The sequence below is a fragment of the Plecotus auritus genome, assembly GCF_963455305.1.
Source record: "Plecotus auritus genome assembly, chromosome: 13".
In the NCBI taxonomy this organism is placed as follows: domain Eukaryota; kingdom Metazoa; phylum Chordata; class Mammalia; order Chiroptera; family Vespertilionidae; genus Plecotus; species Plecotus auritus.
Window position 1 is genome coordinate 10,302,451 of NC_137779.1, and position 139,979 is coordinate 10,442,429.

Here is a 139,979-nt window from a genome sequence, read left to right on the forward strand (position 1 = left end):
GAGACAGAACTGAACCTCACATCACAACCTAAGACAGGCACAGTCGCAGAGGGGCCATCAGGAGAGAACTTGGGGATCAACAGAGGTAGGGCACAGACCCTCACCCCCGCAACCTTGCAGGGGCCTGAACCCTCACCCCGTCTGAGGGAGGTCTCCTGCCCCCATGGCTGCTTTGCTTCCCACGCCCAGCTCAGATCGGGAAATAGGTGACAGACAGTGACTTGGCCCAGCTCAGATTGGGACCCAGGTAACAGACAGAGACTTGGCTGACAGCAGCTGCCCTATATCTAAATCCAGCCTAGCACCAGGAATGCTCAGGGCCTACTCAAGAATGCAAATAATCCTTTTCCACTAATATTTACAGGGTAAACTAAGATTGTTGGTAGAGTATTAAATTTGACAGTAAAATAATAATCAAGTTTTCAGATTAATTTAAATAGGCTAATTGAAATAAGTGAATATTCAAGAAAATTTAATTGTACTGGACAAAAAGCTGTTCCTAAAGTGGTAACTAAAATTTCTATTGGTAGTTCATCTCATGGTAAAATTCCTGAACATGCAATGAAACTAAAGCAGTCATATTTTTGTGCAAAAAATTAAAATTTAAAGTTATCAAGACTGCATTATAAAATTTACAAAAGCCTCCATTAATCAAAAAAAGGGGGATAGTAGGGTAATATCATGTAAGGAAAAATATCCTATAAGTAAATTACATCTAGAAAATTTTTACTTTACAAAATTAATTTTCATTTGTAATGCTAACAGCAAGACACCCATGAAAAGCACACATGGTGTCTAAATAAGACAAAGGAAAATCATTTGGGCAAAAATAAAAAGGATCCCAAATCAATTATATAGAAAAGATTCCTTTATTAACTTTTGGTCGAGAATATGTTTGTATATTTTCAGAAAACAACTCCAAGACCATGTGGATTCCTGCAACAGAGAGGAATTGACAGGTCTGCTCCAACCACGAAGACAAGAGGAGAAACAGTCCAGAGATGGAAGACGCTGACGATGCCTTGCCACGCTAGCAGTTAGCAGCTGTGCGACGGCAGCAGGTTGCCCAGGACCAAACCAGAGAGGGTTGGACCTGCATTGCCACCATGTGCCCACCATCCAGATATCATTGCTGACATGTACACATAAGGAACTGTTTGACATTGAAACGGGGACTCAGAACTGTTGGACATTGAAATTGGGGCTCAATCATTTTTTGTTATTATATGTTTATTTCTAGTCTGCAGCAGCAAGATTTTTTAAAGGAAAGAAATGGGGGAAAATAGATAGAGGCAAAGAAGCATTGAACAGACTGTCAAACTACAGCGGGAAGGCAGGGGAGGTTGCGGGGGCAGGGGGGCTGTAAGAGATCAACTGAAGGACTTGTACACATGCATATAAGCATAACCAATGGATACAAGACACTGGGGGGGGGGGTGGGGGGCAGGTAAAGGCATGTACTGGGGGGAAGGGGAGGCCGGGAGGAGGTAAATGGGAAAAAAAAAAAAAAGGAGACATATGTACTACTATTTGTCATACTTCAATCAATTAAAAAAAATAAAAAAAAACAAAAAAACAGAGTAGAACCTTTTCTTCCAACGGCGTATCACACAGATGCCTTAAGCATGGAGCTAGAAAGGGCGGGTGGCAGCATTCCCCTCCCCGTCCCCGAGCCTCAGGGTCGTGGGCACCTCAGCAGATGCTGGCGGGAGGGTGAACCACTAGAAGCTGTTCGGAAAGCAATCTGATGCAATCTACTGAAATCGCAGAATTCCGTCGTCTTTGACCCACTTCTGGAACTTTACCCAGCCGAACGGACATGACGGTGACTACCCAAAGAACATGGGCAAGGGTTTTGATTGTGGCACATTTTGTAACATCAAAACAATTGGCATGCCCTGGCTGGGTGGCCAAGTTGATTGGAGCGTCCCATACAACAACAAAAGGCTGCAGGTTCCATTCCTGCTTGGGAAGCACCCTGGAGGCAGCTGATCGATCACAGCAATGTCTGTCTGTCTGTCTGTCTGTCTGTCTGTCTCTCTCTCTCTCTCTCTCAAAATCAATGTTAAAAAAAAAAACACAACATATCCTTGGGTGAGGATTTAAAAAAAAACTGGCATGGGCCCGTGTCCATCAGTAGGGAGGTGGCTGAGTAATGACGATGTGTCCAGTGTGGAATAGTATGCAGCTCTCAAAAAGTATGAGGTCCCCCCCGCCATGGATTTTAACTTGAAACTGCATCCAGGACATATTAGTGACCAAGGCACCTTGCGAATGATGATAGGGTGTGACCCAATGTCTGCAAAGGGGGACAATCCCACGTGTACAGTTATTATCTGGACTAAGGAGAGGGGATAGGATCACACAGCCAGTGATTTCTGTTGGTTAGCTGATGGTGAGAGGGTGGTACACCCCGCTGAGTGTCTTAGTTTTCCTTATTTTCATAACTACTACGCACAGCTACAACGGTGAGAATTAAAACCAACACCTCTACGAGCTGCTGGCAGGAGGAGGAGAGTGGGAAGGGCAGCAACGGCCTCGCCTGTGCCCCTCGGCTTCAGGCTTTCTCCCGCTGGCCCATTGGTTGCAGAGCACCCCCACCCCTGGCCTGTCCCGGCCGCCCCTGGCCCTCCCAGCGGCCCTCCTGGGCTGTCTCAGGTTGACAGGGTCCATGCTGCCCAGCCCACCAGCTCTCAGCAGGCCTGCTGCCCCGGCCCTGACCCCAGCTCTCCAAGAGGTTGAAAGGCCACTGTGAGATAACCCAGCTCCGCGCCCCCACTCCGCAGAAGGTCAGTTAAAAAGCATCGACGCGGAGGAACCCCCTTGGCTGCCTCTCCAGGGTCTCGGCAGAGCCTCCTGTGATAACAGCCACAAGGCACTGAGCGCCTGCGACGTGCCAGGCTCTGTGCTGGGCCCTTTAACGATTTCCTGCGTCTCAGCCTCACGGCAGGGCTCACCGTTAAGAGCATGGACTCTGAAGCAAGGCACCTGAGATCTCTGGGCCTTAGTTTGCTCATCTGTGAAATGGGAATGATAATAGTACCTTCCTTCCCTGTAGCGTTACTGAGAGGATTAAATGATTATATATGTATGTGTATATAAAATTATATAATTATGTATGTGTACATATATCTCTTATCTATACGTTCTTTTATCTATATCCTATCTACATATTCTCTTTTCTATGTATACTCTTATCTATGTGCACAAATAGTTATATATATGATAGGTAGGTAGCTAGATAGGTGATAGATAGATGGATAGATGATAGATGGATAGATATGTGGATAGATAGATGATAGATGGATAGATATATGGATAGATAGATGGTGACTAGATAGATAGATGATAGATGGATAGATATATGGATAGATAGATAGATAGATAGATGGATGGATAGATAGATGATGGATGGATAGGTAGATAGATAGATGATAGATGGATGGATAAATAGATGATAGATAGATGGATAGATAGATAGAAGATAGATAGATGGATTAGAACAGAGCCAGTGTTTACTAAGCACTGACCCATGTAATTTGTCTTGTGGATGGTAGATAAGGCCTCTGGTGTTGAACCCAGATTGGGCCTGGTTTCCAGTCCCTTTTCTGTGGATAATCATGAAGTCTCTCAAGATGATTGGCAGGGGGAGGCTGGTGTCCCCTGTTGCTACCCCTCGGAGAGCTGGTGTCAGATGGGACGTGCCCCTGCCCATTAGGAGCCACTTGGATGAATCTCTCCAAGGAGAGAAGACCCCTGGGCCGGGCATTGGAGGGGTTTCCCTACCGGCTGGGGCCTGGTCTTTGCGGGGATGGGTGCAGGGATGGGTGCGGGGATGGGTGTGGGGATGGGTGCGGGGATGGGTGTGGGGATGGGTGAGGTGATGGATTCGGGGATGGGTGAGGGGATGGGTGTGGGGATGGGTGCGGGGATGGGTGAGGGGATGGGTGTGGGGATGGGTGCGGGGATGGGTGAGGGGATGGGTGCGGGGATGGGTGAGGGGATGGGTGAGGGGATGGGTGAGGGGATGGATGCGGGGATGGGTGCGGGGATGGGTGCGGGGATGGGTGCGGGGATGGGTGAAAAGATGGCTCATCTTGCTGCAGAGCAGAAGCGGGCACCGCGTGCACTGCATTCTGGGTGGTCTGTGCGCACAGCTGCTCAGCCAGTGACCTTAGGAGTGTGCTGAGGAGGCGGTGGAGGGGGGTCCACGCCCAGGCCTCAAGGCAGCTCACTGTCCTATCGGACCTTCGTCAGAGGTTGGCCTCGTTCATCTTCTAGAACTTTCTGTAAAATGGGGACACTAGCAGACCAGGACCTTAGACCACTAAAAACAACAAAATTGTCTGCTCATGGTTAAACGTTACAGTTCAATCAACTGAACCTCTGGCTACGTACATTATGCGTGCTCTCTCTTTTCAGTCTCCCCACGACCCCCATGAGCTGGGGACTGTTTTCGTCCCCAGTTTTCAGGCAGGGGGCTGCGGAACTGACAACATGAAAAGCTGTCACTTACCGAGCGCCCGCCAGGCACGGTGCGGAGTACCACTTCCCTCGCAAGGTTGCTATGATGAGTAGACGATGTGGGTAAAGGGCTGCTCTCCCCATTTCTCAGATGGGAACACTGAGGTGCAGAGAGCTCCAACCACTCACCCAAAGCCTCGGAGGGATGCAAAGCAGAGGCTTTTCGGGCTCCAAGTGCCTTCCTCCTTCTGCAAAGGATTGCTTCTGCTTGAAGAGCGCGGGGGACCCCTTGTGGCAAAATTGCGCCTCGTCTGAAAACAGTTCCCGCAGAAGGGGGAACGGTGGGCTTGCAAGGGGAGGGGTGGGGAGGCTGGCCTGAGGGATGTTTTCCCTTCTTGTGGCGAGAGAAAGGGAGACTCCCGTGAAAGCAACTGAATTATTTCATCTCAGCCATGGTAAGAGGGTGAAAAATGAAAACCAACCCAAATGTGCAACAACAAGAGATTGCTGCAGTCAATCCATTTATATAACGCCCTGCAAGAGGCCGCTTAAGCTCGTGTCACAGGACAGTGAGTAATTTGGAAAGAAAATGTTCAAAAGCTTCGTGGAAAAGCAGGCTGGAAGCAATCATGTCCGACCACTCCGTCTTTTAAAAAAATAATCTGCGTCTTACAGCCTCTCGGCCATGCAGTAAATCAGTGGTGCCTGCTGATACCTGAATGGTAAGATTAATTATAGGCGCTTTTTAAATATCCTTTCTTCCTATTGGTTGTCTCCAAATTTGATACACCTAACCGCTTTATTTTTCCTCTGGATAAAAGCACCGTCCTATTAAAAAGATTAAAACTTCTTTTTATCATCCTAGGAGAAAAAGTCCTCGCCCTTTGAGGCCTCAGTCTACCCACCTGTAGATGTCATTGGACTACACGACCTTCAAATGACCCAATCGTGTCCCATTACTAGACACACTGCTCATGTTTTGGGATGTTCTCAAAGTTGGGGTGCACCCAAAGAGCTCTTATAGTGGGGTTGAGAGGGTCATATCATTCACCGCTCATTTCCATCCCCTCTCTGTCCCACAATCTCCCGGGGAAGGCGGGATGCCTGATTCTACCCATTTGACAGAAGGGCAAGACACTGGCATGTGCTCTTCTGGTTCTCCAAACTCCATTCATGAGCTGCAGCTAAAATTCTCCAAAGTGGGGGACCCTGCAGCCCCTGCTGGGCATGGTCTGAGGACCCCCTGCCAGGAGTTTCAGTCAATCCTCTGATCCAGGTCACTGGCTGCCCACATGACAAGGATTTCACTCATGGACACAGCATGCCTCAGTGTTGCTTTCTGTTAAATGGGGCAACAAATTGCATCGAATCCTTCCTACCATGAGTTGGACGGGACTGGCAAAAACTGAACTCTATGGGCCCTGGCTGTGCAGCTCAGTTGGTTGGAGCATCGTCCCAGTGCGCCAGGGTTGCGGGTCAATCCCTGGTCTGGGCACATGCAAGAAGCAACCAAATGAATGCATAAGGGGGTGGAACAGCAAGCTGGTCTCTCTCTCTCTCTCTCTCTCTCTCTCTCTCTCTCTCTCTCTCTCTGTCAAATCAATATATTTTTAAAAATTGAACTCTATGTGGCCAACAAGGACCAGTCCTTCCCCTAAGCCTCTCCTTAGGGTGGGGGTGGGAGTGGAGGATAAGTTGGGGTGAAATCTGGAGAAGGGGGAGGACATTTGAAAGCACCTAAGAGAAACACTTTTAGAGAAACATGCCTTTAGAATGTCCCCAGGAATGGTGTCACGCCCTCTGCCTGACACTTGGCAGGTGCCCTGCAGGTATTTACAGAAATCCAGCCGCCTCGCTCCATCAGCTGCATCCTCAGGCTCGCCCCGTCCGTGCCTCTAGCCAGTGAGTCCCACCAGCTCTGGCATCTTCCTCCCTCTGAAGGATCAGCCTCCCCAGATCAGGGGTGGGCTTCTGGCTGCGCTAGCCTGCCGCCTCCTTCTGCAGAGCATTTGAAACCAGTCAAGCGACTGACATTTCATGGGACATGGAGCCGTGGCAAAGGTGGTTAGAGGTCTGGCCCTGACCCTGGCTCTGCCACCTGCTATTTGGGGGACCTTAGGCACTTCCCTCTCCTCATCTTACCTGGGAAGAAACAGGCTCAGAGAGGAGCAGTGATTCATCTAAGGTCACACAGCTGCTAAGTGGCAGAGGAGAGCTAGAACCAGGTCTGTCTGGACTCAAAGCCCACTTTCCTCCCGCTCTGCCGCCTCTGCTCTGCCTCTTGGCCCTGGGCCTCCCTGGCAGGTAAAAAGGGAGCATCCCAGGTTAGGTTGGGCCACCTGGTGGCAAAGCCAGGTGCAATTTGAGAGTTTCAGGGAGGCCTGGTCCACCCCTCCCCAATCTCTCGGCCAACACCCGCCCCCCGCCCCGCCCCAGGCAGTGAGCCCAGCTTTCAGATGCTGTCTGAGCCCTGCATAAGCAAAGGTGGTGGGTGGGCCTTGGGGCAGAGCCCTCTGAACCCAAATCCAGATGCTAAGAAGATCCCAGGGGGTTCCCTGCAGCAGCCTAGACCCCCATGAGTTGCAGGTGTACCCTTTATTCCTCCCACCCACTGGCTCCCATACACTGATGGTCTCTTGGCTTCTCAGTGGGGCGTGTGGGAGCTGTGAGGCACCCCTAAGTTAAACCCCATGTTATCTACAGGCCAGCTCTCACCTGGTGGGACTCCCGTTTATCGAGCACTTACTACATACAAGGCGCTGTGCTCAGGGCCTGGTGAATCACATCAAACTCTCCTGCCCTTGGAAGGAGAGGCGCCATTGCCCCGTTTGCTGATGAGGAAGTAGAGACGCTACTGTGTCACCTCCTGGGGACACCTGGGTGTTTGGAGCTACCTGGGCCGAGGTCACGGTTCCCAAAGTGTGGGCCAGGCCTGAGGTGAGAGCAGCAGCCCTCCCCTCACCCCCCACCCCCCCACATTGTAACTTCTCTCCGCGGCAGAGGCGGCCTCTCTCTCCTGCCCCCTCTAGGGCAGGGCACCTGCAGTTCCTGACGTCACGGAGCCCAGGACGCCGCCGGCTGAGCGCACGTGGATTCGCAGCCTTGCCCGTCCTGGACAGGCTACTTTGGGTCACGGTCTCTCCTGCTTGGGCCCTGAAGGCTCCAAGTTTCCGATCCACCGGCGACTGCAGCGGCTTCCCTCACTGGGTTCCTTCTCCCGGGCCGAGCGAGTGCCCTCGCCGTGCAAGGACTATCTCCCGGGCCCCCTGCCTGGCTGGGCCAAGACACACAGCTCCCACCTTTCCACCGAGCCCGGGGCCCAGCCGCCTCGGAGAGAATGAGCCACTTTGTGAGCCCTGCCGGCCGCCCTGCCTGGGGTGGTCCCCTGGCATCCCTGTGAGCCTGGCCTCCTCTGCCTTGGCCTCCGGCAGCCCCACCAGCTGGCCTGACACCCGGGATCTGGGGCCGCGCACGCCCAGGGAAGGAGGCCACATCCCCGCCTCTCATCAGAGGTCCGAGTCGTTCTAGAAGCGTCCCATGGTGGTTTTCCAAAACCTTATTTTACTTCTGTTCTGAAATAAAATGATCTTATAGCCAAAGGAAAGGCATGTGGGTGGGGGACTACCCGTGCAAGGCGAACTGAAGAAGAGAGACGCCCCCTCTGCCTCACGCTTTAAGAAACTGACGGCAACTTGGGGTTCTGTCCTCAACTTTCCCGGAAGAGTTTTCCCAATGTCACCTCAGTCATCGCCAAGTCTCTGGGTCCTGGAATAGGCCAGGTTACCCCCTTCTCCTCCATAAGACACTCGGTAGGTACATAGCCACTCTCTTTTGAATGGAACTTAGTAGCAATCTGTGACACAAGGTGACCCTTCATCGTCACCTTCCCCGCCACAGTATCTCTTGACGCTGTGACTGTTAGGCTGTGGCCACCCCCAGCGTAGCGGCCACCCGCCTCTCGCACCAGGATGGCCAGGCCAGCTCCTCCTGCCTCCCTGCCTCCATGCTGCCCCCTGCAGGTCACTCCTTGAAACAGCCGGGGAGGGCTCTTCAAAGTACCAGGAAGTCCGCTCCAGGTACTGGTCTGCAAGTCCTCGGGGGATGGAACAAACAGCCTTCTGTGAACAGAAAGGAAGAGGCGCTCTGTGACTTAGGACTAGAGGGGGCCTTGCTCAGCCCTATCACAAGGACCCCACGGCAAGCACGAGGCTTGAGGACGGAGACTGCTCGCCTCCCCCAGAGAGCAGGGCGGCCACTCTGGCCACAGCCACTCCACATTGTCCTGCAGGTCACAGCCCCAGACTTAGGTGAGAAAAATAAAAGGCAAGCAGACTAGAAAGGAAGAAGTAAAACTGTCTCCTCGCAGATGCCTCCCCACCCTGGGGCACGCAGACCCGAGAGTCCTGACTCACAGCAGGTGCCGACTTCTGTGGCCAATTTGAAGACGTCAGAATGGTGCCCCTCACCCCCCCCACGAGTGTGCAGCCAGGAAATGTGTGCAGAGCCGCCCGAGGAATCACGTCAGGTTCCAGAGGAGGCCTCCCCTCCCGTGGCTCTTCCTCCGAAAGCTCTGCTCTGACTTTCAGCAGCTCGTGTCCGGCTCAGAGTAAACCCGGAAGATACATCCAAGTGGGGGCTGCAAACTGCCTCGTGACTCCCCGTGGTGCTAAGTGAAATGTGACGTCCTCACTCCGGCCTCCGAGGCCCTGTGTGGCGTGGACCCTGCCCACTTTCCAGCTTCTTCTTATAGTTCTGCCCTCCCTGCATGCCGGCACCGCGTCCTTCCTTCTCTTCCTCCAGTGATCCAAGTTCTTCCTGCCCCAGGGCCTTTGCACGTGCCGCTTCCTCTCCCAGAATGCTGCCTTCACTCGGCTCGGTCTTGTCACTTAAGTCTTCGTTGAATGCGGCGGGTCTCAAATGGGGAGAGGTTTTTGGTGGCCACAACTGGAGGGAAGCTACCAGCATCTAGTGAGTAGGGACCAAGGATTCTTCTCAACATCCCGCGATGCCCAGGACAGCTCCCAGCCAGAGAATTACCCAGCCCCAAATGTCAGTAGTGTAAGATGGAGACGCTCTGGCCGAATGTCAGGGTGCCCCCCCCCGACCCCCCGCTCACCTTGTTAACAGAAGGAGGTTTTCCCCGTTAGTCTCTCCCCTTGTGTCCCTCCAGCGCAATCTGGACCAGACCCACAGCAGACATCCCAGGGTATTTGAGAAGACACTTGGATGCTCAGAACGCACTACATGGCCCCGCGCATGTCAGGTTCACAGAAGCAGGAACTGACACGGAAGAGGTTTGTGCACGTGATTTATGAAGGAAGCGCCCTGGGGGAGCCCGAGGCGATGCAGCGAGGCGGAGGGGGAGCAGGAAGAGCCGGGCAGGGCGAGTTCTCAGCAAAGCCCCAGCTTAGCCTGATCCTGTGGGGACTCAGGAGTGTAAATTACAGCTCAGCGATCGTCCACCTTCTTCCAGGCAGAGCAGCTGGGCTTCCGTACCCCTGTCCTGTCCCTCCAGAGCGGTGCCCGGGCATCTTCCATCGCCCACACCACCGGCCCTCCGGGCTGCAGGCTAAAACGGAAGCGAGAGGATGTTCGCACAGACACATCTGCAGGGTCGGGATGGAGGACTGACCATGTGAATCTGCAGGAAACCTGGGCCATCTCATGTGACTTTGCTGGTCTGCAAAGTGACCGGTCCTGTGGGTATGTCCCGCTCTCCCAGGGCCCGGCAGAAGGGGACAAGCATGGGTGAGCAGCTCCCGGGAGCTGGGAGAGGGGCCGTGACATCAGTGGGCATTGTTGGTACCAAACCTTTGCCCGGAGCTTTTGCCGCGCGTGCCCCTCCCGTCATAGAAGGGGACAGGCTTCGCCCCTCCCTGATTTATGTTTCTACAGAGGTTGCTCATAAAAAGAACATCCTCTGTCAAGTCCACTTGACTCCATCAGCTCCGAGGGCTTCTTCGCTCCCGCATGAAATCCTCCGCCTCTTTGAGCCGCTAGCCATCTCCAGGAGGTCTCTTATGCCACAGACGGCGGACGGACGGACCAGGTTGGGGGTGGCTGAAGTTGTTTCCAAAATTCTGTGTGGATCTGGGTTCTCAAAGTGAGAGCTGTTGGTATCCAGGTGGCCCGAGACCCAACACACATCGGAAGGTGGAAGTTCCGCTGGCTGCAGCATTGCTGTTCCTCTCACCATGTTCATCCGTTCGCTCAGGCCCTGAAACACAATGCCGCAAAGCGCGGGTCTTAGAAACTCACTCTCGCTGAAACCGGTTTGGCTCAGTGGATAGAGCATCGGCCTGAGGACTGAAGGGTCCCGGGTTTGATTCCGGTCAAGGGCACGTACCTTGGTTGCGGGCACATCCCCAGTGGGAGGTGTGCAGGAGGCAGCTGATAGATGTTTCTCTCTCATCGATGTTTCTAACTCTCTATCCCTCTCCCTTCCTCTCTGTAAAATATCAATAAAATATATTAAAAAAAAAAAAAAAAAAGAAAGAAAAGAAATTCACTCTCCCAGTTCCAGAGGCTGGAGTCCAAGATCAAGGTGTCGGCGGGTGGTTCCTTCTGAGGCTGAGGGAGGAGGCTGGCGCCTCGCCTGTCCCTGGCTCCCGGTGGCTTGCGGGCAGTCTAGGTGTTCCTGGCTGGAGGGTGTTTCACCCTGACCTCTGCCTTCACCTTCCGGGGGTGTTCGTGTCCCCCTCTCCCCCATGTGCAGCTCTGTTCCCACAGGCCCCCTTTTTATAAGGACACCGGTCCTATTGGGCTAGGGGCCACCCTGCGCCAGTATGACCTCTGCAACGACCCTATTTCCAAAAAGGTCAGGATTTCAAGATAAGAACATTCGGGAAACTCAATTCCCTGCCCCTCACTCCTGCTCCCTGGGGTCACCTGCCTGCACAGGAGCCCTTGCCTCAAGCTCTGGTTCACACCCGGGCTACGATATTCTGCAGGTGATGGCGACCGGGAAACAGGGGTGGCCTTCTCCGTGGTGCCATCAGCACGTCCCCTGTGGGCCCTGATGAAGCTCTCGGAAGGGAGAAGTGGGAGGTGAGAGCAGGAGGTGCAGGGACTGGGGCATCCGGGCCCAGGGACAAGCCACTAGGACAGCCCCATTCCCCCAAAGCCCCGGATGCTCACACACTGTTGTTTGTAAGCTTGCTTCCCTAACACCCCATTTCCCCCCACATTAAAAATGCTCTCCCTGCTCCCGAGCAGCAGGAGTGCACAGTCCTGCGGCCACAGCTCGAAGCTTTGACGCCTCGCCAGTTACTCAGAGGCTCTGCACCTCGGTTTTCTCATCTGTGAAATGGGCTCATCGCAGTGCTGGCCTCAGAGTGTGGGTAAAATGTTCATGTGAGGTCAGTACTGCAGGCGGCTTCCTGCCCTGCCTAGTTCCCAGTGAGTGGCAACCAAGAAAAACATAAGCCAGTGGTTTCCACAGAGCGGGGAGTGGCCGGGGGAAGTGGCGGGGCGGGGGGGTGGGGGGTGGGAGCGGCCGGGAGGGAGCGTGGCCGGAAGGATGAGTGACCGGAAGGGAGGACGTTGACATTTCCTGGGGCTGAGAACCTGCTGCTGGTGTCCTGGCTGTGACAGCTCGGGGCGCTAACCCGCACCCTCTCCTGCATGTGTTACACTTTATTTAAAAAGTATGTTCTTACTGATTTTTACCGAGAGAAGGAGGGAGAAGGATAGAGAGAAATATTGATGAGAGAGGAACATCTTCGATCGGCTGCCTTCTGCACACCCCCTACTGGGGATCGAGCCTGTGCCCGGGTATGTGCCCCGACTGGAAATCGAGCCAGTGACCTCTTGGTTCCTGGGTCTATGCTAAACCGCTGAGCCACGCCGGCTAAACTGTGTGTTATCTATATATATAAAAGGCTAATATGCCAAGTGTCTTCTCGGGAGTTCGACTGGGAGGTAGGGAGTTCAATTGCTCTCTATGACGTGTGCTGACTACCAGGGGGCGGCACGGAACGAAGGAAGGCCCCGACCAGCAGCCAGAAAGCCCCAATCAGCCCTGATTGCAGGTCAGGCCTAGGGACCCTACCTGTGCCCAAATTTCGTGCACTGGGCCTCTAGTACTTTAATAAGACATTTGAAGCCAGAAAGTAATAACATTGCCCGTTGCTGCCAGGGGTGGCATCATTGAACCCAGCTTGCAGGAGGAGGTGGGAGAATTCTCGGCCTTAGTGAACAACCTTGTAAGCAGTAGCCCAACCCTCCCATTTAGGGTTCGGGGTACCTCCCAGGTGGGCTGGTTCCTGAGTGCATGACTCCCCATCTCCAGACCTCTGTTTCCCCACGGGTCACATGGAAAGAAATCCCCCTTGCCTAATTGCAACGTCTCGTCCTGGCTCTCCATTTTACTAATGGGGAAACTGAGTCCCTAAACCAGTGGTCGGAAAACTGTGGCTCGCGAGCCACATGCGGCTCTTTGGCCCCTTAAGTGTGACTCTTCCACAAAATACCACGGCCTGGGCGAGTCTATTTTGAAGAAGTGGCGTTAGAAGAAGTTTAAGTTTAAAAAATTTGGCTCTCAAAAGAAATTTCCATCGTTGTGCTGTTGATATTTGGCTGTTGACTAATGAGTTTGCCGACCACTGGCCTAAACAGTTCATTACCACTGAGGAGGCCCTACTATTCTTAGAATGGCCCTAACTGCCCTGACCAGTAGCTCAGTGGTTTGAACGTGGACCCACACACTGAAGGGTCATGGGTTCAATTACCGGTCAAGGGCATGTACCTGGATTGCAGGTTGGATCCCTGGCCCCACTTGGGGCACCAGCGGGAGGCAACCAATCCATGTGTCTCTCTCACATCTCTGTTTCTCTCTCACTCTCTCTCTCCCCATCCCTCTCTCCCTTCCACTCTCTCTAAAAATCAGTGGAAAAAATATCCTCTGTTGAGGTTTTTTAAAGCAAAGAATGTCCCTAAGGGCACAGAGACACCGGCTGGCATGCATGCGCTCCCGGGACCAGGCACTCGGGTCTTTGCTCATTTCATCCTCCTTAGTGCTCCCATTTTGCAGAGGAGGAAACTAAGGCACCAGAGAGTCAGAGCCACAGAAGCAAGGCTCCTGCTCCTGACTGCCCTTAGCGCCAGGCCCCGCAGTTGGGGGGGGGGGTTGCTCCTGGCTTCCCCCCTCCCCAGCCCCACCTCCTCCTCCTCCTCCCTCTCCCCCTCCCCCTCCCGAGCATTAGCCGGCCTGGGCCCTGGCCAAGTCTCAGCTGTCACAGCGTTCCCACCTTTGATCACCAGTCAGCGTGCTTGAAGTGCCGAGTCTCCCAGATGTTGGGCTGATCAAAGGCAGCTGTTGCCCGGACCCTCCCCAGAGCACGAGATTATGGAGCGGCCGGAGGGAGGCGGGCGCTGGGAGGGGCAGGCACGTGACGGACGGACGGGAGCAGCGGGGCGGGGCCAGGCTGGGCGCAGGGGGCCGCAGGTTGAAGAAGGACCAGGTTCCGCCATCGCTGGACAGAGAAACTGATGCTTGGAACACATATGCCATGGGCTTCACTTCGAACACGCAGGCGCTAGCTACAGGGACCCTCCCACCCAGATCCGAAGCCAAATCTCAGAGATTAAATTCATTAAGTCACTAATAATGACATCATTCTTTTCAATGACATGGACGCCGTCTTTTATTGCAGGTCGTCAAGAGCTGGATTCATATTTCCAATTAATTAAAACCTCGGAGATGAAACAAAGTGTACAAATAATGGTGGGAGTCTTGTGGTTTTGTGTTTTCAGCAGTTACAGGAATGGGGGGTGGGGGGGCTGGAAGGGTTACACCCGAAACCTACGATGGCCTTTTACTCTCATTCTCATTCATTGATTCAACAGAATGCATGGGCATTATTCTCAGATAACAGTGCCTAAGATTTATCAAGTGCTTGTTGGACTCAGAAACAGCTTGTCTCTATTTCGCACTATTAATATACGCTCTTTTTGTAATAAAGAGATTTTTCAAATTTAAGCAAAATATTAAATGGCAGATATCAATTTTCTAAAAGACATGACATAACTGCATAAAGGATAGATGATATACAGATAGATAGACAGTCAAGTTATAATGCTAAAAAAAAAGCGTTGATGGCGGGCATGGCTCAATGGTTGACCATTGACCTAGGAACCAGGAGGTCATGGTTCAATTCCCTGTCAGGGCATGTGCCTGGGTTGCAGGCTCAATCCCCAGTGAGGGGCATGTAGGAGGCAGCCAATCAATGATTCTCTCCCATCATTGATGTTTCTATCTCTCTCTCCCTCTCCCTTCCTCTCTGAAATCAATAAAAATATATATATATTTTAAAAGCGTTGATGTACACAAGAGCCCCAACACCTGAAACTTGATTGGCAGGTGGCTAATCTCACCCCGTGCCTCAGTTTCCATTTCCCGTGGGAGAAATAGAAACGCCTGGTGTGTGAGAATGGCTCCGGTTCCCACCCTCAGAAACCCCACGGTTACAAGCTCTAACGGGACCTGCGGTGATGGCGGCTCCCTTTTCTGAGTGTGTGGCCCGGGCCAAGCCTTTGAATACATTTTCTCTAACCCTCTCAACACCGATGTAGCAAACACTGTCCTGACTTTACCAGCTGAGGAAACCCGAAGGCAGGCGTGCGCAGGCGCGGCTCTGACCAGCTCTTGGGAGTGGACTGTTCGATATTCAGGAATTTTTTGTATCAGTTGTTAAACATGGCCGTTATTAACAATTAAATTATGTAAACTTGCAATTAAATAGATTATATTAAAAACCAAGGAAATGCTCAAAACTCCCCCCTCTCTCATCGCTTTACTGCACTTTTATCTATGTTCTAGAGCAGTGGTCGGCAAACTCAGTAGTCAACAGAGCCAAATATCAACAGTACAACGATTGAAATTTCTTTTGAAAGCCAAATTTTTTAAACTTAAACTTCTAACGCCACTTCTTCAAAATAGACTCACCCAGGCCGAGGTATTTTGTGGAAGAGCCACACTCAAGGGGCCAAAGAGCTGCATGTGGCTCGCGATCCGCAGTTTGCCGACCACTGTTCTAGAGAATCTAGAGGTTACTTCTGGCTGGTGGCATGCTACTTTGTGTTTATAGAAATCAGCCATGGTGGGGCCACTGACACCAGGCAAACTGGCAAATGCCTCAGAGCCAAGGTACCAAGTCTCCCAGGTACGTAAACAAATAAAAGCTAGTTTCACGTCAGCGAAGACGAGTCATTCTATTTGCAACATAAAGCACGCAAATCGAACCCTGTCCTGTCAATGCGCCGAGCTTTCAACAAGATGCATCCTCGCTGCACCCCTGCCTGGGAGATGGGCGGTGCTTCCCCGAGCACATAGCTGAGACTTGCTCCGTGTTGGTGAGGATCGTGGCTCTTTATTGAGCACTTACTGTATGCCAGGGCACGTGCAGAGCCCTTGAAGAAAATTATCTCGCCCTAACCGGTTTGGCTCAGTGGATAGAGCGTCGGCCTGCAGACTGAAAGGTTCCAGGTTCGATTCCGGTCAAGGGCATGTACCTTGGTTGCAGGCACATCCCCAGTAGGAGGTGTGCAGGAGGCAGCTGATCGATGTTTCTCTCTCATTGATGTTTCTAACTCTCTATCCCTCTCCCTTCCTCTCTTTAAAAAAAAAAAAAAAAAAAAAAAGCAATAAAATATATTTTAAAAAAAAAGAAAAAGAAAGAAAATTATCTCATTATCTCATCTATTCCCCACAGCACATGTTTGGGCATCTAATACGTTCAGGAAGACCCACCCACTTCATTCTCCTGTCCCCCTAGTCGAGGCCCCAACGGTACACGTCACCCTTGGGAACAGAAGGTGCCCTGAAGCACAGCTAACGGTGCCCTGCCTGCTCCTCCTGGCCTTGCAGAATCTGTCCTCCTCCCCAAATGCCATTTCCTAAGACACAAGAGCAGGCACAGGAAGTCACTGCCAATAGTGAGGAATTCCAGCGCCCGTCCTGGTGCCAGCAGCTGCCGCCCACGGCCAGGGTGGCCTGGGCACTGCGCACGGCCATGGGGTTGGAGGTCAGGTCAACCACGTCCCTGCCCAATCCCGAATCGAGATGTGGCAATGCCAACTCCCGAGCAAGGTCAAGGCCCAGCGTGCTCGGACCCACATTTACGCCTTCAGTTCATCCTCGAGATCCCTGTTTCCTTTATGACCCGCTCCCCACGCATCTCGGCCCTCACATGCCGAGGCCCCCACCCTCTGCCCTGCACGCAGGGTGCTCTTCCCCGATTCGTCTCCTCCTTCCAGCGCAACTCTGGGGCCTCCTCCTCGCTTCCTCTGGGTTTCTCCCTCCTGACCCACCTAGGCAGCTGAGGGCCTGCTCCGTGACCCCCAGGCTCTCCTAGACACCGCAGGAGCGAGCATTTAACATCGCTAATGAGCAGCAAGCTGGGTAGCAGCCCATCCAAAGACTTGGACTCAAGCAGAGGGATTATGTCCTGCAGACAGCTGGTCTACCTGCACTGCCTAGCATGGCTGAGCATCGCCTCTGCTTAGCCCTCTTGCCACGCTGGACCACACGGTCTCTCTCCATTTCTACCCCCTGAGGATGTGAGCCGTGTCCCTCTGGAGGCAGGAACCACGTCCCACGGTCTCAGTCAATATTCCCTGCGTGTCAAAAGGACTCCAGCTTCCCTGGTCACCGGCTGTTCTGAGGCTCATTGGTACAATGGGTCAATAGACGTATCTGCCTGCGGTTTGGCATCAGAGGGACAGAGCTTAGCCTGATCCCATCAGTCAGGGGACTTGTTTATTATGACTTGGCGTGGTTGGTTTCCTGGGCTTGTTGGCCTAAAGGAGTCCTTCCCAGGGAAGGAGAGAGGGCATGAGTGGCCTGGGTGCCAGCGAGGGAGCCCAGGCTCAGCCACGGTGCTCCCCCTCCCGGGGCTGGAGTCTCCTCGCCCCTCCATCCCGCCCCGAAGAGCATGAGACCAACGGGGGCTGATCAATCACCGGGACTTTAAAGGCCGCTCGGCTCTCATGCCCGTGTCCTCCCAATGTTTCTCTTAGCTGCGTGCTAACACCCGTTTGTTTAGGGCTCGCAGCAAATACATCTTGGCGAGGACTTTGATCGCTGGCAGCTGTGTACGTGTGAGTGAGGCGGAGTCCCAGGGGCAGACAGAGCCTGGGAAGGAGGCGGGCTGGCCTTGCCTCTCTTATGCCCTCTGGGTCCGGCCCTTCATCCCCCGTGCCCCACCCCAGCATGCTGCCCGTGGAGTCAGAATGAAGAGCAAAAGCCCCTGGCTCCAAAGTCACAGCGTCCTGGGTTCCAACCAGAATCTCTTACTTTCCAGCTGTGTGACCTTGGGCAAGTCACTCAACCTCTCTGGGCATCCCTTTCTTCATCCGTTGAAAGGGCATTAGAATAGTTCTGGAAGCCAGTAGTTGGCACAGGAATAAATAAGGTCCTGCCCAAAGCACTTGGAGTGAGGGAGGAACTTAAATGTTTGGATGAGCAAACATTTTGGTTCTGTTTGCAAGAAAGTCACCACAACGTTGCCATTAAAAGCACAGACAGTCAGGTGCTGGGTGCCGCCAAGCTCCGAGGGTCCTGCTGTGTGACCTTGGGCACGTCACTTCCCCTTTTTGAGCCTCAGTCTCCTCATCTGTGAAACTGGGAGCATGCCAGCACCTCCCTGACAGAAAAGCGAATGGGAGCATGACGGAGGCGGGACTTCAAAATGCTAGGGCAGCGCTCAGCGCACTGTGCACTCAGTTCCTGTGATCTTCATCCCCATCATGACCTATGGAGCAGCACGCCCTCCCCTCTCTGAGCGGACTCCCGGCAGGTCACAGCAACCCACAGACGGGGGGAGGCACTACGTGAGGCCATGTGGGCCAGAGCCCGGCCTTAAGGTGCCTCCGTGAAGACAGGTGGTGTGATGGGTCATGGGGTCATTTAGTTCAACATTTCCTCAGTCTCTCCAACCCGGGCTGTAGGACGCGGCCCCCCACCCCCCCTACCCGATGACTCAGACACGGTGTTGCACGTGGCCCTCTCCCCGGCCGATGGAAAGCGACATCTTTCCCAGCCTTACTGAGAAGGTCCCCTCTCGCTGAGTAGAGCACTCCATCGGGACCACGCAGGAGGGCAGGGCCTTCTGACGGTTCCTCTCCCATCAGCCTCGGGGGCGGCGAGTGGGAGTGTTCCAGGCTGGCTCAGAGGAATGCGAGGAAGGCCCCAACACGTTCCTCTCCATCCCAGTGCCGCCATCCGGTCCAAGCTGCCACCCCCTCTCACTGGACAGCCGTGGCAGCCTCCTCCACGGCCTCCTTGTGCAGCGAGACCCAACACCCGTTCTTGGCTGCTCCATCAATAGGACTCGGGGTTGGTCAAAGGTGGCAATGGTGCACCTGAAGAACTACACTTCCCTTGCAGCTAAAGAGAGCCTTGGGTTCTGGCTACTGGTCAGTAGGTGGAAGCTGTTGGGACCTGGGTCGGCAAACTGCGGCTCATGAGCCACATGCGGCTCTTTGGCCCCTTCAGTGTGGCTCTTCCACAAAATACCATGGCCTGAGCGAGTCTATTTTGAAGAAGTGGCGTTAGAAGAAGTTTAAGTTTAAAAAATTTGGCTCTCAAAAGAAATTTCAATCGTTGTACTGTTGACATTTGGCTCTGTTGACTAATGAGTTTGCCGACCACTGTACAGTTGGGAGACTTCTGTTGGGAGGACCTTTAAGGGCATCTGATTCACTGGCAAAGATAAAGGAGAGGGAGCAGGAGGAGGCAGGGAGACCCTCCAGATCAGGATACAGGCCGGGCATTTGGGAAGAAAGGGGGGAAGGAACAGCAGCAGCACAGCTGGGGGGGGGGGGCAGCCGGAGGGGGGGATCTCAGCTAGCCCACTAGGGGGCCCAGAGCAAAGACGGTCCATCAGAGGAGTCCCTCAGCAGCTGGGAATAGCCCGGCTCTAGGACCCCACACACTCAGGGATGGATGGAGACCAGCCTGGGAGGGAGTGTGGCCTTCACATGGACACAGGACCCAAAGGCGTGGCACCTGCGGGCGGCTGGACAGCTGTCCTGCCGGGAACAGGCTTTGGTGGAAGGAGCTGAGTGGCTCTCCACAGCTGCCATGTCACGTTCTCCCCTTACCTTTCCACACTTCCAGGAGGGACAGCTCCCCACTGTTGCTAAGGCCCCCGGAGCGCTTGCAACCCCCTCCCCCCCCACTTTGTTCTCTTAGCCCCCACACTTCTCTGCCTGGAGTTAGCTGGGTTTAAAGCAAAGCAGTCCTGGCCTCTGGGGGGCGGTCCCACGTGAGCGAAGCCTTGTCGCCAGGGAGTTCCAGCCGCTGTAACATGTTCCTGTGATGTGTGAGGCAGGAAGGGACAGGGCATTACTTTGTCTCCAGCTTCTAATTAAGAACGTGCAGGGCCACCTGCAGCACATAGTAGGCTTTATCCAGCAAGGCGACCCCTGCAGAGAAGAAACGATAAAGCTCTAAGGCCATAGCAACAGCAGGCAGCGGCTCTCTCCCCAGGAAGCTGAGGCTCTGAGGGGCACTCCTTTAGCTTGGGGGGTGGGGGGTGGGTAAGAGGGGGCGGTTTGCCAGCATTCCTGGCTTGTGGCTCCGGCACCCCAGTCTTCAAGTCTGCAAGGCCGTCGTCTTGAAATTTCTGCTCCGTTTCCCATCACTGCCTCTGTGAGTGTGTCATCTCACTCCGCCTTCCTCTTCCAAGGACACGTGATTGCACTTAGGGTCCACCTGGAAAATTCGAGATGCTATCACAAAGCCCTTAATCACACTTGCAAAGACACTGATTTCCTTTCTTTGGCCATGTAAGTCTCAGGTTGAGGGTCTGGAGTGTGGAGATCTGTGTAGTGGGGCCATTTCGCAGCCTGCTGTGGGCTCCCACTGTCTTACATCCTGGGCATCTCCTTCCCCTGCGGCTGGCTCTGCAGGCCCTCCATCCCTTCATTGAAGACTCTGCAAGCCCTCAGTGGCCTTCTTTCTGCTCGATGCCCTGCCCAGCACAGGGTCCCGCCTTCCTTCCCAGACAGCACTCTAGCTCTTTGCACGTAGGCCCCTCTGGCTTCCTTTAACTCCCTCCAGGTTCAGTCACTTTATCCAGAAATACGCATTGCCCCACCGTTGGGTTCAGGTTCACAAGTGGGGTTCCCGGGTCCCAGCGCTCTGCACGGGTTTATACGCGATCCTCTGGCGCCGCCTAGTGGCCCACCTGTAGATTTGCAGGGAGCCGTTCTAATTGGGCAGCGCAAAGATAGCTGAGAAACGCTGCTTCTAGCCCAGTAAGGAAAAAGGGAAACGGGATGGAGGGTTGTGGGACGTGATGGGCATTTAGCAAGAGTCCTGGGAGACAGAAATTCAAAATGAGCAAAAAGGCGGCAAGCTGACCCTGGCCATTCAAGGAGCGGCTATAGAATAGTAGATGGAATGCAGGCTCTGGACCCTCGCCTGCTACTTCCTGGCTGAGCAAGCTCATCTGTGAGGAAGTGGCCGCCGGTGTGGCCGGAGCTGAGGGATGGGCCGTGGTGGTCCGTTGGCTGCATCTCACAGGAGCTCAAGGCCAAAGTCAGGAAATGAACTTTCTTTCCAAACCAGGCCTTGGGGGTCATAGGAGGCATCTGCCCGCAGCACAGCTGAAAACGTAAGAAAATGAAGGACAGTTCTGGCTTTATTCCCAGTTCATCCCCTGATCATCCTGCCCGCCTCAGGCCAGCAGGTGGCCGGGATTAAACAGGAACGGGAATTTGGAGCCTCTGGAGTCCAGAATAAGGCCCCCATCCATGTGCCTCCTTAGACTGGGCTTAGCTTTTCCCAGCCACACTCTGACTGATGAACGATTTGTGACGTCAGCTGAGAATGTTTAGGTTCGGCGCCAAGAGCAGGAGGGGCCCCACTTCTCTGATGTTCAGTGCCCTGCAGGGCCTGGCGGGGAGGGGCAAGGTTCAGCCACCACCTGCCACAGGTGAGCCGCCTGACGTCCGTGCAGGTGTGGCTGAGGCCGGTGCACGCCTGCCCTCTGAGGGGCTGCTGGGGCCCCATTCAAGGTGGGAGGTGGAAACCCCCCGGTCAGCGGTCTCCAGCACCACGTAGCTACCCCTACTTCCTGACTCCTGGGGGTGACCACAGGCAGAGAGGAGCAGCCCCCTTGAACCTGACCTTGGTCTCTACTGTGTGATCTTAAGCAAGTGTCTTCTCTCTGGGCCTCCATTTCCCTGTGAAGGAAAGAAGACAGCTAGGAAGACCATGGCCCCAGGACCTGTCTACTCCCATGAAAGCTGACATGGTCTCCGAGCCTTTCTAACAAGGCCTTCTTACACCCACACGGGACTTAGTAATGACAAAGGACTTGGCCGGAAAAGGGACCTGGCAGACAGCTCCTTAACCATCAGAGGTACCGTCACCCACTTGGGGCAAGTTGACATCTTAACCCGAATCTAATCATGCAGAAATATCAGGTTAACCCACAGCAAGGGAGAGAGATGTACCGTCCCACCCATTCATGCGTTCAATGGTTGGTTCCTGTATATGCCCTGCCTGGGGATCAAACCCCCAACCTTGGTGTATCAGGACAACACTCTAACCAACTGAGCTCCCTGGCCAGAGCGAACGTCATATTTTTGAAGAGTTCTGATCAGGGCTTTTTGTTTGTTTGTTTTTGTTTTAGGATGTTCCTCCACTGTGTGTGTCTGATGTTTCCCCATAATTAAACTTCTCATGTGGAGAATATTGAGTTCTGGGTCCCCCCTCCCTCCCTGCCTCCTGCCTCTCCCAACCCCTTCCAAGCTCTCTCCTCACTGCTGGCCTTTCCCTGGCAGGCAGTTAATTCCCTCAGGTCCAGACACGACCTCTCACAGCCTCAGGGGTGAAGGCAGCCATGGGGGGGCTGGCTCAGACCTGGCTGATTTGTTGTGGTGTTTAACCCCCAGGTGTAATCACGGAGGCCAGCCCTTCGTGCTCCAGGTGCCCTGGATCATATTTGCTGGGAGAGAAGAGGAGTCAGGAGACCAAACAGGAAGTCAGGAGAGTGAAGAGGCTAATAATAACCCTATCCCGTGGCTGTTTATTAAATGCTCGGATATATAGCCCGGGAATGGCCCCTCCTTCCCTGACATGTGGCGACCATATTTTCTTGGCTCGGTGTTGAAGCGTATGGGTTGGTCAAGAGCCTTTCGTTTTAACACCTCTGATTTGTGAATCTCCTTAGGGAAGGCTATGTGTAGTTGTGCATTTTAAAAAAGGCACTTTGTGAAAATAATGAAATAAAAGAGTCCAAAACCAGGACTGGCGGGCAGCCCACACTTGCCCTCTCCTAAAAGGCCAAGCTCTCGGAGCTGCTCCGGAAAGCCCGCTCCTCCGGTCTTGACTCCGGTCAGATTTCCCAAAACAAAGCCCTGATGGGCATTTCACTAAAGGGCACTGGCACCCAGATCAATACATACCTGTTGCATAAACAAGGGACTTGAAGCACAGTGACCCCTGAGGTCATCTTCTCTGAGCCTGAGGGTATTTTTTCCCATGTGTAGGATGTTTGGTCTGGATAGACAATCTGCCTTTTTTTTCTAAACGAGGCATGCCGCCCGCAGGCCGCGAGTTTGACATGCTTGGTCTAGATTTCAGATGGGCCCTAACCCAATGGCACTGTCCTAAGCAGAGGAAAGAGGCAGATGGGTCTGGCTCGGTGGAGTGTCGTTACAAGGAGCACCTGAAGCCACCAGGGGCCGCAAGAGGCAGAAAGGCCCGCCCCTCGAGCCTTCCAGGCCGACACCTTGAATTTGGAGCTCTGGCCTCCATTAGCTGTGACAGAGGCGATTCCTGTTGTTTTAAGCCTCTAAATTCCCGGTAATTTGTTACCGCAGCCCAGTAACCCTATCGCTTAAAACTACTTCTGCTTAATACTGCTTAAGAGCCACACGCCTTGGAGCACGCTGCTTCACTCCTCGGGTTCCCAGTTTACTCGCTGGCAAAATGGGGATGTTTTCTTTCTCCTGTCTGCATCCCGATATTCACAGGTGATGCTCAGCAATGGGTTCACGGCGCCTGGCAGCTTCTCTGAGCCTCCGTTTCCCCATCTCCAAAAGAGAGGCAGGAAGCCCTAACCCTGTCCCCATCCTCAGGTTTGGAACGCGATACTAAAGTGCAATAGGAAAGGAGGCAGGAACCCTTGGCCCTGCGCTCCTGCACGAAGGGGCCACCTCAATCCCCGGCCGATGGTAGGCACCGCCGCCCCTGCCGACTTAGCGTTGGTCTCCTCCGGTGCCGCCCGACAGCCTGCGCCTGCGCAGAATGCAAGCGCTCAGGCCCGCCCCTCGTAGGTGTGACTTCCTTGGGTCGCTCGGTCTGGCCACGCCCATTTCCGGAAGGGGCTGCCCCAGGCCTGGAGCACGTGACTGTAATCCGGCTCGGCAAAGATGGCGGCGCCCAGGGCTGCGGCGTGAAAGTGGTCTGCGGGAGACTCTGTACACCGTGCTGGAGTCAGAACCGCGGGGCCGTGCGCCATGTCGCGACTGATCGTGAAGAACCTCCCGAATGGGGTGAGTGCAGGGGCCTGGACCCGGTGATCTGAAATTAGGGCCGGTCGGGCGCCAAGGGTCGGTAGGAAGCCGGCTGCGGAGAATTGAGGGGTTTTCCCTCTGGGGCAGGACCCTCGGCTTTTCCCCATTTGACAGTGGGAGGGAGGGATCGTAACTGCTCAAGGTTTCACAGCCGGCCGGTGGGTCCCTGACGCCCAGCCCGACAACTTCTCCCAGGGAGGCCCCAGTCCCCACCTTGTGCCGGCCTGGCTCCCCCAGTCCCTCTCGTCCGGTCACATTTCGTTGTTGTTGACTCGTGGCTGGGTCACACTCTGTACCTAAAGCCCTTTTCCACTCGGGGGACTGATGGGCGTCACGTGGGGAGTAATAGGCTTAGGGCCTGCGCTCCGGTTCCCAATCCCGTCATCAGGGCAGGTCTGATTAGTTTAAGTCTTAAACTAAAGTTTATGTCTTAAACTTTAAGACAACCGATAAACCTGCTTTGAAGCATTTACCCAATACTTGGACTGTGTTTCCCTGAAGTCCAGCACAGAACCTGTGGTAGGCATTCAGTAAACATATGCCCAGTAAGTGAGTGCAGAAGCAGGTGAATGTGGGGTCAGAGGATAGGTGCTCTGGGTCATCCTCACCTACCTCCCTGTCACCTTTCCTGCGTGGGAAACGTACCACACCGCTGGTGCGGCCAGTCACCTCATCCCCCAAATCCAAAATGTGCCATTTTGGTAGGAGGTCTTCTGTGCTCTTGACTCTACTCCTTGGGACTCTCTCCCCCTAGAAAGAGGAAGGACACAAAGTCATTGCTGTTTTATTGCTGTGATTTTTTAACCTCACCTCCCCCTTGCCCCTCCCCACCACAGATTAGGCATAGGGAGGCCATGACACAATTTTATTTTTTAAAATATATTTTTATTGATTTCAGAAAGGAAGGGAGAGGGGGCGAGAGATAGAAACGTCAATGATGAGAGAGAATCACTGATTGGCTGCTCCCTGCGTGTCCCCTACTGGGGATCAAGCCTGCAACCCGGGCATGTGCCCTTGACTGGAATCGAACCTGGGACCCTGCGGATGATTCTCTGTCCACTGAGCTGAACCAGCTAGGGCAGCTATGACACAATTTAAAAAATTTGAACAGCACAGTAGTGTATAAGCTGAGAAGCAGAGTTTGTTCCCTCTTACCCTCCTCTTTCTCCAGGAGTCTTCTCTGGCTTATTTTTAGGACTCCCCATAGGTTTCTTTCTCTGCCCAAATATGTGCCCCCATTTCTTGGCCTGTTTACCCAATGACTATCTGCTGACCCCCACTATGAAAGATGAGGAACCTAGATCATCTATTCCTCTGTCGGTTATTTTTTATTTTTAAAAATGTTTTTATTGACTTCAGAGAGAGGAAGGGAGAGAGAGATGGAAACATCATTGATGAGAGAGAATCATCAATCAGCTGCCTCCTGCACGCCCCACTGGGAATGGAGCGCGAAACTCAGGCATGTGCCCTGACCGGGAATTGAGCCTTAACCTCCTCTCCTGGTTCATAGGTCGATGCTCAACACTGAGCCACACCGGCCGGGAGTGTTATTTATTATTTTTAATTCACCCATCATTTACCTTAAACGGTCTACTTTTAAAATATCTATTATTGATCTATCCATCATATCCATCAGCTTTAGGCAGTGTCTTTTATTTTTTAATCCTCACTCGAGGATATATTTTTATTGATTTGGAGAGAGAGAAAGAAACATTGGTATGAGAGGGAAACATCAGTCATTTGGTGGCCTCCTGCACATCCTGACTGGGAACCCGAAACCTTTGGTGTATGGGACGACGCTCCAACCAACTGAGCCACCTGGCCAGGGCTAGGCAGTGTCTCTTGATGCCTCACTGATGGATGAGGATGGCCCCCCTTCCCATCCCAGCTTCCATTCTGTCCCTGGGCTCTGACCTCCCCACTTTCCCTCACGGTGCCCCTCTGTCCTAGATGAAGGAGGAGCGGTTCCGGCAGCTGTTCTCCGCCTTTGGCACGCTGACGGACTGTAGCCTCAAGTTCACCAAGGACGGCAAGTTCCGCAAGTTCGGCTTTATCGGCTTCAAGTCCGAGGAAGAGGCCCAAAGGGCACTGAACCACTTCAACAAGAGTTTTGTCGACACGTCCCGGATCACGGTGAGTTGGCGAGAATCTCACCCCTGCCTGCCTGTCGAAAGCGATCTTTCCCTCCCTACCCCTGTCCCCTTTCAGGCTGTGATGTCCTCAGCGTCCCTCGCTGCTTCTCAATCTTTCCTGCCTATAGATCCCCGGAGAGTTTGTTAAACTGGTTTCCTGGGCCCTGTCCAGAGTTTCTCATTCAGTGGGGGGGGCGGGGGGAGGGAGCCTAGGAATGTGCATGTCTAACAAGCTCACAGGTGATGTGACACTGCGGTCCCCAAATGAGAACCACTGGTCTATGTCATTCATTCACGCGCCTGTTCAGCCAGCACTCGATGGGCGCTTACGTGATGCAGGGGATTTAGAGCGGATGTGGCCCCTTGGCCCGTCCTCATGGAGCCAGCAGCCCACGGGAGACGGGGGCTGCTTTCAATCACTGTGGTCAGTGCTGAGGAACAAAGGAGGTGCTTTCCTTGCTGGGGGGGTGGGTGGGGAGTCAGGAAAGCTTCCTGGAGGAGGAGGTCCTACTCTGTCATTCACGTGCATTTAATGACTTGGTACAGATATCAAGTTTTCCAGTCTCCATTTTGACCCTTTCTACCTGGGTGATCTGGGGCAAGTCACTAACTTCCCTGTGCTTCGGTTCCTGGCCTGAGAATTGGGGGAGTCACGGCTCCTCCCTCGCACTGTGGGGAGGCTCAGCGTATTTCTACTTGCAAAACAGCAAGACTGCCTAGTAAAGGCTCACGCCCACAATGCTGTGAAGAGGGCAAAGCCCAGGCGAGGGCAGGGTGCGGAATTGGCTTCAGCCAGCTCAGCTAGGCTGTGGCGGCGGCTTTTTTAAAAGCCCAAGCTCCTGGGTGTGAAGTGTGGCTGGGCTGGGCGCAGAGGCAGGTCCCCCCTCACCACCCTCCCTCGCCCGTGCAGGTGGAGTTCTGCAAGTCGTTTGGGGACCCGACGAAGCCGCGCGCCTGGAGCAAGCATGCCCAGAAACCAAGCCAGGCCAAGCAGCCTCCGAAAGACAAGGACTCGGTGCCCCCAGAAACTAAGAAAGTGCGTAGAAGGCCACTCCTGCACTCGAACCCGGTGTCAGCAGGGTGGTCACCCCTGGGGGCTCGGGCAGGGGAGCAGGGGTGACCTGCGACTCCTTCTCGCATGGTTCCTGCAGGCGGGCCCTCCAAAGACAACTCAGTTTCGTCTACCCTCGCCCTTCACCTGTGGGCCTCACCATCTGCGCCTTCCATTTGTAGGACAAGAAGAAGAAAAAGGCAGCGAGTGAGCTGGAGAAGGTGAGTCTGTCCTGGTGCCCAAAAGAGTGGGCTGTGGGAGGGGTCCTGGGAGCCCTGGAGCCAAGTCTGGTTTCTTAGGCTTCTTGTCCGGTGAAGCGTCCACTCGGCCCTCCCAGAGCTGACCCGGCTGGCCCCAGGGGAAATGAACTTGGAGGGTGCTCTGACCCGCTGGGAGTCAGGAGGGGTGCGCTGACTGAGTCGTCCTGGCCTGTGTTTCCCTCTTCCCGCTGCGGTGCCACCAGCTGAAGGAAGACACCGAGTTCCAGGAGTTCCTGTCGGTTCACCAGAGGCGGACACAGGCGGCCACTTGGGCTAACGATGCCCTGGACGCAGAGCCCTCGCAAGGGAAGAGCAAGCAGGCCAGTGACTACCTGAACTTCGACTCCGATTCGGGCCAGGAGAGTGAGGAGGGAGCTGGGGAGGACCCAGAAGGTAAGGGCATGGACACGCACCCTCGGGTCCCTGCACGCCTATTGGCCTGTGCTCTCGCGGGCTTGCACAAATGCCCTCTAGTGGGGTGGCTATCCCAGCCACAAGTACGTCAGCCTTGACTGATCTTGGTCACTTATTCATTCATTCAGCCACTCAAATATTGAGTACCTACTATGTGCCAGGCACTGCATTAGGTATTGGGGATACAGCAGCGAGCTATAGACGAAGAACCCTGCCCCCATGAAGCTGTCATCTGGTGGGGGGAAAGACACCGTAAAGAAATCACCCACTAGTTAATGTGTTACGTGAAGACAGAGAGAGAAAGCAGGAAAGGGGAAGGGAGAGTTCCGAGAACAAAGGTCGGAACGAGGTGAGGGGCAGCCCCGTCCTCAGAGGCGCTCACAATGTAGTGCAGGGATGGACAGGTGTGTGAGCAGTTGCAGCCCAGGACGGGAAGTGGCGGGTGAGGGACGGGAATCCATTGTGGCTTAAAGCACAGAATGGGTTCGATGTGGATGTTACATATGGTACAGCTTCCGTGCAAAGCTGGGGTCCGAAGGACTCGCTGGGAGTTGGTGGGACACAGTCGTGGAGGGGACAGGCGGGGGTGCAGGCGGAGGGAGCAGCGTTCTGCATGGCTCAGGGTGGCTGCAGCGTGGGAGCTGGAGGGCAGTCAGCCGTCCGAGGGGCAGGAGCTCGGGTTTCTCCCTGCGAGCACCTGGTAGTCACCGGAGCGTTTAGTCCAGGCCAAAAGGTCCTCCAGGTCGCAGTTGAAAGAGTGGATGATGAGGGCAGGGCTGCTGCGGGGAACATGCAGCTCCCGACGTGTGGCACGTGGAACCTCAACACTGCAGCGTCTCACCCATGTGACTGTTTATCAGAGGACTCCCCAGGGCTGCGTGGCACAGGCCCCTGGTCCTGGTGGGCTTGGCACCTCGTGCCCCCTGCCGTCCCAGGCCTCTTGTCCCTCGGTGCCAGGGACTGTCCCTGACTCCCAGCCTCCCTGTTTTCCCAGAGGAGGGCGGCCTTGAACCGAAGGCAGCCGTGCAGAAGGAGCTGTCGGACATGGATTACCTGAAATCCAAGGTGGTGCGGGCCGAGTCACCATCTTCCTCGGAGGAGGAGGAGGAGGAGGAGGAGGAGGCGAGTGAAGATGAGGCCGTGAACTGTGATGAAGGCAGTGAGGCTGAGGAAGAGGACCCCTGCGCTGCCCCCGTCCGGCAGGGCCAAGAGAGGACAGGGCCAGGCCCAGAGCAGGGCACCCTGTCTGGGACCAAGAAACCACAGGAGGCCAGCGCCACGGTGTGTGGATCGGGGTGTGTCTGGGGGTCCGGCGAGCCAGTGGGGGGTTCACCATGTCCTCGCCCGTGTACCCTGCAGGCCCCAGACCTGGCTACACATCTCAGCTCTGCCACTTGCTCTGTGACCTGTGCATGCACTTCTGTCTGAATCTGTTTCCTGTCACTGGAGAGTGAGCTGCTGACGGGTACCGCCTGTTATACTTTGTATTTAGTGGCAGTGTACACAGGTGTCAGCCCACAGTCGATGACAATACGTACAATTAAGTGAGCACTTACTACGGGCCGGGTCCAGTGCCTGCCGTATCCTTTGTCATTGACTCTTAAGACGGTCTGAGGGACAGGCATTCTTCACGTGCGGTTTCATAGGGGAGGGCGCTGAAGTCCAGGGAGGGATTGTTTTGAAGACCCAACCAGACAGCAGTGCCTGATGGTGCTCTGCACAGTGTGCACAGAGTGAGCCCCGTGTCGGGGGCGGCGAGCATCACCTGACCTCAGGATGCTCACGGGCACCCTGGCTTGCCCGGCAGCGCGCCTCTGCGCACTCAGTGTCACCGTGCCAGGGACTCACTCCCACTCTGTTCTCTGCCATCACTCAGACAGAGAAACCAGCCGTCCAGCGGGTACCCAGCACCCCCCACACCGTGAAGCTGCGTGGAGCCCCATTCAACGTCACAGAGGTGCGTGCCCCTAACTGGGACAAGGGCCAGAGCTGAGGGTGGGGTGCTGGGAACCCCTCCTACAGGGGGCTCAGGATTAGCGGAGGACGAGCTGGGAAGAATTGGGGGCTAAAAGCTGCACCAGCCCGAGGAGGACCCGCTGCCCTCACCCATGGTGCACACTAGGGCTGCGCATACTTCTGCTGGAAAAAGGGAAGGGCGGCTGGTCAATATTGAAGGCTTTGTGATCCATACTCTGTGTTAGTGCATTTTTAACAAATGTGTGTGACTCGCCCTCATGTTCAGAGTAGAGAGACTGTGGGGAGTATGGGGGACGGCCTGCAGCAGCACCGTAAGCGACTGCGAGCCATCACCATGAGGGGCAGGGACAGATATGCATGTACTGAGGAGAAGCAGGAAAGGCCAGACTTAACCCCAAATAAATAAAAAGGTACTTGGGGGAGGGGGGTGTCAGACAAGGTGCCTTAAAATGCCGATGGTGGCATTACTATTTTATATTTACATCCTTCATATCCAGCTTTTCTTCAGATTTTTTCTAAGTTCGTTTTATTTAGTGATGGAGGAAAGGTGTGTATATTTAGAGGAAAGAGAAACGAGAAAGGATGAAACTGCTAATCTTTCCGCGTTCAGAACTTTGGCCCAGGTTTCTTTGTTTGGGCCGCGTTTTTATTACCAGTTGATAAAGGAGAAACCTTCCCTTCTTCTAGAAAAACGTTACGGAGTTCCTGGCGCCCCTGAAACCGGTGGCCATTCGGATCGTGAGGAATGCTCACGGGAACAAGACAGGTGAGGTCTGGGTGTCGGGGGTTCAGAGGCAGCTGGGGAAGGTGGAAGGTCAGGGCAGTGGAGTTGGGGGACCCTTAAGGGGTGGCTGTTCTTGTTCCTGTTTGTGGTTCTGGCTCCGTGGATTGTCTAGGCTGCTCGGGCGAGGGTCTCCTCTCGTCCCTGCCTGAGCCTGGTGCGTAGTTGTCACTGTTTCTCTGTCTCCACTCTTGCCAATGGGCTCGCCTGTTGCTTTAAACAGACGTCCCCGGCCCAGGGTTTGCTGTGCCGACAGGCAGCACTCTGAGCTGCTAAGAATGTGTGCTGCTGCCCCTCACTGTCCTCTGCCAGGCTTCCACTCTGGGCAGCGAACATGCTGGAAGGAATGCCCCGGCTGGGGCTGCAGGACACGCAGCAGCAGAGTTATGCTCCCAGGAACCACGCCGAGGCCTCTGGGCAGTGCTGGGCATGCAGGCTGTCCTTGGCAAGAAGCTGCAGGAGCTGCTGGGGCCAGAGTCCGGGGCAGAAAGGGCACCTGCTTTAGGGGTGGTCTTGTTGCCTTCAGGTTTCTGTGTCTCCTCCCCAGCCCTCTGAGCACGCAGCCCTGCTCTCCAGGCAAGGCCCAGTGGCCAGCGGCCCTCTCTCCCTGCCCACCTGTTCGGGTACGATACAGGGCAGGGGAGAGCCTGCCCAGCTTCAGATCCCAGCTCGGCCACTTGCCGGCCCTGGGGCCTTGGACCAGAACCTAGAGTCAGTTTCCTCATCTGAGCCATGGGGTGGTGGTGTCTCATTTAGCTGTGAGGACTCAGTGAGTTAGTACGAACAGCGTTTACAACAGTGCTGACCGCCCATTCACACTCCCTGCGAGCCATCGTTAGGACTGGCTCTTCAGAGACCAAAGGGAGGGGCACACTTGAGGTGTCAGGACGAGGAACCATATTGGAGGCCTTGGAGCTGGAGAGAGCTGGCCTGTGAGTGTGATGCTTCAGGGAAGTAATCGGATGTCCCATGAGAGCTGCCGAGGTGGCAGGCTGGCCCCGCGCTGAGGGCTCAGTAATGACCGACTTCAGCCCCCTGTGCAGGCCGAGGATGGAAAAGACCCCCGCGCTGGCTTCTGCGCACTTTGGGGCCTTGGGCTTCGGCAGAGTGGCTGTGGAGATGGCCCCTCAGGTGCTGAGCTGGGTCACGGGGCGGGGCGGGGGCGGGGGTGCGTGCTGGGAGGGGTCAGACAGAGGCCTCCTGTGTTCTGACTCTGACATCCCAGCTTGGGCATCCCAGCATCGTCATCCCAGTGTTGTCAGCTTAGAGCCAGGCCCCAGAGTCTGAACCAGGGGTGGGGAACCTTTTTTCTGCCAAGGGCCATTTGGGTATTTATAACCCCATTCATGGGCCATACAAAATTATTGACTTAAAAATTAGCCTGCTATATTTGGTCAGACGTTTCATTAACTCACCCCTGATGCCCTGGCAGGGCCAGACCCAATGATTTCGCAGGCCTTGGATGGCCCATGGGCTGGACGTCCCCTCCCCCCTCCCCCCCTCCCCTCACAGCCTAAAAATTCTGCGAAGGGAGATTCGGCCACAGTGGGAGGGAATCTGCATTTTGGAGAATTGGCAAAGCTGGAAGTTCTTCCCCTCTCTGCTCAGCTTCTCCTGAACACCTAGCACAGTGTGGGGGACTCCTGTGCGTGCCTGCGGACTTGACCTTTGTCATTGTCCTTCCTCAGGGTATGTCTTTGTGGATTTCAGCAGCGAAGAGGAAGTGAAGAAAGCTTTGAAGTGCAACAGAGAATACATGGGTAAGGACACGGGGACAGGCCCTGGCTCTGTGTGGGGCAGGGTGCGTTCATTCATTCCTTCATTCCTTTATTCATTCATTTACTCCATCACGTTTGGTCGAGGGTCTGCTCTGTGCCAGGCACTGCTCTGGGCACTGGCGAGACAGCAGCAAGCAGAACAGCTTGTGCAGCTGATGTAGAGAAAATGGACATAAGGGGAGAGAGGGGGAGGCATCCGATGGGCTGTGCTGTGGGAAAATGCAGAGCAGGAGAGTCAGGATTGGAGGAGGCATGTTTATAAACAGGAGTGTGTCCACTTGGGCCACCCCGAGAAGGTGAGAAAACCCAGAGGCGCAGAGGGAGCAAGCCCTGGCCTGGTGGGGCAGGCCGTTCCCGTACAGGGAACAGTACGGGGCAGCATGTGCAGGTCCCTGAATTGGGAGGTCGCCTGAATGGTCTGCGAGGACGTGATCTTTGACCTGACCCTGGCATGGACAAGTGATTCAGATCCAGCCATCGGCCCCTAGTGAAGACGCAAGTTCTGTCAGGGAAGGAGAGAAACCAGTCTTGTCAGCCAGTCAGGCAGTAGGTGTTTATTGAGCACCTACTGTGTGCATGTGGAGGAGATAGTAGTGGTCACTGTCAAATCAGGCCCCGGGTGATGCTTGTGAAGAGTTCACTAGGGCAGGGCGACGGACACCTTGGTGTTGGGTGTCACACGTCATGTGTTGCTGTCCTAAGGCAGAGTAGCCATCAGTGCCGGGACACATGCCCTGAACTCAGAGGATGCAGATCTGGACGGAGGCGGCCCAGGCAGGCTCCCCCCGGTTGACACTGACTTGCAGGATGGATGACATGGGGGAAGGGCCTTCGGGTCAGGCCAGCGCTGCGGCCTGAGCCTGGGCCTTGGCATCTGGAAGGTGGAGATGACGAGTTTGGAATCGTCAGTCAGGAGTCACTGGCAAGTTCCAGGCCTCCCCCCAGAGCTCTGACTCCTCTCCTTGTGCAGGTGGCCGCTACATCGAGGTGTTCAGGGAAAAGACTGTCCCCGTGGCCAAGGGGCCCCTGAAGAGCAGCAGCAAACCCTGGCAGGGCCGGACGCTCGGGGAGAACGAGGAGGAGGAGGACTTGGCCGACTCGGGGAGGCTCTTCGTGCGCAACCTGCCCTACACCAGCACCGAGGAGGACCTGGAGAAGATGTTCTCCAAATACGGTGGGGGCAGCTCCCCCGGAGCACGCGGCTGAGAGCAGGCAGGCCCCGGCTTTAAGTCCCAGGCTGCCTCTCAGCTCTTGACCTTGGGCTCATGACGTCCCTTCCCGTCTCAGTCTCCTCATCCATGAAATGGATTGATGATCCCTGAGCTGCTGTGAGAATTCGCACATGCTGTGTTTGATAGCGAGGGTTGTTTTTACTGTAGTCGTTGCTGTGATTATTTCATAGGACATGAACATGAACTTGAAGACCCGTAGTTTAGCTGGGTCACTCTATTCAGTTGTAAGGTCACTGCTGTGAAGGGAAGGAAGTTAGGATTTAAAGTGACGGTGAGGTCTCAATGCCTCTGAGATCCCTTGGAGGGTCTCCTACTTTTATTCGGAGGCCATCTCTGGGTGGTGGGGGATCGGGGCGTGGTTGAGTGCCTCGTGTGGGGACAGGGAGGCCCTGAGCAGGACTCTGCCATTGGTGTAACCTTCCAGCCTGCGGTTACTGCTGTCCTGAGCACAGATCCTTCCCCCCAGGCCAGCACCCTAGTTGATAGCAGGGCCGGCTGCACACGAGAGGGAATCAATAGACTGCAAGCACTTCCAGGGTACTGAGCAGGCGCTGTTAGTACACTTGACGTGTCAATGCCTTTAACCCTCCCAGCACCCGTGAGTCAGGTGCTCTGATGATGCCACTTTACAGATGAGAAGACTGAGGCACCTGAAGACCACACCTATAGGTGGTGGAGGCAGGACCCAGCCCAGCACCTGTACTGTCAGGAGAGATGCATGAAGGGTTGTGTCAGGGACACCCTTGACCTTTGAGGTGGTCTCACTGCAGCCTCTGGCCATGGGCCGACCCAGAGCGGCAGCCCGATGCTCTCACCAGTGAAGACCGTCATCTGCTCAGTGCCGAGTGTGCAGGCCCATCCCGGCCCCAGACACTGATCCTCCTCCTGTCCGCAGGCCCCCTGTCCGAGCTGCATTACCCCATCGACAGCCTGACCAAGAAACCCAAGGGCTTTGCCTTCGTCTCCTTCATGTTCCCTGAGCACGCGGTGAAGGCCTACGCGGAGGTGGACGGGCAGGTGTTCCAGGTGACTGCCCAGGGCCCATGGGGCTGCTGGGCCCAGGTGGCCGGGAGAGGCCGTGTGTGTGTATGTGTGCGTGCGTGTGCACACCCCCACATTGCTAAGGAAGCACTCTAGTGGCCTGGAGAGACCATGTGTGTGCATGCATGAATACGTGTGTGCGTGTGCACACCCCTGCATTGCTAAGGAAGCACACTAGTGGCCTGGAGAGGCTGTGTGTGTGCATGCATGAATGCATGCGTGCGTGTGCACACCCCCACATTGCTAAGGAAGCACACTAGTGGCCTGGAGAGGCCGTGTGTGTGCATGCATGAATACGTGTGTGCGTGTGCACACCCCTGCATTGCTAAGGAAGCACACTAGTGGCCTGGAGAGGCTGTGTGTGTGCATGCATGAATGCATGCGTGCGTGTGCACACCCCCACATTGCTAAGGAAGCACACTAGTGGCCTGGGAAGCTGTCCTCACACCCGCCCAGAGGGCAGCGCCCTGAGGGCCGGTCGGCTCTGGTTCCACTGATCTGTTAGCGCCTGGCGCCTAGTGGGCACTCCCAGAGGGTTTGCTGAATGAATGACTAGGCTCTCCGTGGGGAGAAATAGCACTTGGGAGAGGGAGAAGGAAGGAAGGAGTTGGGCGTGGTCATGTTAAGTGGCCACAATAGAGTGGAAGGCGCTCTTGTCTTTTTTCCCAGCACCTCTAAGTAAGGTGCTCAGTGCGCACCCCCAGCCCAGGCTCTCTGTCCCCCTCTTCCCTTTCCATTCGTGCCTGCATAGTGCCTCCGGACCAGACCTCCGTGTGCAGGGGCAGGATGGGCCCTGACCTCGGGGTGGGGAGTGGGTGGCACTTACAAGCTGACCAGTCTTTCTCGTGAGGCTGTCACTTGGCCTCCATCCCATTGTCAGGCCCTGGGTCCCGTGGCCACGTCCCCATTCTGGGTGGAGGGTAACCACATGGTCGTTCGGCCTGAGGCCACGTCTGAGGGTTTCAGCACCCAGTGCTGCCGCCTGCTCTCAGAGAGGCCTATATCCCGGGGCAGGATGTGGAGGCACTGCCCCCTCCCCCTGACCCCTTCCCCTCGCCCCCTCTAGGGCAGGATGCTCCATGTATTACCATCCACCGTCAAGAAGGAAGCCAGCGAGGACGCCAGCGCCCCGGGATCATCCTCTTACAAGAAGAAGAAAGAGGCCAAAGACAAAGCCAACAGCTCCAGGTTCTCACGCACGCGCAGCCTCGGGCCCTGACCAGGCTCCCGCTGCCCTCGCCCCCTCTTCCCCAGCTGCTGCGGGGCTCTGGCTCATTGTGGTGGGTCCAGCCTCGCTGTAACCTTGCTGAGCCCGTTTCTCATCTGCAAAATGGGAGAATCATAGTGGTGCTGTGCTGTGAGGAGTCCTAAACAGGTTAACAGGCAGAGCTTAGTCCCTGGCTAGAGTGGGTGCCTGACACATTGAGGGTTGTTCATGTCATCGTCGCTGTCCTCGTCCTCAGGCCCTGGATAGGTGGCACACCAGGGGAGTTGGGGGGAGAGAGGCTTCGGTTTAGAATGGCAGGCCGAGGGCTCATTTCTCAAAGGTTTCGCATCTGAAACAATATTCCCGTCATTGCTCTGCGGTCTGACGTCCCTCTCCTGCCTCAGCTCTCACAACTGGAACACGCTGTTCATGGGCCCGAATGCAGTGGCCGACGCCATCGCACAGAAGTACAGCGCTACCAAGAGCCAAGTGTTTGACCACGTGAGTGAGCGGCCCTTCTGATGTACCCGGCCGTGGGCCAAACGTGAGGGGGCCAAGGGCAAGGAGGGGGCATCGTGCTGGGTCGCCTGGGAGTGGGCCTCTGCTGCTGCACCGTGGGCAGCCTGAGCCCCGGCACGACCCAGCCCCCCTCGACCCTGGCTCCTGCGGGGTTGTGTGGAGCCACCCTGAGGTGAAAGCCACAGCCAGCCGGTCAGTGGGGCCGGGGAGGGCATTGGGGGTCCTCTCCATCTAGGCCTTCCTCACAGGCTGTGGGACACGGGAGGCTGCTCGTTACCTGCCCGACAGCCAACAGGGCCTCTTCCTCCCCTCCCACAGGAGACCAGGGGCAGCGTGGCCGTGCGTGTGGCCCTCGGGGAGACCCAGCTTGTGCAGGAAGTGAGGCACTTCCTCCTGGACAACGGGGTCAGCCTGGACTCCTTCAGCCAGGTGGGTGCACACCAGCTCGGCACGGCCGCCGGCCATGGGGAGCCGGGAGCTGGGCTGGGGTTCAGGTTGGCGGCGTGGCAATGGGTTTGAGGATCCGGCCTGTCGAGGGTGACTTTAGTCTCCAAAGATAGGAAGGAAATCACACGGGTCAGACAAGGCGCCTATCTGACCGGATAGTGTCTCAGGGGCCATATGCAAGAGTGCTACCTCGTAACCTTCATGCAGACCAGGGGGCCCCAAACATCCTGTCCCCCCAGCTCCTTTCTAAGAGCACCTGCTGTCTATCTGAGCCGTAGGCCTTCCTTGAACCAAGTAGGGGAGCGGTTACCTCCATGTGCTCACTCCACCAGGTGGGGTTCTTAGGGTTATGGCTGATTAAGTCTCGGGGGTCCAGTGAGCACTTAACACCCTCAGATAAGGAAACTGAGGCCCTGAGGGCGGGGGGTGACTTAAAGGTCCAACAAAGAGACTGTGGCAGGAACCTGGGCTTGGTCTCAGCTTCCGCCTCCCAAACAGCAACTTCCTCAGGTTTCTTGCCTTGGACTTGACTTTAAAAGGTGGCTAGGATGGAAGGATGGGCGGATAGCTGAGTGGGTGGGAAGTAGGGGCGATGGATGAGAAGGAGGTAGGGAGGTGGATGGATGGATAAGTAACTGTATCACTAGCTAGCATCTATCAGGACTTACCAAAGCGCCCTTCCGAGTTTCACTTTCCTAACCCTCGTGGGGACTGTCACAGAGGTGCAGGCCCTCGTTCCAGGCCACGCAGCTGTTCATGGTGGAGCCAGATTTGAATGTGGCCCCAGAGTCCATGTCCCAAATCGTTAACACTTGCAATCTGAGTTGCACCTACAGAGCCCATGGGTGCTCTGCCTTTCCCACCTGCATATGTGCCCTCCCCTATGAGGAGACCCTGTGAGGCCTACAATATGGGTGTTAACCATTAACCCATTTCACAGATGAGAACACTGAGGCCCACGGGGAAAGCAGCTGACCCGAGGTTTCAGGCCAGGTCGGTGGCTGAGCTGAGACTCCTGCTCAGATGATCCAAACCTGGAACTTGCCCATTACATGTTTTTGGCTCTCCATGCCCCTCCAACATTGTTTTCCATGAAACAGTTGCTGACATTCACACCGCGCTTACGCTCTGTGCGCCCTTGGCCTGTGTGAGCGCAGCTGTTGCAGCCCTCTCCCGGACCGGCCCTAGAGATGGCCCCGGGTCCGTATGTTAGTGAGGGGCTGGGCGCAAGTCAGTGCATCTCAAGTATCTAGTGTCTTGGTTTGGGTTCTTCCAAAAGCAGACTCAGAGGCAAGGGCAGGTGTCGTCTGGGGCAGCAGACAGTGAGAAAGGCCAAGGGGAGGGCAGGAGCCCAGTGCAGGGCGTGCTTATGACAGCACCTTGTCCGGCAGGGCTGAGCTGGGTCTGGGGACATCTGCAGAGCCCTCCCTGGGACTGTCCCACCCACAGGACCAGGGACGCACCAACCCCTGGGAGCCCGGGCTGCTCCCAGCCCCTGTCGCCTGCCATGATGTGACAGCAGGCGCCTGCAGTTGCAGGAAAAGGCCCTGGGCGTGGGCCGCGGATGCAGATGCTGCCTGGGCTGGAGCGCCCAGGTGTCCCACAGGGCTGCGGTGGGCAGTGGCGGGATCTGCCACGGCTCCACGGGGGGGCGGGGATTTGACCCAGGGGGTCCACTCTGGTGCCCTCATCCTTATCCACTCCACAGAGCCACCTCTTATCCAGAGAGCCACGTGCCTGAGATGGTGCTGTCCCCTGGGCCGGCCTTTGAAGTGCCTGGTGACTGAGGTCCGAGGGGGGCGCCTGGTCTGGAGTCAACCACAGATCAGTGCTGGTGGCAGGGCCGCCCCTCCTGTTGTCCCTAATATGTTCATCTCCTCCCTCGCAGCCCGCTGCGGAGCGAAGCAAAACCGTGATTCTGGTGAAGAACCTGCCGGCAGGCACCTTGGCGGCTGAGCTGCAGGAGACCTTTGGCCGCTTTGGCAGCCTGGGCCGCGTGCTGCTGCCTGAGGGTGGCGTCACTGCCATCGTGGAGTTCCTGGAGCCGCTGGAGGCCCGCAAGGCCTTCCGCCACCTGGCCTATTCCAAGGTAGGGCGCCGACCTGCGTCCCGGGGATGAAGGGAGCGGACGCAGCGACGGTCTTAGCAGGGGCCTGGCCCGTGGGAGCCCCTCTGAAAGCACCTGCTCTGTGCTGACTGTGAGCTTGAGTCCCCCACTGAGATCACAGATGGAGAAGCTGCAACCTCCAGAAAGAGGTCTCGGCCTCGTGCGCCTCGGGCTCCTCAGCGTTCTGCTCCCTCGGACGTGAACCTCATTCTTCTGCTTTTGGGATCTTGTACCTACCATAGTTTAGAAGTCAGTTCTGTAGGCGGCTGTCTGCTGTCCTTGGTAAAAACAAACGTACACTCACACACAGATATTAATTAATGGGGTAGTTTCCTGTGGCCGCCCTAACAGGTTACCACCAACCTCGTGGCTTAAAACAACACAAATGTGTCCTCTCACAGTTCTGAGGCCGGAGGTGGGAAATTGGGGTGTTGCAGGGCTGTGCTCCCTCTGAGGCTCCAGGGAGGCCCCCCCTCACCCCTGCAGCGCCGGTGGCACCAGTGCCCATGGCGGTGGCTGCTGCACTGGCCTCTGCCTTCTCATGTGCCTTTTCCTTTCCTGTGTTTCTGGCTGGATCCAGGATGACCTCACTTTCAGATCCTTCACTTAGTGACATTTGCAAAGACCCTTTTTCCAAATCGGGTCACACAGGTGCTGGGGGTCAGGACATGGACGGATCGTCTGGGGTCCACCTTTCAGCCACTGCAAGTAGCTTCTCTCTCAGGCACGTTAGCACTGTGAAGCCTCTGTCAGTGTCTGGTTTGTCCTTTTAAAGAACAGCCGCACGCATGTATGTGCACATGCGTGGCCGAGAGCGTGTTGCGGGGAGAGAAAGCGTGGTCTCCATCAGGCCCACTGCCCTTCCTGCACGAGAGCTGCATCTCATCCTGGTTCTTCCTCCCGCCCCCTGCCCACTCATACAGGGCAACCCAGGGGCACACATGCTCGGCCCCTCCCCCGGCCCTGAGCTGCAGCAGGCCCCCATGGTTCTCAGGCCTCAGGCGGCGGAGGGTTCTGGGCTGTGTGCCCCTCCTGGCTCTTTCCGGGGCGAGTCCCTCGTACTCTCTGACCCTCGGGCTCTTCATCTGTGTGAGACACTGAGTCCCTCCTCACCCCTGTCTCTGCAGTTCCACCACGTCCCCCTGTATCTGGAGTGGGCTCCCATGGGCGTCTTCTCCAGCTCAGCCCCACAGCGGGAGGAACCCCAAGACACACTGGTGGAGCCTGCGGAAAAGGATCGGGCGGAGCCAGAACCCGGTGAGAGCTGAGTCCTGGGACAGCGGTGAGGGAAACGGGTGGGCGGCACCATTTATTAGGTTTAAAGCTCATTATTCGTCCCAAAGACCAGTGGGTCTCAGACTCTTGGATTTCATAGACGCATTCTTAGAAAAATAGAGCATAAACATGATGGGTGCAGCTCCAGGCAGCCAGCTTTTTGGCTTGCCAATTAGAGGTTGTAAGGAAAATAAACTACTTAGAATCTGTTACTAGGGACTCGGAACACAGCCAGTGAAAACAGCCTTCGCACACCGAGGGGATGCCTTCTGGGCCAGGGTGGCTGGTGGAGGAGTCATTCTGGAGGGTCCGGGAGTGGCGCAGCGCCCTCTGGCGTCCAGGAGCTGCAAAGGCAGGGAAGGGAGGTAGCGGTGCCATTGGCAGTGGGGCCTCGCAGTTCTCTTGTGGAGATGTCTTGAGGATGGTGAGACACTGCACGTTCTGGACCCACCAGAAGGGTCAGGGGCGCCCCAGTGGTGGATCACCCGAACCCCCCTGTATTCCCAATGCCCCCTAGGCCAGTGCAGCCCCCAGTTGAGAACCACTTAGTCTGGAGACGGTGACCGCATCCTAGAATTAAAGGCCTTTAGAAAAGTTTTTAAAAGGACTGTGACGGTTTTTAGCCAGGGGCCAAGATCTTGGCCGTCAGTAATATTTCTCCCCCTTTCCCTCTACCCCTTTGGGGTTACCAGCTTATTAAAAAAAATCTACCATATCCATTGTTCCTATTTTTAAAAAAGTGTTAACAGCAAAAAGAAGAAGTGCAGGTTGGGGTCATGTCTGTGCTGGTTCCAAGCCCTGTTGTCAGGTGAATCCCCCAGAGCTCAGCCGGGGCCTCGTTTTGTTCCTTTTCTAACACCTGTCACGTACACAGTCCCCTCTGTCCCTGCGTTGTTCCTTGTCACCCGCTCCTCCCTGACAGCCGGCCTCTCCCCATTGTTCCCGCAGCTTCCCCAGGCCCGTCCGCCCTGCACGGGCTCAGCAGCCCAGCCCTGCGTGTCCTCGGGCTCCCCAGGGAGGCGGGCAGGAGGGGCGTGGACGAGCCTTTCTGTTCACCCGCTCTGCGTAGCCCTCCGCTCTCTGTACCAGTCCTGAGGGAGGGGGCCGTGTGTTTTATCTCCCCACAACCAAGACCCTCACCTCCAGATAAAGGCCTCCGCGGAGGAGGGGGCCCCGGAAAGCTGCTCGCTGCTGATAACAGTCTGTGCTGGCGGCCTTCGCCCAGAGCGGAGGGGAGGGAGCGGCTAAATTCTGCCGCCTGATTACAATGAGGCCCCACGCGGCGATGCGTGACTGGATTTTATTGTGCTAACCCAATGGCAGCGCGTTCTCCCAGGCCTCCCCAGCTCCCTCCCGCCCCCCTCTGCCCACCCTGGGCCTAGCCCTGCCTCCTTTCTTACTTCTTCCCTCTTCTGGTTCCTGGTGATTCATTGGCAAACATCTGTTTGAGTTTCATAGTTCCTCGTTTATGTTTTCTAGCCTTTCTACTGTCTCTCCACGCGGGGCCAGGAGCAGAGGGTGTGTGAGTGTGTGCATGTGCGTGCACACGTGTAAGTGTGCGTCTAACTCCATTTTCTCGGTAAGGATGCTGCGGCTCCGTGGGTAAGAGACCGTTGCCCGGAGCCACACTAGTATTGGCATCACTCTCGTTTCCCAGGCCGCGTGCTTTCCCAGCTCTGCGCCACCTCCTGACTGAGTCTGGGTCCCTTCTCGTTTCTCCCAGGCCCCCTCTTCTCAGCAGATCTCAGGGCTGCGGCGCCCTTGTCTCCTCAGTTCTTCCCGCAGCCCAGGGGGGTGCAGGGGCAGGAGGCGGGCGCTGGGACACAGGTTTAGGGAAACAGCAATCACTCTGTGCTGAAGGCCAGGCTGCATTCGATCGATGGCCTTTTATTTCAGTCAGATGCTCCTCCCAGGTGTTGGGGTCAGGAGTGCTGGTGGCTCATTAGAAGTGGGAGGGACCAGATGAGCCAGGCAGGTAGCAGGTCCTGGCCGTCCTCACAGGCCCCTCATTCATCCTGGGCCGGGCCTGAGGGCAGCTCACTCACAGGGAAGGAGGCTCTGTCTGGTTCTGGGGTGCTGTGCTGACTCGCGACTCAGCTTTGTCACAGCCCAGACGTCACCCCTTCTGGGCAGGTACCCGGGGCTTTAACCAGACGCAGACCCGCCCCTGCCCCTGGGTCGGGAGGCAACTGGCGTGGGGGGATTCTGGCCACGCTCAGAGCTGCTGGGCCCCTGAGCTATTGATCTTGTGAGGCTGCGACGCCTGGATGCCACACTGGGCCTGGCTGGAGTCCCGACCCCCGGGAGAGGCCGAGGGAGGGGCCAGCGGGCTTTGCCAGGAGTCTGCCCAGGCGGGAGGGGTGGAGCACGGCCCCGGCTGACCGGTGGCGGCCACAAGCTGACCATTGCCTGGTGCAGAGCTGCGACATGCCTGTGAGCTCGTTGCCAAGGCTTTTAAACCATGGGTTTTCCCGGACGAGCTGGACTTGGAGCTTCTCTGGAAACATCTGAACATCTGACCACCTGGGCTGACCTTCCTATGTGGCAGCCATTGGCCACTGTCAAGAGGAGGCTGCCCCTTAAGCTGCCGTGAGCCCTCTTGGTCCCCATCATCCCCACCATTCTTCTTTATTATTATTTTTTAAATCTCTTTTAGTCTTCATAAACCTCTCTCCAACCTGCAGGCACCTGAGATTTAGGGTTCAGCCCCAGAATTTTCCCTGGGAACATGGCTGCTGGGGTCCCTAACGAGACAGCACACTGAGGCCTGGAGCCGCGTGCCTGGCACAGCGTGCGCCTCAGTCCCTTCCTTTCTCCTCCCCTCTCCTCCCCGACGCAAATGCAAGGAGAGCCAGAGTGGAGCTGTCCTCCCAGCTGAAGGCCTGGCGCTCCTTTCGATTGAAGTTCTCACTCGGAACCGAAGACTTAGCTACTTCACGAAGTCTTAGCTACTTTATGTAGCTCTGCTTCCCCATCGTTAGTGATACAGTTTGCACCCTGCTTTGCTTTGCAAGTGGGGATTGAGTACAAATGGCCACACCATGGGGGCCCTTGTTGGGTAAATTGTGTGGGAAGGAGCCTTTATGTAGATTCTTCTTTTGGTCCTGGAGAGACGCTGGATTCTAGCTTCACCTCCGAGGGAGGGAGGACGCCTGTCCCACTGATGTTCAGCGGCCAGTGGACAGCGTGATCACTGTCAGCGGTTCCCTTAGGGCTTCAAAGGGTTGTCCTGTGACAAAGCAGTTGACGCTTCACTAGGACTTGTAAGCATTAGGCGTGCAGCAGAAAGGGGGCGGAATGGAGAGGCTTTGGTGCTCAGCACAGGTGTGGGGGGCAGACCTGAACCTCAAGAAGCTCCTGTGGGTCTCAGAAGTTTGAACCCTTTGAGTGCTGGTGTGTACGAGAGGCGGGGATGTCTCCGTCAGCTCTGGGTGCCAGCCAGCCAAGCATGGTCTGGATCTGCAGGGTGGGGCGGGCCACCTGCTCAGAGCTCTGAGGGCGAGGGGTGGGGCCACTGAGGGCTGCCTTTGCTGAGATGGTTTATTTCCTGGAGGCTGTGGGAGGGGTGTCAGAAAATTGGATGTGGTGGGGGATTTGTCCCCAGCCCCGATCATGTGACTTGGGGGGAAAATGGGGAGGTTGATGGAAATTGAACACGTTTCCGGGCATCCCTGTGAGGCTCGGTCAACCTCGGGTGGAATTCACACTCTCAGCACCAGGGCTGGCCACACACCCGCCTGCCAACTCCCCACGGCACATCTGCCTTGCCCTCTCCCTGCAGTGCTGTTCCTTCGGAGCAGGAGTGGGGGGTGGGGGGAGGGGGCAGATGAAACCACAGCCTCTGTCAGTCACCCTGTCTCCAGAAATAACCAGGAGCACCGTGAGCATTGCTTTCCTGCCTCGTGTGTGTGTGTGTGTGTGTGTGTGTGTGTGTGTGTGTGTGTCTCATAGGATGGAAGTTACTAAACCCCAGAATATTGGGCGTACGTGAAATAAGCCCAGCCTGCACCATTGGCGAGTAAGTAGCACCTTAAAGTGTCTGCAGTCATAGCTGGTTCACAGTACACACCGTGTCTGCAGTACGGGGAGCGTGCAAACACGGGAAATGAGTTCCTTAAGGAAGGGTGAGAACGCTTGTTTGAATGAGGGCACTCAAACACAGAACCAACCGAAACACTGTTTTTCTTTTTTGAATGAAAAACTGTCACACCCTGGCCAGTGTAGCTGAATGGTTAGAGCACTGACCCGCACACTGAAGGGTCGCTGGTTCGATTCCGGATTAAAGGCACATATCTGAGTTGCAGATTTGATCCCCAGCCCCGGTTGGGCGCGTGTGGGAACAGCCAACCGATGTCTCTCTCACACCGATGTTTCTCTCTCTCGGTCTCTTCCTCGCTCCCTTCCACTCCACTCTCTAAAAATCAGTGGAAAAGATATTCTCTGGTGAGGGTTAAAAAAAACAAACCAATTGTCCTGCTTCCTTCCAGGCCTGCTGAGGAAGTCTGTGGGCCCCCTCAGGACGGTCCCGGGAGCCCTGCTTCTGTTCTCAGGTGTACAGAATGTGAGGGGAGTGAGTGACCTTGTATATTGCTTCCTGGCTTACTTTTCTCCTAATCTTTTATTATGAGCATCATTTTCTTTTTAGCAACTCGAGCTGCCCGTGAACTTGTCCGTGTGGTCTCACATCCTTCGGAAGCATCGCTGTCAGTGACCACACCCCTTATCCCAGCCGCGGGTGGCCCTGTAACTCTCCTCTCCTGCTTGTGTGAACGTGTGGTGTGTGTTTCCCGGGTTCCCGCTGTGATGATGACTCTGATTGAACATGTCACATGTGGGTGAAAACACTCCTTCGTTAACTGCTCCCTGAAGCTGTGGGTGTTGGGAGTTGTAATTGAATGGAACATCCCTTAGCCTCAAGGGCTATTGAGAACGTTCTACGTTTTGTTCGCATTCTATAATTTCTGAAAAGTTTTAAAGCTGAGTTTTAGTTTGAAAGTTCACTAAGTATTTTTTCTTTTAGAGAAAATAAAACTTGCTGAGGTTTGGGGTTCAGTAAAACTGTTCACACAGCAGTTGACACAGCAGTTCACTTGGAAGTTTAAACGAGTGTGGGTAGTCCGAGCCTTCGAAGGGTCATCGTTTGGGGTCTGTGTTTCATATTCCTTTCTCTTCAAAACAGAGGAAGGGGTGGGACCGCCTCTCCCCGGCTCTCGGACTTGCCAACCCAACCCAGGCTGGGAGTGGTGTCCCTCCTGGCGCCGCCCACCCAGCAGAACACCCTGGATCCAGCAGGTTCTGAGCCTGAGGCAGAGTAGGCGTCACTTAATGGGTTTTGGTGTATTTTTTATTACTGTTTTTTGGATGGGGATCCAGTGCCAGACAGCGAGACCCGCGAAGGTGAAGAGCCAACAGAGGGAGGAGCAGCAGACTCTTCGGTGAAGATGGAGGAAGAGGAAGAAGAGGAGGAGGAGGAGGAGGAAGAGAGCCTTCCTGGGTGTACCCTATTTATTAAAAATCTCAACTTCGACACAACTGAGGAGACGCTGAGGGGGGTGAGTGATGGCTCCGGGGTGTGGGCTGGGAACCCTGTCGGCTCACGTAGTCGCTGCCGTGGCCTGGCTGTCAGCAGGCTCTTGTGTTGATATAGTTGAGCAGCCAACGCCTACCACCCGACATCTCTGCCGGGCCGTCCAGCGGATGTGTCCCCCGAGACCCGAGCAGCCAGACCAGCCTGGGGCTGGGGAGGGAGGGCATCCACAGCACCCAAGGGACACGCCGGATGCCTGGGGAGGCGCCCGTCCTGTGAAAGTGCAGTCAGTATCAGCGGCACGGACTTGGGGAACAGGCCCTCGCTGTCTGCGGCGTGCGCAGCCCCGTGTTTAAGGCCCCGCCTGGGACGGTTGCAGGGCCAGCCTGGAACGGCCGGCGACACCTGTTGAAACTCTCTTCCAGGTGTTTTCCAAGGCCGGCGCAGTGAAGAGCTGCTCCATTTCCAGGAAGAAGAGCAAAGCAGGTACTGCCTTCGGAGCCTCAGCCAGGATGGAATGGTTCCAGAAGAAACGGGAGCTTTGGGTGGGGGTAAGGGCGACTCGCACTGGGCTGTTTTGAGAGTCCTCTTTTGTTCTGAAATACTGTCCCTGCCGAAACCTGTGTCCCTGGAGACCCTGGTGCCCAGCGGGCAGCCGCGCACATCAGGTTCTGAGACCCTGGACTGTCGGACGGTTGGGGAGCAGGCACTGGGGCCAGTAGGGTGGCGCCGTTCAGACCAGAGGCCCCTCCTCCCCCAGCACCTCTGCCCTGGGAACTTCCTAGGGAACAGCAGGAAGTGCCGATCCAGGGCTCCCTTCCCCTCCGAGAAGTAACCCAGACGGAGAACATCTGGAAGGTTCCACCGAGGCATTAGCCATGCACCTCATTGGTCGGTGGGTGCCGGGGCCATGCAGAGGCCACCGTGGTCTCCATTCGGCCTCAGGTGTTGTCCCGAGTTGCTCGGCCTCTGCTATGTCTCCTCTCCAGCCCTGGCCTCCTGCCAGATGCACTTAGAGATCTTGTTTTGTGTGTCCTGGAAAAGCCCCTTGTGTGTTCACAGCCACGCGGTCCCCATCCCTTCAGTTTGGGGGCATTTGCAGGGATGCCACAAGTCCGCCTACAGCTGTGTCCTGAGGGATACATGAGCTGGTGGCTGCAGCATGGGGCGGGGGGTGGGGGTCCGCCCAGCTGGGAGGTGGAGGCAGCAGGAAGCAGGCAGGGGACAGAGGCTGGAGGTGGGAGCAGCCGAGTGCCGGCGGGAGTGCGCAAGGCAAAGGCGGGAGACGGGGGAGAGAGGCTGGTTCCAAAGGACAGAGTGGCCTCTGTCAGACCCCAGCAGTCCTCCTGGAGTTCACCTTGGGGGGACACAGAATAGGCTCAGTAAATGTGTATGAAATGCTGGGGGAGGCATGCATCCCATTTTGTGTCAAAAGGCAAGATGTAATTAGAGATCTTATGTTGTGTGTCCTCTAAAACCCCGCCCCAGTGCTGTGCATCTGAGGTTGGGAAACCAGAACTTCTCATACAGTTTGAGCTACCCTTCCTGCCTGACGGCCTGATGCCGCCTCCCTCCCTCTCCCAGCCTCATGTCCGACGGTCAGAAGCACTCGTAAAGAGTGAGCCTTGGGCGTGTGGGACTGCCACACGCACGTCCATCTCAGGCATTATGTACAGGAGGGCAGGGGACTGCCCTGGGAGAGGCTTTGCCACTGGTCACTGCCATGGTCGTCCCCGTCAGTTCCCTCCTCCCAAAGGCGGAATTCTATCACGAAGCTAATTATCACGTCAGTCATCTGTTAATTCATAGGCAGCCGCCTCGGGTGGTGGTATATAGCTTCCTTGGCTGACTCTTCGAGATGACTAGTAATAAATGGCCAGCCAGGAGCTGAAATATTACGGGGACGAAGAGGGGTGTGAAGAAGTGAGGATACGAAGCCGAGGGCCAGGGGCACACCGGGGCCCTTGCACGTGGCCTTGGGCTCCCTGTTTGTGTTCCTCCCCACCAGCCACGTGGCGTGATTCCCGCCTCTCTCTTCCAGGGGCGCTGCTGTCCATGGGGTTTGGCTTCGTGGAGTACAGGAAGCCGGAGCAGGCCCAGAAGGCGCTCAAGCAGCTCCAGGTAAAGGGTTTCTCAGGAGAGGTCTGAGTCACTTGGCAGGTGGTAGGGCGGGGTCCCGCCAGCCCTCCCATACTGAGTGGGACCGCGGATCCCGCCCACACTACCTCCAGTTCTCCAGGGGACTGTGGCCCAAGAGAAGCCAGGAGCCTTCCTCAGTGTCCGTAGTCACTGCTGCATTCATTCATTCATCCACAGCTCGTTGTCAAGGGCCAGGGTGTGCGCACCACCCCAGCTCTCGTTCCTCTCCCAGAGGTGCGCGTGGGCCGGGCACAGTGGAAAGGGCGCCCTGCTGGGTCACCGCCCTGGGCAGCTTCGCTCATTTGTAGGAACGGTCCAGGTAATTGACTCTGTCCCAGGAGAGCTTCCTGGTCAAGGGAGCGGCCTTCAGGGTCATAACTGGGCACTTGGCCAGTACAGTTATTCTAGTAGAACATTGACCTTCCCCTTGACTCAAGGCAGCTGTACGGAGGGCTCAGTTGGGTTTGAGTAGGATGATGGGGACGTGATGGCCCGGTGTGCCCCTGGCCCTTGGCTTCATTTGAAAGGCTCTCTCCAGCAGGGATCACACAAGCAGGTGCCCACGGGGGCCAGGCGGTCAGTGAAGGGGCAGGCATTCCCCAGAACAAACCCCGGCACTCCTGCCCGGCCTAAAGGGGCAGCCGCTCCTTGGCCTCAGAGGAAGGTGGGCCCGGCGACCTGGGTCCGTGGTGTTTTGTTCGTGCTGTTTTCTGAGCGGCACTGGGAGTCAGCTCTGCACACCCCGTGGCCCTCCCCTCCCATGTGAACCCGGATCTGCAGGGCGGTGCTGGGCACAGCGTCATCTGTCCTCGTGGTGCGCGCACATGTGCACGTTGTGCAGAGAATCATTTGCACGAAGCCGTGCGTGCTGTGTCTCATGGGCGGTTTAAGGGGTTTTTGAGGGTGATTTTGCTAATAGCCCAGTTTTGCCTTGAGGGACCGACCTCAGAACCTCACTTAGATGCAGCTCCACTGGGATTAGACCTTTTTTGAAAGAGCATACAAACCAAACGGAACTCTGCAAGCTGGACCGAAGGGGCTTGCTGGGCTGAAAACACTTGCAGCCACGGGAAATCCTGTGCCCTCGCGTGGCAGAATGGTCCAGGTCCCTCGTGGCTCGAGAGGACATTGGAGCGCCAGGTCGCTGACCACCAGCTGCTGCCGGCTCAGCGCGAGCGTTTACAGGAAAAGCCCTGCTCTGTCCTGGGCTCCAGCTGGTCCCTCCTCCCGGGACCGGTCAGTGCTCCCTGAAGCTCCCGTCCCCTCACTCAGCCGAAGCCAGGCCTGGGGCAGGGCAGGGGGCCGGGCGGGTGTTTCTAAGAGGAAGAGGGACAAGAGTGTCGTCTTACCTCGTCTTACCTTGTAGGGTCACGTCGTGGACGACCACAAGCTGGAAGTGAGGATCTCGGAACGAGCCACTAAGTGAGTCCCCGGGCCTTCCCTTCCCTGCGATCCAGGTTCATCCTTTCGGTGCCTGTGCTGGTGCCCCGAGGGGCGTCTCACGGCCCTTACCATCCTCTCCTCAACCCTTCCTAATTAAGGTGGTGGCACACTTGCCAACTCTGTCACCATTTCCCTGACAGACGGGGGCCGGGCCGGGCCAGTCCTTGGAGTAAATGTTTAATACTCGCAGCGGAATACATGGACGCAGGCGGGAGAAACAAGCACATCTCCCTACCTTGGGCGTGCCCGTAGACCAGGGAAGGCGTGCCCCTGGCTGGCACGTGGGCCGAACCGGAAGCTGTGAAACCTAGACGCGTCCCTTCATGGGGCTTCTTATTGTGGAGCCAGACAACAGTGCCCAGATGGCCTCCGTTCATTTGAGGTTCAGTAGGTGTTAGAGGTGGTGACCGGCGGCAGACCAGTGCCCAGGGCCCAGCTTCCTGAAGCAGTGAGCTTTTTTGAGCTTTAGTTTTGCCCCAACACCTCCACCTGTCCGTACGTCTAAATGGGCTAATATACGTGAGGGGCTTCACACGACGCCCAGCACGGAACGCGTGCGCAGTGTACGCCATCGTCACCATTGCCATTACCATCCACCGGCCTCAGGCGATGAAGCGACCACATCTGACACGGTCCCTGGGCTGGTCTTAGACATCTGTTTGGTACTGTTTGGTACTCGGTCCTTTGTGTGGTCCTAGAGCAAACTAGCTCTCAGTGAGCTCACCTGTTCTTTCCTCCCTCTTCGTCTGCTGATGCCGCCTGAGATTCCAGCCCTGGTGCCCCCATCCCGGTCTGTGCCACGCAGAGCATCCTTAGCGAGAAGTCTCGGGACAGGAGCCCTTGGAAACCCGATGGGTTCCCGAGCTGCGGTGTGAGCGTGGGGGGCCAGACTCCGACGGCTGTGGGTTCCAATCCTGGGCCGTGGGGCCTTGGGGGTGACTACGCCTGGAATTAAAACGCAATGGCTGAAGGTTGTGCAGAGCATCTAACGCACGGGGCACATGAGAACTTGGCCAGGGTGGAGATCTGGCGACCTTTCTTTAGTCCCTGTTTCTAGGGAGTAGGGCTGTTGGCCAGCACAGCCCTAGACACAGACAGTGAATAGAAACGTGGTTGAATGTCCTTGACTGTGAGACAGCGATTGGCCCCAGGAAGAGAAGCGAAGCTGGGGTTCCTAGGTCAGCGGAGATGGTACGGAGGGCCTCTGTGGAGGTGACGTGGGGCAGACTTACAGGAAGCGGGTCGTAGTACAGTCATCGTGGTGACAGCTGCCATCAGAGGGGTGCTTATCACACATGGGTGCTGCTGCAGTGTTTGACGTGACCTCTCTTGTTAAGTCCTCAGGCATTTTGAGGTTGGCACCATTACTAGACCCTGTCTATGGTTAAGGAAACTGAGGCCTAAGGGGCCAAGTGACTTGGCCCAGCCACCTAGGTCCCAAGTGGCCAAGTTGGCATTTGCACCAGGATTGTTAACTCACAGTGTGCCTTGACCCTTCATGGAGCGGGAGGTTCCCGGGGAGCAGGGGCAGGAAAGGCAGGGCTGTGTCAGGGTGGCCTCGGGCCTCAGGCTAGTTTCTTCCCTCCCCTCTAGTCCAGCTCCCTGAGTAGAAGCTGGATGTACTCCTTGGTGAGTGATGAAAGCTTGCCAACAAGACCTTTGGACCAACTGGGGTCTTTCTGCGTCTGGAACGAGACAGAGGAGATTGGATTTGGGGAGAAATAGGCCTCTCCTCATCAGGACTCCTGTCTTCAGTCCCAAGGGCCTCTAAGTCTCTTGGGTGAAGGGCAGGAGACACCCAGGGGTGGGATGTGTCGACCGGAGAAGATGATTATGGTCTATATTCCCCGGGGAGACTGCCTCCTGCCCTGTGACCTCAGCCTCGTCCACACTCACTTTCTAACTCCCTTGCCTAATGGAAGACCAGCCTTGGTTTGGGGGAGGGTGGTTGAGTTAGTGTAAGGCAGCAGCTACCGACCCCCAAGTGACCGGCCCCTCCCCCACCCTCCAGGCCAGCCCTGACATCCGCTCGGAAGAAGCAAGTTCCCAGAAAGCAGACCACCTCCAAGATCCTGGTGCGGAACATCCCCTTCCAGGCCAACAGCCGGGAGATCCGTGAGCTCTTCAGGTGAGCAGCGCCGGCTTGGTCCCAGTTCGGTCCAGGGGACGGCGTGTGCCTGGGAACCTGCTGGAGCTTTGGGGAGGCGGCCTTGGGGCCGTGGTGGCTCCCCTGGAGAGGCCAGCGCAGTGGTCTCTAAAGGTCGTCTGTGGCTGCCTGTGATTTATCTCCCCGAGTCCCAGCTCTGCTCTTCAGAGCGTGGGACAGAAAGAAGTAGAAAGGGCGGACTTCTCCCCCATCAGCTCTCCCCTTGGTATTTCTGACGTTTCTACCGCTCAAGGCCCTCCTTTGGTTTAAGCCAGTGGTTCTTCACCAGGTGACTTACAAGCTTACCTTTGTCAGGCCCAACCCCCAGAGTTGGATTCCCTTGGAAAGTCCAGCCAGGTTGGGGACCACTGGGCTGCATGGCTGTCTGTGGAGAGCACCTTTCAAAATGAAGGTGCATCCCCTACATAAATAATGCCATGCAGCAGAGACCTCTCAGGCCAGACAAGTGAGGGGACCTGCAGGAGCAGGCCGGGTGGGGACTGATGCGGGGATGTCGTGCAAAAATGCAGGTTTGATCAGCGAGTTCTTCCCATGTTTGGAAAGAGAAACTGACAATCCAAATTTTTAGGGGGAATATGTTGGCAAGTCGTTCACTTTCTAAAATCAAACATCGTGCAGGACAAAGTCTGTGTGGACCGGATACAGCGCAGGGCCACTGAGCTGCAGCCCTGTGCTGGTACATCACCCTGTCGGCTTTCTCAGGGTAGTTAGCTGTCCCCCAGCACCAAGTCCCGGATGCAGCGGCGCTATGAGAGGGGATAAGGGGGAATGTTTAAGCCAAGGCATGCCCAGGTGTGTGCTGGGCAGCACAGAGAGGCCTTCTGGCCCTCAGAATGGAAGGGCAGGTGACATTAGCCTCGGCCATGCAGCCTGTGTGTGTCTAGTTCCAGCATGAAGAGCTGAGTGTATTAGAATTGCCAGTTAGCATCTTACAAGGTCAGCTGTGGATGCAAAGATAAGTTCTGTGTTCTAGAGACTAGAGCGAAGTTTCTTTGTGTGAAATCTACCCCTTTGCTCTCACTCGGTGGTTTAAAGAAAGGGGAGCTGGTTAGAGGATCTGCTTTAAAAATCTCCGTCCTCCCGCCATGCTGAGTCACGTGTTGGCGCACGATTCCTGCAGGCGTGGGTCCTGCAGGCATGGTTGGCCGGGGTTGACACAAAGACGCCGGCCCCACCGGGTTCTGAGTAGCAGGGTCTTCGCTATGGACCAGGCCCCCTGTGTGGGGACAGCCTGGTGAGATGGGGTCTCACTCTGGGGGGATGTTTTCCTGCAGCCTGGATATCAGTGGAGAGGAGTGTGTGAGCAAGGGCGTCGCTACAGTGGATACGGGTCCCAGCCTATGGTGTCTGCTTGGTTTAACATGCCTCCACTCTTTGAAAAGAATCCAATTTAAGAGCTGCCAGCTCAAAACGGCGCATGTTGATCAGGAATAGTACCCTTCGAAATGACGGTTTCACTTGGCTCGCAGTCTATTTAGGATGACACTTATCCAGGGAACAAAAGCCCGCATGGCAAGGGAAGCGCACTTTGTTTGGTCTTGTGTTTTATGATTTATTTTGAGAAGACAGGGAATTAGTGTCCACTGAGCATAATTACATGCGGTGCCTTCCCCCTGCCATTGTTCTGCTGGGATTTGCATCAACCCCCTGAGAGGAAAGGCCTCTGCCAGGGCTCACCTTGCTTTGTTGTGCCTGTGAGCTAGGAGTTTGAGGCAGTTCTGAGGGGCAGCCAGCAGGGGTCGCTGTGAGCCTTCTCAGGGAGGCCAGCTTGTCCAGGAAACCGGAGACGATTTCAGACAAAGCCAGTGGCCAGCAAGGTTTGGGGGAACCACTCTGATCCATTTTGCCAGGCAGGTTTGGTGGACTTGCCCTGCCCGGTGTAAAAAATATCCCAGCTCCATCTTACAGAGATCTCACTGCTGTGGGCTCCACGCTGGGCTCCTTCCCGGGCTGTGTCTTCCCCTTCAGCTGCACAGCAGCCTGCAAAGAAGCGGGAGGGATGCCATTGCCTCTTCCCGAAGGGAACTGGAGACCCGAGACATGAAGCATCCTGCTCGGACCACACAGCTGAGCCTGGAGTTGAATGTCACTGTCTGACTCAGAGCCTGGGCCCGGAACCACTCCTGTCTCCCACGTCTAGAGAGGGCAGTGTCGTCTCCCAGAGCACCGAGTTATAGCTACTAAACGTGAGATCTTCAGTTCCCCTCCCCCTGCTCACTCCCGACCCCCGCCAGGGTAGCTGGCCTGTCCTGTTCTCCCGCAGCCCGCATTACTGTCCACCCAGCCCGTCCCACCGCTGCCCTGGGAGTGCTGTCCACATGGTGGTTTAGTGTACCTCACCCCTAGCCCAGACTACAATCTCAGACACACTGGCTGCCTCTCTGCTGTGTCCACAGCTCCCTGATACAGAGCCGGTGCTCGGTAAATGTTTGCTGAGCACACACATCCACTGTGCAGAGCCTTGCTCCATGGAATCCTGATGAAGACGGAGCTCATGAGGCACAGAGAGGCTAAGGAGTTGAATGGGGTCACACAGCACTGCAGCAGCATGGCCAGGTGTCTCTCAGTCTAGAGGCCCTCCCCCAATTGTCCCCAACGGTCAGCGATGTCAGTGGGAGCTGCTGGCAGGTCAGGCGGCTGGGCGTGGCTGCAGACTGCAGAGGGAGAGCTTTTCATCTGAGCCTCTCTTTTTTTGTTAGTTTCCTTCTGGGAGGTGTGAACCACCTGCTAGGGGTGTGAATGGGCGAGCTCACAACAGGTGTCTGGAGGCCCTAATTACACAGCTTGCATCTCCTGTGCCCGGTGCACCTGTTGTGTCCGGCTTTGTGGACAGCGACTGTCCGTCCCTGACCTCCTCTTCTCATTTCCTCTCTCAATGACCATGACCATGACCGTGGAGGGAGGGCTGAGGACAGCTCGCCTGCTGAGTCCTCCCTCGCCCAGGTGTGGGGTCACTGCCTGATTGACTCCTGGTTTGTCAGCAATACTTTTCCAAAAGCCGTGAGCCTCCAGCACTGTCATCTGCCCTGGGCGGAGGGGGCTGCTTCCTGTTTACCAGGGTTCTTAGGGAAGAGGCTCTGCGAAAAGAAAAGAAAAGAAAAGAGCCTTGAGCAGCTCCCCAGGGCCTTGGAGAAGGGGTGTGGGGGAGAGGAAACCCTCAGCCGGGTTCTCTAAGGGGTGGGGTGGGGAGGGCGAGGCTTCCCCAGGTGCCCCTCCTCCAGAGAGACCCAGGGTAGAAGGGTATCTTATCCCCTCACTCATTTTCGTGTTGTCCGTGGTGCGTCACACCAGTGGCAGCGTTGAGTAGTAGTGTCAGGGACCAAATGACCCTCAAGCCTATGAACGATTGGCTCTCTGCCCTTTAAGGGGACAGGGTGCTGATCCCCAAAGGAAATTAAACATGGCCCGTGGAGATGGGCATGCCCTAGGTAAGGGTTTTTGGTTTTGTCTTCTAGTTTTAGTTACACAACTCAGGTATTTTTTCTCCCCTTTTATAAAATGTACAAACGTTACAGGTAAGGCTGTAGCCAGTTGACCCCGCTAAGGACAAGAGGTGAGGTCCCAGCGCCGTCTGACCCGTTTCCTCATCAGGGGCCCTTGCCCCTCCCACTGTGCTGAGGTTTGTCTTGTTTTAAGACTGTTTTCTAGAGCAGGTGAGGTTTACCTTGAGAGGAAGGTGCAGAGAGTTCTCCCATGTCCCTTGTCCCCACCCACATAGCCCCTCCCCCCATTATCCACATCCCCCACCAGAGTGGGACATGGGTTACATCAGTGAACCTACACTGACACACAGTAATCACCCAGCGTCCAGGTTACAGATGGTTCCCCCTTGGGGTGTACATCCTGTGGGTCCGGATAGATGCCTGATGGCATGTGTCCATCGTTACGGTGTCAGCCGGAGTGGTTTCACTGCCCTAACGTGTATCCACTTTGCTGGGGAGCATTTGGGCAGCTTGCAGTTCTTTATCTGTTTCAAGAATAAATGTTCCTGTGAACATTCCCGTGTGTGTCTTTTGGTGACCGTGTGCCTGGTTTCTGTGGGGTGTCCTTGGAGGAGTGGCATTGCTGGTCATGGGGTGTGCGCGGCTCAGGTCACTAGATACTGCCAGACACGTTCCCAGAGTACTGGTATCAGATGGTTCTGCTACCATCAGTTTGGGTGTTCTGGTTGCCCCTCGTCCTCGCCAACACTTGGTATTGTCTGTCTCTCTCTTTTTAGCCATTTTGGTGGATAAACAATGACATCATCACATTGTGGTTTTAACTTGCACTTTCCTGACAGCTGAGGAAATCAGATGTTTTTTCATATATTTGCGAGTATTTGGACACTGTGTTGTGGAATGCCTGTTCAAGTCTTTTGTCCATTTATTAAAAATTGGGTCATCCGGTTATTTTCCTTACCAGTTTTTCTTACTAATTTTCTAGTCACTTCTTATATTATTTTTTTTAAATATTCTGAATCCTAGTTCTTTGGTGGCTATATGATGGGAGTCCCTCTCTCTCCCATTTTGTCGTTAGCTTAATGGTGTCGTCTTAATGGTGTCCTTTGGTGAATAGAGGCTCTTAATATTGTCAATTTGCCATTTTTTCCTTCATGGTGAGGATTTCTGTGTCCTGTTTAAGAAACCTTTGCCTCCTCCAAGCTCATGAAGGAAGTCTGCCGAGTTTTTCTCTGCAAGCTTTGACCTTTCACCTTTAGGCATGCAGTCTGTCTGGAATTGATTTTTGTGTATGGCGTGAGGTAGAGATCGAGGGACATTTTTCCCCACATGGATATTCAGTGGGTCCAGCATCATTTATCGCAGAGACCATTCTTCTCTCTGCTCTGCAGTATTGATTTTGTCATAAATCAGGTGACTGTGTGTGTGAGGGTCCGCTCTGGACGCTGTTATCCGTTCCACGGGTCTATCTGTCTACCCTGTGCCAATACCCGCGGTCCTAATGACCACGGCTTTGTTACCATGTGGTGTCTAGTGTCTTTGTTCCTCAAGATCGCCTGGGCCTGGTCTGCTCTTTGCACGTCAGGCCTCTGGGCTTTTATAAAACCGCAGCAACTGCAGGTTCTGAGCAGAGCGCGCGGGCGGGGGGGTGGGGTGGCGGGGAGGGTGTCTCGCTTATATTGTCAGAGATCTTGTGGGGAGCAGAGGCGTCAGGGTGGGTTTGAGGAGGCACCTCGGGAGGTTTCTGCGGTCACCTGGGCCAGAGCTGACTGGCTGGACCAAGTGGTTGAAGTGGGGACCTGCTGGGTGGATTTGGGGATGCATTTGCAGAGAGCCTGACGGCTCAGTGAGGACTGGGATGCAGAGAGGAAGCGAGGACAGCAGCTGGGTGACGGCACATGCCGGGTGGAGCAGCCGGGGCGAGGCCTCAGCCCCACTCCGCACGCCACCCCTTCCTCACTGTGATGTGTCACTCAACCCCTGGCCGCAGTGGTGGTGCCCGGGTCGCAGGTCTCCGTTGGCCTGTCCATGGGGTGCGTGTGTTTGTGGGTTCTGGTGAACACTCCTGTGGGAAACGCCTGGTTCAGGGTCGCCTCCTGCTCCTCAGATGTCAGCGGCTGCACCAGCATCGTTGTATCGCTGACCTGGGATCAAGGCTGTGTTGATGGTACCTCCGGGCAGTTGCAAAGCCCTTACTCTCTCTAAAACCAATAGAATAAAATATCTTTTTAAATGTTACTTTTTAAAAAGTTACTGCCGCTGACCCCGGGACCAGGACGCAGCAGCGCTTGCTCAGACAAGATGCTCTGGTTCCCCGGGTTCTCCCTTCTCGTCCGTCCTTGTCCTCAGTCGTCAGCAGTTGGCTGTCAGCTTGGAAGGGAGCCTGTGTGATTTTCCAAGTGAGAAGAACACGGGCGGGGGAGTCAGGAGACCTGAATTCTCGCCCAGCTCTGCCCTGTGTGACCTTGGACGTGGCGTAACTTCTCAGAGCTTCCATTTGTTGAGTGAATCAGTGACGGGGTTGGGCGAGGCCAGGCAGGGTAGGTAGCTGCCGCCTTGCAAGCCAACACCAAGCCATGTTGGCCACGGCGGGCTAGAATTGGTTTGGAGCAGTGGTCGGCAAACTCATTAGTCAACAGAGCCAAATATCAACAGTACAACGATAGAAATTTCTTTTGAGAGCAGAAAACCGACTTCTGCGCATGGGCCACGAAGTTTCAATCGCACTGTATGTGCACGCCCGCACGTGGTATTTTGTGGAAGAGCCACACTCAAGGGGCCAAAGAGCCGCATGTGGCTCGCGAACCGCAGTTTGCCGACCACTGGGTTGGAGGATGGTGAGGACGCCTGGGCTTCTGGGAAATGGCATGGCAACTGGCGAGTGATGTCCGCCACGGATCATCCGCAGTAGGTACGCCACCGCCGCAGGTATTTGCCTAAGAACATGGTGTTCATGGCATGTGGCTAGAGCTTTTCCGATTCTGTCCGACTGGCAGCGCATCCCAAACCAGGGCCCATGGGAAGCCACGGAGTTTTCCTCTAAAAAACCACAGTCACCTCTGAGAGCTGGAGAGGGTGGGGTTGCGGCTTCCTCCCTCCCTTTGCCATTCCGTAGGCTTGGTCTTCCATTGCAGCTGATGTTTTCTTTCACTCCGCACCCAGCCAGTCCAGACAGAGGCCCAGGAAGCACCCTGGGGCAGCCGTATGGGTTCTGGGGGGGCGGGCAGGGTGGCACTGGGCGCCCTGATTCCCTGCCGTCGGACGCCATCACCGCAGCCTGCGCTCACCTTGCCTTCACACACCTCCTCTCTCTCCATTCACTTCGGTGCCAGCTACAAGGTCTCTGCGCTTTGTCTGGGCTTGTGGGGAGGGCGCAGGCAGCTCATTGTTGCAGCTACTAATTGTGCTCCTGTCTCCAGCGTCCCGGGTGCTGAGAGGCAGCGGGAGCCCCGGACGTCTCGGAAGGCTTCTGAGTAGGAGCAGCTTCCGTCTCCTCCTGTCTCGGAGCTTCCCATGGAGAAAGGAGGCCTCAACACACTGCTTTCTAGTTACGAAAGAGCTCGTTGGTTTAGCAAATATTTACTAAGCATCTCTAAGGAGGCAGGGACCTGGCAGGTGCTGGGTTACAGAAGCAAACGTGAACGCCGGGAAGGGACTGCCTTGGCCTAGGGCAGTGGTCGGCAAACTGCAGCTCGCGAGCCACATGCGGCTCTTTGGCCCCTTGAGTGTGGCTCTTCCACAAAATACCATGGCCTGGGCAAGTCTATTTTGAAGAAGTGGCGTTAGAAGAAGCTTAAGTTTAAAAAATTTGGCTCTCAAAAGAAATTTCAGTCGTTGTACTGTTGATATTTGGCTCTGTTGACTAATGAGTTTGCCGACCACTGGCCTAGGGGAATGTGCACCCTAGGGCCACCCCACTAAAGCCCTTCCGTAGAGGGCAGGTCTTCTCCATCGTCAGCCTGGTGACAACTCCGGGACTGAGAGTCCATCCCTGTAGAAGGGCCAGGGTAACACTGTCTAGTTTGCTGTAAGGACAAGGTCAGTGGTGCTGCAAGGACTCGGCCTCGGCCCGGCCCAGGGGTAGCTGTCACCTAGTGTGGCTCACACCCACAGCTCCTGCAGTGCACAGGCAGCCTGAGAGCCAAGGAGCTGGGCTCCTGCCCCCAGCCCTGCTGCTGGTTAGCTGTGTGCTCTTCGGAAAGTTCCCTGACCTTTCTGGTCCTCCCGAGGACACTGGGTGAGGGAGCTCAAGTGCACGATCATCTGTGAAAGGTTTTCTGTTCTAAGGGAACATTTCACAAAATCGGGGGCCGTGCCCGGTGTTTCTCAGACCTGAATGCTGTCTAAGGAGTCCTCTTAAAGAAAGGAAACATCTCGTGGCCCTTCCCCCACGGCAGTCAATATTGTTATTAATATGCAACTTAAGTGTGTACAAATGTAAAATTCCGAACAAACTGACAACTTATGTTCATGGTTCTCTTAGGACTATAAAACCAGAACGCATTTTCAAATTAAACACAAACAGAATTTAAAATCAATGAAATTCAAATTAAGAATGTTAGTTTAGTGTGATGGATGGCATTGTTTTGCGGGAACGAGATCCAGAATGTGGGTTTTGGTATTAGGAAGATGTAGCTGCGGGTCCAGATCTATAATCTGTCTCGATACTCTTCCATCAGTAACACCAACGCAGAGTGCCTTCTGGTGACTCTTAGCGCCTTCTCTGCCCCCTCTCTGTCCATTGTCACTCTTTAACTTCAAAGCCAGCCCTTTTAAAACTTGAATTGCACCCTAGCCAGTTTTGCTCAGTGGTTAGAGAGTCGGCCCATGGACTGAAGGGTCTCGGGTCCGATTCCGGTCAGGGATACCCCTTGGTTGCAGGCTCAATCCCTGGCCCTGGTTGGGACACATGCAGGAGGCAACCAATTGATCACATCAATGTTTCTCTCGTGTCCCTCCCTTCCACTCTCTCTCTAAAAATCAATGGGAAATTATCCTCAAGGTGAGGTTTAACAAAAAAAACCACAACCTCCAATTGCATTAAATGAAGATAGGACAGTGCCACTTTGGTGAGGTGTTTTTTTGACCAGCGTTTTCTATAATTTCAAAACTCTTTCATATATAAAACTCTTTGGACTCTTTTTCTGTTATTAGCAAGTCAGACCTTTAGTCCTTTAAAAGTCTTTGTTCTGATGAGAAAAGCAACCCATTGCAGAGAGTTTGGGAAATTGAACAAAAGCCAAAGCCATCGCCCACATTCTCACCGCATGACAGTGATCGCTTTGAGGGGCTTTCCCGCATCCCTCCTCTTTGCACGCCTCTGTAGGCAGGGCAGGTATTAATATCACCATCTCACAGGTGAGGAGCCGGCAGGTCAGAGACGCTAAGTGCCTTGCCGGAGGTCTCGTAGCTGCTTAAAGGCCCTATCGGGCCCTGTAGGTGAGGTTTGACGTAACCCCAGATTGGCACCCCACCTTTTCATGGGGTGCCGAGAGCCTCTTGTCCTTCCGAGTGTGGCGTGTAAAGGCCCAGCTCAGAGTAAGTGACAGCGCTGGCGCTTCCTTGAAGGGAGTTTATATTTAAAGTGCCTCCGCTGGCACAGACGGGGTTATTCAGGTCGCACATTGTCACATACAAGCCGAAAAGGCTCCGTGTTTACCCGACACATGGACGGAGGGATAAAGGCGTCTGTGAGGGAAGGCGTGGGCAGAGAGGGAGGCGGGTGTGGAGGAGGTTTTAACGCACGCAGCCTGGATTAGACAATTAGACTCAGCCTACCTTGAGTTTAAATAAAGACCCTTTAACAACTTGTTCGCAAAAGTGCTTTTTTTTTTTTAACCTCAGCCTGAGCCTTCGCCTCTGCTTCTCTTAATATAGCCAAGCTTAACCCAGAACAGCAAAAGAACAAAAAATAATAAAAAATTCAGTGGGTTTTCTAAGGGCCCCTGAACCTCCTGGGTGAGTGTGGAATTTTCCCAGACATTCTGAAGCCTCGAGTAAATGAATGTTACAGCCCTGCCCACCTGGACAACCCAGACCCTGCCCTGACCAGCCGAGAGAGACCCAGCAAGGCCCAACCCAGGCAAGTGCGAAGGAGTTCAGACCCGCCCGCCTCTCCCTGCTCCATCCTGGGAACCGGAAGTGCTGACCACACAGTTTGCACTCCCTGGGGCTTGTTTGTGCTTTTCTAAACAAGCTGTGTGTGCTGGCATCCTCTTCCCCAGGGAGAAAAGCCCACATTCTAGGGAAAGAGTTGGCTTGATGAATAAAAACAGAAAAACAGCCCAGTGGCCTGGCTGTGGACTGCGGGAGGGGGGCCGGCCCCTGTGGTGTGGCCTGGGAGGGAGCCTGCCCGGATTGATGGACAGAAAACTCCCACGGGTCGTTCCCACTCAGATTACGTCAGCACATCCAAGTGCCGCTCCGAGTGCACGCGTCCCTCCTGGGGAGGATTCCGGCCCCGCTCTGCGGCCCTGTGGGACCCCTGGGAGCCGAGGGGAATCGGGACAGCCTTCCATGTCTAGCTGGTTTGGTTGGGGTTTTTTGGTGGTGGGTTTTTTTTAACTGATGTCTCCACTGTGGCCCGAGCTTATCTCCAGCATCCCCGCGCATTCCCCGCCATGCTCCGGAGCCAGTGGGGTGGGGAGAATGTGGCCGGCCCCACTCACGAAGAGTCCCTCATTTGTATCTCATTTTCGAGTTATTATCGAGCCGCCGGTTGTGAGAGTATTTTGACAGCAGCTGTCAGCAAGGTGCAAGCGGCTGCCATCGCCTCCGATTGGCTGAAGACACCTATGGCAGCTGAATAATACCCAGGCCTACCAGCCCTGCCAGAAACGGGAGCAGGAGGACCGGGCGGGGAAGCCAGGGAGGAAAAGCAAAGGCAGGGTCACCCCGGCCACTCCAGGCCCAAAGCCTCCAGGCTCCTCACAGCCTCCGCATCGTTAGCATTTTCTGACTCCCGCTGGAGAACAGGCCGTAAAAGACTCCGATAGCGTCTTGTGTTTTATTTATTTTAATTGAGGTTTTGGGCAGCGAGGGGAGGGGGGATGAGAGAGGATCCATCCAAACAACCATTTAGTCTTGTCAGAGTTCATTTACTGAATTAGCGAGGTTACTGCTCCCGGCCCCCAGCTGCCAGCCCAGAAAGCCAGAGCGGGAGCCGCGAGGGCAGCCGATGGAGAAGGCTGCTCCCCTCCGCTCAGCTGGAGAGCAGGGGAGCGCACACGTTCCCTCTGCCTCCAAGTGTCTCCTCTCCACAGTATGTACAACGTTCCTCGTGTTTCCTTCCGAGCGTGGGCATGAAGGCCCGGCATAAATAATACTTAGTATTCACTGCCTTTTACCCAAGCAGTTTAAAATTCATTCCCTTCTTTTCTTTTCTTTTTTTTCTAAGTATAAAAAAAATGTTAGCAGCACCAGAAAGCAGATGTTTCGTGGTCGTGAAGTGTACTTCTACCTTAAATTGAGGACCCGTGAGGGTAGTCTCAGATGCATGGGGCCTGCAGGAGAATGTCAGCTTTGTGTGCCAGGCAGGGGAGACCACGTGTCATTCCTGTTTGCTGCCCCCAAAACCCCCACACCCACGCGGACTTGCACTTCTCTCACTTTGGGTGTTAGCTGCTGCCATCAGACTTGAGACGCGGGCTCACTGCATTCCCATGATCTCCCTTGCCTGCTGGTACCGAGGGCTGAAAACAGGTTTTCTTCGTGTTCAATGTGTGCCCATCAGGGGACATTGGGTTGTGTCTGAGGTCGTTTAGGGTTGTCACAATGTGGGGGGAGCTACTGGCATCTGGTGGGTGGGAGCTGGGATGCTGCCAAGCACCCTCCAGTGCACAGTACAGCTGAGGACGAAGAAGCGCCCACCCCAGGTGTCAGCGGGGCCGAGGTGAGACGCCTGGGCTGGACTACAGGGGCAGGGCTCTGTGCAGAGGAGCCAGGGCTGTGCGTGTCCCGGTGTCCCTCAGGAGGAGTGCTGTAGGCATGGCGGCTGTCCCAGGCCACCCAGCGCTCCCCATCCCCGTGACAACCAGAAACAGCCCCCACAGATTCCCAAAGGCCCTCGGGGGGACAGTGGCCCCGGCGAACCACTGCCGTTCCTTTGCTTTTCGTGGTGACCATGTGCTCGATGCCAGGCTGCGTTCTCACCCACTCTTTTTATGTCTAGTCTTCATGCAGTCGCAGGAGGACGCTGTTTTCACGTGCGTGTTAGAGACAGGAAGGGCAGTGAGGCTTAGAGGGGCGGCATCCCCGCCTGCAGCCCAGAAGCAGGGAAGACAGGGTTTAAACCCCCACTGTCAGGGCCCAGGTCTTAGCCACTCTGCTCATCTCTGTTCCTCACAGACCCTCATTTCCTCACCGGCTAAGTGGGAGCAAATGGTACCCGTCCTCCCACCTCGTCTGTTTTTCTTGCGAGTCTTTTTTTTTTTTTAATCCTTACCTGGGATATAATTCCACTGATTTTAGAGAGAAGGGAGAGAGAAAGAGAGAAACATTGATTGGTTGCCTCTTGTCTGCGCCCGACCGGGGATCGAACCCGCAACCTAGGGTGCTGGCCAGGTGCACAGTCATTCAGTGACTTGTGGTCCGTGGACGCACACCCAGGAGCAGAAGGTGTGTGCACCTTCCTGTCCTTCCTTCCACCCAGCAGAGTAATGGGGCCTCCTAACAAGACACCCAAGAGTCGGTGGTCCAAGGAAGCGAGGGTGTTGGCAGAACGAAGGGTCCTCCCCAGCCTGCGGGAAGCCACCTCTGAAGGCACCGGAGATCACGGGGCGGAACAGCGCTCCCTTTCTTGTCCACACCCACCGTCCAGACTGCCACCCTGTCCTGCCCTCAGCTTCACCTTCCGTCCTGAAGGAGGGAGGGGGCCAGTCACGGGCTTTGACAAGCGGTCGCTTTAAAGGAAGACTCCCCAGGCTCTGGTTATGAAAGGAATGTAACTGGCGGTCGGAGGAGGACACTTGGAGTAGACATCCCTACGGTTTCTCTGAGTTGCTTATTTCCCTCCCACAAGGTAGGTGGGGAAGGCATTCCCACCTGGGTCCCCGTAAAAAGTGTCCTCTCCCTTCCATCTCTGCAGCTGCTGGCTGTCCTGGCTGCAGGAACGAGAATATTTTTGGAGGAGGGGACATCAAGCCACACGACACTTGTCCTCCTTCCTGCCTCCCCACGACAGATCGTTAAAGTATTCCAGGGGAGCCAGAGCTCTGAGGCTAAGTCACGCGGCAGCGATGTCATGGCAACTGTACCGTCTCCTGTCCAGTCACTTCCTTCTGCAGCCTGAGCCGCCTAGAAACTTGGTCGAGAAAAGTCGTTATGGGGCCAGGTGGGGAATCCAGGACAAGAGGGTCCCAGGGCTCCCTCCCTGTCCCTGCCCTGCTAGAGCAGCACCCGGGGAGGGGGAGTGTTGGGGGAGGGGGTGTTAGGGGGAATTGGGGGAGGGCAAGCGCCTTGCCTGTGTAAGGAAGCAGATTGGGGCAGGGGCCTTTGTATGTGATGTGGGTGCTCGTGTCAACAGGGTGTCCGCAGATGAAGTGAACTTCAATGATGGGCTGTTTCCCAGGAGTGGGGGAGGCAGAGAGGGCCCCCTTCTTTCTGCAGACCTCATTTCCCCTTTGTTCCTGTATTTCCTGGGTTATCGAGTGCGTGGTACGACCGTGGGGGTCCGTTGGTGGCCAAGACCAGTGAGGTCCGGCCCTGGCGGAGCTGGAAGACACACGTGGGGCAGTGGACAACAAACGGGTGACGTCAGAGACGACACGCACCGTGCTGACTTGTGGGTGCTGGGGTCGGCGGTGCCTGGGAGTGTAGGTCAGGGAAGGCTTTCCTGAAGAGGTGGCTGTGACCTGAGACCCCGATGATAAGAAAGCTCTAGCCTTCACCCCAGCCAGCCCTGAGTCAGCGTGGCTGACCCAGAGTCCAACCAGGGGAGGGGGCTGGCAGGGCGGAGGGCGCTGCCAGACTGGCCCCTCGTGCCGCTCCCCACAGGCAGCCCCTGCAGCAGTGTTTCCATCCAGAAATGGTTTTCTGTGCACCCTGACCCTAACCCTAACCCTAACCCTAACCCTAACCCTAACCCTAACCCTAACCATGTTAGCACACCCCTTCCCCACCACCCTTTTTTTTTTTTTAACCCTTTGGCACTTGGCTTTTTTTTTTTTCTTCCACTTAATCACACTTCTTGGTGAGGCTCTACTTTGGGGAGCAGTTTCCTAACGTGGCCCCCCACGTAGGTGGCCTTGGACTGCCTCCCTCCTGTCTCTGAGTCTGTGCTGTGGTGTGTCGGTTGAGTGACGGTGTGTGCCAGGCGGGGAGAGGGAGGGACGCCCTGTTCCCTCCCAGGACTGAGCACTGAGCACAGTGTCTGGTCCTCCCACGGCAGGGTGAGGGGGAGGGTCTTCCCTTATCCCTCCCTGCAGGGAGAAGCTGGGTGGGGCTGTGGGGCGTGCCAAGCTCAGCCTTCTGTGCCAGCAGCTCCCAGGAAACAGTCCCTCCCGAGGCCCCCTCAGGCAGTGGCACGTTGGGAGTGCGGGAGTGCGAGGTGAAGAGGCCTAATGACTCTCAAACCCCCTCATTACCGAAGACTTGGGTTTTCTCTGGGCCTCTAATGAGTGCCCCGATCTAGTAAGAACCTGATCAAGGAAAACAAACAGCGCAGGGAGCGGAGGCAAGGACACCTGGGTGTCGGGGTGACGGAGCAGCATGGTGCAGGGATGAGGCCTGAGCTGGGGGACAGTGAGGGTGGTGCCTCGGTGTGGAGTGGGTTGGGCCAGGGCGTGGGGTTGGCTAGATCTGGAGTTGTCGAACTCCTGTAAAGAGCCTGTGATGGTTGACTTTGTGTGTTAGCTTGACAGGGCCACCAAGTGCTGACACCTGGTAAGGCGTGGTTTCTGGAAGCTGAGGCCCAGCATGGACGAGCCAGCTCACTCCACACTTGTGCATATAGCCTCTACGTCATCAGTGCCCCCAGACTTCCATCTCCCCGAGTCTGAACACGGGGTACTAACTCATCCTTGCTATGGAGGAGCAGCTCCCCACCAGGGTGGGGAACACCCCCTCGGATCCAGGTGGGAGTTCTGTCCCACTGGGAGCATGAATCCCTCCGGGAACCCACGTCAGGTTTTATTTACCTCCCACCTGCCCCACGAGGGTGTGAAACCTCTTGATTATTTTCCTCCAACATTAACTCCCACGCCGCCCCTAGGCACACGTCACCCAGGCCTGCTGCCTCAGAACAAGCTGCGGCCACACTGCCTGTCCTCCACCTGGAACGGAGTGGGAGGTGAGGACGGGAGGTGCAGCAAGATGCTCACAAACAGCCCCTCTCCTGTGTGCGTGAGCAAGCCGGAGATAAAGCACGGCTAGGGCTTTGTGCGGCGCCAGAGACACGATAATTTACCTTCCCTCCTCGCGAACTTTGCAAATGATGCTCTTTAACTGCCTTGTGAGATTAACAGTGCTTGTTGCAAGGCCTGCTTCCTCTCTGACTGTTGATTTCTCCCGTTCTCTCCACCTCTGCAGGGACGCCTTGGTTTTCCCACACACCGACCTGGGTTTCTTATCATGGCAAGACCCCTCCCCATCCACGCATACCCAGATTCCCTGTAGTGGGGCCCACCGGCTCTCACAGCTCACCAGGAACCCACCCTCCAGGGCTTATTTCTCTCTCCCCGCCTCCCGATCCCCCGCTGGGTCTCTGCTTCCAATGGACCATCCGATTCTAAACTTCCTCTGCCCCTTCTGCAACTGAATCACATTCTGTGTTGGTTTATTTGGCCCCAAACAAATGGTCCCCCTCACAGATCCATTTCCACCTCTCACTGCATCTTAAACCTCGCCAGCGGTCCTGAGCTCGAGCTGTTTTATTGTTGTTTTCCTTCCCAGACTTTTAAAAATAATATTTGTCCCGGCCGGGTGAGTGTCTCAGCGCCATGAATCACCTCTGCTGCTCCCTGTCTCCCTCCCATCGGAGGCCCGTGCTGTGTTTGCGTCTTGCATCCTGCAGGGGTGTCTCAGCTGTCATCCCCCGATGACGATTGTCCTGGCTTTCAGTGATGCTCAGGTGTTGAGACCGCTCAGTTGCCTGAGGCACACCCCAGCCTCAACCTCATGGCACCAGAAAAGGGGTCACCTCTTATTGTGACTTGTTTGTTGGTCTGGGGGCCCCCAGGGAGACAGAGTGACCGTGCTCTGCCTCTTCCCAAGCGTAAAGTCAGATGGGTGCAAGAACCTGAGGAGCCAGTTCAAGGGCAGACGCGGGCGACTCTGCCCAGAGCGGGCGTTGCACAGCCAAGTAGGAAGTCTGCCCACTCCACAGTCCTGGGTGAGCGCCCTGCGAGCTTAGACAGGGGTGGGGAACATCTGACCTGCAGGCCATATAAGGCCGGCGAAGTCATTTGGTCTGGCCCTGCCAAGGCAACCGTAGGCAGGACTCGAAATTCAATAAATCTAGAAGCTTTTCTCATAGCAACATAAATTAGTATTAAGTGCATTATATTAAGTGAATGATGTTATAAATATCCAAGTGGCCCTTGGCAGGAAAAAGGTCCCCCACCCCTGCTCTGGACCGTGAACATAGAGCATCGGTACAGGGTCGGGCACGGGGAAGCGCTTGGCAAACGTAGGCCCTCTCCCCACAGTTTCTTGTTTCTGGTTTTGAGGACCTGGGTGCTGAGAGGGCCCAGAAACGGAACAGTGAGGAAGAGGCAAGCATCCGTTCGTACCTTAGTCACTCAGCAGTCGGCTTGTGCTGAGTGGCCTGCAGGTGCTGCGGGCGCTGTCCGGGGTGCTGACCATTCAGTGTCCAGCTGGGAAACGGACTGGCGCAAAGAGAGAACAGAACACACAATAGAATGTCAAGTCTGCTGACCAGGAGGTGGAGGGAGGCAGGAGCAGCAAGCACATGCCTGTGCAGGTGGGCGGGCTGGGTGGGAGAGCCTTCGAGGCGGTGTCCTCCTCCCGGCGTTCTCTGCCCGTCTTGCCGCTTAGCGGGGCAGCTGCTGGGTTTATGGTCCTTACTTTTGTCTCGTGCTGAGTAGGTCTCTAGGCCGGTGGCAAGACGTATGGTTCTTGGCTCTGTGGGACCTGGCGCTCACCGCTAGGTGCAAACACACCATAACTCAGCCTGTCACCCGCACGATGCCTGTCACTTCTCCCGCCTCTGAGGAATGAGGGCTTCCCTGGCAGCGCCCGCTGCCTGGCCTCCAAGCACCAGTCCCCTGAAAGCGCTGCTGTGCGTGGGCGCCTTTCTGAAGCGCTTGGGGCCTTCCCCGCCTGGCAAAGGGGCTGCACCATCCACCAGTGTTGGCGTCTTCTGGCCTCAAACCTCCCAGGATGTGTTCCTCTGGATCAGAGTGGAGGTGGAGTTGGTGACCGAGGGCTGCACTTGGCACTCTGACTGGGGCGGGAGGCGGCGGCTGGCATTGATGGAGAGTTTCCTAATCCCCCATGACCGGAACTTTCGCCTACTCACATGTGCCCCTTAAAGTCCCTACAAAACCTTGCAGGCTCGGCAAAAGTTCTTTCCCTATTTGTAAGACCATGCTTCTCCTCCCGTCTTGCTCTGCTCAGCTGTCCTCCACATTCCCCAGTCAGAAGGTTCTAGATCATGGGGAGACTGGTGGGGAATTAGGACAGGCGTGACTCATTCGATAGCAGAGGAGGCTGATGGCCTGGATTTGTGATGTGCCTTCCTCATTCAGGATCTGAGAATTGAAATGAGTCCAAAAATGAAGGCGACGGGGCCCCTTGTGTCGGGGGGAGATGGGGCCAGGGAGTGGACAGTGAAGGGAGGTCGCAGGTGCTGGGGAGTGAGTGGCCATCCTCATCAGGAGGCCTGGCTGTGACCTGGCGGCAGGTGGCATGAGGGGGTATGGGCCAGTGGCAGTGGGTGTCGCCCACCTTAGCACCCAGACCCACCCTGAGACAGGTTGTCCAGCTGCCTTCCGTTTTGCACGGAAGCTCATCCCACCTTCTCCTGCCTGTAGAGACTCCGGGAGCAGCTGGTTTAACCCATGGTCAGGTGTCTGGATTCGGTGGTTACATGGGGGCCCAGGAGTTCACCTCTTAGGAGTTCTCCTCCTTGAGCAGGCACAGTCCAGCCACAGCTGCTGACCCCCACCCCACCCCCGGAGTCACTGTGGAGATGTCGGGCGTGACGGAGATAATGGTGATAAGCAAGATTCGAGGCGGATTCATTCTTTAACCAGATTTAAGCGAACAAGAAAGAGGCCGGCTTTTTTTTTTTTCTTTTTAATTTTTTCCTTCCTCCTCTCAAACATTTCCTGTACTGAGGATAACACCAAAGGGTGCTAAATTGGTTCTGAATGTCCACCTCTGGCTGGCCACATTCTTGCAACGATTTCATTAGCCTGAATTATCCACTTTATTTTCTTATAATGGGATTAGCTGTACTTGAGGCAGCTGAAGACCAGAGGGGGAGAAAGTGAGGGAGAGCAGCGCTGTGTTTCATTAACTCACCCTGCAGAGGCGGGGACTGACCAGCGTGTCCGCCCCAGGCCAGAGGAAGGGGACACGGCTGCTCCAATGGGCTTGCTCAGCCCAGGAAGGACTTGGTGCCTGGATCTGGCTGAGGGAGACCCCCTCGGGGACAATTGCTTCCAGTTATCTTATAAAGCGAGCAGGACATGTGGATGAGATGGAGAACTGCTTCTGTTCTCAGGGCTCCAAGAATCACAAAGCCACACCTGGCCCTCTTAGGTCAGCTCTTTGCTGGAACCCTTGGGGTTCCCCTGGCCCAGCCTGCTCCTTCTCAGCTTCCATCCGAAACATCCCAAGGGTTTGGGGGGCGTCCCTTGCTTGGCGCCCATACATATCCTTTTAGTGGACATAGGTATTGCCAACAACTTCCGCTTCTTCATCCTGAGAGGCCAGACTGTGGAGTCAGCAGCCTTGTGTGGGGAAGGGGACCCACTTTACAGGTGACAAAACTGAGCCTCAGAAAGGTGACATGGGTGCAGGGATGGGTCTGAACCAGGTCTGACTCCAAAGTTAGGTTCTTCCAATGAAGCTGTGACGTGGTCCCTCTCTGTCAAAACCAGGCGTCTTCTGTAGCAGGTCCCCCCGCACAGTCCCCGGAGAATAGGTTTCGCTGAGTGTTAGGGCAGAGGCCTCCCACCTTACTGTGTGTGCTCAGACCGTCCGCAATGACCGGCTCATTCCTTTGTGTTTTCCAAGCTGTATTTCCCAACTGCGTTTCATGGAATAGCAGGGTCCTGAGAGATGCTAATAGGCTTTCTTGTTTTGGGGGAGGGTGACTTTGAGAAACAATCTTCTCTCTCACTCTTCCATGCACCTAATATATATGGATATTAGTTGTTAATCCTCACCTGATGATATTTTTTCATTGCTTTTCAGAGAGTGTGGAAGGGAGGGAGGGAGGGAGGGAGAGAGAGAGAGAGAGAGAGAGAGAGAGAGGTGAAAGGCACATCGGCTGGTTGCCTCCCACAGTGCCCCCAACCCAGGTACATGCCCTTGACCTGGAACTGAACCCACGACCCTTAGGTGTGTGGGGCCCACGTAATATCTTTAAGGTACTGACAGGATCTGCAGTAGAGGAACTTTAAACTAGATGTCTCCCAAACTTATTTAATCCCACAAGCCCCTTTATACAAAATACCTATGAGCACCACTCAGGGTAAGTTGGAGAAGTACTGTTTTTTAAAAGTTACCTCTGATTTTAAAAACTATTCTGATGACAGTTTCTGCCTAAGGACTCTACTCAGGTTCAGCATTCAGCAAACAGCGTCCAATCTTAAGTTGCTTCTTCAGTCCTTCAGCCGTGCCAGATGGACCCTCCCGCCGAGCAGGGGTTTAAGAGCACGGCTTTAACATGTCATCCGGCCTGAGTGAGTCCTGGCTCTGCCACGCACTAGCCTCCTGAGATCTGGCAAACCCCTAAAGCAGCCTGAGCCTCGCTTTCTGGGGATTGCCGAGGGTTGCATAAGGTTACACATGGAACCTGCTTACTGCAGTGCCTGGCCTGTGGTGTGCCTTCAAATGGTGGGCCTCCAGAAAGTGCCCGGTACCGTCATTAGGGGGAACAGGAGGAAAATGTTGGAGATTCCATTTCTATGTATGTTTTCTCTCATCCTTTAAATTTTGTCTGATGTTTAAATATCTAAGGATGAACATAAAGAGCAGCACATGCAGACGTTGCTTATAAATTACAAGTGTGCACATACTGGGGGTAAACACTCAAAACTGTTTTACTGCAGGTATGCACCAACCCTGGGCGGGGGGACTGAAAACCACCAGCTTAGGGTCAGCGAGAAAGAGATGGTACCCGTGGAGGCAAGAATGTGTTGGGTCTACTGTCCTTCCCAGCACAGAGCCCAGGGCCTCACACAGGACGTGCTTGAGAGACAGGTGCCGAGGGAATGCTTGGTCCACAGGCCTGGGTGGCGAGGCATTGACATTCCTACCGAGCCTCCATCTCCGTCTGGGGAATGGTGGGGGAGGGGGGTGCGTTCAGTGCCCGAGTAGCCACAAATGTGTCCATGCCTTGGGTGGATGCTGGGGGCAGACCACAGAGGCAGGACTGTCTTTGTCCTCCAGGTGCTTAGAATCCCACACATGTGAACACAGGCAACCAAGGGGGCGACAGGCTGCAGGGGGCCAGGAGGAGAGACAGAGAGACAGAGAGACCCTCTCGGTAATAAGGGCCCAAGGAGATTCCACGATTTTCTAAATAGACAAGCCCTTCTGACCGCTTAGGACCAACTCAGAATGGAAGTCGAGTGTGAAGGTGCTGTGCAGGCTGCGTCTGTTGTTCTTGGCGACACTGTGGCTGCCCCTGCGCCCTCCGTTAGAGCAGACTTGCTCACCTGGGGGGCTTGTTCCAACCTGGTTTGCCCCACCCCACCCCCCAGTTTTGGAGTCAGAGAGACCAGTGGCCTGAGTCTTTGCATTTCTGATGAGCTCCCGGGTGCCCCTGATGCTGCTGGCAAGGGTCCCACAGAGCTGGTCCCTCCTGGCTCCTTCCATCATCTGCCTGCCCTGAGGTCCAGGACCTGGTGCCAGCATCCTCCCCCTTCTGCTGGCCTGGCTCTGGCATGTCTCAAGATCTCAAAATGCCTTCACCTCCCTCTCTCCCTCTCTCCCTCTCTCCCTCTCTCTCCTCCTCCTTTTCTCTCCCCCCACTCCCTCTCCCTCCCTCTCCTTCCCTCCCTCTCCCCCTCCCCCTCCCCCTCCCTCCCCTCCTCTCCCTCTCCCTCTCCCTTCCTCTCTCTCGCTCCCTTCCTAGCTCCCTCCCTCTGTCTCTCTCTTCCCCTCCTTCCCTCCCTCCCTCTCCCTCTCCCTCTCTCTCTCCCTCCCTCCCTCTCCCTCTCCCCCTTCCCCTCCCCCTTCCCCCTCCCATCAATTCAGCCTGGAGCTTTCATCTCACGGTGGCCTGTCCCCTCTGCCAAGACCTCTCAGGAGAGTTTGGGTTCCGCCTGGACCGCGGGCGCTGACTGATTCAGAGATACCATTTACTGCTTGTCCCCGGGATCCCTCATCTAGAAAACGAGAGGGTCACGCTCGCCTGGAAAGGATCCCGTGAAAGGCTATTGAGAGCAGCTAGACGCCATCCTCCGCACTTCCTTCCCCACTTTCTTGGAAACCAGGCCATTTTTCAGCCTTCGAGAGGCAGAAATAAAAGGGAGCGTGCGCTGATGGTGATAAGGTAACCTTTCTCCCTCCGGCCCTCACCGTAATGAGCGGCGAGTAATTGGAAAAGTTCCTTCTAAAAGGCCCTCTTTAAAAAGGAGCGAGAGGGAACAAAAGAGGAAGAGACGCCACGCGTAACCGCCTCCATTCAGCAGCTCCCAGTGCTCAGCGTTGGCTCCACGGGGTTGATACACGCTCACCTGCATGACCTTTGGGGAGAGTGGAAGCAGCCCTGCAGGTCGGGCCACGCTGAGACCCCTGGCCAGGGCTAGGGTTGTCTGGAAGGAACCCTGTCTTTTCTCCACCCAACAGGACCTGATGGTGGACCCCATCCTCCAGCCACAAGGCCCTCAGCTAACATCTAGTAAGCCCGTTTTTGCTGACTGTAACTTATTTCCTGCCACTGAAGGAGCAATGGGAGCCCTTTAAAAGGAGTATGGACCCCCCGCCCCCCGCACCCGGCCACACTCTCCTGTGGTAACTTGTGATTGTCTTACATGCAAGGCTGTCCTCAGGACAGGGACAGAGACAGAGACAGACGGTGCTGCCACCATCACATGGGCTGTCCTCAGGACAGGGACAGAGACAGAGACAGACGATGCTGCCACCATCACACGGGCATCGTGTGTGATGATTCCCTGGAGAGCGGGCCCGCACTTGGGGGGCTGGTTAGCGTTGGCTGCGTAACTAAATGCACGTAGCGTCATTTAGGTGCCAGGCACCGTCCTGGGCTCTGCAGACACTGAGGGCCCTGCCATCTCGGATTGTTCTTCCTGTTTCTAGAACATGGAGGGAAAGACAAAAAAGTAAACACACCATCTCAGACCAACGTGATGGGGTCGGGGGTCGGGTCCAGAAGCATCACTGAGCAGAGTGGCCACAGGAGGTCTCTGAGAACATGGCGCTTGAGCTGAGATTGTTTGTCAGGGAGTTGGCCGTGGGAATATCTAGGGAACAAGGTTTCCATGGTATAGAAGAGCAAGGTCAAAGGTCCTGAGGCAGGCAGGAGTGCGGCAGCCTCCGGGATGGGAGGAAAGCCAGCAAGGCTGGAGGGTTGGGCGAGGCTGCCGTCCTGTGTGTCCACATCGCAGAAGTGGGGGAATTGGACAGCGGGTCCTGTCCCCGAGGGAGGCAGGGGTTTGTCCACTCCACTGGGGCGTTGGCCACATGGCCACTCTGTAAAGCAAGGGGACCTGGGACGGGCCACTGGGCAAAGCCGCTGCCAGCCTGCCACATTCATTCACCCAGTGGGACTACTCTGTGCCTGTGGGTTCAGGGGTGGGCCCCCTGAGGGTGGTGAGCATGGGGGGGCGGAAGTGCGCAGAGATCAGAAGCCCCCGGCTGTAGCCGTTCGCAGTTGAGATGAGGGGCCTTATCCCAAAGTCCTCTGTGTCTCGGGGCAGAGGGCCCACTGTGTGCTCTTCCCTGAGGCGAGGGTCGCCTGAGCACCAGGCTGACGTCTGGCACTGTGCAGGGGCTCAGGGACAGATCCCCACGTGGGGCCCCGCTTGGCTGATAACCACCTGTGGGACCTTGGGCACGTTACCCCTGTGGTAGGTGATGACTCTCAGTGGCCTTGGAGAAATCACATGACTGCTTTATGCCTCGGTTTTATGTGACATGTGTGCTGTGTGTTAGAAAATCCTGGTGCATTTGAAAGGCATTTTCATGCCAAGAGGTTTGGCTCCTTTTTCTCGCCTGGAGAAGGAACAGAAAGGAGCCGTCGTCGATTCCCAGGAAACCTCCCCTTTGCCTTGTGCAGACCGCACTGTTATCTGATCCGGTCCCGGGGAAGCCGGTCTCCCCCGCAGCCATCCTGGCGCTCAGGTGGGAGGAAGTCGCGCCCAGACTTTCCCGCAGGACCCGGCACTTCTGCTGGGACCAGGTGCTCTCACCCGATCCCTACGGGAGAGACAAGGACGAGTGTCCCGGGAGCAGCAAGCCTGGGCTCCTCTGTGTGCCCGACCCCCAAGTGGTGTCAGCGTGCGGCCCGGGGTTAGGGCGCCTCCCAGCCTGGACCAGAGCAGCTGCAACATTGTGGACTGGGCATCTCCCGAGGGTTCTCTCTGCCTCCATGGCCCCTCCCCCCTCGCTGCCTTCCCCTGAGCCATCATTTCAATCAGGAGAGAGGACGAGTCATCCCTTGTTTGGTGGCAGAGCTGAAGACCCTGCGCCATCCCATCCAGGGCCTCGCACACGGACGTGCCTGCACTCGGGCTGTGTGCAAACACGATTTGCACGCCCAGACTTGTTTATGAGGGCTGGTGTAATTGGCTTGCCCGGCACAACACCTCGGCGCCCCCTCCTGCCCCTCACCCCTACCCATCTGCACACACCTCGAAAGAAATTAGAAACGTGACCACAAATGCCAGTTGTTGAAAACCCACAAATCCGCCACCAGTCATGCGCACTCGGCGTGGCGAGGGGGCGGGCCGCGGCGTGGGGGAGTAATTGGTGAACCCGAGGTGAATGAAATAATTGGAAAAGTGAGGTGTGAGTTCGTTACTGAAGTGTGAGCGTGGTGGGGGAGGGAAGGAGGGCCATGTTTAAAAGCCCGGTGTGTCCCTTTTATTCACAGCTTCTGATACAGTAATTGCTATTTTGTGGTTTCTATTATCTACACAGTGGGGAGTGTGCGGGTCTCATGCTCCTTCCCCAAGCGCAGTGTCTGGGCTCGGGGAGGAGTCCCGGTGCCTGCGGTGTCCTCCCTCTCCAGGCCCTGCCGGCCTCGCCGTGGCGGCCTCGGCTCCCAGGACACCACGTCCACGCACAACTTCCTCCCAGAGCCACTTAAAATGGCTCCACGGGCTTGGCTATCAGATAAGAGCCTTAATAATGGCTGGTATATTTATATAGCGCCCATCTCCAAGGAGCTAAAGGTACTTCATCGATTTTTTGTCTCCCCCAACCCTTTCTTTCTCCCCATTTTAATTCTCTCGCTCTCTCTCTCTCAGATCACTAGTATCACCCTAATATTACCCCGCACACTCATACAGGAGCCAAAGCCCTCCACACGGCCTGGTTCTGGAGCCCGGGGGGAAGCCGCGGCAGGTTTGAGCCCAGGGCCTGGCGGTTTTCTCACCTGTAAAATTAGAGGGGTGTCACTATTGCCCGCCAGTCATTGTGCCTAGAAACAGTACATTTAAAAGCTCCAGCCCATCACAGGCACCCAATCACTGGGCCCCGGGGTGACGGCAGCAATGGTGGTGTCTTCACATCCTAGCCCTTCATTTCACCCTTTCCAGCCTCGGGAAGTTCCTTCCAAGATCTAACCCTGATCTCCAGCCGCTCCATGGGCCCCAGCTCTCTCCTGTCCTCTCCTCAGACAGAAGGGGCAGAAGGGGGCAAGCTCCCATCAGCGCCTCCTGAGCCCCTGAAGAATAAAGGGAATAGGGTCTTGGGACACAGCCTTTCATTTGCCTGGCAGATACCTTCTTGCAAACCCCAGATGGGCTGTGATCCTCCCCCACCCCGGCCCCCTCACTTCTGGGACAGGGTCCCAGTTCTCTGATCCCTCCTCACGATCCCCTGTGGATCCAGGGTACCCCTCTGTCATGTCCCCCCACCCCCCAAGCTCTCAAATGCCACTTCCCCAGGCCACGTAAGCATGGCTCCTCCAGCCTCTCCTCATCAGCTCCTTTCTCCACCTTTTAATTATTTCCCTCGCCTTTCTCCGGACCCTGAGCTGCTTACCATGCACGGAGCATCCACAGCTTGCCGTGTGCTGCAGAGAGGGAGGAATTAACCTCTCAGTCTCTCTCCCCCTCTCTCCTCCTCTCCCCTCTCCCCTCTCCCCCTGTCCCTCTCTCTCTCACATGCACACACACAGGCTGCTCGCCAGAAATGAGAGAGGACTAAGAGGAGATCTGGGCAGGGGCTGTGAGACCATCAAGGGTCAGGACTATGGCCGTGGGCAGAGGCAGGAGGTTGTCCACGGCACAGGTGGGAGGAACTGGGCTTGGTCAGCCGCCCTTGTCCTGGAGACAAGTTACTGGACCCCTCAGAGAGCCCTCAGGGCATTCCTAGCCTCCCCATTCCTGAAAGGGGCCAGTCCCCTCCAGGTAACTGAGGGGTGAAGCGGGAGCAGCAGAAAGGGAGCTCAGCATCAGACACCCCCGAATTCACTGTCTGGCCCTGCCACTTACTAACCAGAACTGCTGCCTCCCTGAGACTCGGTTTCTTTATCTGTAAAATGGGATGGTAACACTGATCATTAGCATTCATGCTGTTCGTGCGCAGCCCGTGGCCTTTTTCAGGCAAACCTCATCGCAGCGCTCGGAGTGAGTATAAGCTAATGTGCCAGGGGTCATGTCTGCCTTTAGGGCTACCGTTTGCATGTTGGTTCATTTCAAAAATACTGTCAGGCATCCACGCCAATCCAGGCACTGCTCTCCCTGCTGCAGGCCCCGAGAGAAACAAGACAGGTGTGATTTTACTGTGGCAGAGCGGGTCCCAGCCCCAGGGGAAGGCAGAGAGCTGCACAGCGTCCACAGCGCATCAGCACAGGCTGCTCCTGGCGGGTGGGCGGACAGGTGGTGGGGAAGCGGGGCCTGAAAGAGCCCGAAGCCTGGGGTGGGGTGGGAAGCGGGTGGAGAGACCAGCACACCCACAGGTGGTCTGGGATGTGTCTGTACCGGACTTAGCATGGCCTGGGCACACAGGTAGCCTCCCTGTGCCCGTCAGCCTCCTCACACAAGGTGTGAATGCTCTCAGACTCCACCCTCAGGGCCATCAGACCATCCATCCCTGCTTCTCTATGGCTCTCTGAAGAACTGGAGCCAAAGGCCCCTTTATCTGAGGCTCTGACACGGAACCTCAGCCACCCCTGCCCCCTGCCAAGGCCAGCCCAGCAGAGGCCCGGAGGCCCGGGCTTCCTTGGAGGAAGAGGCAGCGTGTCTGTCGTGGGCCACGGCTGCCTTTAGGTGGCAGAATAAAGCAGGGTTTGCGGCCTGGCTCCTCAGCTGTCACATTATCTTCTTGCCTGTCCCCACCTGCCCGGCTTCTGAGCCCCAACCCGCCCCCTCCACATGGGCCGGGAAGACTGACAGGACTCTGCTGCCCGTGTGCGCCAGCCCCTCCCCTCCCGGGAGGATGGCCTCGGCACCAGCAGCCCCGGTTCTGGGTTCTGTCGCCTGCTCGCAGAGGCACCAGGCGGGGGAGCGGCGCTGCCGGCAAGCTCCGCGGAGACGTGCAGATTCATCCTGAGGACTCATCATGCCGCATTTACACAGTGTCCTGACTTGGGAAATTGGGCTGGCAGATGCCTGGTCATGCTGGCAGGGCCGCGGGTTAACGCTCGGATTCAGCTTATATCGTTTCGCCAGAGCAAACGGCCTTTACCGTGTTTTTTACCCGATCAGTCTTTGGCCCCAAAGCCTCCTCGACCGCCATGTGTCTGTGTGCCCAGGCGCCATCAAGTGTGCAGAGATTTTCAAATACAATAATTCCTCTCCTCAGATGCCGGGCACATTAAATATTTACTGGCAGCAGTTTGCACGTGTACATTTGATAAATGGACATTAGGACGGGGCAGGGCGTGCGGGAGGGGGAAGGAAGGGAAGCCTGGTGCTTTTGTCCGGGAATTTCCCTGAGGTTTATGCGGGAGGACAGGAGGGCCAGGGGTGGTCCCAGCCTGTTTACCTGTTCGATCCCTCTCTGGGAGCCGAGCCGCTTCCTCCCCCAGAGCTCTGCCTGACCGCTTAGCAGACATCAGAACGGACGTGCAGAGGGAGGGGATGTGGGCTCAGAGGGAGTCGCTGTGTGTCATTCGGGCGTCTTGCACTGAGGATACATCCCAGGCCCAGCCTTGTTCAATGCAGAGCTCCGCCGTGGGGTGGGTTCAGGTCAGGAGACGACGCCGACCCGTGTGGAGCCTCGGCTGGCACACATGAGCAGCCCTCGCCTCCGAAGTCTGCCACGTGTGTACAGGGCTGGACACCCCGTGGGCCAGGGGAGGACGGGTGTGCCGGGCCGTCAGAGAGGAGCCGAGTGTTGTCCATCAGCATCTTCAGCCTGCTCATTCCCCCTGTGCCCAGCGTGGTGGCCAGCCTGGAGGAGAAGGATCCTGGTGCCCTGAGCTGGCGTGCAGGCCGGTTGGGAGCTGGCACGAGGCGTGTGCGCTTGCTTGTGTGTGTCCGCCTGCGCTTCCCTCTCCTACAGGGAAGCCGAGCCTATGAGCATCAGCCTGCCCCCTCCCCCTTGGCAGACCTCCATTCTGAAGCTGCCCTGTGTGCCTTTCTCCCTAGCACCTTCGGGGAGCTGAAGACCGTCCGCTTGCCCAAGAAGATGACCGGGACGGGAGCGCACCGGGGGTTCGGCTTCGTGGACTTCCTCACCAAGCAGGACGCCAAGGTGAGGGGGCCCCGCCCACCGGCCTCTCCTTTCTGGGCCTTTTGCAGGAGGAGCAGCAGAGTTCTGTGGTTTCTCTCTTTTTTGCTCTCCACCCCCCCCCCCCCCCGTCCCCCAGAACCCTGCTAATTTGCATGGTGTCCTGGGAAGAAAAGGCCCAGGTTTTGTGTTTGGAGAAAGGCACAGTTCTGTGTCCCCTTCCTCCCTCCCCTACGTCTCTCTGCAGGGACCTGGGGTATGAAGTGGGCCTGTGAGTGGGCTCCCCAGGCCTCCCAGATCAGACAGAAAGCGCCTGGTCGTGCGCCCCCGTGGGCAGCACAGAGATGCTCTGCAGAACGCAGAGGGCCTCAGGGGCAGCTCTTGACAAGCAGAGTCCAAGGCACCCAAGTGGGACCTGGGGGACCCGTCTCCCTTCCTCCTTCCCCCTTCCCCTTCCCCCTTCCTCCTGGTGGCTGGGGCTTCGGCTTGGAGCTGGTTGCAGCCCAGCCTCCCTCTAGGCTCCCTGGAGACATGGAACACCCTCAGCTCTAAGCAAGGCAGCCTCTGGATGGGGGTGTGCAGCCTTGGGCTTCGTTCTTGTGGTGGGAACTGACTGTGCTGCCTGGCCCAGCAGACGGGGACAGAGGCTGGGCCTGAGGTTCCAGCTTTGTCAGCGGTCACTGCCCTGGCCAGACCAGGTCAGAATCCCTGGGGAGGTGGCGGTGGCGCAGTCATCTGTCCTCTCCTGGAGCCTGTGCCTCGGGCGGCATCTCTCCTCTCCTGGCCGATAAAGCCTCGCACAGGTCTCACTAATGGCAGGGAAGCCCTCCACCTCCAAGAATAGCCGGGTGTTTGCTGGAGTTGCGCCCCGTGGCCTTTAGCAAGTTGGCGTTGCCAGCAGCCCAGTGGGTGGAGCGAAGGTGACGTCTCGGACACAGCTGCGGCCTTTGTGGGCCCTGGGAACACGCACAGGCAGAGAGGGCACCGCGGGACCTCAGGGAGCCTTGCCAGCACCTTTGTCTCCGTGTCTTGAGCTCAAGTGCCTGTTTTGTCGGCACGTGGCCACGTTTGTCCAGACATCTGCTCCTCTTTCTTCTCTGCTGGCAGCCTTTCCCTCGCCTCCCGCAGTGGCCGTGGGGACGGCAGCACTGCCGCGTGCACCAGCCCGGCCTCGGCTCAGGAGCCGGGGACAGCCGTCCAGAGCACCGGCAACTCAGCTCTCCGAGCCCCGCGCCTCAGTTTCCTCATCTGTCAAACAGCAGGGATAACAGGTGCCTCCTCCCAGGGTGAAGGCAGACGGGCCCGTGAAGCCTGGCACCGGGCCTGGCACACAGGCACACTGTTCCTGCTCGTTTCCACCAGCCAGGTCCCTTCCAAGCTGGCCGGCCCTTCGTGCGTGGGCCAGTGCCAGGGCCCTGCTAGAGCACAGACCTTGAAGCCGGGCTGCCCGAGTTTGGATCCTAGTGCTGCCGCTCACCTGCCCGGGCGCTTGGGCGGGTGTGCCCACTTCCCCTTCTGAAGTGGTGGCAGGGTTTTCCTCCTCGAGGTCGTCGTGAGGTTTGGGTGAGGTGACGTTCTTAGGACAGGGCCGGCCCCAGCAGCTCTGCCTGTTAGCTGTGAGGAGGAGGGGGACGGTGTGGACGGTGATGATCTGAAAAGGGGGCGGGAAGGAGCCATCCTCCACACTTGGCCTCTCCGGGATGGGCGTGGCTCGCAGGCCTAGCGGGTTAGACCCGGCACAGGCTCCCCGTCTTGAAATTTCATGGGCCCATGGCCAGGTCGGAACAGAAAATTAAAGGGGGGCCGGCTCTCAGGTGGGCAGGGCAGGGCGCGTGCCTGGGTGGCCAGGCTGCAGGTGTGATTTCCAAGGCCCGTCCCAGCATCTGGTGATGTGTGGACATGGCTGCTCCCTCCGTCCTTCCCTGCCTCCCACTCTGGGCTCCAGGAGGAAGGGCACCCAGGGGAGTGAGGACTCACCCCACAGCCCCTTGCCTCCAACAGCTGGCAGCCTGGCTGGGAGGCTGTTTCAGGCCCGGCCAGCCCGGCAGAGCCTCTTCCCTGTCACTACGTGCGGGCACCCATTGTGCCGCCGCCAAGCAAGCGGCCTTCCTTCCGCGAAGCCCGGCCCACGGAGCGCGTCTCTCCTACAAAGCTCCCTTTGCTCTTTTTTGCTTCCGGGGAAGCGCCTGGCTCTCCCGCCTGCCTGAAGGACCTGATTGTCTTCCGAGTGGGACACGTAGCGCTCTCCACTGACCCAGAGGCGCGCACTGCCTCCTGGTGAATGGAGTTGTGAATATGGTAAATGTCTAGTTAGCTCGAGAGTGGGCGTGAGTTACAAGAGGGTGAGCAATGCTGCGAGGAGACATTGAGCAGAAACCCCGAGGATCTTTTTTACCTTCGCGGGAAGAATGCTGGGACTCGCAGGGCTGGCGGAAGCCACTCTGTGGGCCCTGGGCCCTGGGCCCTGGGTCCTTGGGGCGGCCTTCCTTTTTTGGAAGCACTCCAGGAAAGCGACCTTTAGAAACGACCCCGGGGCTCGATTGCCCTCCCTCCCCCAGGGTTTCACCCCCATTTCCCATCACAGGAAGATAGGCTATCGGTCACTCTTGGCTTCAGCACCTACTTGTACTTGGAGCTGTGAGCCTCCGATGGGGTCCCCACACAGTCCTCAGATGGGAGGGAGGGAGGAGGGGAAGAAAGGATGAAAGGGATGGATGAGCAGATGTTCCGGGGGAGACGCAGGGAAGGGAGTAAGCCTGATTGTGGAAGCTGAGTCTGTAAAGCAGTGGTTTCTGGGCAGGGCCGGGCCGGGGCCTGAACCCAGGTGTGGGCTCCCAGCACAGTGCTCTCTCCCTGGCACCTGTCAGTCCCCTGGCCCCACCGCCTCTGCTGGGCCCCAGGCAGGTGTCATCTGCATGCTCCCTGCCCTCAGGGGTTCTGAGTCTTCTGACCCTTCTCCATGACCCCGTGTTCCACCCACACATCGTGGGGAACTCTGTTATCTGGGAAGCCCCTCGGGGTCCAGCACACACCTGGAACCTGGGAGAGGGTTCTAGCACAGGCCCCAAGAAGGCTGTTGTGGCCCAGCTCAGAGGAACCAGGCAACTGATTACAACAGCCAGAGGCTCCCGTGGCCGCTGCGCGGCTTTGTACCGGCATGGATACCACACACGCAGGGTCTCGTCCCACCTGGCAGCAGCCCTGGGCTCGGGCCGGAGGTTTGCAGAAGTCCCTCCCCGATTCTCTGAGTCTTTGCTAAGCTGCGTCTGTGCACCAAGCCCTGTGAACCTGCCCTGGGCACAGGCTCAGCCCCGATGTCCCACGCAGTACATGTCATCCCCCAGGTGTGATGGCCCAGCATTTTTCAGAAAACCTTCCCTGACATGGTGGAGAGAAGCAGGGGTGGGCAAAGGTAGACGAGGACAGACAGGAAGTCAAGGACTCAAACATGTCCCCATGCAGTGACCTTCCCGGGTGCCCTGGTCTGCACGCACATTCGTGGCTGTCTGCAGTGTCTAAGGCGCCAGCCACGTGTTCCTGGGTGCGGATGATATTTCTGGAAGGGCAGCATCTTGGCTTTGATAAAAGCCATCAGCTCCTAGGAGCCTGATCTGCATGTGTAACTTTTAACCCTCCAGGGAGTCTAGGAGATGCGAGGTGGGGAGCCATATGACAGATGGGAAAACGGAGGTTCGAAGGGCTGAAGTCACTTGCCCAGGGTCCTACAGCCAGAGCCAGGCAGGGCTGGGAAACCATCTACCACCATCTGACTCCAGAGCCCATGAATGCAGGGCCTCCTCCCTCCCTTCATCCAGTTATCCACTGAACTTGAGGGCCAGCCCCTCCTCGTTCCAGCACCCCCATCACCTCTCACCCAGCCCCACTCGTTTCCCAAAGAAAAGGACTTGCCGATCAGCGACCGTTTGGGAGAAAACCCAGAGTTGTCCCTGAAAACATCTCTTGGGATCAGGCCCAGAGTGGCAGCTCATCCCGGCCCCCAGAGGAGGAGTGGGCATCCCTGCAACAGGATCTTAACTGTGCAGGTGACCTGGGGTTCCCAGCCCGGTGTGCCCATTCCCATTGGCCAAGAAGCCACCAATAGCCACTGGGATTCCATTTAGAAGCCACCGCCTCCTTTCTTCACACAGACCAGGCTGGTCATGGAGGAAAGAGGGAAGGGCGACAGGGAAGGGAAGGAACGCAGAGAGCAGGCTTACAGCTGGACACCAGAAGATTCCCTCTTCCCATGCACCCGCCTTTAATTCTTCCTCCCCAGCCCACCACGCTGTGTTCTTCTGCAGTTGCAGCTGTTTTTATTTGCCGCCGCCGCTGTTGCTTTAAAAGGTCTATTTTCACATGGAATGTTATCCAATTAGCAGAGCAATGTGTTGGCTTAAATAAACACTTGGGGGGAGCCGGCAGTAGGGAGACGTGATGGCGGTCGGCATTGGCAGCCAGAGCTATTCTCGCCGTGGTAAACAACCGCAGCTTTAATTGCAGGTCGCACAGTGAATGTCGCCTTCCTCATGTCTCACTTTTGCCCACTGCTGGGAGAGGGGCAGAAGGCGGGTGTGGACACAGGGCTGGGCCCACCCCGGTGGGGGTGATGCTGGGCATCCTGGAGGGGCCCCTGTTAGGCTCCCTGCCCGTGGCCTTCACCTTGTAGAGTCCACCGACCAGGCATGCGTTGGGATGAGCAAGCCAGACATGGCTGCTTAAGCAGTGCTGGGCCGCGTAAAGGCAGTGAACGGTGATCGCCACCAGATGGTCAGTGGCGAGCATGCAGCACACGTTTGCTTAGTTGAGTGCACGGAGGGAATAGAGCGCTGTCTCCCTGGGGCTGTGGGGAGTCAGCCAGGGTCTGACGGGGACATGGTCGGTGGAAATGAGGGACCCGTGGGGCGTGTCATCCCTGGGCAGCCGCGCAGTGGTTAGCAGCGTGGCCTATGGAGTCAGCTGCCTCCTTCCAGCTGCGTGACCATGGACAGGGGACTCCATGTCCCCAAGCCTAGGTCCCTCATCCGCACAACAGGAAATTGTCACGCTGCCCCTAGTGGCGATCGAGAAGATAGAGCTGCACGTGAAGGGCCTCACTCAGGCCACGCACCAGCACCAGGGAGGTGGAGGCAGCAGGTACTGGGGCCCCGGGGTTGGAGGTGTGGTGGCTGAAGTGCGGGTATCGGTAGTTCTTTGTTCCTAAAATGGTAACTGGAAGCAAAGGCAGGACGTGGGGTTTTGTCCCACTTCTCCGATCAGGGGTTGGGTGTGTGCCTCACCCAGGTTTTGTGTAGGCGTCGGAGCCTCCTCAGGGTAAACAGAAAATGTGTTGGAATCTGAGCCTTGAATTTCAGGGCAGAGGCTCGGGCTGAGCCAACACCTCTGTGGGCTGGGAACCCTGATCAGGACAAGCCACCCTCCTCGGCAAGCAGGTGGCCATCCTTCCTCAGTGGGAGCAGCACAGGGCACACCAACTCCCTGGTGCAGAGGCCGGTGAGACCAGGGTGGAGAGACAGGGCTCCACAGCCTGAGAGGCCTGGGGTTCGATGTCCTCCTGTAAGTGCCTCGGAAAGGCAGTGAGCCCACCTGTGCCCGCCTGTGGGGCCCACGGCCATTACCAGGCCATGCGCCTCATGCCTTGTTGCTTCTGACCTTGGCTACCTGGCTCTGGCCCTCTTTTATCTCTCCCAGAGGTCAGAGGTGATGTCCCCTTCACATCCCTTGTTTTGGTCTTTGGCTCACAGCAGGTCTTCAGGATGTTGAGTTGAATTGGATTGAGCTGAGTGGATGGATGGATGGATAATTGAATGGAAGAGACCAGTTTATCTGAAGATTTCAGGCACGACAGCCTGGAAATGGGGCCCTGGGTGTTTCTCTTAGAAGCTCGCCCTTAGGTCCACGGTATCATACCTTGCAGTGGAACAGGGTGCCAAGTGGGGGTGCATGGCCAGTCACCCAGTATTGTGCAAAGAGCCCCACAGATTCCAGGACCCGCCTCTTCCCAGCTCCAGCCGTGTGGGGCCAGAAACAGGTGCAGGATGTCCCAGGGCTTGTGTGCAGGACTCCGGGAGTGTGGGGCAGGAGGAGGAGGACTGACCCTGAGGGCACAGGACCCAGCATCCCGAGGCAGCAGGCTCCTCCCAGCAGTCACAGGCCCCGGTTCTTTGCCCGCTGCACAGCGGGGGAGCCCAGCAGCTCCAACCCAGCCCAGCGCCCTGCTCCCTGGGCTCCTGGGCGCACATGGTCATTGGCCGGCTTAGGTCACGTTTCCACCAGGCGATGAGGGCACAGATGGCTTGGGACAGGTTGGCAGTGTCCGTGTTCAGGTGGATTTGGCGTCTGCAAGACACAGAGCAGGAGGGGCCAAGACGGCGCCCTGGACTTGGAAAGACAGAAGGCCCGTCCTCGGTTCTGCCCAGAGCCCCGGCCCTGGGACGCGAGTCCTGCCAAGGGCATCCCGTGGGCCTTTGTTGCCGGGGAGGAGGTCTGTCTCCAGGGAGAGCTGTGGAACGGTCGGGCCGCGCCACGCTGGCAGCCGTCCAGGGCCCTCCCTGTTCTGGAGAGACGGCTGCCACAGCCGAGCCCACGCCGTCAGCCCCCTCCGCCCTGGCAGGTCTCCTCCCAGGGAACGCGGGAAAGGCAGCTGAGGCGAGGGCTCGGGGTGTCCTTAGTTGGTGGCTCAGGTCGGAGGAGATCAAAGAGGTGTGATTCCGGGACCACCGAGCCAGAGAACCGGATGGGCAGCTCGACGCCAGCTGGAAGCGCAGAGCAGTCCCTGCTGGCCTCACACCTCTGAGCGGGGCCGGGGCACGAGACCTGCTCTCCGAGGTGGGAGGCCATCTGTCCCGGGCCGAGGCAGAGACTTCAGGCTGCCATCTGGGTCAGGAAACAGAACCTGCCCCCAGATGGTCCAGAGAAAGAGCACTGAGAAGCCGGGAGACGAGTGCATGGAGCGAGAAGGGGAAGGAAGCAGGAGGCTGACCTGCGCAGGCGGGGCCAGTGCCTCAGTTTCCCCTTTGCTGAAATGGGGAATCGTGTCAGTCCTCGTGCATGGGGAGGCCATGTGCTTAGGGCTCTGGAACCGGGAAACCCATGGCACACAACCAGCGAAGGCCCTTGGGCTGCAAGGGATGAAACCAGGCAGCGGAAGCAGGATTTGGAGACACACCAAGGGCCAAGACGTCTGACTCCACTTCCTGTTGGGACACCCAGCCCTACGCTACCCACTGAGCCTCCGAGGTGCTGTGCCGGAGCCGAGGTCAGACCTCTGTCTCCGGGGAGAAGGTGGCGTGGTTTTCAGTTCATCAGGTGTAGCCAGAGGCCGAGAGGAAGGTGCTGCCAGATCTCAGGCCAGAGGCTGGGGCTGCACTTCCCTCCGCTGCGCCCAGCACCTCCCAGGTACCACAGTGCATCCCCGCACCTGCCCACACCTGTGTCTCCTCACCTCACACACACACACATACCCCTCCTCGAATGCCTCAAATAGAACAAACTCTCACTAGGCTCTTGATGAAATGCAGTGACTTTGATTGCCCGAGTCGCTGTCCTCGCTGCCTGTGACACTGAGGCCACCACATTCCCGCCACCAGGCAGTGGGCACCGAGGACTGCAACCTGATTTCGTGTTAACCTGACTACTGCTAGGAGAGGTAGCTCGGCTGTTCCTAGAGACCGACATACTGTGCTCAGACCTCACATACAAAAGGGCTTTTGTGTCTGCCTGCCATTGTTCCTGCTCTGTAGGTGGTGATGGGAAGTGGAGGGCATGCAGCATAACAACAATAACAGCCAGTGTTCAGGGGGCTTCCATTGTGCCAGGCGGCCTTGCAGGTGTTAGTTCATCGAATCCTCCCATCCATTCTTTGCTGCCTCCTCTCTTGTACACATAAGGAAACAGGCTCAGAGAGGTTAAGCAGCTTACCCAAGACCACACAGTTTATAAGTGGTAGAGCCGGGATTTGAACCAAAGTGGCTCAGGTCCTGAGCCCCCAATCTTACCTGCTGTGAAAAGCCCTAACAAACGGAGGTGAAAATTGGAGAGGGGTTCTGTCAGATGGAGGCCAAGAGGGAATTTTCAGCAACTCCTACAGCGAATGAGGCCTCTCCAGGGTCTGTATGACACGGGGATGGAGACTGGGTTTCCAAGGGTGAGAGGGGATCAGATGTCTGACGGCTGGGGTCAGAGAGGTCGCATCTGGGCATTCGCTGGGCCCTCCCAGGCTCTGTTATTTTATTCTTCCAAGTTCCAACTCGGCTTCCACCAGATACAGCTCGGCTGCCCGCCCGACTGCGAACCTGGGACTGCAGCTCCTCAGGGACCCTGGCACCAGGATGGAGTACCCGCCGCGCCAGGCTCCCGACCAATCTCTCCCCCGTCTCAAACCCCAGCTCCCATCAGGCTGTTTCCCTGCCTCGCCAGCTGAGAGCGCATGTGTTGTAAAGCTCTGAATGGGCCATTTCGGCTCGGAGTCCAGATGCACGTTTATATCCTTGTGGAAAAGAACGCAGAGGCTCTGCTGGCAGTCACAAAGAGTTTTTTAAATTAAAGTTAAAAAAAAAGGAGAGAGAGAAAGTTTCCTGCACCTGGCCCTTCTCGGAAAAGCATGGCGGAGAACAAAGCATTCCTTCAATTGGCCACATGTCTGGTTTGAGAAAGACGCGGGTCCCACCCACCTTCCACTGCAGCTTTGCGCACGTTGTTGCTGAATAGCTGTGTGTGCCACCATAGCCTGTTTACGGACGAGGACACAGGCTCAGAGGGGCAGCTGGCTTACCCAGGTCCCTGTGCCATTGTCGTAGGGGCTGTAACAAAGCACCACAGACTGGGTGGCGTAAAGCAACAGAAATGGTCTGCTCTCACAGTTCCAGAGGCAGAGGCTCACAATCAAGGTGTCCAAGGGTTGGCTTCCCCCTGGAGGCTCTGAGTGAGAGACTGTCCCATGCTCGTTGCTCGCCTCGCGGCAGCCAGCTCCTCGGCATGTAGGCTCTTCATTCCAGCCTCTGTACCCTCACAAGGCCGTCTCTTAGGAGGACACCAGTGATTGGATTACAGGCCCACCCCGTTCCAGTATGTCCTCCTCTTAATTGAACCAACTGTACCTACAAAGACCCTATTTCCAAACAGGCTCACAGCCTGAGGGGTTGGGGTTTCCATGGATCTTCCTTTGGGAGACACAGGCCCACCCCTCACAGCCATGCTGCTGTCCAGGGCCAGCGTTGGGTTGGTTCTGGTCCAGAACCCTCCTGGTTGTACGCTGCCTCCTCGAAGCATCTAAGAAGCAAGAAGGACACACCCCACCGCTCTCCTTCTGTGGCAGATGCTACCAACTGCCACCCAGCGACTCCCCGCGGCCGCTGTTGGTCTCCAGTGCTGACAAGCCCGGGAGCCAGCCTCTTCCAGCTCAGCGCCTGCCTGGCCTCTGCAGAGAGAGTGCACCGGCCGCACGTCTGCACTAGTAACGCAGCAGCAAGAATAGCACCTAATGAGCGCCGACTGTTTGCACCCACACTTTCTGGGCCTGTTAAGTCTTTTTCATCTTCCCTAGAACCCTTGCACTGCGTACCATTAACATCCCCATTTTATAGATGAGGAAACGGAGACCAGGGAGATTCATTCAATTTGTCAAGGTCTTGAAGCTAGAGTGTGCGGGGCCCAGGCAGGGTGGCTCCGGACTCCGGGCTCCTGACCACGAAACACAGTGGCCTCTGTACCCGGGATGTTTCAGGGAGAGCCCCTGCCCACGCCATTAGCTTGAGGCGCAGCGATGTTTGACAGAAACTCGCCGGTTCTGGGATTCCTTTTGTGTGATGTCCAAAATAGACAAATCAGGGCCAGGAAGTAGATCGCTGCTCCTGGGAGTTTGGGGTGGGGGTGACTGCTGGGGAGCACGGGGTTTCCGTGGGTGATGATGATGAAAAGGCTCTAACGTTGGTTGTGGGGCTTGATAGTCCTGCAGCTCTGTGACTAGTAGAGACCATTGAATGCTGCACTCAGACTTGAATGGCATGTGACCTATATCTCTAAGCTGCTACAAAACGGAAACAGAAAAACGGGAAGTAGGCAGAGTGGGGTCCGAAGAGTGAAGACGGCGAGAGGGCAGAGCGCGGGGCCGGACCCAGGCCGCTGATGGCTGGGAAGGAGGGGTCAGTGAGGAGGCGGAGGGCAGCACAGAGAGATGGCCAGAATCGCCAGGGCCAGTGAGGGGCAGAGCCCCACGTGGAAATGAGGGGCCTGCCTGGTCGCCATCGAGTGCAGGCAGCACTCGGCTTTCTTCCCTGGCGCTGCCCCTGGCAGCCGGGTGGAGGCCCCACGCCGTGCCTGGCCAGACCCAACGCCGGCCCAGGCAGCAGCACTGACTGCACGGGCTCTTGCAGCTCTCTCCCTGGGAACGTCACCCACTAATGAAGTAGACGTGCCAGCGGCTGCCATACCTCGCCCGGGAGCAGGTGTCATAGGGGCCAGAGCTGACCTTTGGGTCTGCAGTGCCGGCGGGACAGAAAGCAGTGCTCCAGGTTCGGGCTTCGCTGATGCGCTGTATTTTATTTCTCGTCCTGTCCCCAGAGAGCCTTCAATGCCCTGTGTCACAGCACCCACTTGTATGGCCGGAGGCTGGTGCTGGAGTGGGCGGACTCCGAGGTGACCCTGCAGGCCCTGCGGCAGAAGACAGCCGAGCACTTCCACGGTGAGTGATGGAGCTGCGGGATAACTGCCTGGACCCATGGGCCTGGGGCTGGGCGCCGGGAGGCAGCCCATGTGGACGGCATCGGTGACCGCCATGCCCTTTTGGCTTCTGTCAGGTCACTGGGAGATGTGGCGGGAAGTCGGGGAGAGGAGTGTGGTCAGCGTGTGTACCCTACCTCCCTTCCTGCCAGGCTTCGTGGCCTGGCTCCCAACAAAGGCTCCCCTCCAGGGGCCTCTCCACCAGCGCTCTCCAGGTTCCACTGGCGTCCCAGGGGGCTCGCATGCCATACGGTGACAGCACCGCATTTCACCTCTTACCCACCTGGTGCCACATGGCCTCGCGATTATTCAGTCCCTCCCCAGAGAGGCTCAGTGGGCACCTGCCCTGTCCTCGGGTTGGGGTGCAGCAGTGACCTCGGGGCTGTGGGCCTGGGTAGGAGAGGCTGGGGTGCAGCAGTGACCTCGGGGCTGTGGGCCTGGGTGGGAGAGGCTAGGGTGCAGCAGTGACCTCCAGACTAGGCCCGGTGGGAGAGGCTGGGCACATTGTTTGAGCGAGAGGTCCAGAAAGGCCTCCCCACAGAGGGGACGTTTGTACCCATGAAAGGGCTGCCTGAGCGGAGGGACCCAAGGTGGTATGAGCCTGACACACAGGGTTGGGGGGTGGCCTGGAAGGCAGGGGTCTGGCTTGTGAAGGGGCTGGGTGGTCTGCCTGCAGCTCCCCCCACGGTGCTCCGACGTGGCTGCTGCCTTTGTCCCCAGTGAGTTCCAGCACAGACAGTGGTGGCCCAGCTCGTAGTGCTTTCCTGGACGAGCCATTAGTCCTGCCCCTGCACTGCCCCCCTCAGCTGTCCCCTCCCCATCCCTATCCCCATCCCCATCAGCAGCTGGGCCCGCTGTGTCACCTGGGGACATGATGGTTTCCTGTCCCAGCAGTGACACATGGCCTCCCAGATCAGACAGCTTAGGGGCAGTTGGGGGAGGTCGCTCTGTGGAGCCGTGAGCTTTCCAGGTGGCCTCGCTGGTCCTGTTGGGGAAGCAGGCAGACCTGAGCAGGTCACAGCGACGCAGGACTGCGTCCCCAGCACAAAACCCCTCTGCTGACCCAGCGCCTTTGTAGCCTATTCCCTCCCACTACACCTCCCAGAGTTCACTGTGCCCAGCCTGGTAGACTCGGGGTCTTTGCCTATGCTGTTCCCTCTACTGAGAATGCCTGGCCCCTCAGGTTCTTTGTTTGTAACCTGGCAAGTGCCTATGCAGCCTTTAAGGCCCACTCAAATGGCACTTCCTCCAGAAAGCGCCCCTCTCCCCGCCCCTCCCAGGTATCAGGGATTGCTCCGTCTTCTGCTCTCCCACCTCTGTCCCCAGAGGGGGACTGTCATGTTCATCTCATCACCAGTCAGTTCCTCTCTGGGCCCAGGCCTGGCACAGGCTGGGCGTCTGTCCGAAGTGAACAAGAAACCAGAGAAATCAGGGTTACGCACACAGTCACTGGCTCACAACTCATAAGCCCCCACATCCCGCCCCGCAGAGAGAGCCATCCTATCGACAGCATTGACAGGCCCAATGCACCTCGCAAATGTTTGTGTAAGGGCTCTGCCGGCCCCGCGCCCACCCTGCAGACTCAGCACTTCCCCGTGGCCGGGAGAAGCCCCTTCGATAAATCGAGCTCGACTGCCTCCCCACTCGGAAGGCTTCGGTGGGATTGGCTGTCTCCACGGCCCCATCACGCGCCGCTGAGACCCGGCGGGGCAGAGGCAGTGATACAGGAACAAAGGCCGGCGTGTGTGTGTGCTCTGCCCATAATCCCCCGCAGCCCTGTGAGGCGACGCGGTCAGCCCCGTTTCATGGGTGTTGGAGTAACGGTGACAGTGTCGTTTGTGAGCGACTTGCTGTGTGCCAGGCCACTCAGCATGGGGCGCTCCGTCTCATCTTGCAGACAGCTGTGGGCACCGCTGCCTCCCTTCTGTGGCCCTCTCAGGGCACAGGCTCAGCGGTGTGCCCGCGGTCACTCAGGTGGAAAGTGGTGGGGCTGAGATTTGAGGTCTAGACCAATGAGAGCTCCTACCCTCTATCCCTCAGCCCCTCTCCCCCCGCACACCCTGCCTTGTACCAGCCAACGCCATTTCAGAGGACTTGGGCCTTCATTAGATCTGGGGGTATGTGTCTCCTGTGTGGCTTCCTTCCTCCAGCACCCCCAAGGCCCTGTCCCTAGAATCTGCAGGCTCCTTCCAGAAATGGAGAGAATAAGTGATAAATGACAACAAAGTGTCGTGTGGCCCTCAGAGTTGACATGTCCTTGTAGAAGCCTTGCGGTGCACGTGCAGGCGGAGACGGGCTCCGAGTGGGGCTAGCCCCAAGGTCAGTGCTGAGTGTCAGAGCCATGGCCCTCCTGGGTGCTGGAAGGGCCGCTGGCTCTGAGCTGGCCAGTTGTGCCCAAGGCAAGCGCTACCCAGCAGCTCTGAGCCCCTGCCCGCAGCGAGGGAGGACAGTGTCCCCACGGGAATCCCCCGTGGTGGGTGGTGACAGGAAGAGCCCTGATGCAGAAGCTGCTGGGCGGGGGGTGAGGGGAGGGTGGAGGTGAGAGTAGTGAGGCGCTGCACCCCAGGCCGCCCCCTCCTACTCCCCTCGTGCTCCCCTCCTGCCCTAGGAGGTGGACGCCCTTAATCTTCCCATTTGACAGATGAAGGGACAGAGACGCAGAAACTGGCCAGGGTCACACAGGCAAGCAGTGGTGGCCGCAGCCTGGCTGTGGTGCCCCCCACACAGGTGACTGTTCCAAGCCGGATGCTGCGGGCAGGGTGTCCAGGTGCTCTGGAAACAGCCCCCCTCACCACCCACCCCTTTGTCTGTTTGATCTCTTCAGGCAACAGGAGGTGCCCGCAGCGGCCTCAAATGTTCAAAATCGGGCTGCTGGCCTCCTGCCCTCCTGGCTGGACCCTTCCCCCTGCTCTGCCCTCCCCTGTGGCGAAAAGTACCCGGCTCATTTGTGTTGAAATCCGCATTGTTCAGAGCTTCCCAGGTCCTGGCAGACTCGGGGCAGTGGGAGCCGTGCCCAGTCCCACCCCGGCCCGAGCTGTGCCAGGAAGGCACTCAGGTCTCGGGTGGGGGGCCCTGAGCCCCATTTGCCCGGCCTGAGCAGCTCAGCCACACAAAGGGCTCCCTGTGGAATGTGGGCCTTGGAATGAAAGGCAGGCATCTTAGCCATTCGGAAGGGCCAGCAGGAAGCTAGCTGGTGACACCGCAGCCTCCTAACTGCCCTCTGGGTCAGTGGGAGGGGCCAGGTGGACAGAGGGGAGCGCTGGTCCCCGCCACAGCCCTCATTGTGGCCGCAGTCAGCGTCGTTACCCCAAGTTCACCCCGCACCTGGGGTTCAGCTTCCCCAGCAGACCAGCCACTAACTGGTGACCTGGGGCCCGGCCCCCATGAGCAGTCTTTCTCCTCCCTCAGGTCCGTGGTGTGCCTACGTCATGGTGGGCAGACAGCTCGTGTGCATCAGGCCAGATAACCCATTATTATTGTCGTCATCTTTGTTGTGATGACCTCACCTGTTAAGCCTTATTCCGTGTGAGATGCTACCTACAGCTTTTCATGGGTCTTAATTCGGCAGAACCCTAGGAGATAAGTACGGTCATTACCCTCTGTTTCAAAGATGAGGAAACTGAGGCACAGAGAGGGCAGATAACTCACCCAAGGCCACCCAGCTGCTAGCGGCCCGCCGAGGCAGAAGTCAGACCTGAGCTCTTAGCCATCCTGCTGGACCATGTCTTCATATCAGTGGGTGTGTAGCTGTCCCTTACGTCACTCGGCCTCAGCTCTGTTGGCTGTACAGTGGGACCAGGTGCATCCTCATTAGGGGAATCGTGGGCTGTGAAGGAGACGGGCCTGTGAAGCTCCCGGTGCACAGCCACGTGCCACAGACACTAGAGTCCTGCCGCCTCCTCTGGGCTCAAAACAGTTCCCTCGTTCTTGCACTCTGGTTGGTCCAGGCAGAGGAAGAATGCTCTGTTCGTATACGGTAGCATAGCCCTGAGCGTGGCACGTAGTAGGGGCTATTAGTATACGGTAGCATAGCCCTGAGTGTGGCACGTAGTAGGGGCCATTAGTATACAGTAGTGACGAAGAGGAGTGTTCCCAACACTTTGGCTCTCAGCGCAGTTGTGGGAAATAAACATGCCGGGTCTGATGCTCGCTGTCTCGCTGGGGTCCCCTGCTGCCAGCAGAAAGAAGCTAGTTTGGTTTAAGCCCCCCTGTACTCTCTCCACCCTCCAGGTAGATGCCTTCATTCTATCCATTGTCCCCTGGACAAGGGCAGGGTCATACTGTCCCTTACCAGTTGATGCTTACAAAATACCCATGAAATTGAACAGCAAAGAGCAGGTCTTTGAAAGTCATTTGAAAAGCTGCCCTGACCAGCAAAGACCTGGACATCAGGCAGGTGCTTTCGGGAAAGGACCAGAATAGTAAGACGGCCGCTCTGCACGGGATCGTCCTCCCTCTCCCGGCCCTGCCCCCGCCTCCCTTCCCAGCCCAGCATCCCAGCATCCGCCTTCTCCTTTCTCGCTCGCCCCGGCAGGTGAAGGTGAAGTGCATTTCGAAGCCTGGCATGTGGGAGGGTGGAAAGAGCGAGCAGGGAGGGAAGAAAGGAAAGCGGCCGCTGCTGTGTCCTTTTCTTCCCGAGTGTGTTACGAACCAGCAGGGTCGCAGCATCGAGGGGCTTTCAGGGCCTGGCAGGCCGCAGTACCTGCGCTCGCGCCGAGAATATAATGGCACAGAAGCAATCCGCCCGCAGAACTCTCTGTTTTCAAACGGGCACAGCCAGGGAGGCGCAGGCAAAGCAGGCTTTTATTTGGCTGGGAGCACGGCTCCGCTTCCCGCCTTGTCTTACTCCAGCTGGGAGGACTGATGGGCTGTGGTTTGCGCGGCACCTTTCACCTCCGGAGCCGTGAGTGCAGACATGACCCGCATGGCAAGTGGCTGGCAGTGGCGCCGTGCCTGCCCGCCCGAGCCAGGCCAGGCCCAGGTGGGGTGCTGTCCCATCAGTCACTGGCCTCTAGCACACGGCTGCCCTCCCAGCCGGGCAGGGAGGCTAACTGCTGGAGCCCTGTCCCATCAGCCCAGCCCCCAGCCCCGTACCTTTAGGGCTCCGCCAGAGGGTCAGCTTCTACACATCCCTGACACTCCTTTTCCTCTCCGCCCCATCATGCCCGTACCGCCTCTTCCTGCTGCTCTGTGCTCACATGCTGATTGTCTGGTGTCCCTGTTTGTGAGTAAATGAGCATAAATAAGATCCTAGTCATCAGAATGGCCTGTTCCCGTTGAGCATGGAATACGGATGAGGGAGGGCCACTGCCGGTTCAGCTCCTCTCCGCCATCCCCCACAGGTCAGGGTCCCCGGGGCTCAGAAAGGCTGGACCATGTGCTCCGGGCCCCACGGTTAGCCAGGGGTTGCCAGCACTGGAGCCCTGTTGATCAGAAGCCAGATATGCCTAACCTTGAACCTGGGAACACCACCTGTCTGCAAAGAGCAGTCACGTGACTTCTTACTGAGGATCAAGTCAGGCGAGAGAAACGGGGGGAGAGTTTTGTAGGGGACCTCCTAGTGCCAAGTGGTTTCTTTGTGGCCTCACAGCTGCCTGGAGAGGGGTGCTGCTCCCTTTTGTCTGAGGTGCACACGGAGGCCTGGAGAGGTCTAGTGAGCTGCCTGAGGGCACACCGCTCTGCACTACAGAACCAGTAACCCTGTCTCAGCACTCCCCTGTCCCTGGCAGTTCCCAGATCCCTAATGGTCCCGCCTTACCTGACCCGGCTCCCAGTCCAGGTTGGGCAGTGGTTGCAAACCACAGCCACAGCTGAATGCAGCCGCAGCCTGTGTTTGTAAGTCGAGTGTTTTGGTGTGCAGCTGTGTCCATGCGACGTGTGTGTCTGTGGCTGCATTCTCATGCTGCGAGGGCAGAGCGGAGTCGTTGTGGCCCCAAAACCTAAAATACTGTCTCACCCTTGCCCGAAAAATCTACAGCCTCTAAGCCTCATGCAATGGCTGCTTTTATTTTAGCCAAAAGCTGCCGGTGGCTAATTCCTCCACCATGACCTGCCTTTTCCCGGAGAGCAGACAATTCTGAAGGCCCCGTAACCGCACCCTCGCCCCCCCGCCCCTCCCCCCACTTGGCATGCTCTGCTTTCCTGGGAAGGAGGCCCTGTCGCTTGCTTCTCCCTCCATTTCCACTCAGTTCTTCCCTGTCACCGATTATCAAGCCCTTGCCACATGGGGAACAGAACAGCGAACATGGGGCTGTTTGAGTGGGAGGGACAGATGATAAAAGGGAAAAAGTTAATAACAACACAGTTCTGATGATAGCAAGCCCTGGGAGGAAATCAGAAAGGCTAACACACTGTGCCCTCAGTGCGGAGTGGGAGGGGACATCCAGCAAGGTGGTTGGGAAAAGCCTGCCTGAGGGGTCAGTGTTCTCACGTGATGCGCAGGAGCCAGCCAGCCAAAGATCTGGGGGAAGACGGTCCAGGCGGCGGTCCAGCAGGTGCAAAGGCCCTGGGGCAGGAGCGTGTTCCTAGCAGGCCCTTGTGGCCAGAGCGGGGAGCGGATGTAACAAGCAGGGCTCCCTGGTGGGTATGATGGGGAGCCTGGCTTTTACTCAGGATACAGGGGGAAGTCCCTCGAAGACTGAAGGAGGGGAGTGTGTGCTTGACTTACTGCCGGCCCTCATCCTCACTGCTGCGTGGGGCATGCATTGTAGGGGGACGAGAATGCAGGGAGGGCCACTGTAGTCATCCCAGCAAGCGAGGGGGTGGCCTGGGCAGAGACGCGGGTGGCAGGAAACAGGCGGATTGAGCACTGTGATGGAGGTAGAGCCAGCAGACTTGCTCCTGGAAGTCCGGAGGGAAACTGAGGCCAGGACAGAGCCCTTTGCTCTGAACCGCTCAGAGGATGGTGGTGCCGTGGGAGGCTGGGAAGCGGTGGTGATGGAGGCAAGACCCGGACACTGGGTTTGAGATACCTATTAGGGCTCCCCGTGAGATGTCAAGCAGATAGATCTACGAGTTCGGAGCTCAGGGGCGAAGTCTGGGCTGGGATATAAATTTGGAAGCCATCAGCACACAGATGATATTTAAAGCCTGCATCAGTTCACCCATACCCCCCCCCCATAACTTAATCAATCATAAGATGGCACATTTTCAAAAGATCAGGGGCCAGGGGAGCCTGTTATCCCCACGCCAGCCCCTGCAAATACGCCGCCTTGATCTTGGCCGTGAAAGCAATCACTGGGCTTTGAAAGTCAGAGTCAGGAGAGTTCAAGCAAGTGGGCGAAGTCACAGAACGTGTCATTCAAAAGACCCCTTTGCCATGAATCGTCCCAGCTCCCTGGAGGCAGGCAGGTCCCGGAAGCTCCCTGGCCTCGGCTTCATCCCTTCGTTTGGGTGGTTCTCTTCCCTCCTCAGGCTTCTTGGTGGCAGGTGAGGGGACTGTCCCAGTCGACATGAAGGGCCTGCCGGGGAAAGGCCACTGGGGGGGGGGGGGGGGGGGGGTCGGGGGCCTGCGGGAGGTGTGGTATCCCTGGTGTGGAGGTGGGTGCCCTTCCCTGTCCGGAGGAGTGTGTTTTGTTCTCCCCCGCTCCCCTCTGTGCTGGCAGGTGGCCCCAGGAGAGAGGTAGAAATCAGCCTGGAGACCCGCTTTTCTCACACGCCCCAGCCACCTCAGCTGGTGGAGGTTGAATGGAGAGAAGAAAAATGAAGAAGCGGGAATTGTTTTGGTCAAGGCAGCTCCTAGGTAGCGGCTGCTAGCAAGGGTGCGAGCGTGGGGAGGGAGCCACGCTCCCAAGGCCGAGTGCTCCTCCCTGCAGAGGTGCTGGGAGGCTGAGCAGGCCGGGGCAGGTGTCCTCCGATCTCCTCCGCCGCCCCCCACGCCCCGAGCCCCTTTGAGTGGTGTTTTGGAAATATTTCCAAGCGCTTGGCAATATCCTGCACACTCCTGGCCCCTTCCCCCGGGAGCGGCTGTCCGTGCGGGAAGGTACTTGCTCCCAATCCAGCTAAATTGTTATTGACTTGTGTTCTCTGCGTTCCGCAAACATTTCACTCAGCCGTCGCCAGCCAGGCCAGGATTCCCTGCTAGGGCTAACGGGGAAACCAGCTGTGCGGGCCATTTCTCCTGCTCTTCCTCATCCATCACGGAATTAAACTGACAGAAGGAGAATTTCAGAGCGACTTGGGAGGGACGGGCTGGGCTCAGATTGGACAAGGCCCGGGGGCCTGGGGACCAGAGGGCTGGGAGCAGGGGCGGGAGGTGGTGGGCTTCCCTCCAGGGTTGGCTGGCAGCAGGGGGCGGCCAGGTTTGTTCTGGACTCGAGGCTGGCCCAGGCCGAGAAACCGCAGGAAAACACACAGGCGAGGAGGTTATTACTGCTCCATGATCACAGGCAAAGCCAGGGGCCTCTGCAGACAGAGGAGAGAGAGAAAGTCAGGCTGCGTGGGCGAGCCCTCCACTAAGATCGGCCGCAGATCTTTATCTTGCCTACAAGGCATGGAAACAAATGGTTTTTTATTAATCACCACTCTTTTGCTATCAGGTTTGGCCTGAAATTTTAGATTCTGGCTTCTCTTGAAAAACGATCTGACCACCTGGTCCTGCATCCCAGTGAGCAGCGGTGGCTGAGGTGCGCGGCTTTTCCTTTTGCCACAGTCCGCAGCCCTCCCCGTAGTCACCCACCTAGACCACCGACTGCATCACGTGTCTGCCTGGCCCTTCAGGCCTTTGCACTTACAGATCCTGGTACAGACATCATCCCACATCGGGCCTGTGAGGCACCGGTACTATTCCCTTCCTTTCAGCCTCTACCCCAACCCCGGGCCTGTGCCCGGAGAAGGGGACAGGGAGTTCATGTCGACCAAGCCACTCGAAACTGAAGGATCCGTCCAGGCCTGCGGCAGGGAGTGGGGTGCTTTCCAGTCTGGCCGGCCTGCCTCTTCTCTTTTCCTCTCACTGCCGCCTGGACACTCCCCTTGCTCTCTGCCTGCTGACGGTTGGGCTAGGGTCGCCACTATGGGGCCGGCAGCTGAGCCCAGGACCATGGGTATCACTGTGGATCCAAGTTCAAGGCCCTGCTTGGGAGTGGTCACGTGCCTTCCCCAAAGCCCCAGAGTGGCTGCCTCCACACCTGACGAATGGGACAAGAATATCACCAGCTCTGGGCTTTCTGAAGTCCGCCAGCCTGCTGCCCGGAGCCTGAAGAGCTCCGACCCAGGATGCAGGACGCAGGCACTCGGCTGACGCCAGCTCCTCCCGCTCAGCCTGCGGCATCCGCTGAGTCTGCAGGGCCCTCAGCTGACTGGGCTCTGCTACCCTCTGGGTGTCCTTGCACACTTCCAGCGTTTGCTACTCGGCACCTCTGCGTGCTGTCCCGCCTGATTTCATCGACGCCCCGCAGTGGGTACCATGCCCTTTCTGCAGACAGGACTCTAATTCAGAGGAAAGTGGGGGCTCTGGCTCTGCCCACCCTGGGGCCCAGCATGGCTTCCACGGCTGGTGGGTCAGTATATCCGCTGGGGTTTTCTTGGTGCTGTATCCCCAGCACCAGGCCCAGCACAGAGTAGATGCTCAGTGAATACCCGCTATGAATGCCTGCCGGCAGGAATCCTAAAGTCCCCCGTGAGATCAGGAGAGCAGGCGCTGTACCCACTTGACAGAGAGGAACATTGAGGTGTGGAGTTTAGCTCCCTGCAGTCTCCAGGGCCACATGTGACCCTGTGGCCTGGGACAGCCCATGGCCCTCCAGGTGGGGACCATTGACAAGCCCCAGGTCCACTTGCTGATGCTGTGGGTGGGTCGCCCCAGGAGGGGGCCCTGAAGCCTCTGCACTGGCCCAGGTTTCACAGAGACGGGAAGTAACAGTAGCAGCTTCTATCAATGACAGCAAGTAGGCTAACCTTTATTGAGCGCCTACTGTGTGCTAGCCCTTCTAATACTTTTAAGTACCCTCGGCACTGGGTGCTGTGCAGTAACTGCAGACTGAGTCCAGAGAGGCGCGGCCCCTGGCGCGAGTCGCCCAGCTGGGAGCCGGGAGCAGCAGGCGTACAGCCCGCAGCCCGGCTCCAGCTGGCACGCAGGCCCTCCCCTACCCGGCTGTTCCCGCTTCCTGGCCTCCGGGTGCCGCTCAGATGCCTTCTCCCCACTTGCCTTTCCTCAACGTTCTGCCTCCGAAACAAAACCCCACGAAGCGCTTTCTCTTGTCCTCCCGACAGCTCCCCGCCCACCCCCTTGCGCCTTTCTCTCTGCCCGCCTGTGCCTTCCATGCAGGGCGCCAGCGCCAGCCAGGGACGGCAGAGAGACATGGGCTGGCATTCTGTCAAGGAATTAATTGAAAAATAAAATCATTAGATGGGAACTCCAGAAATGCAGAATGGTGGTTGGAGGGGGGAAGAGGGGGCAGGGCTGGGGGGGCTGTTGGGGGCTGGCTGAGCTTTTTGTCAAGTTAATTTCTCGGGTGTGGATGTTGGGCGACATTCGCGCGTTGTTTATCTTCGGGTGCAGCTGTGACACTGAAAGGAACGCAGCTTGTTGCGTGTATTTATTTTACACCTTTTCCCGGTTCTGCATTGTGTGTATTTGGTGAAAACCCACTGAGGCTTTGATGGTGGGAAGTGGGATTTCTGCAGCTGTCCCGGCAAGCAGGTGCTCCGCGAGTGGCAGGGCCCGCAGGGGCTGCTGGGTGGGAATTCAGGGCCTGATGTGTCTTCTGCGGGCACCTGGGTGCCCGACCTGAGCCAGAGACGCCAGGCGCACGAGAGGATGCTGTAAGGGTGTGCCCAGAGTGAGCCCAGGCCCACGCACCTGCCCTCGCAGTCCCCCCGGGTGGGGGGTCCTGTTTTCAGTGCACAGACCCAGGGAGCGGAGGTGACTTGCCCAAGGTCACGGAGCCATGAAGTGGGAGGCCTGGGACCTCAGCCAGCCTGCCTCCCAAACCCTTCACCGCACAGGGGTCAGTGGGAACCCCTGGGCCTCCATTTTCCAACCGGGGGAGAGGAGGCAGTGTGGGTCGGCCTGACGAGAGAGAGACATGTGACATCCACGCCTCTTGTGGGTCTAATAGTGACAAAGACACTGGTCTCAGCATCATCGGGACCCTCCCAGGTGCCGGCATTTCTCCTTTCACACCTTTAATCCTCCCAACAACCCATGAGGGGTCGTTATTAATAGCGTGCCCATTTTGCAGATGGGGAAACTGAGGCACGGAAAGGCTGAGTCCATGATAGGGCTGTGGCATCAGCGCCCAAGCTCCTGAGCGGTGCTCTGAGAGGTGCTCACGGGAAGGAGGACCCCTGGCCTGCACCAGACGGTCAGGGAGGCCTGGGGTCAGCAGAGGGTGGCCGCCGAGGAGGGCAGGGGTGGAGGACTCGCCCTTTCCCCCCTTGTAAACATGAGGGATTGACTCTCGGACAGCGAACATGCCCTGCCTGAAGTCACACAACTTGGAAGTGCTAAAGCCACATGCGCCTCATTCTAAAGCCAGGTGTGGCGACCACATGCCCTTTCACAGGGTCCTGTGTGACCTCGGCCATGCCCCCGGCCCTCAGGTATAGGGTGCAGTTCGGACACTGAGGCTGCTGCGTGGTCGCTGTGGGGCTCGGGGTATGCTGGTGTCTACGCCTCTGTCTTCCCACCTGGGAAAAGGGGTGCTGGTGGAACTCTGGTGAGATGCTGCTTGTAAAGTGCCCATCCTGTGTATATTTCCTCTTCCGGCTGCGGCCCCTCCCTCTGGGCCTCAGTGTCGCCAGCCAGGTTTGATTGCTGGTTTATTTTATGGCTATCCCGACATTAACAGTTTTAATTTTAAAAAATTTACTCACTTTGTAGCCATTTATTCTTTTGTTCAACAAATGATCACAGAGCACCTACTGTGTGCTGGGCCCTGGGGCACAGCCACCCATCAGACAGACCCAGCCCACCCCCACCACCACTCCCATTGTCAGTCGCTGTGAGGGGGTGTCAGTGATGACCGCAGCCCTGTTTTGCTGCCCTGCTATTCCCCGGCTCCTATTACCTGCCCACAGATTCATTTCCAGAGACCATTGTGCCCCTCCAGAGCCTGGCGATTACAGGAAACCAGGAGCATCGAGGGGCGGGGGGGGGGGGGGGGGGGGGGGGAGCAGGAAAGGAAGCGGGTGTCTGAGCCGTGAGCTGCCGCTCGCCCCAGCCCATTCTGTCCCGTCTCTTTTCATGACTAACAATGATGGATACAGCTGCCAGGCCTTGAGGCTCCCCGGGCAGACGGGTGGGGGGGCAGCCTCCCTCACCTTCCTCACCCTCGCAAAGGGGGCAGCTCGCCATGTCCCCCCTTCCCACTCCATTTGCTCATCCCCTCATTCGTCAAATATTAATGAGCCCTCACTAGGCGCCAGGCAGTGTGCTAAGGCAGAGGACACAGTGGACGGGACAGTGTCCCACACACAGACATGCTGCTGCAGGGAGAAGTGCAGACGGGGGTTGAGGGCAGGGGGTCCTCTTTGAGACAGTGGTGAGGGGAGTCCCCTCTGAGGAGGGGACGTGGCAGGCCCGAGCCCAACTCCCCCCACTCCGTTTCCGTCCTGGAGGGTCAAGGGGACCAGCACGCCTTCTCCTGCCTCCCTTCGTCTCCCTGGCGCTCTCTGCCCCGGAGGCTTTCCTGAAAAGTGGAAAGACGGCTTTGGTGGGCTTGGGTTCAGTTCCTGTCTGAGGCCCAGTTCACTCGCCTGTGAGAGGCAGGAATAATACCTACCTGCCGGATTGTTGAAAAGAGTAGTCGTAGCACATAGTAGGTACTCAGTCAATAGCATTTGGGGCCCAGAGGGTAGGCATATATATATTTTGCTGAGCCCACCATGCCTTTCATACATTCATGCTGCGCATCTACACCCCCCTCACTGAGAACTCCTCTGCATTCTTCAAAATCCAGGTCAAATCATCCATCTTCTCTAAAGCCACCCGCCCCCCCCAATAGTTATTCCCTCCATGCCTCCTCGGGAATCCTTGAGCGTGTATTTATTGGGCACCTACCGGATGCTAGCCGCCTGCTGTTCAGTTACGAGCCTGTGACCTCCAGGAAAACAGCACCTACCACTTGTTTCCTCAACCATTGCCCTGGCTGGGCGGCCTCTCTGAGGGTTTTCAAGGCCCCACACCAGGCAGACAGGCCTTGACCTCTGAACTGCTAGAGGGGTCTCCTCCTTCCCCTTCCACATGGGACCCTTTCCTCTGTGGGAGGAGTTGGGGTGGGGTTGGCCCCAGAGCGGAGAGTTTCTGGGCCAGAAAGAGGCAGCTCCCCAAGGTGAAGCTGAAGACTAACCCACAGTGTTCTCTCTCTCCCTCTCGCTCTCGCTCTCTCTCTCTCTCTCTCTCTCTCTCTCTCTCTCTCTCTCTCTCTCTCCTCTCTCTCGGTTTCTCCCCGCTTTCCCCTGGCCTCCTCTCTCTCATACCTCCCCCTTCCATGCTCTTTTTCCCCGTTTTCCATCTTATTTCTTCTGCGTCTCCCCTCTCACTACATCCCATTTCCCTTGCATTCCCATTCCTCGTCCCCACCCTCCATTTTGCTCCCTCCTCCCTCCCTCCCTGCCATCTCCCTCTGCCTGCCTCCAACCCCCTCGGCTGTTCTTTTCTCCTCTCGTGCCATCTGGGCACCCACAGAGCCCCCGAAGAAAAAGCGGTCTGTGGTGTTGGACGGGATCCTGGAGCAGCTGGAAGACAGTGAGAACGACAGTGAGGAGCAAACCCTTCAGCTGTGAGCTGGCACCGAGAGGGTACGTGGCTGCAGGGCCCTGAGGACGGGACAGCCGCTCCGTGGCTGCGTCCTGCCACGTGGGCCAGGGGCCTGGTGCGCCGCCTGGGGGTGGGAGCAGCAGGCAGCCCACCCTCCGCCGGTCCAAGGTCAGAGGGGTTGATGGCCGCCTGCCGGAGCCCTGGATCCTGAGCTGCTCTGTGCCTGCAGGAGGGCCGGCCCGGCCACCTGAGGGAGTCCTTCGTGGCTGCACAGGGACCTGGAAGCAGCAAAAACAACCAGCTTCCCTTCAAGCCAGCTGTTTGCTGCGCTCACATTACTTCTCCGAGGTCCTGAGACGCCACAGGGTCTCATCCTGCCGGTAGGAAGGTCAGGGTACAGAGGGCCCCAGCTCACGGGAGCAAGGACCCGGGCACCCCACTGCCCAGACCCAGGGGCTGCAGGCAGCTCCTTGGAGCTGGGAACCGGCCCCGTTACCTCACCTCCTGGCCCAGCCTCCTCACTGACTGGGTCCCACCTCAGGCTTTGGTGAGAAGGAAATGCTGGGGTAACCCATGGAAGGCGCCAGGCACAGTGCTTTCATCCTCGCTCTCCCTCCAGGGCTGCTGAGCTGCAGTCCCGCCTATGTCTGTCCGTCTGTCTGTGTGTCCAAGGGGCTGCTCACAGCCTGCAACCGCCTCCGTCCTGCCCCATCCTCGTCACGGGACTGCAGGCCCTGCTGACCTCGTGGCCAGTCTCATGGGTTGGGCCCAGCTGGGCCCTGTGAAGTGCATCCAGGTGCCCCGCCCAGCAAGCAGTGTTCCGAGGCTTCTCCCAGGTGTGGGGCGCCCACGGCACACACCTCCAGCCAGAGAACAGCCTCCCCCACGAGGAGGCCTGTGCCCAGCACTTACCAGGACGCAGGATAACGGAGAGGAAAGAGCTACAGCCCGTGCCACCTGGGTCTGAATCTCGGCCTGGCCACCCCTAGCTATGTCACCACAGACCACGGAGGTCCCTGCTGGTCCTCAGCATCTTTTCCTGTAAAGTGCGGCTGTAGCCCTCCCTCAGAGATGGTACTGAGACTAAATCCATCGAGGCTCGTCCCACTGACTCTTGTTTACTGCTTGCTCGTGGGGCCTGCGGGTGGGGCTCCACGTGAGAGTCTAAGAGCCTCCTGCTTTATGTGTAAACCTGGCCTGTGCATTGTAGGGGGTTAGTCTTCATCCAGTTCTCAGAGTGGCCTGGGACACACGCTGCGCTCCCCGGCCCCGCTACCCTGCGAGGGTGCGCGTCGGCCCGGTGTCCGGGGGCAGGCGTTTCTGAGCAGCCCCAGTTATCACTGCAGAACCTGGAGCTGGGCCCTGTGAAACGCACCCAGGTGCCCAGCGTGGCCCGTCCCCGCTTGAACAGAGGGGACCACAGCCTTCTGGCGGGGCTGTGGTGGGGTTGATGATAAACCTCCCCCAGCCAGACGCGTGGTGGCCAGGCTCCCCAGCCACCGAGGGTCTCGGGGTGACAGGCCTGGGGCCCGCCCGTTCTTCCCTCTGCTCTGTGCAGGGCCCATGGGTCCTGCTGGTCAAACACCCAGCGTTTGGTCAGGGACGGGACAGGGCTGGGGACTGCTGATCCCGGGTTCAGAGTCCAGCTGTTCCCGCACAGGCTGCTGCGACAGGAAACGGCGTTGGGGTGGGGCAGGGCCTGGCTAGCCTCCTTGTCATTATTATCTTCATTATTATTCTGGAGTGAAGGAAGGTGTAGCTAGCGAGGTGATAATAAAGTAAAACCAGGTCAGTACTGGGCCCGGCCCACAGGAGGCGCCAGTCTCGCCCCTTTGGGAAGAGGGGCCGTCTGTTAGGAGAAAAGCATCCGTCAGTGTGCAGGGTGACCTGGGGGAACTTGCGGCGACAGACAGTCCCCAGGGAGGTGGGCACCAGAGAGCTGCAGGAAGGGGCTCTGTCAAGTGTGAAGTGGTGATGGGACTTCAGTGGTGCCAGCAACCAGGTCTGGGAGAAACGAAGGCACAGGGAACGGAGTGCCACCCAGGGCCCCCTGGTGCCTGTGTAGGCTGGTGTGGGGGCGGGAGACAGGCTCGTCTCCTTGGCAGAGAGGTCCTTCACCCCCATGGTCAAAACAGAGCTGGGGAGAGAATGTGATGGAGGAAGAGTGGAGCGGCTCCCGGGAGAGCAGAAGAGAGGTAAAGCCAGGATCACAGGGTTCAGCAGGGTCGCTGGCACTGGCCAAGGCCCACGGCTGTGGGGTGGTATCTGGGTGTACAGGGGAGGCCTTCCTCCTTCCTCCTGGGCAACGCCAGCTGGCATCCTCCGGCGGGCCGGCACTCGGGGCAGGGGCTGAGGGAAGGATCAGGAGACCACAGTGAGCCCAGGCTCCAGCGAAAGCACCTCAAATCCGGAGGGCGCCAGCCACCTATGGCTTCTCAGAGAGGCGGAGTGGGAAGGGCACAGGCCAGAGGCAGAGATTGGCAGAGCCACCTGCTGATCCTCACCCCAGGTATCCATCCATCCATCCATCTGTCCCTCCGTCCGTCCATCCATCCATCCATCTATCCACTCAACACTCAGCAGGTGCCCCTGTGTGCGAGGCCCTGGTGGGCACCTGGGATACGGTTAGAGACGCTGGCCTGTCCCCCAGGCCTGGAGACCCAGTCAGGCCGCGGACAGCCTCCGGTGGCCTCTGCCTGTGTTTCCTTTCGCCGCCTCCTTGGCCGGTTTGTCTTTCGTGGCCGGCCCGCCTCGCAGCGCCGCTTGCCGCAGCCCTCGGAAAGGATTAGTGCCCGCCGCGCACGCAGGCTTTGCTGAACAGAGCCGAGCTCGGTTTCAACATCTAATTCAATTTGTTCTGCCGAGATTGAAATATGAAATGGTTGCCAGTCAAACGTTCAAAGGACGGCGAGCGCCTGCTGAAATTTAAATTTTAATGAAAATGACTTTAACCCTTTGGTGGGCCTTGCAGAAGTGGGACACACTTCATCCCGGGAAACGCCCCTCGGGGTCTCCACCCGCTTCTCTGCTGAGCGTCACTCACAATAAGTAGTCTTTTCCCAGCAGTGTTCCCACTGAAAGATGAGGGAACGCGTGCTTGATCATTTGTTCCCCGTATTGCCCCAGGCGTTGAAATAGACACCTTCCCATACATGACCTTTGCAAGCCCTGAGCAGACAAGCCCGGGCCTGTTAGATGCCCTCAGACACCTGGCTCCTCCTCGGCCCCTGTGCCAGCAGGAATGTGGGTCTGTGTTGTGGTTTCCCGTCTGTCCTCCCTCCGATTGTGAACCCCAGGCGAGCAGAGACGTCCCCTGCCTGGCGGGAGGGAGGCGCTGGCCAGCGTAGATGAAAGAACCACGTCATCCTCCCAGCAGCTGTGGGAAGCGCTATGGAGCCCAGAGAGGCAGGGCACATTCCCCAGGAGACCCCGCACAGGGGCTGGCGCCCAGCTCCAGACCGGAAGCCCGGGTTCCTTCTCCTGCTCTCCTGTCTCCGGGCAGCAGGCGGTGCAGGAGAGCCTGGCCCCGTGCCGGTGGTTACATATCATCAAATGCCATCGGTCCCTGGCTGGGTGTGCGGCTCAGCATGGGGCTGCCCTGGCATCCTGGGGCGGCCCTGGGACGCAGGGACTCAGAGCCGTGGAGCCCCAGAAGAACGTAAGACACCTGGTGTGTGCGTCCCACAGGTGTTCGCTGAGCCTGCTGTGCAGTGGTATAAAGGAAATTATTAAGATCATAATATAAGTAGTAAAGGGTCATGAATAGTCTAAACCAGGCATTGGCAAACTACGGCCCAGCCGCTGCCTGTTTGTGTAAATAACATTTTATTAGCACAAGCCACACCCATTGGCTTTCGTCCTGTTCAGGGCCGCCTTCCCGCTGCGGCAGCAGCAGAAGCTGTATGGCCACAAAGCTGAAGTATTGACCAGCTGGCCCTTCACCTCAAGTTTGCCGGGACCTGAGGTAAACCCTGCTGGTTTGACACCCTAGGTCAGACCAGAGAGGGCGAGCGGCTTTGACTACGTCACGCTGTGGCCGAACTCTCCACTGTGTCCCTTCACCCTCCACCACCGGAGCCAGGCCCTGGGCTTTGATCCCCGTTCTGCCACTTAGCAGCAGTGTGACCTTGAGCAGCTCCTTGACCTCTGAGAGCCTCAGTGTCCCCACCTGTGAACTGTGAGCACTGTACCAGCGTTCGCTGTTATGCCCCGCCCCTCAACATCAAGGAGTATCCCCCACTCCCACGGGAGGCTCTCGCCATCACCCGCCCCCCGGGAGGCCACAGTGCTCCAGCCCCGAGCTTGGGGCCCTGCAATCCAGTCAGCATCGCCAGAAGCCAGGGCTGCGTCCCTCCAGCCCCCTAATAAATCCCACTTCCCCTAATTGCAGCTTTTATGAAAATGACCCCCTGGGACCTCAGCGCCCCGTCCTTGGGCACAGCCAGCAGCAGGCATTTTTCTGTTGTGCCTATTTCCGGTGGCAGCCGCCCCACCTTCCCTGGGAACTGCCAGGAGCCCCCCTTCTCCTGGTCCCCAAAGATTCCACTGCCCCCTTCCCCGCCCCCCCCCATGTCTGCGCGTCACCCTGCACTTTGCAGAGCCCTCTCCCAGTCATGAGCTCCGCTGTCTCAGCGGAGTCACAAGGTGGAGACAGTCCCCTCGCTGCACAGGTGAGGTGAGCGCCAAGGCTAACGTTCCAGGAAGACGTCGCAGGGAGGCCCCCTTCCCTCCAGGCATCTCCACCGGCCAGGGCACCACGGTCAGCCTTCCTCTCCTTCCCTGGGCTCCGCGGGGAAGTGGTGGGCCACGCAGCACGTGCTGGACACCCTGGTTCCGGTGTGGTTCTCAGACTGCCCCAGAGGAGCTGGGATGGGGGCCGAGTGGGTTGAACCCCCAGCCCTTAACCACCACCCCCCCACCACCACCACCACCTCTGGTATTTCTACTCGTGGATTCGGATGCCCAGCTCATAGGATAAGCATCTCACTGCAACAGTTTTAAGCCCCAAGGTGTCTTATGGACCCCAAAATGCAAGCCAGCTCCTTCATCCAGTGCCCAGCCGGAGCCCCAGCCACTCCAAAGCCAGGCAGTGGCCAGGGCCTGCAGAGACGCTGTATTAGAGCATTTCAAACCCAGATGTCAGCGGTTAAGATGAGGAGGCTGACTTCTCTCATGGGACAGTGGGGGCGCCGCCTGGCCGTCCTGGGTCGTTTTCTAGATCAGTTTGTGCCGATTTCTGCCTTTGGAGCGAAAAGAGAATGGAACCCAGTGTGAGCATCGTCCGAAGGGCCACACGAGACGCTTCCACGGATTCTTTGTTTTGGTTTCTGGGGGAAAGCGACCCCTCGAGCTCCCATGGGTTCTTAGCCCAAGAGAGTTTAAGGCCCCCTGTCTTAGACACAGCAGTTGTCAGGGACACCCCAAAGAAACACGTGTTCGCTACCTGCCCCATTGGCCAAAGCAAGGCACGTGGCAGAGCCCAAATTCGGCAGGAGGGGACCCCGCAGGCCAGGTGTGGGTGGGCGGGGTGAAGAATTGGGCCGTGAATGACCTCATGGCCCACACACAGGGGGCACCGACTGTTTGCTGGAGCCCAGGTTGTCTAGAGAAATGGGCCTTCAGAGACGCTTCATTGCCAAGGCCAGGGACATTCCAGCCAGGCAGGTGGCCCAGGTGGGATGGACCATCAGGCTGATTCCCACCTGCTGGAAGGTCCTGTGCTCATTGTCCCCCCGCCCCCTTAAAAGGTGCTCAGGTCCTCCAACAGCCGGACCGTTCATGGCATTCCTAAGACTCGTCTACTCAAACCCGTCTTCCCTGGGAAGTGTTTGGCTTTAGAAATCAGAGTTTGGGTCCTGGCTGGGTGGCTCGGTTAGCTGGGGCACCATCCCCTGCACCAGAAGGTTGGGGGTTCGATTCCCAGTTGGGGCAAGTACCCAGGATGTGGGTTCGGGACGCAGTCAGGGCACATATGGAGGCAACCGATTGATGTTTCTCTCCTTTCTGTAAGAAGTAAAAAAAGAACTCAGAGTGTGGGATTTAGCTGCATTTCTCTGCATCGTGGTTCCTGTCTAATCCCTACGCCTTTTCTGCTCCCAGCTGGTGCAACCTTGTTTCGGGGTGGGGGTGGGGGGGGCGGCGGGCAGGAGGTTAAAAGGTACCTTCTCTTTCTTCTTTGAGAAACCCAAACTTTAATTCTCTGTTGTCTGAAAGGGAGCCCCGTTTCTCCATCTCTCTCCTGTTCAGCGTGTAGGGATCCACTCAGAAGAATATACACATTCTTCCCCACCCTCAGCAGAGCAGCTCTCGGAGGGAGGGGTGCAGTGGGCGTGCGCATTTCCTCTGAGTTGCCTGTCAGATACTGTACTGCGTCTTGTCCGGGACTCTCTTCTCTTCGGAGAAGCCACTGGACCCTCAAGATGGGGCACTTTCCAGGACCCCAGGCCCGAGAGGGTGGCGGGGAGCTCTGCCCTCTGGCCCAGAGCACAGGCTTGAGAACCCCCAGCCTGGATGCAGCTTTTCAGGCTCCAGGCTCTGCACCTGCTTCCTCTCAGCTGGCGGGGGGGTGGGGGGGGGTGTGTGTTCCGGGCTGGAGCCGTGCTTTACTGAACACCACCCTGTGCCAGGCCCCTGTGGAGCTCTGCCCCAAACCCCAGAAACGGGACCGTCACCCACCCAGAGCGGAGGGTCCTGCTGGCACCTCCTGGTCCTGGCTGCCAGCGGCCGCGCCCCCAAGCTGAGTGTCCTGCCTGGGGCCGCTGCATGTGGGCGGCTCAGATCCGCTCCTCACCTCCTCCTCCCCGAGGCGGGCGTCACGTGGCAGCCGAGTGAGGTTTCAGATGTATCCACTCATGAATATCAATCAGGCCTGGTAATTCACAGTAAGTGCGATCCAGATTGACTAATAAGCAAGGCTTTCACCCCAAACTGGGTCTGGGGACGGGCAGGTGTGGGCACGATGTGACCAGAATTGAAAACCCCACAGCCGAGTTGCAGTTGGCAGAGGTCCTGAGGGGCTGCCGGGCAGCCTGGGGTGGGAGCAGGCTCTGGGCCCCGGGACCCCTGCAGGTTCCCTCTTCCCGCTGAGAGCCTCTCTGGGCTCTCCTGACCACGGTTGTGGGGTCCAGGCAGAGACCCAGGAAAGATGGGTTACCCAGGGCAGGCCCTCACCAAGAAGGAGGGCCAGGTCCTGAGGGTCAGGTGGAGCCCGGTGTGAGCACTTCCCACGGGTGCCGCGCCCCTCCCCCCAAGGCGTGTGGTCTGAGTTGGGGGCAGCCGGGTGGGGACAAGCCAGGCTGCTGGGCTGACATCCAGCTCTGCTGCTTGTGAGCTCTGTGACCCGGGGCGGTGAGGGAGTCTTCTGCCTCCATCACAGACAAGCCTGTGTCCGTCCGTGACAGATGTGACAGCGTCAGGCAGAGGAAGGGCTGGAGGTGGAGCGGGTAGCGGGACCCCTGCTGAGGGAGGGGCGGGCAGCTGCCCACACCACCGGGTCCCTGCGAGGATCTAGGAGGAAGCTGGCCTGGCACGTCCGCACAGAGCCTGGCACGTAGCAAGTGCTCAGTGCACGGCAGCCACTGCGGGGGATCAGCTTTGTTCCCTGAGCTGCTCTGCAGTCCCAGCGATTCCTGAGCAGATGCCGGGCAGCTCCAGATTCCGCAGCCTGAACTGCAGAGACGGGCAATACTCAGGGGGCCTTGGGGGATGGCCGAGCCCACTTGCAGCTGCTGCTAATTTTTATTTGCATCTCAAGTGTGTGCCGTGGTGGCTGGCCTGTCCAGGGCTCCCCGTCCTCTCTGCCCGCCCGAGGGGTGGCCTTCAGAGCTCGGAGGCCCAGCCCACGCCTCCCAGGGGACACTGGGTAGTTTCTCATTTTCCTCTTGAGCAGTTCCACAGCCCAGTTAAACCTGCAGTGGGGCTCCCGGGCTGGGGAAGGAGGCGGGAGGGAATAAATACACCCAACACGGGGCTGGGCTGGGCGATGCCCCCAACAACAACAAAGGCGAACCAGGAGGAGCTCCAGGGAAAGTGACTTACATACAGCCCTGCCCCTCCTGGCCCAGCGGAGTACTCCCCAACTACAGGAGTGCCCCCAGCACATAGAACCCACTTTGCAGCAAACTGTGCCGAGACCCGTTCCCGCTCATCCTTTAAAGCAGAGGCTCGCCCCTAAGCCTCACCAGGTCCGCCTCCCTGTGGCTCAGTGCAGAATTCTTCGGATTGGGACACTCAAGTGGCCGTTGGAGGGGATCATGTCACGTTTATCAAGACCGTCTGCTGAGAGCCTCCCTGAGCTAGATCCTTGTTAATGCCTGTCCGTAGCCCTGTGAGTGTGTCGCCTGTGCCTATTTTCCAGATGCAGCAACTGGGGCTCAGGGACATGAAGTGGCCTGCCCAGGGTTACACAGTTCAGAAATGGCTGTCAGGCTTCAGGCCCCAGGATCGGTCTGACTCCAAAGCCAGTGCCCTTCCCAGAAAATACCCTGACGTGGGAGCAGCGAGGGGGGAAAGGCCCCTCTGTGCCCAGCGTCTTGGAAAGCGTCTCCCACCCGGGTGCTGGGCAGCGCCGTCCTGACAGCATCCCTCTACCTCTGGGCCTCTCGTCCCTCGGCAGCTTTGGGTCCGCGGAGCAGCTGGAATGAGAGGCCCTCGCAGGGCCTGCCAGGCCCACAGGCGGGCCAGACGCCACAGATGGGCCCTCCAGGTGCTTCCTCTCCCCATCGGGGCCCTGGGAACCGCTCTGACCAGGCGCCATCCAGATGGGGCTGCGGAGTCCAGCTTCAGGGGGCTGAGAGCCTCCGTGTCCCCGCCCGCCTTTGTCCCAGTCTCCGGCCTCGGGATGGGTCTCACAGTGACAATCCGCCACGCTGGCCTGCGTGCTTTGCCTCGCAGGTCTGTTCTGTCTAGTACTCGGCCCTTGTGTCCAGGCCTCCGCTCAGGTGCGGCCCTCCCTCCCTCCCACCAGGTACTAAGTCCACTCATTTTCTTAGCAGTTGCCACCTTCTGACACGCTTTCTATTTATTTGTTTATTGTTCCTTTCTCCTCCCTCCTCCAACTAGACTGTTCCATGAGGGCAGGTGAGCCCAGAACAGCGTCTGGGGCAAAGGCAAGTAGAATTGATCCTGATTGGAGAAACCTGTTAGGTAGTTAAAGCGCGGCTTCTGCCTCCTACAGTCAGAACAACCCTGCAAGGTGAATCTTATCCCCACTTCACAGATGAGAGGACTGAGGCCTGGGGCTGGGTATCGAGGCCATGAAATCAGTCGCCTGCACAAACGCCCCATTTCTCCCATTAGTGGCGGCTGGCAGCAGGAAACTTTCTTGTCCAACAAGGAGGGTCATTGAATCTTGGCCAGCCACTGCTTTCTTGAATAAAATCAAACCAGAAGTGGGAAACTTCGGTTGGTCTGTGGGGCTCGGAGCCTCAGGCCGGGCGGAGCGGCTGGGGCCTTGGGGTTTGCTCGCAGACGGCGGGCTGAGGTCTGCGCCTGGACTTACTTAGAATTCAGCCGTTAGATCGCTCCCTTCTCTCTGATGGCTGGGAGTGATTGACACTTACAAATTACCCAGCCGAAAGTGTCGAGTCTTTGACCCCTGAGTAACATCTTTGGCAAGCCTGAGACTTGCCAGCATTTTGTCATCTAATTACTACAAATCCCTTGAAAATTCACTGGCTGGTGAATTTTTAATGCGGGGCAATTTCAATGTGATGCATTGCCCAGATGGGTCCTTGCCTTTCCCATCTCTCTCGTTTCCTCTTCTCTCTCTCTGTCCCTCTTGGCTTAACTTGAATCATCTCAAACTTCTGAATGGGGCCCCGCCCTGAACATCAGGGGAAGCTGTTGGAGGGTGTTGGTCTTTGCCTCCTAGCCTTTACGTGCTCCATTCTTCAGAAACGTGTGCACAGACAGACAGCCACCAGGGAAATGTCCCACTCCTGCCTCCCGGACAGCACATGGGGCTACCTGCTCCCCCCCACACTCCCCCACCCCCCCACCACCACCACCTCACACAACCCACTGGGCAGCGCCCAGTAACCCGCCTCCTTCACAGCACACCTTGGCTTTCCCTGGGCACGTGGGCCAGCGGCTGTCCGGAAGGTTGGTCCTGTCACACTGAGTCTTGGGCAAAGCGAGTGTGTCCCACATCGTCCTCGTTTTCACTTGCTCTTTAGATCCCGGCTGACGGTGTTCACCGGCCGGAGAACGGCTGCCTTTCCCGGACGGGAGACGCGAGCCTGTGCCTTCCATCCCGTGTGCCTGGACAGCCTCCTGCCTCTTCAGACCCCGAGCCGCGAGTCGGACTTTCTGCATCCAAGCACCACACTGACCTGCTCGTGCTGCAGAGTGAACTTGGACCTTGGACCCACCGGCAGCCGTGGGGGCAGGACCTGTCTCCGAGCGGGGGTGGAAAGAGGCTCCCGATCCTGCGTCGTTTTTATATATGTCCCCCCACCACCACCTTTGATATGTATATCGGATTTTTATTTCTAAATACAAAAGCAAGGTGCCTTTTAAACTCTGTGCCCCCTGCAGCCCTCTGGGGACATCTTCCTCGATGACAACCCGGAGGGCGCAAACCTGGGCCCCCGGCGTGTTGACCCCGCCAGCCCTCTCCACCCCGCCCCTCCCCCTGCTCAGGGGAACGAGGGTCTGCCTTTCAGCCCGGATTCAGGTTACATGTGTACATGGCTGATAAAATATTCCACTTCACCCCTCTCCCCGTGGGACCTGCTGTCTTACGGGAAAAGGGTTTGTATGACAGCAACCGCGACAGCGTGCGTGTCGCCTGGAAACCGCGTGGGGGGTGGGGTGACTGTCACTCGGGCTCCTCTTTATTCTGATTCCCTCTTTTGGTTCTAATAACACATCGCTGGAGGGAGAAGCCGGGGCCTCCACGAGCTCCCCTGAGGCCCAGGTGGTCGCCCTCCCATCCTTGAGGGATGTGATCAAGGTCCCCAGTGTTGGCTGCCTGGCAACACCCACCCCCCGTGGACTTCACCTGGGGTCACCAGGGCAGGCAGAGGTCGGCTGTGGGTGCTGAATGTTTGAGCCCTGCCCTTGGACATCCTCAGACGTGGGGGCCAGAGCAGGATCTGGGTGGGGGGACGTCCCAGAGAAACAAACTGGCAGATGGACACAGCCCAGCTGATGGGAGGCAGGGCTGGGCGAGTCTGTGGAGGGGGTGGGTGTCACGGCTGCTGAGGTCCTCCTGGAGGAAGGAGACAGCGTCTGGGGTCCTACCCAGACGACCTGGAAATGACGGGATGCCTCCGAAGTGACTCCTGCTTCTCTCCTCCCACTTGGTCCTCTATGTCTCGCTCTCTAGTCACTGGAGTTCTTCAAATCCAGAGGCACCGGGGCGGGGGGGGGGGGGGGGGAGGGCGGGGGGCGGGCTTACACACAGCAACAGCGGACTTAGCTCCGAGGCCCCGAGAGCAGGGACTTAATGCTCCGCATTGAGCGCTGCCCCTGGTGAGCTCCGAGGTGGGCCAGGCACGGGGCTGGGCTCCGAGGGGCAGAGCCCACACCCTGCGCCAGAAGGAGTTTCGAGTAGGGTGCGGGGCCAATCAGACAGGAATGGACTGAGTAAGCGTCACATGGGTGGCGCGCGTCTTCTGAAAGATCGGAAGAAGGCGGGGTTCAGGCAGGAAGGCAACACGCATTTAATAAGCACCCACTAGGTGCCAGGCATCAGGGTGGCAAAAATGAGAGACAGGCCTGGCCTTGGAAGGTTAAAGTTTAGTAGATGTGACCTTTGCATGGAGTTGACCTTTTATTTTAAATATATTTTTATTGATTTCAGAGAGGAAGGGAGAGAGAGAAACAACCATGAGGAGAGAGAATCATTGATCGGCTGCCTCCTGCACACCCCACACTGAGGATCGAGCCTGCAACCCGGGCATGTGCCCTTGACTGGAACCGAACCCGGAACCCTTCAGTCTGCAGGCCCACGCTCTATCCACTGAGCCAAACCGGCTAGGGCTGGAGGTTACCTTTTAGAAGGAGGGCATCAAGGGGGGAGGTTGTTGGCCCTCATGGGCAAGCACCCACTAGCCTGGCTGGGTGGCGCGGGGGGTCGGGGGAGCCTTTTCCAAACAAAGGTGACTTACAGCCCGGTCGCTTCTTGGCGTGGAGATTAGCTCGACCTAGCAACCCTGGGGCCCGCGTGGAAAGAAACGCAGACGAGAACTGGGAATGATTCATTCCGTCATCCGTCATCTGTCTGCTGTGCCGCCGTCGCCAGCCTCGTGGTCCTCGAGACAGGAATGAAGCAAAGAGGCTGGCGGGCCATGGGAACGAGTCTTCATTTTCACCCCGAGATTTCTCTGCTTGTCCTTCTGGTTTTGTTTTGGTTTTCTTGGGGGGCGGGGTTGTGTGTGTGCGTGCATGCGCACTCGTTTTCCTCCAACGAGTGCTGTTGGAGCCTTTAAAGTCCTGGGCTTGTTGGAGCCGTGGTCCGCACTTCACAGTAGCTGCCAACAGTTCTGAGAGCTCGGCATGTTTTTCATTCTCTCGGTAGATACGGAGAGCCGGGCACTGCGCTTTGCACGGAGACCCGTGGCCAGGGCAGCCAGTTCTACCTCCTTGGGTCTCGTGGGGAAAGAGACAATCAACCAGGAACAAATAAATGCCTCGTTCCAGGTCGGGATGAGGGCTAGAGAAGGCCGCTCCAAGGAAGTGACACTTAAGGCAAGACTTGAAGACGGAGAAGAAGCCATCCGTGGGTGCCGAGCATGGCGGTGGGCGAGCAGCATCTCGGGCAGAGAAGTTCAAAGGCGGCAGGAGGACACTGACCTTGAAGACTTAAAGGTGGCCAGGGTTCCTGGAACAGTGGGTGATGTGAGAAGGGACTTGGCCCTAGCTGGTTTGGCTCAGTGGATAGAGCATCCGTCTGTGGACTGGAGGGTTCCAGGTTCGATTCCGGCCAAGGCACATGCCTGGGTTGCGGGCTTGATCCCCCAGTAGGGGGCGTGCAGGAGGCAGCCAATCAATGATTCTCATCATTGATGTTTCTATCTCTCCCTCTTCCTTCCTCTCTAAAATCAATAAAATATATTTTTTTAAAAAAGAAGAAGGGACTTGAGAGAGACTAGTCTCATAGAGGTACTGGAGAGGGCTCACCCTGCAAACAGCCATTCAAAAGACATGGGCGATGCAGCGGCGGAGTGTGGGAGGTGGAGTGAGGAGAGGGTGTGGCAGATGCTGTGGTTCCCATCCCCTCACCTGTGCTTCCTTCCTATTGCTTTTCCTGCCTCCCGGGCAGCTAGAGGCGTCTGAGTCTGGTAGCCAGTCAGACCAAAGCAACAATCTGCTCGAAGCTTTCCAGGAAAGTTTTTGTTTTCCTGATTAAAAAAAGAAAAAAATAGCAAAACTGCAGTCCCCCTTCCGTCCTCCTTTCCTTTTGCCTTTAACTGGGATGTGGTGCCTGGAGCTGCGGCAACCGTTCTGCAGCCGTGAGGGAAAAGCTAAGAGCATCGCAAACACAGGAGCCCCTTACCACCAGCGGCCTGTCTCCAGCTTTTTCATGACACGGAAAGAATGGGCCCCACTCATTTAAGATACAGCCAGTGGCTTTCACTGTTGTTTGTCAAAAGCATTCCTGGCCTGGTACTTGGAGCCAGGGCTGGGGGCTGGGGCGAGGTGAAGATCCATGTAAATGAGTGAGTTCAGAAGCGGCCGCCCGTGGTCCTACCGCGGAGCTCCAGGAGGAGACAGCCATCTTTGACGGCAAACTGAACCCGCTGTTTCAATTCCCGTTCTTCCCGTTCCATGTGTATTAGGAAGGGCAAAGGGGAAATGAGTCAAGACAGACGGGTCCTGATTCTACCTGCAGTCCTAACCTCACCCCAAAGCAAGCTGGGTAGACAGACATCGCCACCGGAGGAAGACAGCTTTCCGGGGTCGATTCACGTGCCCCTTGAACCTCGATGGGGAAAGGGCCAAGGTGATGGAGAAACGAGAGAGGAGGCGTTTGGGCTGCCTGGGCTCCGAAGAGGCCCTCGCCCTATCCCTGGACTCCTAGGGTCTAAGGCACGTGTGACAATAAATGTTGTGTGTAATAGGAAAGAAAAATTATCAGAATGGGCAGATTATTTACACAATGATAGAAGAAGAAAAAAAGAACATTTATTCAGCGTTGCGTGAGCTCTCAGGAGGCCCACATCAATTCTTGTCAAGCGAAGGTGTGCACCGAAATAGAAATTGTGCAACAGCCACCAAGCTGGCGCTGAGGCTGCACAAATGCGCCTGGTGGAGGCGCGCATTACAGGGACGGCATGGGGGTGTGGGCCTGGTTCCCAGAATGCAGCCGCGGGCCAGCCCCGGGCCTGCCCCTTAGTCTAGTCCCAGCTGAGGGCAAGGTTCACGGAGCAGGGCCTTGAGGAGCCGCCATGGGGCTAAGAGAAACTATCATGCCCCAGGGCGAGGGCACCAATGCAGCCGCTCGCTGCCTGAGCCAGTGGCATGTTGACATTCAGTCAACAGACACTTGTTGAAGACCTACTGTGTACATACTGTCCTGGGTGTTGGAGTCATCTCAGACCAAAGGATTATTAACATAAAAGATGGATGTCACCAAAACCGGTGTGGCTCAGTGGATAGAGCGTCGGCCTGCGGACTGAAAGGTCCCAAGTTCGATTCCGGTCAAGGGCATGTAGCTTGGTTGCGGGCACATCCCCAGTAGGAGGTGTGCAGGAGGCAGCTGATCGATGTTTCTCTCTCATCGATGTTTCTGACTATCTGTCCCTCTTCCTTCGTCTCTGTAAAGAATCAATAAAATATATTTTAAAAAAAATTTTTAAAAAGATGGATGTCAAGGAAGCTGCCGGAACTTAGAATCAAGAACATTCTAGCCTCGCCCGTATGGCTCAATGGTTGGGTATCAACCTAGAAACCAAAAGGTCACAGTTTGATACCCCATCAGGGCACATGCTGGGTTGTGGGCTCAATCCCCATCGATGGTTCTCTCTATCCCTCTCTCTAAAGCCAATAAAAACATATTAAAAAAAAAAAACTGGGGCCCTCATAGGTTTAAAAAAAAAAAAAGGACATTCTAACTGCCACGTTCTCTGCGGGGAAGAACTGTCTGTCTCTCAAGCAGGACACGATCAGGCTATGCCTAGAAAGCTCCAGATGTGGCATAAAGGCTAAAAGTCAAACTGCTGTCAGCATTAGCCTCATCTGGACCACTTCAGGATAGAGCAATTGCAGGAAGGACCCCAAGGCTGTGCCCTCTGCCCTGGGGGTCATAGAAAATGCAGTGACCCCACGGGACTGGGGCGCGGCCCTGCTTTGTGCCCTGGTCTGCAGCAAGTTGGCCCTTTCTCCAGCTTCAGGGAGGCGGCCGCAGTTTTCTCACTGCCTTTTCCTAACTCCAAGTATCGGTGGGGAAACATTCGCCATGAAAAGTTGGACTTGGGGCATAAGGTGGAAGTTGAAGGGATAAAATGTAACTAAGAATGGAGACAGCAAAATGGAGGCGGCTGGTGTGGCTCAGTGGTTGGGCCAGTTTGCTTCCCAGTCGGGGCACATGCCTGGGTTTCGGGCTCGATCCCAGGTAGGGGGTGTGCAGGAGGCAGCTGGTTGATGTTTCTCTCTCACATCCATGTTTCTTTCGCTCCCTCTCTCTTCCTCTCTCTCTAAAAAATCAGATCTTTTTTTTTTTTAATATTTTTTTTTCTTTTTCTTTTTTTTTTTTAAACATATTTTATTGATATTTTACAGAGAGGAAGGGAGAGGGATAGAGAGCTAGAAACATTGATGAGAGAGAAACATTGATCAGCTGCCTCCTGCACACCCCCCACTGGGGATGTGCCCGCAACCCAGGTACATGCCCTTGACCGGAATCGAACCCGGGACCCCTCAGTCCGCAGGCCGACACTCTATCCACTGAGCCAAACCGGTTTTGGCAAAATCAGTAAGATCTTAACAGGAGAAGGTCTTTGTAAGAATGTCCATAGCAGCCTCGTTTGCCATAGCTAAAGAAGTGTCTGTCAGCAGTAGACTGGGTCAGTGAGGGGGTCGTGCTGGGGAAGAACTTGGGGAGTCTGTGTGGGTGTGCGAGTGCGTATGGGTGTGTACATTTTTATAATCATGGTGTTTGCGTGGAAAAGTCTGGAAAAATCGACATCAATCCATTAGCTGTGGTTACTTAGAAGGTTAAGGACACAGATGGACCTTCATTTGCTAAACCTTTACTTGCAGTGTTTGAAATTTTAAATATCAGACAAATAAAGCAGACTTTTTTTAAGTCAGTAATGCTTACCTTGCCTACCTATGGAGCAAACCCTGCTTATGTAGCTGTGTGTGTGTGTGTGTGTGTGTGTGTGTGTGTGTGTGTGTGTGTGTGTGTGTAGGCGGGTAGAGAAAGTTCCAGAAAGCCACAAGCTGGGTGGATGGTTGCCTGGGTCCTGGGCACCATGAGGCTGGATTGCCAAGCGATGCTACTGCCCTCAAAGGTGACCCACGGCCATGCTGTGGTCCCTGAAGTCCTGCAGGTGTACCACATGGAACAATCTGCAGGTGCCTCAAGCCGCTGGACCCTCCTGAGGCCCTGGGCCTGGCCCTGGGGGTGCCCACAGACACCCCGCAAGTGTGAATGCCCCCCCCCATGAAGTCCCCCGCAGTTCACAAGACAGGAGATTCTCATTTTCACCCAGCAGACAGCCTGTCGGAGAGCGAGGAGCCTCCTTCTATTTTTTTTCTGAATGATAATTTCTCCCCCCTTTTTTTTGTAGCTAAAAATCACCCAGGCTTGTCCAGACGAGAGGGCAGAAAATTATGCGGTGAAAGAGAAGGGAAGATAATTTCTCTGGGTCACAGACATTCTCGCTTGTCATCCGTCTGCAGGAGACGTGGAGAGGGAGGGAGAGCCTGCTGAGATGTGAGGCCCCGGAATGAAAATGAAGGCTGGCCCAAATCCATCACTGTCCTCCTCGCTCTCCCCGGGGGGGCGGAGGGGCAGCCCCGAGGGGAGACAGGGGGGCTTTGGGCTCTGATCAGGGGCCGGGAAAAGAGGGAAGGCTGCAGTGGGTGGGAGGGAGACTAGCCCTGCTGTCACAGCTGGACCCACTTCCTGCCTCGGGCCTCAGTTTCCCCATTGAGAAAACACGGCTGAGACCTCCCTCCTCCGCTCACCACCTACACCCCTCCCACACATGGGAGATGCCAGATGGGAACATTCTGGAGAATCTGGACCGTGAAAACACAGGTATGGGAGGTGATGCACCGTGCCCAGCAGGGCAGACGCAGCCTGCAGGCACTTCCTGAGAGGCCCCCCGTGGGAAGTCCTGTGGTGCTGGCCGCAGCGTGGGCTCCGGCGGCCTTGTCTGGGAGCCTGGAGCCCGATGGAAGAGGCCAGGCCTTACAGGTCCTGGAGCAGCTTCAGGGGTGTCTGCCTAACAGCTAGGCTCTTCTGCCTGCCCCGAACCCAGGTCCTCTCGTCGCAGGAGGAAGAGTGTGGACATACACAACAGAGGGAGGGGCGACCCTCACGGTGCTTCAAAGGCCTCCTGTGCCTTTAAAAAAACACACATCAAAATCCCCTACTCTGGCTTCTCTTTACTCCTATGTACCAGGACGGGCTGTATCCGTTCATTCATTCATTCATTCATTCATTCATTCATTCAACGATTACTGATAGAGGACCTACCAGGTGCCAGACTGAATGGTTGGGAGGACCAAAAAGTAGGAGTAAGCAAGATTCTTACAAGGAAACAAAGGAGGCAAACGTGGTCGGAGCAAAGTGAGTGAGGGCAGGGAGCGGTTCGATTTCATACCAAAGGCACCGGGAAGCTGTATCAGTCAGCGATGGCTAAAACAATGCCGCAGAACCAACCACCCCGGGCCCTTAAGACAATCAGCACTTTTTACTGCTTCATGAGTCTGCTGGTCAAGGCCTGGCTGGGCTGGGCTCTCCAGTGCATCTGTGGTCAGCTGTCAGGTAGGTGGCTCTGCTGACCGAGGCTGGCCGCTCAGCCATGCTTGAGGTCAGCTGGCTGGCAGTTGGTGCAGAACGGCCTCTGCCAGGAGGACTGGGCTCTCCTCCACGCACTCACTCTCCTCCAGCAAGCCGCCCTGGCTCATTCTCCAGGTGCAGGCAGGGAGGGCTGCAGGACAGAGAGCGGAGGCTGCAGGACAGAGCGGAGGCTGCAGGACAGAGAGTGGAGGCTGCAGGACAGAGAGCGGAGGCTGCAGGACAGAGCGGAGGCTGCAAGGTCTCTCGAGGCCTCAGCTCAGAGCTGGCACAGCATGTCCTGGGCAACATGCTATTGGCCAAACCAACCCTGGAAGCCAGTTTGTTCCACATTTATCTGCCCCCACAATCTAGCACCGTGCGGGCACAGGTGAGGAGCCCCGTCAGTGTCTGTGGGACGGGGCACAGGTGGAGGGAGGACAGATGATGCTCTGGGGCTTTGGCGGAGCCTGAATTGATGACAATGGGTTAAATCCCTCAGCTGGCCGATGGGGAGCCCCTGTGCCCCTTCCCCGGAGCTGCAAGGAGCAGAGAAGACAGCGTCTTCCGCCCAAAGTTTAATTAAGTGATCTGCCTCCACGGGCTAATCCTGTTATCACTGCCCGAGCTGACCGCAGGGGCGGTGTAAAATGTCAGCTGTCGGGAGGGCCTGGTGGGGCGCTGAAAGCCCCTGGAATTTGGGGACAGGCAGGGGGCGGAGAGGAAGCCAGAGTCCCCATGGGGGCAGGACGTCCGCTCTGCAGACAGAACACAAAGGGGAAGCTCTCTCTCAATCCCATCCCAGGAGGAGGTGAGGAGGAGGAGGAGGAGGAGGAGGAGGAGGAGGAGGAGGAGGAGGAGAGGAGGAGGAGGAGGAGGAGGAGGAGGAGGAGGAAGAGGAGGAGGAGGAAGAGGAGGAGGAGGAGGAGGAGAAGGAGGAGAGGAGGAGGAGGAGGAGGAGGAGGAGGAGAGGAGGAGGAGGAGGAGGAGGAGGAGGAGGAAGAGGAGGAGGAGGAAGAGGAGGAGGAGGAGGAGGAGGAGAAGGAGGGAGTCTGCTAAACTCCTGGCTTGGATGAACTCTGCTGTGTTGACTGTGGCTGCTGCCCATCTTGGATGTCACATTCCAGAGGAGAACCTCCAGTCCCACACGCCCTCCTCTTCTGAAGCAGCGGACGCTCCATCATCTCAGACCAGCTGGGCTTGGATTGTCTATCAACCATTTCCTGTGTGACTTTGGGCAGGTTGCTCAACCTCTCTGAGCCTCCATTTCCTCATCTGTACCCAGCGAATGCTGTTCCAGCGGCCCCTCCCCTCTGATGATAACATGATTCTTCATGAATGCGGGACTGTCTTTGGTCTCTCCTAGCCACGTGTCTGAGAGAGGCTGTGTCTTCAACATGAGGCTACCTCCCTGCCATTCCAGGGGCATCGACCACCTGCTGGCCTGTGACCAGCGCCCCGAAGGTGCAGAGGTCAGGCTCAGTGACCTTACAAGCAAATCCCAGCCCTTAACCCGGTGCTTGGCAGGTGCTGCTTCCACGTTCTACGTGTGACTCCATTCATTCATGAAGAAATATTTGTTGATGCCATTTCAGGGTTTTTTTAATATGTACAATGGGCCTGGGTGGGGCAGGCCATCGGACAAGACGATTCTTGCTCTAACATGCAATGGTTTGGGGGAGACTGAGGATCCCCCCTTTTTCCTGAAAGTGATTCCCTTAACTGGCACCTGCTAGTCCTCCTAAGGGCAGGTCTTGGCACTCCCCCGCTATGAGGACTTCAGGACCCCTGCTGAGGTGGGAGAGAGGAGCAAAGCCCCAGGATGTGGGGGGAGGAGGACATGGAGCCCAGGGCAGTGGCGACATACACTAGAGCCTCAGGCTGACCCCGGGGTCACCTTTATAATAACCCCAGAGCTTTGCACCCTCCACACACTGTCCTGAGTACATAAGTTTCATATTCCCAACCAGCCTAGGAGGCAGGTACTACTATCAGCCCCATTGTACAGGTGAGGAAACTGAGGCCAAAATGGTGCCCCAAGTCACACGATGGTATGTAGGGAGCTGGGCCACCAACCCAGAGTCCAGCGTCTTAATGGCCCATGCTCTTAGCCACTTTGCGGTAAGGCTTCCTGCCTCCGTTTCCACCTGTCGAGTGGGGCTCCCAGGACCCTCCCTGCAGACCGGCGAGGGGGCTGAAAGGAGTGTGGGGCCCCGGAGTCCTGCCGCGGGTGCTGAGGGCCGTCGGGGAGGCTGAGGCAGTGACGCAAAGTGGCCAGGCTCAGGCTCTGATGCCAGACTTCACGGGGCAGGAGCAGGGGCAGCCACTTACCTCTTAGATCCTCTGTTTTCTCACCTGCAAAATGGGGGCGATTTGTTGTGCCTACTCCCAGGCGGCTGGGGGCCACAGGGCTGTGTGTGTGCCGGAGCAGGAAGTGGGTAAGTGGCGCTCTCAGCTTGAGGCAGCGCTCGGGCCTGAGTCCCCGGGATCGCTGGCCGGGGATGGGGAAGAGGCGCGTCTGCCTTTGCCACCGTGGTCTCCAGAAGTCACGCAGCCATGGCAGCCCCAAGAACTCCATAAAATCCACACACTAGTTCAGCCAGACTTCGGAGTGAACAGAGGTAATTAGCACACTTCCCACAGAGAGTAAAACCCAAATGTCAGACAACGCCGGGCCATTAAAGCCGGCCGCGGCCGCGGCTCCCGCCCTGCTGCTGGCTGGGTCTCCCCTCGCCCGTGACCTTCTCCCAGGCTGTGGACAGCATGACGGGCGGCGCCCAGGCCTGGGGACTGGACCGGGGGACCCTAGCTGAGCTTCACATCTGCTCAGCTCTGGTACCAAGAGAACCTCATCTTTTCCATCTGTTCAGTGGGCTTTCTGTCTCCTAGGGTTGTAGGGAGAATAAGTTCGCTCATGGAACTAGAATGCTGGGCGCCACTGTCTGTGAAGCAGGCAAATACCACAAGGACAAATAGTGCCCAACACACACTCGGTAGAGGAGATACGGCTGGTACCCCACCCCCATCCTCTACCCACTGCCCCCACCCCCCACTGTTGGAGTGGCTGCTAAGGCTCCCAGCTCCTCCCTTCTCCACATGCACGCCCTCTGCCAATGGGAGCTGCCGTTGAGGGTGGGGGCTGCCCCCCACCCCGGGGCCTCCAATGCCTGGTGAATGCGGGCATGCGAAGGCCAGCCCCTTGCTTCAGGAGCTGGAACAGCTGTGCGGCACCCTCTCCCCTCTGGCTTCCCCCATCACTGCCGCAGAGGCGGGCAGCCCTGCCTCCAAGCGCTGTGAGGAGGCAGACTGGCTGGGTCCACATCCCTGCCTTCCATTCGGGGTGGAGGACCTGGCCCGCTGACTTAACCGTTTGGCTTTGGACGTTCCACCAAAGGAAAGCTGTGCCCGTGGATGTGAATGAAGCTCCAGGAGCCACGCCTGGCTTTCCCAGCCTCTCCGTGTGTGGCCCCTGCTGTTCTCCTCTCCTTCCGTATTCAGATTATTCATAGGAATATGTTATAATGAACGAGCCATCGCGTCCAGCACCGCACACAGTGCCTGCGGGGCCGTCGTCCCTTTCCTTCTGCCGGTGCACATCGCGCTGACCCACCCCAATTAGGTGACGCCCATGTTAATATTGACACACAAAGGCGCCAGCTGGTGACCTCTGAACTCGCCTCACTTGGGATCACAGGCTGATTTCGGCCCCGGCCCTCAGCCCCGAGAGCAGGACTCCTAATCTTCTTTGACATCGAATGGAGCTGGCCTCACCCCGACCTTTGCTCCCAGCCTCCCTGATCCCCGTGATGCCTGGGCCTGACAGGGAGTCGCCTGCCCACAGATGGGCGCGGCCTGGACCTCGGCGGGAGGCCGGCCTGGGCCACCACTTGCTGCTTGGACAATGGAGAACCTTTGGATCAACAGCTCCCTGCATTCCGGGTGGAGCAGACACCTGGGGCCGGTCCTGCCAGGGAGCCCAGCTCCGAGGCGTCTGCCAGCGCCCAGGGGGAAGTGCTGAGACTGTGCGGGGGTGAAATTGCAGGGTTCACTCACCCAGGGGTCTGGGAGGGGGGTGCTTAGGAGGGGGGTCCCTTCCCAAATGTCCTCAACACGGGGTTTTGTCTCAGATTGCTCCGGGCTCACAGCAAGGGGTCCAGGCTCCTCACCATTGCCCTGTCCCTGCTGCGGGTGAGTGACCGGAACTTGGTGACGCACATTAGGAATGACCTTGTGCCTCTGCCCTGAGTCTCCACCCAAAACCAGTACCAGCCTTAGCCCCTGACCTCCAACACTGAGCCCAGGAAGGAGACCCAGAACCTGGTGCTGCCTGAGGAGTTGTCATGGCAACAGGCAGCTGGCCCAGCAGGATGGGAAGTTTTGTTGAGCCTCCCAGCTCGCTGGCTGCCCCGAAGAGAGGCACACGGACCCGCCACTGTCCGTGGAGCTGGCACTGGGGGCCTTGGCTTTGGACGTTCCACCAAAGGAGAGCTGTGCCCGTGGATGTGACTACTGAAGAGACGCAGCTCTGGCCCCTTCCAGCTCTCTCTCGGGAGCTCACAGTCAGCGCCAACGCAGGCATGTGCCCACGGTACGGGCTGCATGGGACTTAAGACAGACAGCGGCGACAGAGCCCTGGGTTCACATCCCGGCTCCGCTTGCTCCTGAGCTGGGCAACCCCAGGCTGAGGACTTGGCCTCTCCAGGCCCCTCACGCAGGAAGTGGGGGGACCAGCAGGGTCGGGGGGGGTCAGGTGGGCACGCCATCTGGCACCTGGAAAGCGCTTCATACATATCAAATCTACAACGAATAGGACGTGGTTTCTTATTCTGAAAAAGTGTTGAAAGTTAAAAGCCACGAGCTTGGAGGCCGGAGACAGACCTCTGACGGCGGTGGCTTCTCCTTTCAGCCCCGGAATCGGAGAATTCAGGCTCCCCCAGGAGAGCCTGCCTCCCGAGCCACCAAGGCTGTGGGGCTGTGGGTGGGGCTGGGCAGAGCTGGCTCGTACACTGCAGGGCCCGGTGCAAGAGGAAAACGTGGGCATACTGTTCAAAACAGTGAGGAATTTCAGGGTGGTGACAGCAGAGCATGGCGCCAAGCACGGGCCCTTCTGAGCACAGGCCCGGCGAAGGCACAGGCTCCCCCGTGAGGCCGCCCTCCCAGCTGTCTCTGTGAGCCTCTCGCTGGTCACCGGCCTCCAGCCACAATCCTGACAACACGAGGAAGGAAACTAACCAAGGGACCGGAATGGCCTGAATCCGCACGCAGCCTTGTACAGTAGTAATGGTACCATCCCATATTACAGGTGAGGAAACTGAGGCACAGAGGGGCAACTACCAGCTGAGCCACCAGAGGACACACAGGAAGTGGCTTAGACCTAGGTCTTTGGGAACCTACACCCCAAGATCTGGAGGCATCTTACCCCACGAACCCTTTCCTTCTGAAAGATGAAATACACACCCCCCTCCACCCCCAATCCAGGCGGCCTCTGATGTCTGTGGTTTAACCCAAATATGGGGGCCACGCAACCGGAGTTTTAATCCCAGCCCCTGTGGGCACCTCCTTCCCACAGCACCCGTGCCTCCCCCTGGGGGTCCCTCCCTCCAGCAGGACAGGGTCTGGCCGCCCCCAACGCTCCTCTGGCGGGCGGGGCCGAGAGTCAGCCACGGAAGCGAGCCTGGAGAGAGAGCGAAAGGACATGTCAAATCAATCATATTTAAACAAAAGCCTCTCCCGCCCAAGGGCCCTTTTAAAAGCTGCTTATTTAATTAAAAGTCCCATTTTCCATATTTATGGCCCTTATTCAGTTAAATATTAACCGCTGGGGCCAGGGCTGGTGTGTGCTTTGCGAGCGGGGTGTGGGGAGGTTCATTACCGAGGCCAGATTTATCCGATGGTGACGCGGGCGGAGGATCAATGTGCCTGGCCTTGGACAAACACCCCCGCAGCCCGCCTCCCTCCTCACCACCTCCCCCCTCCTCCTCCCCACTGGCCTCCTGTGTCCTCTCCATCTCTCTCGCTTCCATGTTGTCTCTGCCCAGAGACGGTGAGACAGCGAGACACCCAGAGGGGCAGCGAGACAATGCGTCCTCTTTCTCTGTGTCAGCTGCCTCGGCCAGGACCAGGTGGTCACTTCTTGGGCCCCCGTGAAAAATGAAAATGGGGGGCCCTTGTTCAAAAATGAAGAATTTCAAGATGGCTCTATGACTGCATGGGTGGCATTCCCGGTCTGTCACCATCTCTCTCCCTCGAGATGCGTGTACTGGGTCCAGAGAGGAGAGGGGCCCACGCCAACCCCACCCACTGCTCTTCCTGGCCCACGTCACTGGGAGACTGGGAAAAAGAGAACAGGCCATGTCGGGGTGCTCAGAGGATAGAGCATCAGCCCTTGCACTGAAGGGTCTCGGGTTCAATTCCTGGTCAAGGGCATGTACCCGGGTTACAGGTTCAATCCCCGGCCCTGGTCAAGGCACGTGCAGGAGGCAACCAATAGATGTGTCTGTCACATAGATGTGTGTGTGTCTCTCTCCCCCGCCTCCCTCTCTTCCACTCTCTCTAAAAAGCAATGGAGCCCAGCGGGTGTGGCTCAGTGGTTGAGCGTCAACCCAGGAAGCAAGAGGTCACGGGTTCGATTTCCGGTCAGGGCACAGGCCCAGGTTGCGGGCTCAGTCCCCGGTGTGGGGCGCGCAGGAGGCAGCCAATCAATGATTCTCTCATCATTGATGTTTCTATCTCTCTCTTCCTCTCCCTTCCTATCTGAAATCAATACAAATATAAATAAATAAATAAATAAATAAATAAATAAATAAATAATAAAAAGCAATGGAAAAAATATCCTCAGGTGAGGATTAACCAAAAGAAGAAGAAAGAAAAAGAGAAAAGGGGGAAGGCTGGCATCTCTTAAGGGTTTGATCCCCCATAAGCTCAGGGGCAGGGGCCCCCAGTTTCTGGAATTCCTCGGGGACGACGGTCCCTGAGCAGGAATTAAAAAGGAGGGAACAGGCGGGTCAGGAAGGCGTCTGGGCCTAAGCAGGGGTGCACGTCTGGTTGTGACCCACAGTGGAACCCCACAGTGTTCCCTAGGGGCAGGCACCACTTGGGGCTGTCCCAGCATCAACTCCTGTATTCCTCACGTCCATCCCATAGGGAACGTACCATTCTGATCCCCACTTTACAGATGGGGAAACTGAGGCTCTGAGAGGTTAGATACCGAGCCCAAGGCCACACAGCCAGTGAGGGGCAGAGCTGGGATCTGACCTGGGTCCTCTGGCTCCCAACCACATGGTAGAAATGGCCAGAGTCGCTGAGACTGGCTGAGAGCCACTGTCCTTTACATGCTGTGTGACCTCATGCAAGCTCCTGGCCTCCCTGAGCCTCAGTTTTTCCATCTGGGAAACGACGAAGGGAGACTCTTGGGGCCATTTTTAATCCAGCGTTTGGCTGCTTCACCCTGGGTCCTCTACCCCACGCCGCTGCCCCAGCCACTGCGCTTGGCAGACACCCTCAGCGGGTCTGGAACCCACTGCTCTTTCTTCGCCTCTTCTGAGCCCTGCCTGTGCCCACTCATTCGTCCTGGTGGCCTTTGTCTTGTCCGCTCCCGATCTGCCCATGACGTGACCCTCGAGATGTCAGGGGCAAAGCCAGATGCCTCCATCCTGGTCTGTTCAGTGCTCAGCAAGCCCCGCCCCCACCACAGGAAGCAGCCTGGTCAATGGAAAAGGTACGCATTAAGGCCAAGGTCCTAGGTTCGAATCCCACTTCTGAGCTTACTGGCTCCGCAAACTTGGGCTTCACATGACCTCTCTGAGCCTCAGTTTCCCCATCTGCAAAATGGGGACATAATTCTTGTAAAGAGCTTAGCAATGTCCACACCCAGGGACCTGGTCTGCCAGCCCTGCAGGACCTGAAGGGTCGGCTGGAAATGCGGCTAGTCTCGGCCCCTCCGAAGTGACAGCTCTGAAGGGCATATTGCCCAGTTCCCGTCCACTCTGTGGCCTCCCAGTGGCCTGGGGGGGGGGGGGGGCGGGGAGACTTAGGCTCCACCCACCTCTGGCTCTTCTGTGACTTCAGTCCTTGTGCTCAGCACTGCCCCTCCTGGGCCTCAGTTTCCCCACCTGTGAAACAAGGGTGTTGTTGGGTTTAGAAAAACGTGCAGGACCATCTTCAGGGCTAATGCATCTCGGCACGGAAGGGGTGCAGAATCTGAGCTGAATGTGAAAATCCTGGTAAAATGTGCCCATTTATGTTCAGGAAAGACCGTGTGGTGACAGAGACCAGGGCCCAGGCCCTTGCAGCTGTCTGTCAGCTGTCAAAAGCCAGGCTGGGGAAGGCATCTTCTACATCACACACATGCGTGCAGACATGCATGCACATACAACGTGCACAAGAACACACACCTGCATGCACACACAGCACATACATAAATGCACACCTGCATATGTGCACATACGCATGCAGGCACATGCAACATGCACATGGACACACGTCTGCATGCACACACAGGCAGACACACATATAAACATACCTGCACACATGCACACACCACAGCACACCTTGTGCTTCATGTTCTAACCTCCGTTTGGATCCTGTTAGGAGCTTGGTTTCTTCCACCACCTCCCCCTCCCCCAAGAGAAAAAAAATTCTGAAAAGCCAGATTAGAACTTCACACACGCATCACCAGGAAAAATCTATGTCTCATTTTCATATCTAGCAAAATAAAATGACACAGAACACTCCAGCAAACCCCCAGAGGGGGAGCGTGTCTGCAGTAGAGAGGGATGGGGGAGACACCTTTCCCAAAGGGGGGACGCCCTGGGGCCAGAATCACGGGAGGGGGCAGACCTGCGGAGAGGCTGGGGATGAAACTGATCAGGTCACGCTCTCCTGGGGTGGGAGGAAGGTGGGGATTCTGGGGGGGCTGCATGGAGGGTGGGGAGGCAGTGAGAGAGGGAGAGAGAGAGGAGGAATAAAATCTTGGGGATGGTGGTGTGAGGGAGGGAGCGGGGGAGAGAGAGGGAGAGAGAGAAAGAGAGAGAGAGACACTAGGTTATCAGAGAAGTGTGAAGACAATAATACAATCTGACATTTCTGAAACAAGACCCCCCGGTTGCCATGGCAACGCCTCATGTGGGAGCAGCTCCCCGGAGACGGTTCCGAGATGTACTATAAATGATGTTTGATTAGAATTTAAATCATTTAGGCAGAGAGAAGATAGGCCTTTTGTCAGCAAGGGGACCTGGGGGTGGGTAGGGAAGGGGCGGGGGGGGGGGGTGGCGGGGGAGGGGGCGCAGCCAGCGACCTGGACTCAGCTCCGTCAGCCTGGGCGTGGGGAGTGGGATCGAAGGTCAGCCCGGGGGTTGATTACTTTTGCCCTTGGCTTCATTCCCGTTTACAGTAACCTTTCCACGGTGGCCAGAGGGACTCGGAGGGCAGGAGGGGGCCAGGCCTGGGGGGACAGGGGCGTGGGAGGCAGTAAGAGTGGCAGAGACGGGGAGAGGCGGAGAGATATATGGAAAAAGCAGAGAGATGCAGATGGGGAGACAGACAGATAGAGGGGCAGAGCTTATGAGAGACAGAAAGAATATAGACCAAGACAGACTGAGAGACTAAAGGAGGTATGGGGAGAGGAGAGAAGACTGTAGGGAGAGAAACAAAGAGAGACAGAGACCAAGAAACAGGGGGAAAGAGACCAGGGTGAGACAGAGGAGTGACAGCTAGAGCAACTGATGCCAAAAGACAGAAAGACAAACAGCAAGAGAGACAGAGAGGCAGAGAGCAGGAGAGAAAAGGGCACTCGTGGCCCCACACGCTCTGAATCCGCCCCCGAGCACTGTGTCAGGCACGTGAGAGCCTGTGTGAGCCCTGCACTCGGAAAGCGAGATCTCAACCTTCACCTCCCACTCTGGTTCCCCGGCCCCCGGAAGCCCCGGGCCTGGGATTCCCAGTTCCACGGGCAACGCCATCTGGAGCACTGTGTTGAGAAAGGTGCTGTGAGCATATCTGCACTTTGTGAGCAAGAATGCCACCATCAGTTAGTGATGTCTGCTCTGGGCAGGGACATAGCCACCATCGATTAGTGATGTCTGCCCTGGGCAGGGACACATTCAGTCATTTGCTCTCCTGGGTGAGATTATTTCTAGGTCCTGAGAAGAGAACCATCCTCTTCCATTTCCAGGTGTTAACCTGATTCTGAGCAGTTTTCCTACTGTGGGGTCGGACTGTGACCCGACAGGGGCACCTGAAGGGGGACTCCTACAAAAGCCAAGGAGGCAGGGAGGGATCATTTGATCATTCACGAGTCGGGGGTCATGCAGCATTACTGTGCCGATGAGCTGCACACCAGAGGGGTCCCTCGGACTGGAACCCCCATTAGGAGAGGCCTTTGGGGGCCCATGGGATTTACATAAAGAAAGGAGAGAAGCCCCCTTTTTTAAAAATATATTTTTATTAATTTCAGAGAGGAAGGGCGAGGGATAGAGAAAAGAAACATCAGTGATGAGAGAGAATCATTCATCAGCTGCCTCCCACACGCCCCACACTGGGGACTGAGCCTACAACCTTAGGCATATTCCCTGACCAGGAATCGAACCAGGGCCTTCTGGTTCATAGGTCGACACTCAACCACTAAGCCACGCCGGCTGGGCGAGAAGCCCTTTTGAATTGAATGAAGGCACAAACAAGATGTTGCGTGTGGCACGCTTAGCACAGTTGCTGGCACAGTGGGATGGCTTGTGGCAGTTGCCTCCGGTTCTCATGCTCGGCGCAGCTCTAATTACAATTCCGTGCCAGCAGACTGAGGTTCCGGTCTGTGCCACCAGCATCCGACCTCTGTCCTGGGTGCTGTCTAATGCCATGGAACCCACTTGGCTGCACATTTAGGGTTGAGGCTTGGATTCGTTTCCCATGGATGCTGTATGGGATGACCGCAAAGTTAGTGGCTGGAAACAACACACACTTCTAATCTTACTGTTCTGGAGGTCAGGAGTCCGACAAGGGACCCGCTGGGCTAAAAGCAAGGACTGAGTTCCTCCTGGAGGCTCTAAGAGAGAACCACATCCTTGCCTCTTCCAGCTTCTAGGAGCTGCCCACATTCCTTGGCTTGTGGCCTCTTCCTCCATCTTCACGGTCAGCAATATTGGGCCAAGTCCTTCTCCCATTGCTATCTCTTCTGCCCCCTCTTCCACCTGTGAGGACTCTTGTGATCTTGTTGGACCCCCCAGTTAATCCAGGACAATCTTCCTATTTAAAATTTTTTTTTAATGTGTGCATATATATATATATATATATATATATATATATATATATATACTAGAGAAAGAGAGGAAGGGAGATGAGAGAGAGAGAGAAACATTGATGAGAGAGAATTGTTGATCAGCTGCCTCCTACACACTCCTTACTGGGGATGGGTCCCACAACCCAGGCATGTGCCCCGACCAGGAATCGAACCAGCAACCTTCAGTGCATGGGAGAATGCTCAACCAACTGACCCACACTGGCCAGAGCCGATTTCCCTATTTTAAGGTTAGCTGAACAGCAACCTTAATTCCGTCTGCAACCTTCATTCCTTTTTGCCACATACCCCGACATTTCACAGGTGTGGGGGATTAGGACAGGGACAGCTTTCGGGGGGTTGTTATTTTACCTACCACATCACCCCTGGGCTCAGCCCTTCTGGAAGTGGAGGACAGTAGCCAGTGGATAATGCTCCAGCCTTCTGGTCTTCCATCGATAACTCCCAAAGGCCTTGGCTACCCTCCGCGGGAGGCCCCAGAGAAGTCAAGCCTCCACTATCTGCAGGCACAGCCGCAGGAATGCACCGGATGCTGGCTTTCCTCCTCCCCCGAGCCACGCTCCCTTGTCCCTCACTCACGCTTCGGGAGATCACCAGCCAAATAAACGATCTGTCCCCACATCCTTGTCTCAAGCTCTGGTTTCAGGGAAGCCCAAACTAAGACGGCGCCCACACGTGCTAGCGACTGCATTGCTGGCCAGGGTGTGCTAGACACCAGGTCAAAGTGGTGAGCAGACACAGTTTACTTTCACTGACTGTGAAGTTTCTAGTTTATCTAGGACTTCAGGCACAGCTGGATGCAGTCCGCAATGTCATCGGCTTTGTCTCTTTTTCGATTGGGAAGCTGCGCCTTCCTCTGTGTTGGTTTCATTCCGGCAGCCTCTCCTCATACATCGGCAGAGATGGCCCCCGGCTGCTCGGGCATCGAACACAGCAAAAACGAGAGTGGTTTTTGTACCCAACGGCTCCAGCAAACATCAGGTATCCTTGTTCCTTGGCTCCGATGGACTCATTTGGGGTCATGTGCCTGTGCCTCAGCCAATCACGGTGGAGAGAGGGGATGTGGTGCTCTCATTGGCCTGCCTAGGTTCACTTTCCTATCCCAGCACCTGGGGGTAGGGTCAGCCCCATGAAGGCCCCCTGTCCTGAGAGGGAGTGAGCTGAGGTTCCCCTAAGAAAATTGGGGTGCTTATAACATAAAAAGGGGTAAAGGAAAAAGCCCAGATGTCTCTACAAACAGGATCATCACGTACTGTTAATTTTAGGTAAACCTCTGCCAAGGATGGGAGACAAGATGTGCCCAGCAGGTGGGGGCCTAGAGCTGGGAGGAAGGGAAGCCAGGCATGGTGCCAGTCAGCAGTGCCAACCCATCCTGGCTGGAGGGAATTCTCAGGATCAGAAATCTGCGGGCTGAGAACTTGTCTATATTTTTGCGATTTCTATTTCCTCTGCTACAAAGCTGAGGGACAGCCAAAAAGAAATAAAGTTCCTTTCAGAAATGCCAGCCTGTCTGTGCCGTATGAAATGGCATATGAAGAGAGACAGGGCCTTTTGTGGAGGCTTGAGGGGAAATAAAAGGGGGTCGGGTGGCAAGGGAAATGTATGGGAAGCCCCACCCCCTGGCAGCGAGACGCAAACGGGGGGTGGGGGGGAGGGTTCTTTCTGCACAGCTGAGTCCAGGAAGATTTGCATGTCACTGATCTTGCGGATCATACAGACCCGGGTGTGAACCCCAGTCCTGCCACTTCCTAGTGGTGTGGCCTTGGGCACAGTTTACAACTTCTCTGAGCCTCAGTTTTCCCATCTGTGAAATGGGAACAATGATCATAGTACCTCATCCTATGCCTTTTGTGAAGATGTACGGACATGATACCTATGAAGCCCTTAGCCTGATGTGCTTGACCTCTGAGAAGGCCTCAAAAAATATTGGCCATTATTATTAGGGGTGCTATCATGACTGGTCCACTGTCATGGTCCCCTGTCACAGGGAAAAGGAAATCCTAGCCCGCGTTCACCCAGAGCGTGGGAAATGCAGCAGGCACAGCGGCGAGCACGCCGCATCCGTGGCCTCCCTCAGCTGTAACAAATCACAACGCCATGGCTTCACACAGCACACGTCTTCTCCTCTGACTCTGGAGGTCAGAAGTCCAGCACCAAGGTGGTAACGGGCCGCACTTCCTGGAGGCTCTTCCTGGAAATCTGTTTCCTGGCCTTTCCAATGTCTAGCGTCTGCCCACATTCCTTGGCTCGTGGCCCCTCTGTCATGAGCACCTCCACCCCTGGGTTTGTGCAGGACCGGCTGGCCACGGCCAGGCATGGCCAGATGGCTGAGCAGCTCTGGATATGACGGCTGAGGCCACTGCCCGGAGGAACGCACCCCTGCGCGCGGGCACCACGCCGGGGCCCCGTCTCAGGGCATGCCGTTGCCCAAACACTGAACTCACCAGCTCTGCCTCACCCCCCCGGCTCGGCCTCCCAGGGCCCGGTCCCTGAAGGCTGTGGGCTCCTGGCAGGAGCCCGCTGGGGCTTCCAGTCCAGGTCTCTTCGGCTTCCCTCCCCCACCTCCTTAGACAGGGCATCCAGGCCTGTGTGTAGGGGGAGGCAGATGGTATGGATGGGGAAGGGGCGGACTTTTAAAAATGAGTTGGGGGAGTGGTAAAGGGGGCCAGTGGGAGCCACGTGGGCGGCGATGTGGGGCGAGGACCAGAGACCGTGGGCGTCCAGTCTCTCATTCTCGGGTCTTGCCTGGTCTCTGATTCTGGCCCTTTGTCCCTCTGCCCGTCGCTCTCTTTTCTCTGTTTCAGCTGCCTCTGCCTCTGCCTCTGTCTTCCCTTCCTGCCCCCCTTCTCTTCCTCCCTTCCTCTCCCTCTCTGTTCCTCTCTTCACTCCCCAGCCCCATATGGGTATGTACGATAGCTGCTGCCATTTACGGGATGTGTGTTACTCTGGGGACACTGTTCCAAACTCTCCCGCTCTATGTGCACGGCTCCATCCTCACACCGCCCGGGAGCTGGCCAGGGAGACGGCGGCCGGATGCTCTAGGCCTCGTCACACACTTTGCACGGGACATGCTTAGATCCCAAACCGGGTTGTCTATCGGAAATTCTCATTGCACTGGGCCCCCTGGACTTGTATCTGCTGGATCCGGCAACCTCGTGCCCAGAGGGTTCCGGTGGCCAGCGAGAGGGGGAAGCGCTGGTGTCGAGTCTCCCCCTGGGAACACCTGTAACTCCCACTCACAGAAAACAGGGGGCTGGTTGGGTGGACGCTCCCGCCGCTTTCATGGCTGCGTCAAGGCGCCATTCGCTCCGACACCCGGCGGGGAGAGGGGGGGCGCCCACGGCCGTGGTCCTGCTTCCGTAGGTGGATGCGGGCCTCTGCACCGTTCACCTCCCCTGAATGCAGTGCACTTCTGAGTGCTGTCAGCTTAGCCGCCTCTTCACCGTTTGAAAGAGCTTAATTCCTTTGCTTTTGGTGGAAATGCTCCCAGGCCAGGAGCAGGCCTGCCGTGTCCTCTCTGTATCTCAACGCAGCGCCCGGGAGATGAGCCGCTCCTGAGAGAGGGCCGAGCACATAAACGACACAGCCCTGGATCGCGCCCCTTAAACGTATACGCCGACACGGCATTGCTGCTCTGAGTGTGGGCCGCGGAGCAGCCCCCGCGCCTGACCTGGGAGCGCTTAGAAATGCGGAGTCTCGGGCCGCCCGGCCCTCCCGCGTCCACTACCTCCAGTTCCCCACTCGCTGGCAGGTAATTTCATCCAAGGCTCCGCGTCTCCGTTTCCTCGGCTGAGAAATAAAATCTAATAAGACCCTTTACTGCTGTCGCCCATAGCGGGCGAGAGAAGGGGCTGGAAGCTACGAACTGAAGACGCTATCAGCAAGGTGGCATCGTCCTCGCATGAGCGGCCAGAGGGTGTAAAATCGCACCGAGTTCTCTCACTCCCTGCCTGGCCCAGCCCCTTCCTCCCTGTCTCACTGCTCCTGGTTCCCAGCCCCTAAGTAAGACCCAGGCTCCCTTTCCCGCCTCTCCCGCCCAGCGCCCCGCGTCTAACAGCGTCCAACAGCATCCAACAGCGGGCAGAATTGCTCGGGGGCTTGTCCGTGTCAGTGTCTTGAAACAAGCATTGCACATGTCTGTCTGAAGCAGGTCGGGGAGGGGGGTGGCTGGGGGGTGAGTGGGACCAATTCAAACAGCGCCCTCCTGGGTTTTGTCTGGCTGCAAACGTGTCGTTTGATGCGGGCCTGATCAAACACGGCCCTGTGCGGGCCGAGGTGGGGGCGGTGAGAGGAATTAACATCTTTCTCTCCGCAGACCCTGCCAGCATCCCGCCCCCTCCTATACTTGGGCCCCATGGGGATCGCATCCAATTATAGACGGACCTTCCAAGTCCGGCGTCTGCCTTCTCATCCCGAACCAGCACTCGAGGTTTTCAAAGGAGGGAGCTAACACCCACTCATGTTTCCAACGGGCCCGGGCCGGGTGCTGGGTGCTTTACAAACATGTTGATGGGCTTCCTGGGGGAATAGAATGAAACGCCGGCTAATGCATTTCCTGAAATCAAAAATCCCATCAACTGTAGCTTTGCCCCCTCGATTTAGTAACCACCACATTAAAAGTGTAAGTCGACCGTTTCCTGGCTGCTCCAAAGGTGGTCCACGGGCGGGCGCGCAGCGTCCCAGTCACCTGAGCTCTGGGTAGAAACGCGGGGTCTCGGCCCCGCCCCCGACCTGCTGAATTAGAATCTGGGCTTTAACAAGACGCCCGGGCCAGTGCATTGCGTGTGCATTGCGAAACCTGTCTTGGTTTTGGAATCGTTAAAATATGGGGGGAGTGGGGGAGAGACGTGTTTTAGCATCAAGGACACAGGGAGGTTTCCATGGTTTCCCTTTCAGATGAGGACATTGAGGCTCAGAGAGGCAGAGTTACTGGTCCAAGATCACAGTTTGGACGTGGATGACAGAGCCAGCGTTACAGCCCAGCCTCGTGATCTTCCACGTTTGACTGCATGTTTTTTTAAGTCAATTCAAGATGGTTCCCGAAGACCAGGTGTGTGTCTCCTGCCACTTTGAGAGACTGACCTTGGCAACCACGATGGCCCCGGCTGAGTATTTCCAGGTTTGAAAAAAGTTCTGCAGGGTTTAACGTCGGTGGTGATGGTGCCCCTAAGGTCATGGTCAAATATTGGGTGACTCTGCCTGGGAGAGCATCTGCCTGCTGCCTCGGTCTCATCTCCACGTGTCCCCCTCTGAGAGGCTGTCCTTGGTCACCTGGTCTTGGGCAGCCATCCCTCTCTCACACCTGGACACGGCTTAATCCTAAGTGTGGCACGTGCCATGGACCGAGATGGTTTTGTGTATGTGTTGACTTGCTTATGACCTGTCTTTTCCCCGCGGGAATATCAGCCCCAAGAGGGCCGGGACCTTGAGACCTCAGCCACCTAGTGCAGCACCGAATCGCCATGGCCGAGAGGGCCTGGCACGTGGTAGGTGCTCCATGGGTATTTGAGTCAGTGGGTAAGTAAATGGATGGGTGGATGAATGGATGGGTGGATGTGTTCGTTGGATAGATGGGTGGATTACTTCTTCCAGGGAGGCATGGCCTTGGGCCACAGGATACAATCTGGTGAGTGCCCCCTCCCCTGGCATCTCCTTGGCCCGGGACTTCTGAGCAGGGACCGATCTGCCCAGCACTGCGTGGCCTTGTCTGAATCCCAGGCCTGGTTTGCTTCTGCCCCAGAGGCCCCGAGCTGCCGGTGGCCTTGCCACATTTCGCGAGTCCCAACTGATCTCCTTGGGTTATTCTTGGGCCATTTCCTTGGCAGGCTGCAGAGAGTATGTCTTCAGTTCTTCCTCCATCCACCCGCGCTTCCCTCCCCGCCCCCATTTCCCTCTATAATTAATTCTCTAGTCTTCAGCAGTAGCATCCCCAAGCGCCCAGTGATGTGGGCTCCACCAGGTGGCAGTCTCAATGGTGAGATGCAGCCCCCTTCCATCTGCTCTGGGGACAGGTGAGGACGGAGGGGCCGTGGCTCCTTGCTCACCTGAGGGTGGTTCTGAGGACTCTGTCCCGGACCCAGGCCTTCCAGGGCAGGGCAGAGCCTGAGACCCTGCAATGAGGTGCACTCCTGGGCATCAGAAGGAACGGGACCCAGATCGGCCTGGTCTGCTTGTCAGACAGAACTTCAGGCCGGTGGCTCTGCCTCCTGGGACCTGTTTCTTCTTCTGTGAAACAGGTAGAAAGATGTCCATGTCGCAGGGCTTCTGAGGATTAGGGGTAAAGAGCCGGCTTTGAATTCTGGTGGGCATTTTTTGAAAAGGGGAGGGAGCTAGAGAATGCTAGGAAGGCATGCATGGCGAGATGGGCGACGGGCCCCCGGCTGGGGCATTTTCCCACCAGGGGGCAGGGGTCATCCGAGGTTGGAAGCACTGTTGGGCAATGTCTTGTCCTGCACGGCCCCCCGATGGGAGAGTGCAGGGATGTGAGAAAGAGCATGTGGTTTAGTCTCAGTGAGTCACTGGGGCCCCAGGGCTGGTGACTGCGGACTCGCTTTCCTCAACGGCTGAATGATGACCAGTCTCCTTGAAGAGCGGGAGTAAGGATGACCTTCCAAATGTGGGCAAGTCCGCTCTTGGAGGCGATGTGGTAGCGCTGAGACCTTGGTGGTGGGAGACCCACTGTCTGGAGGGCAGGGCAAGGCCCCCGGCCCAGAATCGCTGGCTGGAGAGCTCCAGCCCTCACGCTGGGGTGCAGCTGGGCCTCATCCCTGGGTCCAGTGCAGCCTTCTGCTTGAATCTTCCTCTCCCTCTGAACTGGTGTTTCTCAAAGTCTTTCCAGGAGGGACCCCTTGTCCCAGATTCACCTGCAGGTTTTTCCATATGGAGATTCCTGACCCTCTGGGGAGCCGGCCCGGGACTCTGCATTTTAACGCCATCCCCAGGGCATCTGTGTGCACGCTGATGGCTGAGAAGTGAGGTCCCAGATCACCTTGAGGACCAGCAGAGGGCCTTCCTTTTATTTTCCTTATATTCCAGGAGAGCATTTTTTTGGGGGGGTCCATTGCCAATGTTAAAAATAATGGCTGGTGGTCAGAGGCTGGTTCCATGTGGCCCATGTGGACACTCTCTGGTTAGCCGTGGACCAGATCAGCGCAGGCACCTGGACGTGGCTGGTAAGGACCATCCGTGTGGACTTGGTTGCATTATTAGATGTCTGCCGAGCACCAGCGTGGGCCATGCATTGAACGGGACACAGATTTGTGAGTCTGCTGGGTGGGCTGCCAGGTGCATTGGGGGAGATCAATAAGCAATTATAATTATTACTAGAGGCCCAGTACACAGATTTGTGCACCGGTGGGGTCCCTCTGCCTGGCCTGTGGGGATTGGGCCA

General features: G+C 56.9%; 1 protein-coding gene across 2 annotated transcripts; it reads left to right on the top strand.

Annotated features, from left to right (window-relative positions):
* The first annotated feature begins 23,827 nt into the window (after positions 1-23,827).
* RBM19 (RNA binding motif protein 19) lies at positions 23,828-114,065 on the top strand. 2 transcript variants are annotated; one of them, XM_080650125.1, is made up of 25 exons: positions 23,828-23,973; positions 25,945-26,127; positions 27,037-27,162; positions 27,360-27,398; positions 27,641-27,830; positions 28,846-29,132; positions 29,728-29,808; positions 30,516-30,594; positions 32,298-32,369; positions 33,358-33,561; positions 34,515-34,645; positions 35,727-35,848; positions 36,272-36,368; positions 36,705-36,815; positions 38,722-38,922; positions 40,068-40,197; positions 45,589-45,767; positions 46,168-46,228; positions 47,784-47,863; positions 49,248-49,303; positions 51,336-51,452; positions 78,850-78,955; positions 89,489-89,609; positions 103,275-103,387; positions 113,522-114,065. In XM_080650125.1, the coding sequence occupies exons 1-24, from the start codon at positions 23,938-23,940 to the stop codon at positions 103,370-103,372; spliced, it is 2,907 nt and encodes a 968-aa protein (XP_080506251.1). In that variant the 5' UTR covers positions 23,828-23,937; the 3' UTR covers positions 103,373-103,387; positions 113,522-114,065. The 2 variants fall into 2 exon arrangements, with proteins under 2 accessions (XP_080506251.1, XP_080506252.1); XM_080650126.1 differs by lacking the exon at positions 113,522-114,065 and adding an exon at positions 103,576-104,450.
* Positions 114,066-139,979: the final 25,914 nt, after the last annotated feature.

Bases quoted from the DNA above. Each gene is read 5' to 3' on its own strand.
- RBM19 (XM_080650125.1), top strand. From the start codon at position 23,938: ATGTCGCGACTGATCGTGAAGAACCTCCCGAATGGG. The intron at 35,849-36,271 runs GTTCTCACGCAC...CTCCTGCCTCAG, and splicing joins GACAAAGCCAACAGCTCCAG to CTCTCACAACTGGAACACGC. The intron at 45,768-46,167 runs GTGAGTGATGGC...ACTCTCTTCCAG, and splicing joins CTGAGGAGACGCTGAGGGGG to GTGTTTTCCAAGGCCGGCGC.